Source organism: Podarcis filfolensis (assembly GCF_964270895.1).
Source record: "Podarcis filfolensis genome assembly, chromosome: 2".
Lineage (NCBI taxonomy): Eukaryota > Metazoa > Chordata > Lepidosauria > Squamata > Lacertidae > Podarcis > Podarcis filfolensis.
Window position 1 is genome coordinate 121516014 of NC_139605.1, and position 144179 is coordinate 121660192.

Consider the following 144179-nt stretch of genomic DNA (forward strand, 5'->3'; position numbering starts at 1 on the left):
GGAATGAATTAAGTACTTAACCTGAGGTACCACTGTACTTGTATAAAGAGCCCCACTTCCCAAAAGAGAAATCCATTTTAACTTTTGTATGTAGGGAAGGTACTTTAACCCTCTGATCATTTTTGGTCACCCCTTTCTCTTCCTCTGAAATGGCATTCTTGAGATGGAGCAGCTAGAACTGTAAGTAGTATTCCAACATTGCGGCAGCATAGATTTGTGCAAAGGTACAACGAAAATGACAGTTTTATTTTCAAACCGTAATAATAATTTCAAGCCTTAATAATCCCTAGCATGAAATATGCCTTTCTTTCTTTCTTTCTTTCTTTCTTTCTTTCTTTCTTTCTTTCTTTCTTTCTTTCTTCTAAGTTTTAACTGGGTTACTCCCACAACCCTAAGATCACTTCCTTTGTTAGTTGCTGCTAGGTCAGGCCCCATCTCTGTGTACATAGTACATGTACATAGTACATACACAGCTAGAATTGTGTCTCATTTCAACATGCAACACTTTCAGACACTGGAGCTCATTTACCATTTTGTTGTCCCTTCTCCAGCTACAAAAGCTGCTTTTGGGGCACTTCACAATCTGCATTGGCTTTTACTATCTTTCATAACTGAATAACCTCTGGCAAACACAGCCATCCTGCCGCTCACTTCAGATCATTTATGAACATGGGAAAGGGCACCACCAGTCCCAATATGAACCTTTATGATGAATCTCTTCCTCAACCCCAAAACATGAACTGGTCCCCTGACTGCTTCTTGTATTTTATACTTTCCCACTGATAACTACAATTTTAGGTCACTGGCTCAGCAATAGGTTAGACACTGACATAAATCTGGCAAAATTCACTTTTGCCAAAGCAGCCTACCAGTGCAATATTTCTGTAACATTCTAGGCTTCTCACTTCAAATCTCCCCTCCCCCCACAGCCTCCTCAGTGAAGTGTGCATGCTAGTTGCTGATCTAGCAGTTTGCACATCTTTCATTTTTAATTTTTTGCTCTGCTGATCCAAGCCTTCTTCAGCCCCAGCAGCAATGCTGGAAAGAAGTCAGTGGTGCCATCTCCCCCCCCCCCCACCTACAGGTTTTCTTTCTTTCTTATCTTGCAGTGATTTGTGATAGATGGAGCCAGTGCTGCTGCTGCTGCTTCTCGTGATCCTGTGAGCCATTGTGAATGGTTCCTTCCCCTATTAGGGGTGGACACGTTCAGCCAATAACAAAAAGTTTTCTTGCATTGTTTGGAGGTTTTTCGTACTGCAGGAAGGAGCAGGGCTCAATGTAAACTGTTCTGGTAGCTTGTTCCCTGCAAGTCTTTTGCTGTCAGGAGTACACGATTGATATATTGTTTGCCTGATTGACTCAGTGCTCTTGGTGGTGCCATCCGGGCAGGACTTTAGGCCAGAAGTCTAGGGCCCCCACTCAGCTCACCACATTTACAAGTAAGGGAAGTACAGCATACAGTACTACCATCATCAATTAAGCCCAGAGGCTAAAATTACCCAACCACACAAATTGTGTTCTGGGTCACCCTGGAGTGTTTGTGTTTGAATTTATTACCCTGCCCACCTGACTGGCTTGCCCCAGCCACTCTGGGCAGCTTCCAACAAAAATACAGGAAAGGTTATTGGGATTACTCAGTGAGAAAACCAGTAAAAGGCAAACACAGTTCCCTGAAATGAGAGATTTCCCCTACAAAACATTGGAATGTTGGAAGTCTTCTGAAGTGTACTTCTCACTTAACACAGCAAAGAGAGAGATTTGATTAACTGGGCCAGTTTCTCCCACAAACAGATGGTCTTTCTAGTGAATGGAGCAATGGATCCAAACTACAAGAAAGAAGATTCCACCTAAACATTAGGAAGAACTTCCTGACAGTAAGAGCTGTTCGACAGTGGAATTTGCTGCCAAGGAGTGTGGTGGAGTCTCCTTCTTTGGAGGTCTTTAAGCAGAGGCTTGACAACCATATGTCAGGAGTGCTCTGATGGTGTTTCCTGCTTGGCAGGGGGTTGGACTCGATGGCCCTTGTGGTCTCTTCCAACTCTATGATTCTATGATTCTATGATTCTATGAATGACCTGTTCCCAGGATCCTCAGTAGCCTGCAGGACTGGAGATCTGTGATAGACAGACAGGGTTCTTCAGTTGATGATAGCACAGTGTGGAAGGCGTTCTAGAGGTACTGGAAAAGTCTGGCAACCCCTCGATCTGGGATGGGGAGCCTGTGTGGCCCTCCTCAGTCCCTCCTGAGACTCTTTCGATTTTTGGTGGGGTGGGGGGAAATGCATTTCCAGTAAAAAGGATAAGGGGGCATTCCTCTGTCATGGACTGACTGAATCAGGATGATGAGGACCCAAGAGAGGTCTCTTGTCATCCCAGCTCAGCCAGTCCTTGACCTTGGGGAGTCATTGCAACTCAGAGTAGACAGTGCAGGGCTAGAAGAACAATTATCTGAGTATAAGGCCATTGGCTTGCAAAGAAACCTATTTGACTAGTTCAACAAAATCCTCTTGTCAGATTCTAATCTCCATGGGATACAGGACCCCAAGAATTGAAAGTGACTCAAGGCATCATCCAGATGGAATCCCCCTCCAAAAAAAACCCCTACAACAAAATGACTGCCAGGCAATCTTGAGCTTCCCACTTTTATTTTCTTTTTAGAAAATTCTTGGGGTGGGGAAGTGGGAAGCTGTCCCATTTTAAGTTCCTGTCCCCGCATTTGCTGCTGCATCTCAGTACAGAAGTACCATTAAAATGATGGATAGTGTAGACTTATCATTAGGCCTGCAAACATTCATTGAGCAAAGCACTGCTTGCAGATTAAAACTGACTGAATAAAGGAAATCTACCTGTCTGCAATGAAAATTATGAAAATTGTGTCATGTTGCGTTGAGGTTTTGCTGAGTTTTAGTACTTAATTGATTAATTGGTGGGCATGCTAAAGTCAGATGACTTTAATCAACCAAAACCATAGACTCAGTTAATACATTTATTTCTCCCCCTCTCATGACATACACCAAGTCATTATTCATGTGTGTGCTTCTGCAGGGCGAGGGCCAATAGATGAGCAGTGTACAGGAGCATGAGATTTCATGCTGTCTTGTAATAGGGCTGCATTATCTATTAATTATTGTTATTAGGCAATTACTGTGTGCTCAGGCCTGGTGCGGTAACACAACAGCCTCAACAGAGAGGCAATTAATGTCATATATGGCATTGCTTGCTATCAGTGATGCCCTATAGTGGCTCACTTACAAATCAGGCATTAAAAATGGGAACACACTGAAGTCCGAAGGGTTGCCAAATTTGCAAGCTGTCACTGTAGCTGTGCTTTTAAGAGCAACTCAGGGTTCGGGCATCATTTATTAGTTGATTCAAATGGTGTTACATATGTATCTGAGGTAATAAATAAATGAGATAATTTGATAAATGACAATGGCGACGGATCGTGTTTTATCTCCATGCTGTGAAAAGTTTCACCTGATGATATTTGGGGGGGGGGGGCAGATCAAACTGCACAGCAGCAGACTAGAATATTGTTTGGTGAGGGGTTGTGCTGGGCAGTTAGCAACCCTAGAAATATTTTACATCACTGAGGACGTGCTCTTTGCCCTTAGATTTGCAAACAAACAAAAACTAACCAAGCATAAAATCCCTCAAACATTGGAGTGAACTTGCACTCCATTCTCCCATTTTATTTATCTATTTGCTTACTGCAAGTTGATTTTTAAAAAATCAACGTGATTTATAACAATTACAATACAATTAAAAATTGCACAAAAATCAAAGCAGATCACCAGCTGACTATTACAGGAAAAGATTCCCACCCCCCTTGACTATGACAGCAAAGCACACCCATCCTTCCACATGTTTACTCTGAGTAGCAGCAGCCCATATTAGTTCACGTTCTAGTAGGCATGCTTAGTATTACAGCCTTAGGGTCTTTCCATATTACAGTGGTAGCTCAGGTTACAGCGGGAGGCCCCATTAGCTAAAGTGGTGCTTCAGGTTAAGAACACTTTCAGGTTAAGAACAGACCTCCAGAACAAATTAAGTACTTAACCCAAGGTACCACTGTATTAAGCCCACATTCCTCCTCCACCATCATTATAACACTGCATTATTATGAAAACAGGTCTGTTACAAGTCTATTTAACAATGGACAATGAACTGGCAGGTAAAAGAATGATAAAATGGAGCTCTAAAGAAATTGCAACAGAAAGGGGGAAATGGCTATCATAAAAAATGCAAGAGTCTTGCTGTGACTCGAAAATGTGAAGGCAGTTCCTTGTGCACCTCTGCTACAACAGCTGGTCATGCTCACACTTCGTTGGACTGGTCATGTGCGGATGCCAGATGATCGTCTTCCAAATCAACTCCTCTATTCCGAACTTGAAAATGGAAAGCGTAATGCTGGTGGTCAACAAAAGAGGTTTAAAGACTGTCTCGAGGCAAATCTTAAAAAATGTAGTATAAACACCGACAACTGGGAAACACTGGCCTGTGAGTGCTCCAGTCTTTACCAAAGGTGTCATGGGCTTTGAAGACACTCGAACTCAGAATGCAAGGGAGAAACGTGCTAAGAGGAAGGCACGCTTGGCAAATCCACACCGTGATCAACTCCCATCCGGGAACTAATGTCCCCACTGTGGAAGGACGTGTGGGGCCAGAATTGGCCTCCACAGTCACTTACGGACTCATTGTTAAAACCGTGTTTATGGAAGACAATCTTACTCAGCTATGAGTGATCACCAAAGAAGAAGAAAGAAGCAGGTAAGGACCCTGAAATAAGGAGTCAATGAGCAGCCACAAGTGCTGAATCAGAGAATCAGAGAACTGTAGAGCTGGAAGGAGGGGATCGCGAGGGTCATCTAGTCCAACACTCTGCAATGCAGGCATCTTTGCAGCTTCCAAAGGAGTCTTAGGTCACAACCACACCACATATTTAAAACACTCTTATATTTTAACAGTAATAGCTTACCCCAAAGAATCCAGGGAACTGGAGTTTGTTAAGAATGCTGGGAATTGTAGCTCTGCAAGGGGTAAGCTACAGTTCCAGGATTCTTTGGGAGAAGTGGCATAATTGTGCATTAAACGTATGATGTAGATTCCGCCATACTCTCACAGCAGGTGGCTATAGTGGCATTTAGCATGCTAGTTTCCCCAGTCCATAGATCAGGGTGGTGCCCTCTAGATGTTCCTGGACTCCAACTCTCATCAGCTTCAGTCAATACAGCCAGTGGTCAAGGAGGAGGTTCCCAATCCCTGCCATAGAAATTTGTGGGATGCAGTGGGATGCAGTTTTGCTTGCAAGCAATCTCCCCACACTCCCTTATCAAACAGGCAGCTATGGTAGGTTTTGTGTGTATGTGTTTCTAGGTGTATGCAGGGGCGAGAGACTTGGAAAGAAGTTTGGAGAAGGAAAAATTCAAGAAGTTTCTACTAGGTGCTATGATCTGCTTTCCCCCGGAACTGCTCAATGTGGGACAAAAAGTTGAAGTTTACAATGTAACTTCCAATGTGAAATTGTGACAACTGGGGGTGTAATTCAGGATTCCATCTTGCGTTGTTCATGAATTTCTGAGCCTATCCTGCTTTGCCGTTCTTTCTCATTTGTAATTGTGACGTTATTTCATCCCTGTGTGCTTCCACCTGTGTAAGATTTTATGGTTGTTTTTGAAAAAAATCTGATAGGAGTTTCAAAACATGAATCCTAGCCATTACCTCTGAGGAGTCCATCAGGAAAGCATGGTGGAGGCAACAAACCTTCCACATTGCTTGTCTCCATGGTTTGGGTTTCAAATGTCAACAGGAGGAGGAGGAATCTCATAGCAACTATCCACTGATGGTCTCTTCATGAATTGGCCTAATCCATTTTGAAGGCCACCTTGCTGGAGCTGCCTCCCCCACCTCACCCATGGTCCATTCGTAAGGAAGGTGAATCTGGTGGTGATGAGTTTTGTATTTGAGTAAAAAGCTCTCTCACTTTCCCATCAGAATTTTGAAAGAACCCTTTGTTTGACTGAGCTCTTTTGGCAGCTGCTAAAAGGTGGTCTTTATTTAACGTGAAGGAATAACATTAAGGTTTAAACAACAACAACAAGCATCTGATGATGCACTTTCCAAATATTAATCAAATGCCATTAGGTAAATGGTCAGACAAAACATCCATTGAGTCCCTGGCACAGATGGGACACATCCTGGTCTGGGTCAATCTGTTGCAAATGAAGCTCCTGGTGCACAGCACTGCTCTAGCTTTCAGGAAGTCCCCCACACTGGAGGGCATTTGAATAGTGAAGATCTTCCCATGTGCTTTTGTTACATTTTCAAGTTCATCTGGATACCAGGTATAAACCACAGTGGACAGACCACCTGTTGCATCTCAGACCTTTCCTCTCCAGCCTCCATTACCATTGGAGAAGCTGAATGCCAGGCTAGATGGATCATTGCCCTTATGCTGTCTGGCAGCTCTCATGTTCTTGCACTGCTTGATTCACACTAAGGTGCCCCAGGGGTCTCTTGTTCAGGATGAAAGGTGCTTTATGGTGTAGTTACTGCACAAACATATCCCAGCTACTAAAGATCATTCCTTGCAAGAGTTGTGGCTTTAATTCCAACACCCCCCTGGCTCCATCCCAACTTGGGTTATTGCTTTCTCCCTCTCCTTTCTGCTTTCCTCCCTCTCCTTTCTGCTTCCCATAGAGACACCCACACAAAGTGGATGTTGCTGAATCATTGGTTGTACTGACCTTATCCAGAACTGGCTGCATTTCAAGTGAGTGCCAACAGTGAGTCCAGCCCAACAGCAATTCAGGATGTTGAAATTAGGGAGGTGATCAGTAAGGTCTTCGGTTTTATCTCCTATAACCACTGGAGGCACATTTGCAGACTTCTCTGTGGGAGGAGGAGGAGGCTACAACTATAGGGATCAATACTGATACAGTGGTACCTCGGATTACAAATGCTTTGGGTTACAAACTCTGCTAACCTGGAAGTAGTACCTTGGGTTGAGAACTTTGCCCCAGGATGAGAACGGAAATTGTGCGCCAGCAGCGCGGCATCCGCGGGAGGCCCCATTAGCAAAAGCGCGCCTCAGGTTAAGAATGGTTTCGGGTTAAGAAAGGACCTCCGGAGTGAATTAAGTTCATAACCTGAGGCACCACTGTATACTGCTTTGACTTATGCTGTGGTTTTGTTTGTTACACAAACAAGAAAGAAGCTGGGGGTGGGAACCATCTCCAACACATATTTGTTTATGCGAGACTGTCAGATGTAAGAATGATTAATAGCACAATCCTAAACATTGCTACTCAGAAGTCCTATTGAATTCAGTGAGGCTTAATCCAAGTAAATGGGATTAGGATTGCAGCCTGAAATATTAGTCTATGTGAACAACCATTATTGAAAAAGAAATAGAATCTATCACTGCGTAAGATTGTAAAGTAAGATGTACCATGCCGATGACATCTGCAAAATTAAAAATTAAAAAATGGAATTACCTGTAGGAAAATTGCAAATATTGTTGTTTTCATTGCTCTTTATTGATTTTATTAAGTAAAATATTGTTTTAGATTGCTTTAAGTATATTTAATTTGCATTAAAACATAATGATAATTAATAATGAACTATAGGAATCCATGCCAGCTTGGGGGCTTATGCTTTGCATTTTCATTTGAACAGTGTGATCTAGCACTACAAGTCTTCACTTCTTCTTTGACGTTTTCTAAACCAGGATATGACTGGCAGTTTGCAAGCACAGCTCATACCCTTTGAAGGCTTTATTATATATTCCTGTTTCTAGATGTGAGTGATCTGGGTTCTCCTCTGCATCACTTATGTACATGGTTCTGTATATTAAGCGATGCATGTATGCTCCAGTGTGCACTCCAGTAGTACACATGCAGACCCAATATTGTTTTAGGAGCATTTAGGCTTTGCTGTTGCTGTTATTTAAAAATACACCTGAAGTTTTGCCTCTGAACTACTAATTCAAGGAGAACAAAATGAAACCAGAGAGGCAGGCAGAAGTGCAGAGATGAAGCTGCCTTAGGGCTCATCCACACACTGCTTGTCCCATGCCTAGAAAGTACGAGTCCAAGGCGTTTTTCATTTGCCCTGCCGCTCTCCCTGGGAAAACCTGCTCTTTACTGCTGAATCAGAGAAAATGCCAATCCACGGAAAACCCCGTAGACATTTGCTCTGATTCAGCAGTAAAGAGCAGGATTTCCTGGGAGAAAGTGGCAGGGCAAATGGAAGTGTGGACTAGATAGATAGATAGATAGATAGATAGATAGATAGATAGATAGATAAGATAAAACTTTATTCGCATTAGCCAATGGCCATGGGAACAGTAAAACCTTACAGTATACGCAGAAAAGGAAATTTGATATAAGAGCACAATTTAAAGTCCTGAATCAGCCATCAGTTAGTGGCCCTTATTCTGATTGCCCCTGCTATGAACCTAGCAACCTTTGCTGTTATCTCCTCATTTTGATCTGATAGAAGAAAGGCCATTGTGGCAGTGGTTGAGCGCCCTGGGATGGTTAGTACGAGTGGGGTGATGATCTCGTTCCTCAGGTCTTTGTAGAGAGTACAAGACAGGAGGACGTGTGCCACTGTTTTGGTGCTACCATCTCCACAGGGGCAAAGACGTTTCTCAGGTGGGATCTTTTGGAATTGACCCTCAAGTACTGCAGATGGCAAAACATCCAGTCTTGCAAGTGTAAAAGCACGTCTGTATTTTGGGATAATAAGTTTGTGCAGATATGGGGCCAGAGATTCAAAATGGAGAGGTGGGAACTGAACATACCAAGGGCAGAATTTCCTTATAGTGGCCAGGTTGTTCTGATGCTCAATATCTTTTAGACGTTGCCCAATTAGACTGTTTGCTTTAGTAGGGCCCATAGTGAGTAGGTGTTGTGGGGAGAGGCCACAAGAGGGAAGTTTTTAAGTGTGGACTAGCCCTTAGGCAGAAACAGACATCAGGACCATTCTGCTCAGTGTTAGAATCATAGAATCATAGACTCATAGAGTTGGAAGAGACCACAAGGGCCATCGAGTCCAACCCCCTGCCAAGCAGGAAACACCATCAGAGCACTCCTGACATGGTTGTCAAGCCTCTGCTTAAAGACCTCCAAAGAAGGAGACTCCACCACACTCCTTGGCAGCAAATCCCACTGTCAAACAGCTCGTACTGTCAGGAAGTTCTTCCTAATGTTTAGGTGGAATCTTCTTTCTTGTAGTTTGGATCCATTGCTCCGTGTCCGCTTCTCTGGAGCAGCAGAAAACAACCTTTCTCCCTCCTCTATGTGACATCCTTTTATATATTTGAACATGGCTATCATATCACCCCTTAACCTCCTCTTCTCCAGGCTAAACATGCCCAGCTCCCTTAGCTGTTCCTCATTGTGTTGTCTACAATGACAGGCAGTGACTCTACAGGGTTTCAGACAGGGTCTCTCCCAGCCTTACCTGAAGATGCCAGGATTAAATCTGGGTCCTTCTGCATGCAAAAAGCAGAAGCTCTGCTACTGAGCTATGGCCTTAAGATCCACAGGCTACCCTGCTCCTCCTCAAAGGTGCCACAACCCCTTTGCCATTGCTCATGCCACTGGCTGCACCTCTTCTGCAGATGGGTCACCTATGGCCCTCCTGATGTTCCTGGACTGCAACTCCCACCATCCAGGAAAACTGGCCATGCTGCCTGGGGCTGATGGGAGTTGGAGTCCGCCTACATCTGGGGAGCACTGCTGTGGTGTATATGCAGTTAACAGCACTATTAGAAGGCTACTGAGGGCTACTTCTGCTGCCAGCAAAAGGTCCTGGATGTGCGATCCATAACTCCTTCACCACCTTGAATGCTCTCTGCACTGAGACTGCTGTTTCCTCCCCCTTTCTAGCCTTTCCTCCTCCTTTCCCTACAACCCTCTTCCTTCCCTTCCTCTAATCCCCCCACCTCTTCTTTTTTTACTTGCTTGAGGCAATACTACTACTAACTGAACAGAATCTAATTAAAACAACAACAAAACCAAACATCTGGGCTCAGGAAATAAAGCTTTCGCGGTGGGAAGCAAGAAGATAAATTTCACGTGATGCGTCAGCTAGCAAGAAGCGCTGCGCAAGAGCTGATGATGAGAAGAGAGAGCAAGAGAGAGAGGCCATTTGGGGGAAGATCATCTCTATCTGTCACTGCTAGTGCGGCTTTGAACAGGGATACATTGTCCTAGTCTGATGGACATTCCAGTGGGAGATTCATAGCGACGTCCCTCAGTACCTTCCACATGTAGTTAATTTGTTGCACAGTTATGTTTCTCATCATTAATGGGCTTGGGAAACTAAGGTTTTGATTAATGCTGGCACATTGATTTGAAGGAAAAAGCAGGAGGAATAGGGGTGGTTTGGGGAAAGAAGAAAAAAGAGGATGTTGCCACCACCGCAACTCTGGAAAAGTGACCAAGGGAATCTAGAAAAGACAGAAGGGACTTGGCCACGGCGTGTCCTACAGTGGAGATCTGAGAAGGAACTTGAACACACTTTCACACAGCAATCGACAAACTCCCACCAAGTAAATTTGCAACTGGCTGAGGAATGACTCCACATACTCAGTAAGAGTTCTGAGAGTTCTCTCCCCCGGCTCAAGATGTTGTGGTGTGCTTGCAGGTCCAGGCGTTGTGCTCCTCAGTCCCCAACCCATATGAAGAAGATTGGTTTGGATCGAAACAGGCCACAGCTTTATTGAATACAGATGAAAGAGGTTTGGCTGGGGCATGGGACAATCAAAATACTTCAAGCTCGCACACCGGAAGTGATGTGTAGGTCACTCCAAGTGGGGGTTCCTAAGAGTTACATCAAATAGGGTGACCCCCTCAGGGACTGCCGTCTGTGGGAGTTCCTTCAGCCCTGGCCCCTCCCCCTGGATCCCTTTAAAGAGATACCCCAGCATTTGGAGGGGCAGGCACAGACTACAACTTCCCCTCCATCCAAGACAACGGATTGACCCGATGCCCAACCCAGTTCTGACGATTGCTATGAGGTAGGCAAAACCACCAGGTTGGAGACAATCTGCCCAGTGGACAAATTCCTACTTGGCCCCATTAAACGGTGACCACCGTAACCACAGCAAAGTCCTTGACTATCAGCTTAAACCGAGGGTGGGCAGGTGAGGAGCCCGATGAAGGAAAGGCAGGTATGCTTAAATGGCTAGGAAGCGGACCCAAAGGAAGTTTTCCCGCTCCACCCCCTGGCACAGCCCAAGTCCAAAGCCTGCATCCCCATTTTGCCAAAGCAGGATGCAGACCAGGATCCGGCTCCTGATAGGAAAGGGCACCGAGGCCATGCCTCCCTTGTCGGGGCCCCAGTGGAGCCTCTGCCGTCCTGCAACAACGCTGCACCAAAAGGCCTTATGTGTTGCAGACCATATTATGCCTTAAGGACTGTCATTCCCAGCACCAGCTGTGGCTTAGAGCCACTTGGAAACACAACTCACCCCTTCCCACAATACAAACACCCCTAGGAACAAGGGAGAGTTTTGGGGGTTGGAGCCAAATAAAGAAAATGCTAACCGAAAATGCTAACTGAAATGATGCTTTGTTGGACAAGGGGTTTGGTGGCATAGTTCACAGCAATCAATGAAAACTTCAGTTAGAATTAAAAGGGATTGACATAAAGTAGCTTTTGAACACGGAAAGCAACAGGCTTTTGGTACATCTGCTGAATTATAACAATGTGCAAAAAAATTCCAGTTTACATTCCAATTTGGAGAATAATTTTTTGGGACGGAAATGCCACTCATTTCATAATAGAGATGAGCATTATGAGTGGGACCAATGTTATGTTCTGATGTTTGGAGGTGTCACTACTTTTTGTGCATCCCACATTAACACTCATTCCACATTAACGCTCACCCTTCCTTTCTGCAAAGCTCTGGATAGATCAGTTGTGTGCTGTTTGCAGGTACAGCCTGCAGACTGAATATTGATTGGCATGTGTTACTTCTAAAATTGATGGTGTCTTGGTTAAAGGCTTGAACACGAGGTAGCAGAGGAGAACCAGGAGTTGTCCCAGGGAGTCAGAGTTGAAAAAGCAAGCCAGGGGTCTGAGCAGAGCCAGATGTCCATTATTGCACAGGTGGACTTTCCCCCCTGCTGCACCTGCCCTAGAAGATGAATGGAGGAGGAAGTGCTGACTGAGTCTTGGCATATGCCTACCCACAGTGTTATTGGACAGACACTGATATACCCGACATCAATGGGACTCAACATTTGTTTTCATCTGTTTTCAAATGGGCACATTGCAGGGCAATGCAGAATCAACCTGCAACAAGCTTTTCTTTCCAGAATGAAACCACTTTCAGGGCAAAAAATATGCAACAGATCTTGATTGTGTGTGGAGTACATGGAAACAAGCGAGGACTCAGTCTCCATTGTTTATAGAATAAAGTGTGGTGAGTACACAGCCAAAGATTAGCATGCGAAGAGGCACCTGCATACCTAGCCATGGACTCAAGTCCCACAAATTACTGCACACACCCCCTTCTCATCTCCTGGGTTGGTCTAGCCCAGCTAGGGACACATCAGTGACACAGAGCCAGAGGTTACACAAACTCTTTTCTGGTGATGGTTCCACTTGGTTTCATGGTGAAAAGAATCCACTGGAGCATAGAGAAAAGGAATCGGTAGCAACAACAGCCAGCTCCTTTTGATGAAATGCTGGAAGAGAGAAAAGAAGATTGGACCAGCAAGAATCTGTTTGGCGACAGAGAAGCTCATATGTACCACAGAGGATCTTGGAATTGACACAAGCATTATATTTAATATTTGACAACATCTTGCAAGCACAAAAGAATTGCACCACACTAAAATATGTCAGAGCAGCAATTGGGAAGCTTGCTTGTTGGCTTCTATATTCTCCCCTGAAGTTTATGCTGTGTTTTTACTTTAAAACAAGATGCAGATTTTTATGGCACAGCTGCGCTACAAAACTTAAAACTGTCTTTGCAGTCATTCCTGCTCCACAGGGAACCCCAGGAACTGTAGTTCTGTGAGATGGGCAAGGGATCTCTGAGACAGAATTCTCAGCTCCCCTCTTCTAATACCAAACCACATTTCCCACAAGTCTTTGGGGGAAACTGTGGCAGTTAAACTACTATAGAATAGAGCCAACATATCTGAAGGGTAGCTATAGTGACCACCTTCTTGTGCACAGGGCTTCCATTTCACAGATGATGGCGTCTTCCATCTGATTTGCTCTTGTCCTACCTCTGGTGCTTTCTGCTGAATGCTGACTGATCTGTCATCATAACAATAAAGATTGACTACTGTGGCTCGCTTAATAGTGCAATTAACACACAACTTGAGTATAGAACAGGGGTCAGCAAACTTTTTCAGCAGGGGGCTGGTCCACTGTCCCTCAGACCTTGTGGGGGGCCGGACTATATTTTTTGGGGGGGGTGGAATGAACGAATTCCTATGCCCCACAAATAACCCAGAGATGCATTCTAAATAAAAGCACACATTCTACTCATGTAAAAACACGCTGATTCCTGGACCGTCTGCGGGCTGGATTTAGAAGGCGATTGGGCTGGATCCGGCCCCCGGGCCTTAGTTTGCCTATCCATGCTCTAGAATCCATCTCAACATATTTAGTTAGAACTAAGACCCACTGATATAAGTGAAATATATTTCCAGCTAATTGGGTTTAGGGTTTCAACCAATATAACCAACTCTGAAAGGGCGTATGCCAATTACTTTGTAGCCAGACAAATCTGGGCCAGATTTAGAAGGCAACTGGGCTGGATCCGGCCCTCAGAGCTCTGGAAACAAAATGGCCTAGCAGCAGGACCAAAGGGGCATGGGTATCGGAGGAGTTTCTGCAAATACTTCTATTGCCATTCCCATTTTGTATCTGCTGCGAGGCTCCCCCCACCCCCAGAACTCTCAAAGCATTAGCTCTTGTAGCGAACCAGTGCAATGTGATGGTTGTGTGGAATAGGCAGTGCACCGGTTGGCTAGTTCCTGTGTTGCAACAAGTGACAAGCACAGACTACCCCAAATCCTTATCCACAATGCCTGCACAATGTAACACACACCTTTTTGCAGAGCCTTTGTGCTTCTCTGTGAACAAAGCTCCAGCATAATGTAGATCTAATGGCAGAGGCCTGTAAAAACACACACAACCACCCTCCTTACCTGTTCATGGATTTGGGAGCCATTTGCTTGTGTCTTGAAATGAGTGCCAGAGAGCTCTTTGCCTGTGCCTTGAAGTTGAGTGGCTGAATAAGACAGACCATCCCCCAAAAAGACAACCCTTGAGACCAAGTTGCTGCCGGTCCAATTAGATCCAGTTTTTGGAGAGATGGACAAATAGCTTGAGCTGATGATGTAACATAGCTCATTATGTTCCTAACACCACATCTAGATACGTTAACATTTAAAAAAATAAAAAGTATATTTGCATTGTGTGTTTTATGGATGCTTGTTTGCATGTTTTGTAATTGGTTTTATACTTGTGAACCTTGGCAATTAAGGAATATATAGGCTAAATAATAATAATGATGGTGATGATAATGATAATCACCATCATGTGTGATGTCACATTCAACACTCATAAGTCACCCCTTTCCAAAAAACGAATTCTCTCCAGTTTTTCATTTATTCATTTATTTAATTTAAATATATAAAAATATGAAGAAGTCTTCACCCTGGCCAAGGGTGCAGCCAAAGGTGGGCAGGGTGTGGGTTTGTACTACTGCAAAGGGAGCAACCCTGCCGCGGCGAAGTAGACTTAGCTGCTGCCCCCTTCTCAACCCGTCGTCCAGTGGCCTGTTGCTTCTTCACAGAATACAGACATTCTATAGATAATGACAACAATGAATGGCTGATAGTCCAGAGGGTGGCAGGGCAGGGGGTGATTCCCCAGGAGTGGTGACAGTTCCTTCTAGCTTCCTGTAATCTGACCTCATCTGCAGGCACAGCTCTCTAGTCCCTGGGCAGAAGAAGTTGTTGTCGCAATTCCCGTCTCTGATTTCCCAGACTGCACTCACAGGCAAGACCTCCTACCAGCTCATCGGCCTCTGCCAACTCCTGCAACCTCTGCCATGTAGGTAAAGGTAAAGGACCCCTGAACAGTTAATCCAGTCAAGGGCGACTAAGGGGTGTGGCACACATCTCCACTTTCTGGCCGAGGAAGCCAGCGTTTGTCCACAGACAGCTTTCCAGGTCATGTAGCCAGCATGACTAAAATGCTCCTGGCGCAACGGAACACCGTGACAGAAGCCAGAGCACACGAAAATGCCATTTACCTTCCCGCTGCAGCGGTACTTATTTATCTACTCACGCTGATATGCTTTCGAACTGCTAGGCTGGCAGGAGCTGGGACAGAGCAACGGGAGTTCACCACCACTGTCACACAGATTTGAACGGCTGACCTTCCGATCAGCAAACTCAAGAGGCTTGGAAGTTTAGACCACAGCGCCACCCGCGTCCCCTCTGCCATGTACTGTCTGAATTACACATACACACTGCACATACCCTTGCCACACCTAGCAACTACATGCATACGTACTCACACATACAAATAGATGTGCATGCACACCCTTGACATCTGCACACACACACACACACCCCTTTGTGTTTCTCACAACAGTAGATGCAGAAACAAGTAGCGTTCCAGCAACCGGTCAGGAATTGCCACTGACGTGGGGATTTATGCCATTCGATGCTATGTATGATCTGATGCCTGAAATGAATGGAGGCAGTGAAACAGGATCTTGACAGCAAAGAGTCACATAATGATGCTTCTCATGCCATCAGCTGCAATAGGGGGCTGAGTTCATGGAGAAAATCTGTTGATAATGGATTATACAAACTTTGGCTCCATGTTTGGAAAGAGGCATAGTTATGCATACCAATACACGACACGAGTACACGGCAGTACAAACTCCAAATGACACAACCACCTGTGGACTCCATGCCTCTCGCCTTCCACCTCCTGCCTCCCCCTCCCTGCCTGCCTCCTCCCTAAAGGCTGGATTAAAAAGTAATGAGGTATTTACAAACATATTTGGTTCCTTCACAGTTCAGAGATGTAAGAGTATATTAAGAGCTGCTGGCGTGTTTTCAAGCTTCACTACTTCACTGGCTAAAAACTGCCTGGCCTTTCCAAATGAAAACAGTTGTGATTCACGTTATTTCCTCATTAGGAGCCCTACTAGTGTCACAGCTCAGCAGGAGAGCACATGCTTTGCTGGGCAGAGTACATGGCACTGGGCTTGGTAACGTAACAATCTGAGTCCTTGTAAGGTGTTCTTTGCATCCTAATTTAAACAGAGCAACCATCTGAACTTGTATGGACAGAGAAAGGACGCACAAAACAAGACTGAGACGCAATGACCAAGAATTGCTTCCCAGGTTTTCCTTCGAATGTACAGATTGCATGCACCACCATGTATACATTATGATGTGTGAAGATTGTTCATGAATCTATTTGGCCATGTGCAATTGGGAAGCTGCAATTGGCAGTGGGTTCCAAACATGTATACATGCAGGAAGCTGGACTTGTGTGTGCTGTACGTCCACATGGAAGTGACTGGAGATTTCTTTCTGCACTAGCGTGAGACTGGAATGATGCTTACGGAAATGCACATAAAAACACAAAACAGGTATGACTGAAGATAACAATACACACATACACACTGGGGAGGATACACCACTGAATGCCAACTGTGTGCTAGGGCAAATTAGCCTGCCACAAGAGGAGCTGAACCAGGCCTTAAAGAATGAAGAAAGCATGTTGGATGCATCCAGTATTCCAATGGAACACCGTGATGGAAGCCAGAGCACATGGAAATGCCATTTACTTTCCTGCCACAGTGGAATCTATTTATCTACTTGCACTGGTGCACTTTCAAAATGCTAGGTTGGCAGGAGCTGGGACAGAGCAATGGGAGCTCACATCATCGCGCTGATTCGAACTGCCTATCTTTCGATCAGCAAGCCCAAGAGGCTCAGTGGTTTAGACCACAGTGTCACCCGTGTCCTGCAACAAGTAGGAGAGTAGCGAAGGTACAGCCTCTACCTCTAGAACTGGATGATTCACCATTTGGCCATGCAAATTCCAGGTGGGATCCCTTACAGCTGGGATGAGCCTTTAGATTCATGATCTACAACTCATGAATTCCAACATGAATCTTTTATTTCATTTGTAAACATCACCCACAGAGGTCCCCAAGACATCAGTCACTTGGTTATATGTGAATTGGCTGTGTTTCTGAATTCATCACCCGCTGTTAGTGTGAGTTCATAATTCACCATTTGTGTGAATGCATCACGATGCAGCTTGCCTAACATATTCCACAACTGGCTGGATGTGTGTCACATGTCCTTCACTCATGGAAACAAAGTTGTTTTTAGGTGAAGGCAGAGTGACTTATTCTCAGTCAAAGCTACCTTCACATAAAAAGGTGCAAGTTAAAATTCAGGCCACTCTCCAATGAGTCACATTTTGTCCTCAGATTTGATTTGCAATTTTGAAAAGCAATCTAAAGTTTCATCTCTGGTGTTTAAGCTCTTGCAGCTGAACTGCACATTTGGAAGCATCAGGTGATACTGCCTTCCTAGAACTGCACTACTTCAGAATGTAGGGGGAGGAATGAATGTCTGAATGCCCTTGTTAAAACCAAGCCAAACCATAACCCCAAACCAACATGTAGAAAGCTAGCATGACAGAGAGATAGGTAGGCTCCTTCCTCACATGCAAGCTGAATGTTTGTTTGCAGGAGGGAGCACTCAAACATTTTAACAAATGTCATAGTCCAGAAATGACTGAACCATATGGTATTGCCATACTTCTTTTACTAGTACTTGACTCACGTTGCTTTTAAAAATGAATAAATGACTGTCTTAATGACAATAAATGTTTTTGAAGTTGTACATCAGAAAATATTCCAACTGTCTGATTTTGTAATGGCAGCACACAATTAAATTGTTCCTTACTTTGTAGTTGCTTTTTACTGTATGCATTCAAACCTGAAGAGCCACACGTATATTACTGTTTTGCTGTTAACTAACCAACAAACTAACCAACCAACCAACAATACTGATTGTAAAAAAAAAAAAGCATATAATTTCCCCTCTTCATTTCTATACCTGGCATGTGGCAACCGCTAAAAACCAACTTGAAACCCTTTGTAATTCTTGCAAGGGCCATGGGTGGAAGGGAGAGGCTGAGGAAGAGGAAGGAATCAAGGGAATTCAGAGCATCACTGAGCCAGAATGTTAGAAGTAGTTGCAATATTACTAGAGTCTACCCACCCCTCTGAAGCCAGAACAGACAATAGACTAGCCTCTCATGGAACACCCAAAGTCCTCTAGACATACCATGTGCAAGAGGGAGCAGGGGAGCGCAGGAGCATTGCAGAAATTGCTTTCAAAGTAACTGCTCTAGAAGACTCATGTAAGCAAGCCCAGCCATACATTCTTACAAAAAATGAATCTGTTCTCTCCCTCCCATACAGCTTAGTAAGCCAATTTCTCTCTCACACCCCACCAGCACATGCAATCACATGCAGACTCCTGTTAACACCATCTCACCTACGCTGCCACTGATTTATACGGACACTCCTTACTCAAGCATTCAGATTCCTGATAGCACACACTCATACTTACATATGCAAACTCAAATGTCTCTTCATACCCTTTAACGAAATCTTTACACTGAAATATATGAATATATTGAAAGTAGGGTTGTCAATTGTCTTTAAATAAATCTGTACCTTACCTAAACCACAAAAATGCAGGTGCCTTTTTATGATACAGCAGGATAGGCATGGCCTCCTATTAAATGTGAGATAGCTTAAAATTTAATCAACAAAAGCTACCGCTCACCACTATTAAGAAGGATTGATCATCCTTTACATTTTTCTTTCTTGTGCAGAGCATTCACTGTTACAGTAAAGTCATCAGAACCAAAATGTCTTCAAAAAGGAACAACTTCAAAATCCTGTAAGTGCTGCGGAAGATCCAGAGTTAAAAGAGAAACTGATGTGATTTTCAAATGAGCACTGTCAGCCCTAGTTGCTTTGTGCTTCTTATAGCTGGCAGGAAAACCCCAGTGGGTTTTCACCCTGAAATGAAAAAAGATCTGCAAACTCTGGGTGTCAGCTGGAAAGCAAACCCATCCGCAGAAAGAGGAAACTGCTACACCTGCAAGGACTGAGCAGCCGTGTGCCACTCAGTCTTAGCCCTGCCACTCAATCAAAGGGGACAAATTTTAATCTGAGATTAAAGCTCTAGTTGATCAATCTGCAGAATAAATCAATGAATGCTTGCAGCCCTAATTAAAACACACACACTTCATTACTGTCATGGTGGCATATATGCATTCCTAGTTATACAGACTTAAATAAATGTATTTGCAAATACATATGCCATTAAGGCCAAAAGAGCACACCTAATGTAGCACACATCCTTACTCGCTGTCATGCTGTGTATACACACACACACACACACACACACACACTCACACACGCTTTCCTATGTTGTGCACACATACGTGTTTCGGTTGACTCTCACAGTCCTTAATAGAATTTCATTTGAATTTCTACTAACACTCAACTCAGGCTTCTGCTATGAACATAAAGTTCCACTTACACACACACACACACAGAGAGAGAGAGAGACGTGCACGTGCGCACACTGAAATGTTACAGTCCCGGTTGCATCAATGTGTTCTTATGCGCCTCCCAATCTTTCAGTTTCTCATGCAAACCCCGTGTTCTGACATGATCTCACCCACCGAACCCCAATCTCCCTGTTTACATTCAGCTTAACTCCAGCTGACACACATTCTCACTCTCCCTCCCAATTTAACATGATTGATCCATTGCACATTACATTCCTGTATTATATGAACAGAGAAGCTCCCGAGTTTGGCAATTTCTGCCCTCTGTTGGTCCTTTCCATTGTAGAGCATCTGGCAAGAGGTGAGTTGGCACTGTGGGTTAATATGCTTTTTCCACAATCCCAGGCAGGTCAATGAATAGCTTCAGTAGCAACTCAGCTGACAATTTGTGGCTCAGTCCAAGGAGAAGAGAAACAGAGAAATGCACAGAGGGACCTTTGGCTGCTACCAGAACCTTATATTCCAGATGGGAGGCATGATCCTGAAAGACATTCTCAGATAAGTCAGTGTTACAGCCCCACAGAAGCAGCAGGGTCCATTTATGCACAAAAGAGATGAAAGCCACAGCAAGCCATTTCTTCATATTGCTGGGAATTCCCTTGAGATGACCCAAACAGCATCGGAAAGGGGGTACAGTGGGGAGCAAAAGCAACAGTGTCCTTTGGGCCAGTTTCTATTTTCCTAAAGTCCTGGGAAGTTTAGTGGCCACTGGGAAGGGAATGCCTTATGAGATGGAGCAGAATCCAGTTCCTGTTCAGAACCGGCCATCCTTCTCTCACTAAGCATCGGGGGGGGGGGGCTCTCCTGTTTCTTTCACTGCCAGCCAAAGTTCTTCCAATTCCTGTCCTGATAAAAAGAGTGCAACTTACTTAACACCCCTCTGCACAGTCCCCCCTCCCAAAGTCTTCCCCCCTCATCAGCCAAAGTAGGGGTTCTCGTTCTGGAAGTTGTAATCTGGACAGACCTTCTGGACCAGCTTGTAGTCGATGCTGAAGAAGGAGATGAAGATGCAGATGACCTTGAAGGGCTTGGCACACAGCCAAGCGGCGTGGCTCTGCGTGTGCTCGGTGAAGCAGATCTTAGAAGGGTCATAGAGGCAAGGCTTGTTCTTGCGTGCCCGGTTGGTCTTCTCATATTCCACATGACAGTTGAAGGTCTTGGGTTCCTTGGGCTCAGCTAAAGTGGACTGCTGAGGGTGAAGGTGCTGGGCTTGGATAGGGGGAACCAGTACATCAAACTCAACTACCTTGGTGGGTGGCACAATGCTCACGGAGACATTGCCCAGGCTGGAGGAGTTGTGACGAAAGTAGACGCTGAAGGTGCCATTTATATGATCCACGATCTTGCCTGTCACCAGCAGGCTGAACTTCAGGGTCTTGATGTTGAAATAGAAGTCACCCCAGCCAAAGATCTTCTTGGTTCGGCCCGCCTTCATGGAGGGCTTCCTCTTAGCTCGCTGGTTGAAGTGCTCCATGGCCGTCTGGTTCTTGGTCCAGTCCCAGGGACTCAGGGCACCACTGTATGGGTCCAGCTTGGCTTTGGATGGCTCACTGGAAAATATTCGAGCAGGGTTGAGCGGGTGAGGTTTCAAAGCAGTGCCCTTCAAGACACTTGAGGGACTCATCTCCAGGTAGTTCAGGGTCTTGGTCACATGGCCTTTCACACACGCAACCTATCAAAGAGGTAGAGAAAATAGGGAATTTGGGTTAAAACAGGTGTGCTCTGAGATCCTTCATGTACTCATGGTGCATCTGCACCCTGCCCTGTGCACAGAGAAAGCATCTATAATAATAATAATAATAATAATAATAATAATAATAATAATAATAATAATTTATTATTTATACCCCGCCCATCTGGCTGGGCCTCCCCAGCCACTCTGGGCGGCTTCCATAAAAACCAAAAATACAGTAAAATATCACACGTTAAAAACTTCCCTGAACAGGGCTGCCTTAAGATGTCTTCTAAATGTCCGGTAGTTGTCTATTGCTTTGACATCTGGTGGGAGGGCGTTCCACAGGGCGGGCGCCACTACCGAGAAGGCCCTCTGCCTGGTTCCCTGTAGCTTTGCTTCTCGCAATGAGGGAACCGCCAGAAGGCCCTCGGCGCTGGACCTCAGCGTCCGGGCAGAATGATGGGGGTGGAGACGCTCCTTCAGGTATACTGGACCGAGGCCGTTTAGGGCTTTAAAGGTCAGCACCAACACTTTGAATTGTGCTCGGAAACGTACTGGGAGCCAATGTATCTTCAGGACACAAATAGGTTTAAAAAAGGACTTGTAAGAGTGCTTCATCTCTCTGTAATGTGTACACTGGACCACAGTGGGAAACTGTGGTGCCCTGCTTCATTCTAGTGTTACCCTTAAAATACAACAGCTCTGCACCCGAAATTCTACAACACAGAAAAATCCAGTTCCACGAACCATGCAACCCAGACAACAGGTGAGCACATTTGTTCATATCACACACTTCATTTGGCAGATGTGAAGTTCTGCCTTTATTACAAGTAACAATAGCTGTGACATGTGAGCTCCATAATATGCCAACACTGTCTGGCCTGAAAACATTTTCTGCTGTTGCCCCTGCCTAGTGGAAGGCCCTTTCCTTGAGCTTACATGAAGTGGCAACGATCCCTTGCTTCAGACTTCTTGTGAGGAGTTACCTTTTTGCCCATGCTTCCCTTGAACCACAAGATTGGGCCTTGTTCCATGTGACTGAATCCTCTGAATTTCTCTCTTATTTGCTTTGATATCTCTTATGTGTTCTATACTGCTACTTTATTGGTTTTAAGCTGTGTTTTTGTTTTAATGTTTTACTGATAAAACATTTGTCTTTTAGACCTCTGCTTAGAGGTTTCTGATATATTTAGCAGTTTATAAATGCTTTTAAATAAAGCAAATGAACAAACAGTTTGAACCTAAACCTGCCATGGGGGGGTGATTGGTAGGGTTCTGATTTTGATGAGAGCAGCAGAACTGGGGGAGTGTTTAATCCTTTCCCACCATGGTTTGGAAATAAACATAGCACTGGGCACACATGCAGGGAACAAGGACCACTTTCACAATGGAACTCCCCCTCTCCACTGCGCGCCCAAATAAACCTAATCTGGGTTCCCCCCAACCATCCGGAGCAAGTTTAGTGGGTATAGGAGGGAGTGCACACAAGAATAGGGGGAAGAGAAGTTTTGCTGCACAAAGCAGACCTCGTTCCATTCATACAACTTAGCTAAATCCCACCCATGCTCTTTTCCCCACTTCAAGCTGCTATTTCTCTACTTATTCATTTCTGATTTTTTTTCCTGGTGGTGTGTAAGCAATACAGAGCAAGAAAATGGCATAGGGGAAAATATCCCCTCCAGGAGTGCCACTGCTCTATTCAAAACTGAAGCACATTTAAAATGAAAACATTAGAAGTGCATTAATCTTTATTTTTACTTTACAGTTAGGGGACCCACGTGTGAATCTATTCTGTGAACCACCTTGAGACCTACGGGTATAGGGCGGAATATAAATAAAATAAATAGACTTCCGGAGGCGGTGCCAACGGCAATGGCGGTCTCCTTCTGAGTAGGAGGAGAAGCCCTGTAGAAAGTGGGTCTGTTCCGCTACGGCGAAGCGGGGACCCGATCTGAAATCGCAGGCAGAAAGAGCCTGCGAGCGTGGGACCCAGCAGGCACCTTTTGCGCCCCCCGTTTTTGCGAGGGAGCCCCGAAAGGGGTTCCGGTGTGCAGCGGGAGCGGCGCGGTGCTACGGGTCGATTGCTGCGTCTACAGAGCGAAGCCGCGTAGCTGTTGCCGGAGAGCGCTGACCTTTTTCCTGTGAAATTCGGCTCTAAAAGAGAACACCCGTGAGTAGGGGGACTTAAGAAATTTGGATTTGAGAACAAAAAGGAGTGAATTTGGGCTCCGAAGCGGAAAGGTGTAAACAGGAAGTCCGCCTTTCCGCTTTGTAAAAGATCAAAGCAAAGACCTTTTTGTGCTATTACTTTAATGTGGATCGTTCAACTTTAACTCTAAGCACCAAAAGAGAGAACTCCCCTGCAGGGGAAGTTAAGAAAGTGACTGTATTTCTTCTGGGGATCTTCTGGGAATTTAAAAAGACTTTTTATTTGAACTCTCATGGGAACGGACTGTCAGATTAACGAGGTTTGCTACATTTGAGCTCGCATTGATTGTGGATACAGTAAATATTTGATCTAACTCTGCAAGAAGATACATTCTGAGTTTTACTGATCTGAATACTTAGTTTCAATTAAAGAGGGGACACGGAAAGTTACAAAAAGACTTGCTTGTTTGGCTATTGAGAATTTAATGGTAGCTACTGTGTCCCCCTAGAGGACTATTGAAGTTAGTACTTGACTGGAGGAATTTTCCACTGCTAACTTTGGGGACTTTCCACTACAAGGCTTGCCTGTGGGAATTGACCTTGACTGAAGATAAAGGGGAATGACTGACCAAAGAACAACAAGATCCAAGGTCAAAGTCCAACAATCTACTTCAATCTCCCAGCAACGTAGGGCATCTGTGCCTGGCCTCCCTGTGACTCAGGAGGAAGACCCAGGGCAAATTGAGCCAAAAGGAATGGCCTCAGAAGGGGAATTTACATCTGTGTTGAATAAAATCTACGAAAAATTGGAAGGCCTAAGTAAACAGGTCTCAGATCAGTCAGCTGAAATTAAAGGGAACACAGCCAGTATTAACTCAAATACCAAAGCTATAGAAAAACTGTTGGAGGAATCTGCGACTACTAGGAAAATAGCTGAGGAGGCAAAAGAAAAAGCTGTGGCTGTGGAGGAAGAAATTAAACCAATACGTAAACAGATTGGGGACCATCAGGCCTTATTGTCTATGGTTGAATTGAGAGAGAGGCAGACAAACCTGAGGATCAGGGCGGTGCCAGAACTTGAGAGAGATAATTTGAATGACTATCTTTCACAGGAATTTCAGAAATTCTGGAACTTGGAGCTGGATAAAGATTTTAAGATAGTGAGCGCCTTCAGACTTGGAAGAGGAGGGAGGAAAAACAGGGTGAGAGACTGTTTGGTGACCCTCCGATCGAAAGAGGAACGAGACAAAATATTGAGTGCTCACTTCCAGAAGACCCTAGAGATTAATGAGACCAGAGCGGAGATTTTTAAAGATATTCCGAAACACCTTTTGGATTTGAGAACTAACTACGGAGACTTGGTGGCCTTGTTGAGAAAGAATACTATTGTTTTCAGATGGGAGTTCCCCCAGGGACTGTCCTTTACATTTAAGGGGGAAAAGTTCAGAATCAGATCAGTGGAAGATAAGGAAAAATTTCTGAGAGACTTTGAAGAAGATCTACAAAAGGAAGCGACAGATCTGCCAAAAGCCTTGAGACCAGGAGTTGACACAGCACCACCACCTTTGGAATTTGACAAATCAAAAAAGAAGATACCACCGCAAGAACTTGACGAGCTCTTGGGAGCGGCTGGAGGAAACTAAAATAATCACACCATGTCTCTGCAATTACTAAGTTGGAACATTCACGGTTTTAACTCGCCGGAGAAGAGGAGGAAAGTATTTCATATATTGAAAAAGGACCAATTGGATCTAATTTGCTTGCAGGAAACTCATGTGGTAAGGCTCCATAGGAAAGTTCTTATTAATAAAAGATTGGGTCAAGAATTTATTTCATCGGACAAAGTTAAAAAGAGAGGAGTTGTTATATACGCTAAAGAGAGCCTATCACCGAAATTTGTTTTTAAAGATGAACAAGGAAGGTTTATTGCAATTGAGATTCAACTACAAGGTGAAAAATATTTGATTTTAGGAGTATATGCACCAAATGAGGGGAAATCTGAATTTTTTAAGAAATTGCACGAGACATTGTTGGACTATATGGACTATAACATCATTTTGATGGGAGATATGAATGGAGTGGTATCTACTAACATGGATAAGTCGCAAAGACAGGTGGTAACTAAAGATGGAAGACTACCCAAAACTTTCTTTGAATTGACTGACAATATGGATTTGATTGACACTTGGAGAACTAAGAACCCCCTTGGAAGAGAGGGAACATTCTTCTCTGAAGCCAATATGACATGGACAAGAATTGATCAAATATGGATAACTAGAGGACTGGCACCTAAGATTCGAAAAGTGGAAATCTGCCCCAAAACTTGCTCCGACCACAATGCAATAAAGATGGAGATGAAACTAATGCCAATCGGCTCCTTCAGATGGAGGATGAATGACGCCCTGTTTAGAAATCAGGAGGTGATTAAGAAGGCCCAAAAAACATTGAGAGACTATTTTGAGATAAATTTAAACACTACGGTGGAAAAAAGAACAATCTGGGACGCAGGCAAAGCGGTCATGAGAGGGTTTTTGATTCAACAGAATGCAATAAAGAAGAGAACTCAAAATGAGAAAAAAGATAAAATTTTGGAAAAAATAAAAGAAGGAGAGAAGAGATTAAGAGCGAAACCAAAATCCCAAGAGATTCTGAGAGAAATTAAGTTATATCAAGTACAATATATGAGAATGATAAATCAGGAAGTGGAATGGAAAATTAAACAGATGAGACAAAAGTCTTTTGAATCGGCTAACAAATGTGGGAAACTGCTTGCATGGCAGATGAAGAAAAGACAGAAACTAAATACCATAACAAATTTGGAAGTAAATGGAAAGATTATACAGAACCCATTGGAAATTAGAAACTGCTTCCAGAGATTTTTCAAACAACTTTATACACAAGGGCCACAGAAAGAGGTCGAATTAGACCAATTTCTGAGGAAAAACGGATTACAAAAAATCTCTCAAGAAAAGAGGATAATGTTGAGTGACAAAATTACAGAACAGGAAGTGGAGGGTGCCATTCAGAACATGCAGTTGGGCAAATCTCCAGGACCAGACGGCTTAACCTCCAAATACTATAGAGTTTTGAAAGATTGGTTAATTCGACCACTAATGGAGGTATGCAATGAGATACTAGAGGGGAAAAAGGCGCCGGAGTCGTGGCAGGAAGCTTATATTACACTTATACCAAAAACTGAGTCTGAAAAGACGCAACTTAAGAACTACCGCCCCATATCCCTTCTTAATGTGGATTACAAAATATTTGCGGACATTTTGGCAAATAGATTAAAGAAAGTATTATTGGAAGAGATTCATAAGGACCAAGCCGGCTTTCTCCCGGGTAGACACTTGTCGGACAATACGAGGAACATAATTAACATTTTGGAGAAGTTGCAAGTGAATATAAACACCAAAGCAGTCTTAATCTTTATAGATGCGGAGAAAGCCTTTGACAACATTTCTTGGAGTTTTATGAAGAAAAATCTTCAGGGGATGGGGGTGGGTCAAGGGTTTGAAAATGGTATAAGTGCAATTTACTCAGAACAAAAGGCTAAATTAATTGTGAATAATATGGTGACAGAGGGATTTAAGATAGAGAAAGGCACACGACAAGGCTGCCCAATTTCCCCATTGTTATTTATCACAGTCCTGGAGGTATTATTGAATATGATTAGAAGGGACCGTCTGATAAAAGGCATTCAGGTCGGAGCTAAGCAATACAAATTGAAAGCTTTTGCAGATGACTTAGTTTTAACATTACAGGAGCCAGAATCTAGTTCGAAAAGAGTTTTGGAAGTGATTCAAGAATTTGGGCAGATGGCTGGTTTTAAGCTGAATAAATCTAAAACTAAAGTTCTTGAGAAAAATTTAACACCGATTGAGAAAGACAGGTTTCAGAAGGAGACAGGCCTAACAATAGTAAAGAAGGTTAAATATTTGGGGGTTAATATGACTGCCAAGAACCTAAACTTGTTTAAAGATAACTATGAGAAATGTTGGCTAGAAGTGAAGAAAGACCTAGAGATATGGTCAAACCTGAAGCTTTCCTTGTTGGGAAGAATTGCGGCTATAAAGATGAATGTATTGCCAAGGATGTTATTTTTGTTTCAATCTTTGCAAATTGTGGACAAGATGGACTGTTTCAAGAAGTGGCAGAAGGATATTTCTAGATTTGTCTGGCAGGGCAAGAAGCCTAGAATAAAATTTAAAATACTAACCGATGTAAGAGAAAGAGGTGGTTTCGCCCTGCCAGACCTGAAACTCTATTATGAATCGGCCGCATTTTGCTGGCTGAAAGAATGGCTGCTTCTTGAAAACACAGACATTTTGGATTTAGAAGGTTTTAATAACGTTTTTGAGTGGCATGCATATTTGTGGTACGACAAGGTCAAAGCTCATAAAGCATTTAAAAACCATATTGTCAGGAAAGCATTGTTTAACGTCTGGTTAAGATATAAAGACTTATTGGAGAACAAAACCCCAAGGTGGTTGTCACCAATGGAGGCAAAGGCACTTAAAAAGTCCAATATGGAGGCCAAATGGCCGAAATATTGGGAAATATTGGAACAAGAAGGAGATAAATTGAAATTGCAGAGTTTTGAGAAATTAAAAGATAAGGTGCGAGATTGGCTGCACTATTTTCAAATAAGAGAAGCCTATAACATGGATAAAAAAATAGGTTTCCAGGTGGAAAAATCAAAATTGGAAACTGAGTTGTTAGAACCCAAAACTAAAATACTTTCAAGAATGTATAACTTGCTGCTAAAATGGAATACGCAGGATGAAACAGTTAAATCTGCTATGATTAAATGGGCACAAGATGTTGGTCATAACATCATGTTTGCTGACTGGGAACGGTTGTGGACCACAGGTATGAAATTTACGGCATGTAATGCCCTAAGAGAGAATATTATGAAAATGATATACAGGTGGTACATGACACCAGTCAAGCTTGCAAAAATCTACCATTTGCCTGACAATAAATGTTGGAAGTGTAAAGAAAGTGAAGGAACATTCTTTCACCTTTGGTGGACATGCCCAAAGATTAAGGCTTTCTGGGAGATGATATATAACGAAATGAAAAAAATTTTTAGATATACATTCCTTAAGAAGCCAGAGGCCTTTCTCTTGGGCATGGTGGGCCAATTGGTGCCAAAGAAAGATAGAAATTTCTTTATGTACGCAACAACAGCAGCAAGAATTCTCATCGCAAAGTATTGGAAGACACAAGAGCTACCCACCCTGGAAGAGTGGCAGATGAAGCTGATAGACTATATGGAATTGGCGGAAATGACTGACAGAATCCGAGACCTGGGAGAAGAGTTGGTGGAAGAAGACTGGAAGAAATTCAAAGACTATCTTCAGAAATACTATAAAATTAATGAGTGTTAAAATTGTGCTTGGATGGGTAATAAGTGGTAATTAGTGATAAAAGTTATTAAGATTATGCAAAAAAGGTATTGATAATTGGTTGAAAAATATGGATATAGTATATGTTATGGTACAAAATTTAAACATTTGATAAAGGGTAAGAATTTGCTGAATTAAATATTTGAATGGGAATACAAAAAGGGGAAGGTGCGAGGAGGTCAAGAACATAAGCATATGAAATTGAGGTTATTGGAAAAATGGAATGGTTTTATTTTTTCTTTGTTTAAATTTAATTTTTCTTAATTAGTTGTGTTTTTCTTTCTGTATTTTTTTCTTTTGTGTGTTCCTTTTTTCTGTAATTTATGGTTTTTTATTCTGTGAATCTCTACTTTTCTTTTTTGTAAAACTTTAATAAAAATCTTATAAAAAATATATATATATATAAATAAAATAAATAAATAAATAGAGTTATCCAACCTCTGAGCCGTTTGAAGGCAATCCTGTTTAGGGAAGTTTTTCTTAATGTTTAATGTTTTATTATTATTTTTGTATGTTGGAAGCTGCCCAGAGTGGCTGGGGCAACTTAGCTAGATTTTCATTATGGAATGGGATGTCCCAGTTTCCTTCGGAGAAATGTTAGACTGTATGGAGCAGTTAGGAAAAGGTCCATTCCAATGTCGGTAGCAGAGGCTGAAGAAAGGAGGGGTTGGACTATTCATGCAGTGCTAAGATACAATTATCATAATCCGAGACTGAGCTACAGCATGTGCCCTCGTAGCCTCCTGATTTCAGTGGACTTAGGCAGACCCATCTCTGCACTGAACTGTGGCGAACAGACGTGGAGAGGAATCAGAGGGAAAGACTCTGAGGGAAGTGGGAAAAATGAGTTTTTTGGAAGTATACTTGTACTTGCTTATTTGTGCTGAAGGGGTGAAAATACAAGCAAAACTGGAAGGTTTAGTATGCAGCCAAACAGTTTGGCAAGGGCACAAAGTGACCGCAGGGTTGGGGGGAAGGACCAGAATTCATGGGTTTCTGTTTCCAGTGCCAGAGACTAGAGTGGGCAGGTGCTACGGCCTTGATTTTGCATGGTGCTGTCAGTGCGGCCTCCTCTTTGCCTCTCCCTCTTCTGGGAGGCCAGGTATGCACCTCCACAACACAACACCCTGCTGCTGAAAGCCACTGGCCAAGGTGGTCACTGAAGGCTAGTACCAGATATTAGGAACAAATAATAAGGTGTGGGTCCCTTCTGTTTCTCAGCAACATTTGGTGCAGCTGAAAGCAAGGAGTCTGGGCTAAATGAACCACTAGACTGACCCAACCTGGCAGCTTTGATAGGAGCAATCAGTCCCTCTAACCAAGTTTAAACCTTCTGTGCTTCCCTGATCTTCTCTATTCTTCTTCTAAACCTTTCCACTTTATTGGAAGCTTTCCTCTCATATTCCAGTTTAGCTTTATTCACAAATTCTCGTCATCTGCTCTCCCCCACTCAAGCCCAGGAAAGTTTTTGTGCCAACGCAGCAGCTGGATGACAGGTCGTGATGGATTGCTGGTGTTCTTTTGCCATCACTAGAGCTGCTTGTATCACAGGCATATGGGCTACTTGTTGACAACGTTGGGCAAACAAGGAGGATGAATCCTTCCAAAGAGGAGACGATGGGGAGCCCAGTTTAAGCCCCCCATTATTCCATGGCTTTCTGTTCCTCACCTGATGTCATATATGATGTCAGGTGTGGGGCAGGTGGGCGTGGCTTCCAAAGAACAGCCTTGAGGGCCAAATTAGGACTTCAGATGGGTCAAATATGGCCCATTGGCCAAAGATTCCCCACCCCTGAACTAGTCCACACAGAAATTTAATGTGGATTTGAAGCTGCTTGTGTCTCCATTCTTTTTGGTGCTGTTCACATTATGTCCTCTTCATCCAACTAGCAGTCCACACTTTCCCCCATTACATTTGGATTTACCCAATCCAGGGATAATCCAATAAAGGAAATAAATTCAGTATAAATGTGTGTGCTACTCAACTGTGAATGCAGTGAAGTACATTGTGTGGGTTTTGCTTTGGGGTTTTTTGTGTGGGTTTTTTTATGAGTGAGGGGATATTCTTTGGGTGCTGTCAATCTCCACAGCTGTCTCTCTCACAGCACACTGTCCCAATGGCTAATTATTTGTGGGTTGGCCCCGGGGCACCAAAAGCTGCCTTGATTAAGATTTGTCTTTGCCTTCCTACCGCTCGTCCCAGCACTGGTCCCTTCTCCGGGATTAAACAGCCCATTAGAGCCTGATGCTTCATCCCAGGGAAGGGACTTGTGTGCTGTCATCAGACTTTACTCAGAGAAAGCTGATGACAGCAGCAGCAAGCCGCACACGAGTGAGCGACAGGCCCCTAGCAGAGCTCTGTGAAGCCTTGATGATGCCACATGAATGGCCCTTCCCATCTCCCTCACCCACTTTGCCTTGATTGACCAGAAATACTCCACTTCTGCAGCTATTTGCCTGAGGACATGGAGCGGCCCTTGGGGACTGAATCCTGTGGCTCACAGATCTCAGACCCACTTCGCCTAGCAGCACAGAGAGCCATATGCAGCCATCCCAAATAAAAGGAAAAATGTGGAGAGTGAGAAAGAAAAGAGAGGAAATAAAAGCCCCTCCAGCTGCACGCACCTTGAATGTAAGCCACCACCAACTCTTACCCCCAATGCTTCTTGACTGATTGGTTCCAGCCCAAATCCCCCAAGGCAGCAAGGCATAAGCGCAGCAGGTGGAGAGGAGCTACAGAGACAGAGCTGTTCACAGGTACAGGGAGCACGCAGGGATGCTCATTAAAAGGGAGACAGGAGCTGCAAAAGGTGATGACTGAAACCGCTGGGAGAGTTGGCAGCTTAAGATCCAGGGAGGCTGGAGAAGCAAGGGCCAAGGCCAGCCCTGGTGTAAACCTGGTCAAGTCAGCCTATTAGCAAATCCCGGTTCCTCCCCTCCTTAATGACAATTCTGTTCTCTTCTGAGCTGGTAGATACTAAGAGAGAGGTCATCTAGTTCTCTCCTCCACCCTTCTGCTTGCTACAGAGAGGCTGGCTTATTAAAATGGCCACAGCACAGGGCAGGGAAAGATCAGAGGGCCAAAGGGCAGGGCCATATATGTGCCCACACAGACCCACACCTCTAGATCAACCCATGTTGGTCACAAACTCCAGAGCAGATGCGCCATGAAAAAGCCACGGAAGAGCAAACTCCTCTGCCACTTTGCGTAGGTGGGCATCCAAATTACTTCGATTGACTTGCTACTTCTGGAAGCTGGTGAAGTTTCACACAGGCCGCTTTGTTAAGGCTCTTAACTCTTGCCTCTTCCATTTCCCTTCCCCTGCTCTTTAACACGCTACACATCTTTGAATTTTTCTCCTTCCACTAAATCTATTCCAGAACTGAAATCTCTTTGGAAGGATTCCAATCCATGCATTTGCTAGTTATGACCTATGGTGAAGCAACAAATTACTTTGATGAATGTATGCACTTGCGTTACAATCTCTCTTAAAATTTGTTGCTGATGCACTGTCTAACAAGGAAGACACATAATATGAGGCTGCTTTGTAATTTCTTTAAAAGCCTTCCATTCCATCCATGTTCTTAAGCCCTACTACCTTATTCCGTTTTGAGGAACCACCAGACTGCAGTTGCTCAGTAGGCATCGTGGCACCACATCCATGAATTCAAAGGTCCTTCGAACTCATCTGCAATGGCTCCTAGAATCAATGGTTTGCTATCAAGCCCAGCCACAACTTCTGGATCCCCATGTTTTTCTCACCTCTCCTGCTTCAGCTTCTATCACCTCAGTACCTCACAGAAACCTTATACAGAGGTTCGTCTATCTAGCTCAGTTTTGTCTACACCAACTCGGCAGGCAGCTCCCCAGTTCCAGACTAGGGTTTCTCCCAGCCCTACCTGGAGATGCCAGGGTATGAATCTAGGATCTGGCCACTGCGGCGACGCGGGGACCCTCAGAAATCACAGGCGCTGAAGCCTGTGAACCTGGTGACTCGGCGGGCACCATTTGCGCCCCCCGACCTGCGAAGGAGCCTTTTTAAAGGCTTCGGAACGGGGGACGGGGTGAGCGGCGCGGTGCTGAGAGTCGACTGCTCCTCCTGCGGAGTGAAGCCGCATGCCATGGTCGGAGAGCACTGACTTCTTCTTGTGAACAATTGGACTTTAAAAGTAACAACCCGTGAGTAGTACGGAAATTGGACTTGAAAAGGAAATTTTTCTGTTGAATTTGGCACGATCAGGGAAGGTGCAAACAGGAAGTCCGCCTCCCCGCCTTGTAAATAATTTAAAGCAAGGACTAGTTAACTAAGGTCAAGAGAATTTCTTTTTCTTCATTGGGTAAAAGATATTAATTTCACGATTTGGCAGTATAAGCATAAATAACCTTATCGGAGGATAAGAGCTAATTTTGAGAGCTGAAGTGCCACCCCCCCCCGGACCCGGGAGTGATCCGTGAGAGAGCCTGTTGAGGAGATATAGAAGAGTTTGACAGCTGTCAAAATTAGCTATCAAGAAGGAAAAAGAGAACTTTGTTTCTGCTGTCTCTGCTGGAAATATTTGTTGCAATTTGGTTATATTTTGTTGAAAACAAGGAAGAACTGATACAAACTAACTTGACTTTTGGATTTGAACTGGAAAAAATACTAAGTTACCAAAATCCCTCTAGAGGGGGATTTGGGACATTACAAGAATGGCTGGAGGAGGGAAAATTCAAGCTGGATTGGACAAAGCTTTTGTTCTCTTGGGAAAGTTACAAGGCCAAATGGATGTTTTGGCTACAAATGTTGCAACTCTGAACTTAACAGTAAATAATATCATTGAATTTGATAAGGATTTGACTCAGGAAGCCCATGCAGCTGGACAAAAAGAGAAACTTGAGAGTTTTGAGAGTGTGGAGAAGGAGACATATGTTGTTTCTGAAGAAAAGGAAGGAGGAGCTGAAATTTTGCAGATGACAAAGGAGAGCCAGAGGCCTGACATGATGGTTACAAAGGAAAATAAGAAATCGAGCCAGAGGCCTGACATGATGGTTACAAAGGAAAATAAATACTGGATGATGAAAATCTGGTTTGAATTGGAGATTGAAGAATGGAGAGATCTGCTTATGTGGAGATCTGAAGACCTATGGATTACAAATTTGATCAAGGTGGAAGTTGGAGCTTTCGGGACAATTGGACTTAAAAGGAGTAAGAAACAAGATTCGGGCTCCACTTTTAAGTATGGAGGCCTGGCTGGAAGAAACATGGACCTTATGGGGACAGAGCTTCTCCGAGATTTGGTGTTTAATACTAAAGACTATCAAAAAAACTGGCAGAGAGGAATTGAGAGAGAATTAAGAGCCTCGGATGTGAGGTCTCCAGGCTGATAGTAGATTAAGACTGATGGACATTTGTTGGGGATCGAAACCGGGAAAGGGGGTGGTGGGGTTTGGGAATCCAAAGGGTGTATAACTATAACCTGCTTTTTTATTTTGTTTTGTTATTAGTAAGAAAATTTGGGAATTTGTGGAAGGGAATTTGGGTCGACCTTAGAAAAAGGTCTTAAGAATGAGTACTGATGTATAAATATGGATGTTTATAAGTTAAAATTGGTTTTTTCTTTAAAATGAACTAAATATAAAAAGGTTAAAAATTGGGGATAAGAACTTGTTGAACTAACAATTTGAATTGGAATATAAGAAGGGGAGGTGTGGGGAAGTCAGGGAAATATGTCATTGAAAATGCGGATTGTAAACTTTATGTGTTCTTTAATTTTTTTAAATTTTTTTAATTTTTTTTACTAAGATGGAAAATTTTAATAAACATTTATTTAAAAGAAAAAGATATGGGGGCTCTTACGCACTCCTCAAGCAGCCTGTTCACCACCACCTTCTCCTGCTTGCTGTAAGATGAATATTGCTGCACCAGGCAGGAGAGACAGGAGAGATAGATAGGCGAATTAACCACCCACACACCAGGAAGGCAAGCACAACTATTCCATAAAGACTTGCTGCCCTGGAGCTCTTCAAATTAGGCAGTCTCCTGGACTGAAGATGACAACTCTGAGGGCTTGTCCACACTTTCTCTTGTCCTGAAACCACTCTTTAGCACTCAATCAGAGTAAAAGCCAATTCTGATCTTCTCCAGATTAACATTTGCTCTGAGCACTAAGGAGCTGGTTTTCCCTGGGAAAGGAGCAGGGCAAGGAGAAAACTGCTCAGACTCATACAAAAGTGGAGGAGGCCCAAGTGAGGGAGAAGGGCAGGCATTGGAGGGGGATGCAGCTGCTACTCCAAAGCAATACTATGTGCACATCAGAGACATGATGTTTCCCCTGCTGTGTTTCAAGTCACATTCTTATACTGTTGTTCAGTCCAGAGATGATGCCCATTGCCTGTTTCCCTGTGCTGAACTCCAATTCAACTCCAGTTCACTGAAGTTGCCGTCTGCGCATATGCAGGCATCTGTGGATGAGCAATGGCTTCCTGAACTCTATGCACCGCAGCTTAACTGTAGCTTCTGGTTTGCAATCAGATGGAGGCTGGTATAAGGGAAAGCAAATTGAGCAGTATTTCTCAAGAAGCTGTAGGATACTTATGGATTGTGGCTAGTGTCATGTGTACTCAGCTTCAAACACCAGCAGTGGAGCCATAGCAAGAGGTAATGGGTACACTGCCCTACTTGAGGTTCTGGAGCTCTTAAAAAAAAACAAGGAACACATCCTCCGAATCCAAGGGCAGCAACTGGGGCATGATACCTATCCCACCATTTTTCGCAAGGGAAAATGTTGGAGGCTACACCAGTCTTTTGCATTTCCTCAAAAAGGAGTCAGGGACTTTGTCATTTCAAATGTTACTTTCTGAGCATGCATTGGAACAGCATTTCATCCTCCATCCTTGCTTTCATCCTTTTGCTGAGAGCCAGAAATCATATGTTGTAGATTTTAAGATCAAAGGTTTAATAATAATATAAAAAACCCACGCCTCTTCTCTCTCCTTGTTTGGTTCTTGGGGTGTGTTCACACTGTGCTTTTAGTCTGCATTAGTCCTAAGGAGTTTGTGCAGATCAAATTTTAAATGAAAGTTGAAAGCACTCTAAGCAGTCTTAGAAGATGCAGTCCGAGTCAAGAGAGTGTTCTGTCCTCCCCACTCAGTTCTTCAGCACATGGAATCAAAGTGCAGAGAACTCTGCAATCACTGACTGTAATTAGTTCAGGCAGCCAGGGCAGAAAATCATGGCTGCAGCATCTCTTTTGTCTCAGCGTGATGAGAGAGAAGGCAGGCTTTAAGACTCATCTGTTCTGAAGTAACCCATCTGTGAACAGAAGTCTATCTTCATAGTGCAGACACAAGATGAACAGTTCATGTTCCCCACGCTTGCTCTAAGCTCAATGAAACTTACTCCCATGTAACTGTGTTTAGGATGGCAGCCTTTACAATAAACACTCATGTGGGAGTAGGGCCCACTGACTACAGGAGGACATCCTTCCAAGTGAATCCACATAGGATTGTGTCATAGTTCACACATGCATGTATGGGATTCCACTATACGTGGTTACTGTGTAGTTTGGAACTGGCAGATGAAGGTGTGACCATGTTACTCCACTGAAAGGTCTTGGGTGTGAGGTCCTTGATGGTGTCTGACTGGTTGTGATGGTGCATTTAGGCATACAAATCACCATTTGATGCTGCATGTTTGAACTGGCCCAGAGGGAAGCTTCCTTGCGGTGGGCTTGGGCTGGGTGGCAGAAGGAGGTATGAAAATTGTGCAACACTTCATCTGTGATGACTCATTCACGCATGCTGAGTCATCATTGGTTGCTACAGACTTCAAGTGGTGAGCCTAAATGTGTGAACTAGCCATAAGTGGTGCTGGATTCATTCAGAAGCACTAGGTCTAATATTAGAGGTCCATGGCATGCAAACATACATCCTATCTGGTGACTCTTGAATGGGATTGATCTAATGAGCACCATAAGTGGAAGTCCTGTGCAAGGACTGTCCCTTGTGCAACAGGGCTTCGTCCTCCTCTCCTTTCGTACACACCGCAATTGACTCGAGGTTTGGGGGCGGGGAGAACGCCAAACTGTTTGCCCAGATGGAGCAAACAAAGAGTGTGATGTTGAATTCCATCCCATTATCTTTAAATATTTCAAAGGCCTTGAATATGGTGCACAACAGAAGATACAGCTCCTCCTGAAACTCTTCCTTCTTGAAATTGGTAGTGGCTACAATGTGTTTCTCTCACTCTCTCTAAAAAAAGAATGTTCCTAATGGTATCTCCAAGCGAAGGTGGACAATTGGCCAAGTATGTGTAGCCACCTCTATATGAGCCAACAGCAAGTGCCTCAGTGCATATCAGCTCAGCGTTCATGTTTGGCTGGAACCTTGATCTGCACCAAACCACCACCTAGCTATCTCAATGTTAGCTTGGTTGCACTGGCTAGATTAAGCTGGGAAGATGTTTGTTGGTGATTGTCCACCCTGAAAATTGATTACTGTATGTGGGGCTACCCTCGAGGTCGGTCCAGAAGCCGCGGCTAATGCAGAGATGCAAAGGCCAAGCTCCAGACTGGAGGATCCCATGGTCAGCATTTAACATAATGCCTGGAAGGAGGAAGATGCAGGAAGTGACCAGGGGCATGGTTTGTGTTCAAGGGGGATTGCACAGAAGCAAGCACAAGAGGCATATATACAGGAGTGAAGGTGAAAAAGGGGTGAAAAGTAGGACTGCAAAACAGAAGAGCCTTCAGAAATGGGATGGTGAAGATCAAAAGTGAGCTTAGTAGTTTGCATGCGGCAGGAAGCAGAAGCTCAGAAGGGCTAATGAGGGGTTGGAGACCAGAGTGAGCAGGGGCACAGCTCACAGAGTGAGCATAGGGAGCAGCTCATCAATAGACTGCGGGGGCAGGCAGCCCCATCCACATACAGTGGACTAGGCACAGGAAATCCTGTTGGCATTTCTGGCCCAATGATTCCAGGCAAGAAGTAAAACTATTCATAGTTCAGTGACATAATTCCACTGCTCTGCATTCTTTTGAAGACACTTCATGACTGGAGTGGAATGCTTTGGTTCCTTGTAGCACTCCCTCACAGGCAGGGCGTGGGAGTCTGCGGTCAGGCTGTTGACTCAAGATTTTTGGGGTTAATTACTTTCTCACCCACTGCCAAACAATCTGTCTGGATACTTGCCTTTGCCTGCCTAGTGGTGAACAGGTTCTGCATTTAGAGAGTATGGAATATAGATATGCTCATTGGCAGAAGGTACTGGGTGCTAAAACCTTTTTGATTGGGTTACATTTTAATCTGATCCATTAATCTGAAATCCATTAATCTGATAGCCAGTACAGGATTTTTCAGGATAGGATTTTCATCTTATGTTCATGCTGGGAGGAAATAAAGCTCTCAATGTGATGAGACAGCATATCATGGATGTGGATTTTCATGAGCTGTTGGCAGAGATTATTACCCAAATAACATCTCCCTTCTACCCAAGATTGGATAACATGAGTTCCCTTCCCCCATACTCAACAAAACATAGGTACCAAAGTGCCAAAGACTAATCAGCTTGGCAACACTAAACAATTTCCTTTCTGCAGTCACTTTAGGATGGCTCAGAGGGATTTCTGTGGAGCAGCCATGGAAGAAGTGTGGACAACCAACAGTGGAAACTCTGGAACATAATTGTGTTGCAGTACAGTCTTTGTAATTGCCCTAGGCAGAAATTTATAGCAAAATGGCTGGGGGACATAAAGGATTGGGTAGGTGGTGACATATTGGTCATTTTGCTGACAAACCAGACCCACAGGATCATATTTGACTTAGCTAGCTTTCTGTGGTTTTGTCTATTAAAAAAGAATGGGCCAAATCCCATAAGATTGATTGCCAGCACGATTTGGAGCGAGGCTGAGGACTGTCAGCTCTGTTGCTGGAAGCGCTGGGCTAAAGTGTAAATGAGCAGGACCCTTTTTCTGTAGTGAATGTTACACTTTCGCACTGTTGTAGATTTAATGATGTTGGGGGGAAATACTGAATGCTGCAATGGATTAGATACTACAATGGATTATGCTACTAGTTTGTTTTAATTATATTCTCAGTGATGCACTATGTTTTAAATTGCGCTATCGTATGATTTGCTGGTGGCCTTTGGCTAAGAAATAAAGAGCTGAATTTGTATAACATAACATGACTGCAAAAGCCAGGGCGGGCCCAGCCATGAGGCAGAGTGAGGTGCCAAAAGGTCTTGAACTGACTCTGGCAAATGCACTTTTCAGATGTGCACTATTGCGCATACAGTAAATATATGTTATGGGAAGTGGGATCATGGCAGCAAGCCCACCTGTCTGACTGGCATGTAGGAACAGGACATACATACGCCCATAGTTTATTTATTTCACAACTTTTACCTACTGCTTAATAGCAATAAAATCCCTAAGCGGTTATGTATTCAGCCACACATAGCATGGCCAGGGTCAGTGGGGTGCAGTGGTTAGAGCACTGGATTAGGGCAACCCAGGTTCAATTCCTTACTCAGCCCTGAAGCGCACCAGGTGTCTGGTAGGCATCATCTTCCAGGCTAACTTACTTCACAGGTTGTTGTGAGGTCTTTTGGATGTGATGGGCATACTGGAAAAACATCAGTTATGTAATGGGCCAAGCGGTTTTCCACTGCAACATTTTTAAAGGGGCCAATCGCTATTTCATTGCACCCAAACCGTCAGGGAAATAGCAAGTTGTCTAAGTGGATTTGTCAGAATGCATCTGCTGTTTGTCTTTGGGGTGGGGGAAAGGCAAAAGTGAAATACTTTGGGAGGAAACATCCGCAACAACCCATGAGGCTCTCAGAGAGTTTTTGTAATGGAGCACACTCTCCTCCATCATGTACAGCAGGAGTGGAGAACCTCAAGACCCAGAGCTGATGCGAACCTCCAGGCCTCTCCACCTGGCCCACCATCTTGGGTCTGGGCCATGCACCTCCCTCAAGCCACACAGCCCAGAGTGGCCCTAGTGCATACCCTCTCAAGGGCTTTTGCCTGGCTAGAACATATTCTTGTTGTAATCATACTTTTTCTTTCCTGGATGGAGGGGTGTGTGTGTGTGTGTACACAAATTCTGATTTTTGAATGGTTGGAATGTAACAATAGGTGCACAACTCTATTGCTCTAACATGCTGTTCTTGATACCCAGAATTTTGATTTGATAGCTAGCATGATTCTAATGTAGAGAGCAATCGGACTGGCAATATAGGGAGGCCCGGTTCAACTGCCCACTTGGCTAGTATGCCCAGCTTGTCCGTCTGGCGGGGCGAGGAGGAGGTTTGGATAAATCCTTGTCTCTGAGCCTAACCTGGGGGGCGGTAGAGTTGTGAGGATAAAATAGGACAGCCCCCATGTAAGCAACGGCAGCCACCTCCATACTGTCACTATTTTGCAGAAGGGATTCAAATGTGTCCTGGAAATTTAGGTTTGCACAATTAAAGTGGATTAAAGTGTTCACTCACCCAAGCATAACAAATCTAGTTCAAAAAAGAGAAGCAGACTTTTTGCTGTTAGGATGAATGACAGGGAAATGAATTGAAACATGTGGGATAAGTGAATGACTACTAACAGGAAAATGTATAAAGACCCTGCAAGCAAATAAGGACAAATGCAGAGTGAATAATTATTCTTGCATAACCACTCCACACATAAATGAGAACAAATGCTCAATAAAGACCAATATAATTCAACCTCTTCGTAAACTAAATCAGGATGAACGTTCAGTAAGTAGGTCGGCTCAAGGTGCCCACGGAGTTTGTTGGAGGAACAGCAAGATACAAATGTGATGGGTGGATTGACTTGTTTTGATGTGCTGATGACTATATGTTGATAATTCCGCTTCAGAAGGCAGGACATCACAGCTCTGGAGAAAGAAGAATTTTTGCAGGAGCTTGGGGTTGGCAGGTGTGATTCCATGACCACTGTTTATCTGTTAATATCCATGCATAAGTTGAGGGAATAGATCATGGGCATAGCCAGGGGGGCAGGGAGGGGCAGCTGGTCCCCATCAATAAAAATACATAGCAAACTGAGGTTCTGCCCCCCCCCAACAAAAATCTTGGCTATGCCAATTGAACAGAGCTCCAGCCTACTGGCAGTTTAGTTCTTAAAATGAAAAGCGACCACTGTACACAGCCTCAGTGAGGAAACAGGGGCACTCCAGACATGCTCAAGTGTCTAGGACACTGAAAATAGGTCCAAGGGTACAGCCTGACAAAATTTAAGCCTGCCACAAACCCAAAAGAGACTTAGGGCTCATCCACACTTCCGCTGTTTACTGAATGAGAGCAAACTTCAATCAGGTTTTCTCTGGATTGATGTTTGCTCTGATTTAGCCTTAAAGAGTGGGTTTTCCAGGGGAAAGCAGCAGTGCAAAGACAGAAGCCCTTGGACCCGTGCCTGGAAAGTACAGGACAAGCAGAAACAGCCCAGGCCTATGCTTTCTAGGCATGGGACAAGCAGAAGTGTGGGTGAGTCCTTGCTCTTCCATGCCTGAAAGAAAGGTGCTGTTTGCTAAGCAGTCTCCCCCCCCCCCAGTTGCTTCTCAGTATTCAGTGTGGAAAATACGCCCAGCAGTTTGTTAACACCTGCTCAGGGAAGTGCTGAGGGTCATTAAAAGGCGGGTAGGAGGGCAGCCAGCACACCATGCAGCTGGGAAGTGCAGAAGGCCCCTAATTGTATTGTTATAAAAAAGCTCTGACAAGCTGCTTGACTCATAGAGCCCCTGCCCTCACCCCAGGGTAGTGTGCAGTGCCTGGGCAAAATGGAGCCTCCCTGGGCAATAACTGCATGCAGGGGGGAGCTGACTCATGAGTGTGAAGATGCAATGCCATGCATTGTTAGGGGGCTCTAGTCTCCAGCATAAGCAAGCAGGAATGGGAGAAGCCTTGCCCTGGAACAGGTCTCAGCTTTTACTTGAGCAGAGTTGTGAATCCTCCAGGGTGGGCAAAGGGTTGTGGTCCTGCTGCCTGCCTCTCTTCTGGGAAAGGAGGGAATAGGAATCGAAGCAGAAGTCCCCCTGGGAAAGAAGCAAGCAGCCACTGGCAGCTGCACGTGGGTTAACCTCGTGTTGCATCCTTCGTCACAGGCGTTTGGAGAGCACTAATTAAACCTCGTGTGCTCTTGAGAGGGCAGCTGGTGTGAACTTCATGCTGCGGAGGGGAGAAAAACAAGGCATGGAGCTGGGGGAAGTTGCCTTTTGTTAGAAGCAAGAGCAGGGCCCGAGAGGCCTCTTATCCACCTCTAAGGCTGCTATCCTAACCCTACTTACCTGGGGGTAAGCCCCACTGAATTCAGTAGGACTTACTTCTGAGGCAACATGCTTAGGATTACGTTGTAAGCCGGAATTGGGGAACCTGTGCCCTCCAGATATTGGCCTCCAACTCTTGTCAGCACCAGCCAGTATGGCCCAGGAGTCAGGGATGGTGGGATCTGGAGTTCAGCAACATCTGGCAGGCCACAAGTTCCCCACATCTGCTCTACAAATTCTCCACAGCTGCAGACACAACCTACCCAACTAACCAGCAATATTAATGAAATGAGGGAGTTGGGAATGTTTAGCCTGAAAAAGAGGAGGCTAAGAGGAGATAGGATAGCCATTTTCAAATATCTCAAGGGCTGTCACATGGAAAAGGGAGCAAGTTTGTTTTCTCTTTCTCAGAGGGTAGGGCCCGAACCAATGGATTCAAGTTACAAGAAAGGAGATTCCAGCTAAACTTGTGGTACCTTCCAACTCTACAATTCTATGATCAGGAAGAACTTTCTGACATTAAGAGCTGTTCTAGGGACTCCCTCCAAAGGTGGTGAGGTTTTTAAGCAGAGCCTGGATGGCCATCTGCCATGGATGCTTTAGTTGAGATTCCTGGGGGTTGGACTAGGTGACCCTTGGGGTCCCTTCCATCTCTACAATTCTATGATTCCATGCCACTATCTTCTCTCCTCTGCCTCACTAGAGCTAATTCTCATAACCAGTTGGTTCAGCGGATGGCAAGTCCATGTTGACGAAGCAATTTTTTGAGCATGCCACCACAGACTGAAATTGGCTTTTGCTATGTTGTCACAGATCACCTCTAATGCAGGATCACCCACAGCAAAACCAGAATCCAAACCTGGGCTGCATTCAGCCTGCAGTTCTTAGGGATGTGTGAATCTGTAAATATTTGGTTTTTCTCTGTTTCTGTTTTTTTTTTTAACTCTTCAGATCAGTTCTCCACATTTGCACATCAGTCTGTGATTTCTTAAAATGTCCTCATGAAAATTCAACAGCATTTTTGTGTAAATTTATCCTGATACACACAATTTTGTATGCATTTTTGCTTAATATACACATTTTTGCAAAGCAATTTTTCCTAATGTAATACATTTTATGCACACTTTACCCTAGCATGTGTTCGGTGTTTTGTTTTGTTTTGCTTTGCTTTGCTTTGTTTTGCTTTGCTTTGTACACACCACTTGGCTAGAGAATTGCATTGAAAAAATTGAAGAAGTGTGGATTTTGAAGGGTGGCTGTTTCTGTTTGCATATCGTTTCAGAAAGTGTGAGGTAGATTTGCCGTTAGAGAACTGAATCCCTAGCAGCTCTACAATTGTATAATGAACCAAAATTAAAAACTACAGCTGTTGTGAGCTGCAAATGGGCATATGAACTGGCACAAAAATGCAGCTTTAAATAATAACAATGCTGTTTCCCTATCCTGCTAATTTCACTTAGGAAATATACAGAAATGTGCAATCTCATGAAGTTCTGAGCATTGTAACTGCTAAGGGAGGTCTACAACCCATATAAAGCAAATTGGCAAGAACACAAGGAGCTTCCAGACCTTTACTATTTGGGGGGTGGGATTCAATTGCATACCAGCAAACACAGGCTGCAAAATTAAAGTTGATTTGTATCCCAAAACACCTGGAGGGCGCTAGGCTGGGGAATGGAACCCTTGGGTTCTGCTTCTGCATGAGAGGTGATAGCACAGAGATTATAATGCAATTGTTTGACAAAAATGTTTTTTCTATCCCTAGTTTATTCACATGTGAGTAGCATCATTGGGGGGGGGAGAGTGGGGGGAGCACACTAAGCTCCTCCCTGTTGCCCTCCACGAGAGCAGGAAGTCTCCTGTGCTTACTGAAGACTGGGCTCTAAACCACATGGTGAGTTTCCATGAGTACAGGAGGCACCTTGCTTTGGAGATGCCCCCTTCAACTTGCAGAGGGTGACAGGGACGAAAGCAGAGCTTAGCATGCATATCCCTGCTCTGCCACACACCACACTGCTTCCATGGGGACAGATCATGCTGCCTGAAGAGGGCTCCTGAGAGGGTTAATTCTTGGCACCTGCAGTTAAAGGACCTCGGGTACCAGTACTTAAAAAGACCTCCAGATCAGACTCTGAAAGCCACTGTCAGCACTGTGCTTGAGGAAGCATGGGCCTGTGACAATATCAAGCAGCTCATTATATCCGTGCTCTGCAGGTTGCTAAGTATTTAAGTCCTTCTACAGAATGGGTTGTGGCCACCTCATCCGTTGAGAGCACTGTCTCATATTCAGAGGTGGCAGGAGCTGTTCTAAAGGACCTTGAGGAGGAAGACAGACCTACTTTCCACTCAGAGGTATTCTGAGAGTCAAACTACAAATCCACTAATGTCATATGGTATAGCCTCCAGGCAGTACTGCTTCAGGTGTGGGAATTGTGTCTGAATGTTTCTCCAAGTTACAAACAACAGGTTTGTTCACCCAGAAGGTGAAGGTATCAGAGAAAAGGGGTTTTAGTCTACCCTGAGGGAGAGCCTGTCTGAATTGTCGCACTGCTCACCACTGTGCTTCAGTGCCACCACTACTGATGGCCAGAGAGTGGTGCTGCAACCACAAACTTGGCAGGGACCAGACAATCCAAAAGGGCTAATAACAGGCCACCTGGTCACATAAAGCTATTGACCCTGGTCTGACTCCTCTGTCTCTTGGGGAGTTTTCAGGCTTGGTGACCAGTACCTGTTTGCCAGCCCTAACAAAAAGCCCTAACCTTTCAAAAGCTGCAAGTACAGTCTAGCAGCCCTTGCTTCTGGTTCTCACTTTTTATCACACTTACACACATGCCAGCAAAGCTTCCACATCACACACACATCATTCCAACTTGCCAGTCCTAACTCCAGAACCCTGAATAGAAACCTAACCTCCTGACTACATTTGAAAGCATACCCATAAGTCCTATATATAAAAGAAAAAAACCAGTCTAGCACCCAAGGCCCCAAATTAGGCTGGTATCTTCACGTACATGTTGAAATAAAGGACAGTTGTTTTCACGTGTGATGTTTCATCTTTGCAACACCTCCTTTGTCAGGACGAATTTATTTCCTACACTTCAAAAACAAAGACAAGGGGGAGGAAAATAACACTGTGGATAGGAGGATCAGAGTCTAGTTTGACCCATAAGGCCTGTGAGTTTCATAAAAGGCAAATGAGGACAAATACTCAGCCTAATCTGGGTAGCAAAATATCAAAATGTATGTAAATTAGGCAAAGAACAACAACAAGCAAACTATAGGCACCCCCAGAGTGCCACTAGTTTGCAGGAGGGATTAAAGACATCAAGAGACGTCTAGTGTCCAGATCAGGGGAAGGCACTCTATTGTGCCTTGGCCAGACCACACCTGGAATACTGTGTCCAGTTCTGGGCACCACAATTTAAGAAGGATGTTGACAAGCTGGAACGTGTGCAGAGGAGAGCAACCAATATGATCAAGGGTCTGGAAACCAGGCCTTATGAGGGAGCTGGGTATGTTTAGCCTGGAGAAGAGGAGACTGAGAGGAGATAGTATAGCCATCTTCAAATATCTAAAGGACTATCATATGGAAGATGGAACAAGCATGTTTTCTCCTCTGGAGCATAGGACTCATACAAATGGATTCAAGTTACAAGAAAGGAGATGCCAATGAAACATTTGGAAGAACTCTTTTACAGGAAGAACTGTTTGACAGTGGAACAGACTCCATTGGGAGGTGTTGGACTCCTTCCTTGGAGGTTTTAAGCAGAGGTTGGATGGATGCTTTAGCTGAGATTCCTGCATTGCAGAGGGTTGAACTAGATGGTCCTCATGGTCCACTCTAACTCTCCAATTCTATGATTCTATTATAGGTGCATATCAGGAGGTATGTGCAATTACAATGGATTAAAGGGCTCTTGTCACCCTAGCATAACAGGACTGCTTTAAAAAAGAAACGGACTGTTTGCAGTTAGGAAAGTGATGTAGAAAGGAGTTGAAAAGTGTGGGATGAACCAATTATTAACAGGAAAACATATAGACACCCCACAAGCAAATCAGGACAATTGCAGGAGGAACGTTCACTGTCATATAACTCTCCCACAAACAAAGCAGGGTGAATGCTCAATAAATATATAATCTAACCTCTGTGTAAGTTTTGGCAAGTAAATCAGGATGAATGATGATTAAGGGTCTGGAGCAGGGCCAGTGAGGGCTGTTGCTTGGAGAGATTCCCAAAGGCCAGAGAGGGCCTGAGCTTCCCCCACCCCTAACCTAGAAGGTAAGAGGGAAGCCACTCGTTCCACAGCACTCTGGTGCACATATGCAATTCCTGCTGCCCTATGCTCACCAGAGGCAGGCCACTATGTTCTACACAACTAAAGCTTCCTCACATTTTCTCTAGGATACTGCAACAGCAAGACAATGATGAGTTGTGCAGGTTAGTAACTAATTCTGCACGTGGGCCTCTGTGAGGATGATGGGTCATGAGCTCAACATTTAGCCACCCAAAAGGACCAGCCAGCAGGTCCCACAATGCTACACCCACCACTTCCTCCACCCTTCTCCCTTGCCACTAGGGAGCAGGTGACACCCTTCCAAGGGTGAGTTTGGACTTGGGTAGCCAGCTGAAAGTACCCAAGTACATGCATAACACAGATTAATGAATAGTATATGCTGATTTGTGTAATTAGCAATCAATCTGCTTGTTGGTTTTGATTTCACCAAACATGAATATCTAACTTAGATTGCCAAAGGGACCACAACAAAGGTCTCCACATCTTCTACTCTGTCTTCCCATAGAAATCTGCACCTCCCTGCTGTGAGCCACATCTGCTCATTTGTGTGTGTGTTTTAATGATTGCTTTTTACATATGCTGAGGGGCTTTTGCTCGAAAAACTAATTCAGTACTGTGGATTTCTGGTTATGTTCCATCCTAAACTGGCCACCCTTTGGACCACATGGTCAACAGAGAGCAAGTATGAAGACAAAATGGAGCACTTTTTTCCAAATTTCCTTTCTTGCAGCAATTCTCTAGCAGCACATCATTGTTATTATTATTCCATGTATATCCCAGCTTTCCTCCAAGGATGGTGTACATTTATTTAGTTCGTTTATGCCTAGGACAGTAAACACACCCACAAATTTTCTTTTTTAAAAAATCAATGAATTCTAAAACAGTTAAAACATTCTAAAAACAGTTATAGTTAAAAGCATATAAAAACAGATTCAGTTAAAAACATATCATCCAGTAATCTCAGGGCTGGCTATCTATGCTTAGCGACCTTCCAGCTAAGCAGTTCTCAATCTTAATTCATTCCATTCTTTCAATTCTTTGACAAACAAACCTTTGGCTTTGCCAACATCTTCCTTGCCAAATTCTCCAACGAACTGTTGCTATTTTAGGTGGGATTCAAACACATGGATTTGGCACACATGCACAACAAACCCACTTCTAAAAAACCCCCACCTGACTTTTTGTGGTAATAGAAGTGATGGGGTGGGGGGAGCACAGAAAAATAAGGAATAACCATTGCTTGAAGAAACAATGTATAAATTCCCTGCAAACAGATCAGGGTGAATGCCCAATAAACAGCTGGAGTTGTATGACCTCCATGAGAACTTTGTGCAAACAAACCAGATGAATGCTCAATAAACAGGTTGTCTGAAAATGCACTGTGAACTGAAACTAAAATAATTCACTTTGTTTCCAAAGATGAAATACTTCTTCTAAGCTGGTGCCTGCTGCAACATGACCAGGCATCATCTAATAAAAACAGTAATATGACTTAGAATCATAGAATTGTAGATTTGGAAGGGATCCTAAGGGTCTTCTAGTCCAACCCTCTGCAATGCAGGAATCTCATTGTTATTACTGTTATAATTAGCCGTTTCTACTTCAAAATTTATTTTATTCATAATCAACTTGCTTGATTAATTTATATGATTCATTGACTAAAATTTATTTAGTCTGGTAGCAGCCCACTGCAGAATATAACAAGATCTGCCAGCATGAGTGGGGTTAGGATCCAGCAAATCTCTGGCTGAGCTGGGAGGTTCCAAGCATAGCTGGGATACACCAGTATAACACCCCTTCCTTGGCTCAGCTGGAGATACGCTGGTGTATTTTCCCCAGTTCAGCTCAGCTGGGTCCCACCAGCTGAGCCAAATCCAGTGGATATCAAGGCAGCCTAAGTCCTGATAATGGGGCGCTCCAGAGGAGTGGCAGAGGCAGGACCAGAGAGTGGGGACTTGGGCTAGACCCATTCAGCTTGGACATGTGACCAGGCCACCCAGGGTAAATTAAGCTGGCAAAAAGGGTGGTGTAACTCAAACACTATGGTAAAAGCTTGATTTCTCTCTGCCAGGCTTAGGCCAGCTGGCCAGCTCCTGGTTTGTCTGGTTTGTCTTACACCAGCTAGCTTTGTGCCATTAAGGGATTTCTCCCTTAATATAAGACGCTGCTTACTGAGGTTGTGGAATTTCCTCCAGTGGGTGCAGATTCAAGAGAAGGGCTTGACAAACATTGGGAAAGGCTGTGTTGCATGTTTTGACCTTTCTATGTGCTGCTGGTTTATCCATGCATCCCGGCATGACCACAACAGGTGAATGACCTGTATGTGTGAAAGGGTTATCACAGAGCAAATACTGTATGGCGAAGAGTGTTTACCTACCACCTCTGGAGTGAAAAGATAAAAACAAACAGCCACCCAACATAGAACCATCAAGCATGGAAAACCCTAGTGTTGGACCTGAGAAGTCCCAAAGGCAGGTGGGTGGTGCCTTCTGGCAACTCCTGCTGCCAAGCAGCTGTGAAACGTATTGCTCTGCTTTCCTTTGGATCACATCGGTGAGGCCAAGTGGCGGGGGGTCTTATCATCTGGGTAGCCCAGAACCTCCATGCACACTGCTCAGCCTAACACAGCTTGGAGACGCACTCCATTGTCTCTCGAGACAGACAGATGCCAACAAACTGAGAATCACTGTCGTCTTTTCTTACTTACTGGGTTGAAGGTAAGGTTACTCCATCACCCAAAATGATGAATCCACATAACCACCTTTATGGAAAGAGACAGAGCTCAAATTACAACTGGGGCAGTGGGGGTCTTATTTCTGCAACAGCTCCCTTGGTTACTCTTTTTAGAAGGCTATTGGCGGCATGATTTGGCTACAATCAGGGGAGTCAGAGAGTGGGACTTGTAGATTTTAATAACCCCCTACCACTTCATAATTCAAGACGCAGATGAACCAGTCAAAATTTCCAGCCCCACTGTACCACAGTGTTATAAAACATACATAACCTACTTAGATAAGTCTAGGGTTAAGCAGTATCGAGCTTATTCATCACCTTCTGACCACATGGACCATTTATCAATCTCAATTTATATTGCTCACTTCTCTGTCTTGCTACTGCCTCACCCCCCCCCCTCCACTGCCAAGTCTGCCACAGGCAACACAGCTCCCATTCTCTACCTTGGCCTCTTCCATCTATCAACAGAAGATAGCCGGCTACAGTAGCTCTCCATTCTCCCTATCCATCATGTGGGCGTCCGCTCTGATGCGATGCCTCCCTCACCCCTCAAACAGCTTCCTCCTCCCTTCCAGCTGCTTTTCGCTGCTTGTTCCTCAGCTGCGCTCTGATGGCTTTTGATCATCATGTGCGCCCATGTCAGGCTCGTCAATCATTGTCACCTACTGTCGCATCTGACTTGGCGGACTTAAAAAAAAAATCTCTTGGCTTGGCCACGGACAACCCGTCATTTTAGAAACTGATGTGTCTGAGCTTTTTGGAAGCAAAAAGGGGGCAAGAGGGCTGGATCACCAGTGGAGCAAAACTGCAAGGCTGTGTGGCTCAGTACCTATATCCATTCTAATTTGTTCTGTGACTGGAAGCCCCTTTCTCCCGCTGATGTAGCAAGCCTCTTGTGTCTCTCAGCCTAACTCCTTGTCAACATGAAGTCTTGTTAGGCTTGTGGCCTAGCTGGTTTTAAAGGAGCCATTCCTTTCCTACTGTGAACTCCCCCGCTAGCCTGCCCCCCCAAAAACTTTCAGGATTTATATTATTACTGTAAGGATTGTGATTTTCTTTTCCAATATACAGAGTTCTGGCTACCTCTCATTCCTTCATATGTTTGCAAAACCCAGCTGGGTTTGAGACTGAGCCCCTAAGCAGGGGGCAATTTTTAATCTAGGGCACCCTGAAATGAATGAACACATGAAACTACTGAGCAGCAGCCCAGTGTGCTCCAAAGGGTGTGAGATGACAAGAGTGGTTTTTGTTTCCCACTCTGTGGTGGTTCAGGAAGGAATTTGGCAGGAAAGTGGGAGAAACTACCTGATGGCATCTTGTGAACCTCCAGGGTTCTGGAAGATTCTGCAAATTTGGGCCTGCTCAGGAACAAGTTGTCTAAGTGGGACTGTACAGAGGCCACAAAGAAGAAGCCACATTTAAACAGATGTGTGTGTGAAAACAGGGCACTGGCTGAAACGTCATTTGAGATGAAACCATGAAGCCCAGTTCCCAACTCAAAAACAGTGGATCAAACCACCCCACTCCATGAGCTTGGAAGGGAATTTCTCCCTAGGTGTAATTTATGGGTAATGTTTCTCTCACTCGCTACTTGCATCAATCACTTCATGCTATCTGTGAGCAAGTATTTTTTTTGTCAGAATGTGTACTTGTGGTCTACACTGAGCAGTGATCTATGGATGGTGGATAGTCTTATTTTGTGTAGGGCTTGGTCTAAATGACATTTTCCTCTCTTCCAACTCACACGATTAAATATTTCAGGCAGGACCACCAGATAAGGCGCAAGCCTGGGCAGTGTGTATGGAGGTGGTGGGCTGCCCTCTTGGCCTCGCTGATGTAGTCCAAAGGAAAGCAGCTAGGCTGCAGGAGTTGTCAGAAGGAGGCGCACAAAGTGCTATTCAACTGTCCTAGGGACTCCACTCCGGACTTGGGTATGGCTTACTTCTTAGCCTTTTCTTCTCTCAAAAGCAGTATAGGATCAGAGGTTTCCTTCTCCTAGATAGGCTGCCTTCTCAGGTTGACAAGCTATAAACGTACTGCAAATCTGGAAACCAAAATTGTGTAATCCAGGAAAACATAAAATACACAGGTTTACCAAGGCAAATGTATTTTTATGTAAATTTTATGCAGATTTTTTATTTATTTTAAAAAATGATATCTTGTCGAATGCAGGAATGTAGAATCTGTGACCTCCCAGGTACTGTTGAACTCCAACTCCAGTCAGCCCCAGTCAACAGTCCAATGGTCAAGAATTATGGGAATTGTAGTCTGGCAACATCTGGACTACAATTCCCATAATTCCCACCCCTGGTTTGCATCAGTTAAATTTGATGTAATAGGTGCTCTATTCAGCACTAGCAGAGGTGGAAAGAACTCACTTTGAGTTATGCTAGATTAAGCTCTTCTTAATTTGCATAAAAGCAAAGAGAAATGAACATTCAAATCTGACAAGTAGTAGGTAAAGGCAGAATACCTGAGACCAGGAGCCGTAGCCTAGGGACAGAGGAGTGTGAAGGATAACAGATCTTCCACCCTAGCCACCGGAAGCCCTTGCCAGACATTATTTAATCCTACAGCTCTTGAAGAGCAGTGTCATCACTTTAAAATGAAAAGCAAATATGCAAGAGGTAAAAACTTCCACGTATAACAGAATGCCAGGATTCTCAAGAAGATGCTCTTGCGTGGAAATCAAACTCAGCTATATATAACACTGATCACAGCCACACAGTAAACAAATGAATCCAACCCTCTGTTCCGCCTCAGGCAATCTGGGTGGCCTTAGGCAAGTGATCCGATTATCATTCTGGCCTCAGTTTCGCCTCTCTATAAGAAAGGCGTGAAAGACCTGCTGCAAAGCTAACTATGGAATTGTTGGGAAAGTAACTCAAGATTCTGGCTTTTGTTTCCAGCCAGGTGGCGAGTTCAAGCAATTGCTTGCTTTTCAATCCTAGTCCCCAGCTGTTCTGTTAACCAGCTGTAAGGCTTCTTGCTCCCAGCTCAATTGCTTTATTCCCCACTAATGCCCTAGCCGCTACTGAGTGAGTGCATCTTGTCTGACACGATGATCTGTACAGTGGGAGGTTTGTGTGCGCGTGTGCATGTGAGCACATGTTTTCTGGTGGTGAGAGAGCTTCTGCAGCTAAGAGGAACATGTCAGTGGCTGCCACTGGGGAGACAGCTGGTTTATACTCTAGCAGAGGAAGCCAATGGAGTGCCCTCCAGATGTTACTGGATTCCCCTTGGCCAGTGCTTAAGGATTATATATTTGCAAAATAAATAAATACAACAATTCTATACCACCAATGTTACAGGAAAATTTCATGGTGGAGAGTAGCATAAGATCAACAATCAAATTACACCCACAAAACAATTACAAAATACATAAAAAATCAGTAGCTCAAATTAATACCCTAACCTCTGAGAATGTGGACAGGCTGCTTGGACGAGTGAAACCAATCACCTGTCTCCTTGATCCTTTCCCATCCTGGCTGATAAAAGCGAACGGGGCAGGGCTGGACAATGGGCTCTGTGGGATGGTGAATGCTTCCCTCTGTGAGGGAGTCTTCCCAGACCTGCTTAAAGAGGCGGTTATTAAATCGCTTCTTAAAAAACCATCTTTGGACTCAGCCAATATGGCCAACTATCACCCAGTCTCAAATCTTCCATTCTTGGGCAAGGTGATTGAGCGGGTGGTTGCTGAACAATTCCAGGCACTCCTGGAGGATGCGGACCATTTGGATCCCTTCCAATTCAGGCCTCATCATATGACTGAAACTGCCTTGGTCGTGCTGATTGATGATCTCCAGTGGGCTAAGGACAAAGGTGAAAGCTGTTCCCTAGTTCTGCTGGATGTCTCAGCGGCTTTTGACACCATTGACCATGGTATCCTTCTGGACCATCTAGAGGAGTTGGGAGCTGGGGGCACTGTTATGCTGTGGTTCCGCTCCTTCCTCCTGGGCTGTATCCAGAAAGTGGTGTTGGGGGATGAGTGTTCAGGCCCCCGGGCTCTCACTTGTGGGGTGCCTCAGGGCTCTGTCCCTCATGCTTTTCAACATCTATATGAAGCTGCTGGGAAAGATCATCAGGGAGGTGGGGCTGGGTGTTTATCAGTATGTGGAAGTTTTAAATGTTTGATATATTTATCTTGTTCTTAATATTCTATTGGGAACCACCCAGTGACTGGGGAAACCCAGCCGGATAGGTGGGGTATAAATAATAAATTATTGCTATTGTTACCCAACTCTACCTCTCTTTTAAATCAGAACAGTGAAGGCAGTGAATGTCCGGTGTGAGTGTCTGGAGGTGGCTGGAGGATGGATAGCGGCTAACAGATTGAGGTTGAATCTTGACAAGACAGAAGTACTGTTTTTGGGGGACAGGAGGCGGGCAGGTGTGGGGGACTCCCTGGTCTTGAACTGGGTAACTCTGCCCCTGAAGGACCAGGTGTTCGGCCTGGGAGTCATTTTGGACTCACAGCTGTCCATGGAGGTGCAGGTCATTTCTGTGCCCAGGTTAGCCATCTACCAGTTTTATCTGGTACGCTGGCTGAGACCCTACCTTCCCACAGAAGTGGTGCATGCTCTGATTATCTCCCGCTTGGACAACTGCAATGTGCTCTACGTGGGGCTACTCTTGAAGGTGACTCGGAAACTACAAGTAAGCCAGAACACGGCAGCTATACTGGTGACTGGGAGTGGCTACCAGGACCATATAACACCGGTCTTAAAGGATCTTTACTGGCTCCCAGTACATTTCTGAGAAAAATTCAAAGTGTTGGTGCTGACCTTTAAAGCCCCAAACAGCCTCGGCCCTGAATACCTGAAGGAGCATCTCCACTCCCATTGTTCAGGCCGGACACTGAGATCCTCCTCCAAAGGTCTTCTGCTGGTTCCCTCACTGCGAGAAGCAAAGTTACAGGGAACCAGGCAGAGGGCCTTCTCAGTAATGGTGCCCTCCCTGTGGAACACCCTCCTTTCATATGTCACGGAGATAAAGAACTACACAACTTTTAGAAGACATCTGAAGGCAGCCCTGAATTGGGAAGTTCTTAATGTTTCGCTATGTTTTTATATGCTGTAAGCCACCCAGAGTGGCTGGGGAAACCCAGCCAGATGGGTAGGTATAAATTATAAAATTATTATTATTATTATTATTATTGTTGTTGTTGTTGTTGTTGTTGTTGTTGTTGTTGTTATTGTTATTATAATAGCTGGACCACCCTGCAGAGGAAAGCCCAGCTGAACAGGCTGAGCTTTAAGCAGGGGTTTAAATGCCAATACTGTAGGTGCCTGTCTGATGTTCAGTGAAAGCACAGGCTGACATTTTATGGATTTCAGCATGCTATGAATACATTTCAGCAAGCATTTCCTGATCTATGAACAGCTGTAGCTGTTGCACCAACCAAAGCTGGTAGAAGCCACTCTCAGGGCTTGTGCAGACTTCTGCTTGTCCTGTGCCCTGCTCCTTTCCAGGGAAAACCTGCTCTTAAGCTCTAACTCAGAACAAATGGCAATCTATGGAAAACCTGATTGTTGTTTGCTCTGATTGCGCACTAAAGAGCAGTTTCCCCGGGGGAAAGCAGTGGGACAAGAGGAAGTATGAATAAGCCGCTAGCCACTGAAGCTACTTGAGCCTCCAGAGACAAAGATGGATGTAGGAGGAGCCCCCAGCTTTAGAGGGAGTGCTACCCTATGCAGAACAGGCATATGAACTGTTTTCTGGACCTCAGAACAGCTCACCCACAGAACCTCCTTCTTACCAAGATTCAAGTTCAGGTTATTCATGGTCACACATCCCACCACTGTGCCCAGGCACACCTGATTCAGGTGCGATGGAGAAAAGAGTTGTTCATCATCAGCATACTAATCACACCACACTCCAAACCCACTAAGGATCACTCCCAATGGCTTCATATTTTTAAAGAGCATTGGGGATAAAAAGCGTTGTGGAACCCCATAACTGCTAAGGGGACAAAGAGCAGTCTCCCCATACTACTGTCTACAGCAGATCCTCAAGACAGTAGTAGAACCATTGTAGAACCATCCCGCAGAGCTAGTCTGGAAGGATACAATGGTAGATGGTACAAAAAGCTATAGAGAAACTGAAAATACCCTGCCCCCCCCAAGTCATACATTATCGCAAAGGTCAACTAAGTCCCAGATGTAGTACAACATCTGGAGAGCACCATGTTAACTGCTTCTATACCATAGGCAAAGAGAGCAATAACTAAGACTTTGGAATTTTGTATCTACCTGGAAGAGTGGAGCCAACTGATTATGATTGCTGCTGCAGCAGCCGCCAGATTTAAAGCACACTTTTTTGAGAGCTCAAATGTCTCCAGGTCATTTCTGTGCCAGGACCTTTTAGCATTGTGGAGGCATTGGCCTCCCGCATTCAACTGGAAACAGAATTAAAACTCTGATTCCACATAGCACTATAGATTTAGTCCAGTAACAGTCCTGTAATGTATGCCCCTGTGGGTATGTTCTTATGCCTGTTCACTCATAAGCCAGGCCCATTTAGTGACAGGGAATAAGGCTGTGTCAAAAACTTGATGGTTCAGATTTTAAACTCAAAATGCTTCTTTTACCCCACTGTTGAAACGGACACCTAAAATGGGAATGATTTTAAACTATTTGGGGAGGGGAGGTTTACAGTTGGCAGCTCGGTGATTTCTTCTTTCTGTAGCCTCACCCATTTTCTTTCTTTTTTCTACCAGTCATGGCAATGGAGTTCCTTGTGATGGCAAGTAGCTGCCATTTTTCTCACTCAGAATGTCTTCACAGCATCATTTCCAGGGGCATCTGAAGGAGAACCATGGCAGCCAGCATAGCTGGCTTGATGTGTTTCACCACTAATACTTATAAAAGTGTTGTTGTTATTGTTTAAAGCTACCTGCCAACAGTAAGTGTGCCCTCATCCCCAAATAGTTTGAAATAACTCTTCCTGAAATTGACAATCCCTCTGCCTCCATTTTCATCACCCATGAATGGGGCAGCAGATTTGGGGACCATTTTCATTAAAAACCTGAAGGATGCTTAGGATTGCAGCCTTTAATCAGCAAAGATCTCCTGGTTTGCTATGGCCTTCAGTAATGCCAGCATTACTGAAATCTGTTCAAGGGGAAAAAATAGGTATAAAATGAGAATTCCTGGATGCCAAGATCCAAGTTTGGGGCAAGTGAGAGAACTCCTGCAGAGATCTGAAATCACAAATTATGCAGCAAAGTAAAGCATGGAAATATAGGTTGTTAGACATTTAAAATATGCTATTGTGAATTCCAAAATTTCCCTTTTCCCCCAACATAGAAAAAGATGAGACAGTTGGTAAGTTAACCATGGTTTACTTACAAACTCTCATGTGCTTTTCCATACAGCATTCAGAAAAAGTTGCACAGGCAGTAAAACTTGGCTTAGTTACAGTGGTGAACTAAGTGGTGAAGTTGATCAACTCCAGAGAGGCTTGTTAAGAGACTTGGAGCAACCAGCTCACCAGCTCAGACCTAGCCACATACTGAATTTCTCAGGTAGACTGGAAGAAAACAAAAGCTGGATTACCTAGTCCTTCCCAAGGGAGCTAAGCCTGGCAGGGAAGCTTACTCTGTGGTCTTAACCCCTTCATGCATATTAACTTAAGCATGCATAGACTTAAGCATCTTGGTTATATGAGGCTGGTTATCCCACAAAATCAGCCCTTTATAGCCAGCCATTTCCTGCTGCCTTCCATCCTGTCATCCGTGTGTCCCCCCCCCCCCCCCAGCATAACTGAAACAAGCCCTTTAACTCAAGTCACTGGCCCTCTTGACATTAGCTGTTTAATGACTCGTTTCCTATTTGCAGCCAGTACAATTCTACTATTTGCTTGCTCATTTTAATTTCATTTTACTTTCATTTAATTGTGCTTTAGCAGGAAAAAAAATATTAAAAAGACAAAACTCTGGCTTTGGAAGGGACCATATAGTGTGACATGATGGCAGCTCTGCCAGGAGATGCAGGGCAAGCACTTCAGAAAAGTGGGCCATCACCAGCCCCATGCCAACTGTTTCATGGACCTCTCCTCCCCGCAGGCACGTCAACAGCACTTTGCCAGTCAACACGGAAAAGGATGGAATTAATATTGTGTTTATAGTTTTGTTTTTAAAAAACATTTTTCACCTGCAAGATGCTTCGGGAGGGCTTGATTTCAGGACTGGATTACATGCTCAGAAAACTTGCAACAAACTCAGTAAACAAAATGCTCAGAAAACTTGCAACATAGCAGTTCTTTAAAAAGATGGGGAGGCAAATTTGAAATAGAAATGTTTGGTGGTGTTATCGTTTGGAGGCATCACAACAACTGGATAAACAACTGTGTCAATTCCAGAGAAATATGTTTATTAATCCTCTAGACAATACTGAAAGTTAAATCAGCAATATCCCCAGATTGAGAGGTCAGCTGAGCAACACTGAGGGTCTCAGAGCTATAGAACTATTCCAGCTAGGGATTTCTTAGTAAAAGTTTGCACTCTTCACAAGGGCTTTTTTTCCAGCCAGATCTCACTGGAGCTCAGTTCTGGCCCCTCTCCGGTGCCATTTCTTTCTCTCTCAGAACGCTCCCCTAAACCCACTGTATTCTCAGGGGAGTTGTATTACATCACAAAGCAACTTTCCTGTGCTTTGTGGATGAAGTTAAACTGGTAATAGAGACAGCCTGGGGCCTTTTTTCCATTTCTTTTAACTAGGGCTGCCACACGCCTGGATTTTCCTAGACATTACCGAGATTTCAAAGGCAGAATTGACGTGGGGGGGGGCGGGTTTTCCAGAAGCTGGTGCTTTGTCCTGGATCTTAGGCAAGTCAGGGTGACGGCTGAATCATAGTTTTATGTGAAGCAAAATACATGGGAATGGTCAGGATTTTTGTGGGATGGGCAGGCTTTTGTTGGGGGGGGGAGAACCTAAGTGTAGCCTCCCCTTGGCTACGCTCATGGGCAGAAAGTATTTCTGACCCTATTTCCTTTTTGGAAACATCAGCTGGGGAAAGGAGGAGCCTAAGCCACTTACTGTGATTTGCTCTACATTAAGATAGTGGTGCCTAATGCAGCAGACAAGGTTTTAATGGGCTTTTCAGCACAGAATCATGTAGCACCAGCCCTGGAATATATGAACCAATTCACTTCAAAGTTATAAAGTCCACACAACTTGGGGCCTCTTCCCAGACCATCCCACTTTGTGATCAGCTGCGAGGCAGTTCTGGATTAATATCAGTATGTAAGGTCAGAGGATCTATTACTCGCCAGAGCGTCTTCTCAGTAATGGCAACCCAGTTGTGCATCACCCATGAGGTTTGGCTGCTGCCAGCAGAAGACCTTTCTCTTCTGCCCGGCCCTCTGAATATGTATGTATAGGGCCTGCACAGTGAGATACTGATCAATTTTTTTTCTATTATACTTACTTGTTTAGACTGTTTTAATGGTATCTTATATCTTACTATATTGTTGCTTCTGGCCCTGGAATTATCTATGATGATGAGGTTAAAGATATAAATTTTGGGGGGGGGGGGAATTATATAGATGTCTCTCTGTATATATGTGCACACACAGCTTTTCATTGAGAAGCCAGAAAAAACTAGGTGATTATTTCTGCCTGGTCTTTGAAACTAGCAAAATTGCAGGCCATCCACCACAATGCTTCTTGGACACAATCCCCACTTTTCCCCAATAGCTCTCTTTCCCACTCAATATTTTATTCCCTGTTCCTTTTCTTCCTCCTTCCCCAAGTGCCTTTTGGGTCTCTGTCACACTTTTCTCTTTACACTCACTCCTTTCCCTCCAGTTGCCTTCTCTGGAAGCAGGGCTTCATTTGACTTAGAACTTATTAGCACACTGATTCTGCATTCATTCAGTGTTGAAGGTCAGCTCTATGAAGTACCAATGCACAGTGATAAGAAGAGGACCCTTCCCTCACCACTGAGTTATTAAAACAAGCCCCCATGCTCCTGGTCTATCTTAGCTCTCAGCTAAACACTTAAACACTTCCGGAAGAGAAAGTGAAGGAGGCGGGAGGTCAGAATGCACTAGGGAGCTCAGAGTCTTTCAGTATGTTTCTATTAGACTTCAACTCCCATCAGCCCCAGAAAGCATGGCCAATGGTCAAGGATGATGGAAGCTGTAGTCCAGAGGGCCAAAGGTTCCCCATCCCTGCACAAGTGCGATCAGAATATAATTCCTTCTCCCATTAGCAGTCTCAAGCTTATGTTCTTTCAAGCAGATTCCTACACGTCACAAAACAAATAATATTATAAAGAAGTGTCTGTTTGGTTTGGTTTTGCTGGGGAACTTGGCCCCCATTACCAGCACTTTTCTGCTGCTTGAATTGGTTGCAGATGTTTGTTCAGTGAATTAGTTTGATTGCTGTTTTGATATTGATTTTAAATGTGTTTTATGTGACTACTGTCATATATGCCACCTTAGGAGCATAAGGAGAAAAGTGGTAGAAAATCTCCTATATAAATACATTTTTAAAAGCAAGGACATAACTGTGTGGCCCCTCCCTCTACTTGACAGTGGGGGCTGTGTGCATGTGCCTGTGGCTGCCAATTCATAAAGAACACACATGCAAGGTTTGCTATCAGGCCTAGAATTTGGTCTCTTGGGAATCTCAGATTTCGTTTTTAGTTGCAAAGCCCCAATGAAAAGGTCATCAGACTTTCCCATTCCTGCCGTTACCCTTTCCCTTTCTCGCTAATACCATAAAATAACATTGTGGATTTGAAAACCTGAATGGTGAAAGCAGAATGAATCATTCAAAGCCAGGCAAATGACTGCATATATATATTTAAATTTCATGATTCATTCTGAACACAGAACTTTGACTTCTTGCAGCAATCCATCTCTCTCTCTCTCTCTCTCTCTTTCTCCTTCTTTGGTAGTGAGTGGGGTTCAAGTATAATCCTTGATGTGTAAGAACAAACTGTTGATACCCCGTATCAATAAACTTTGCATGTGGTCAAACATACTGTTTTCTTTAGTATTACTTCCCACTTGCATAAATGGCCTTTATTATGATGAGTCAAGATGGGGATATGGCTGGTATAGTGCAGAGATTTATTATGACATTCATATCACTCCCACCTTTCCTGCGCGGAGCTCAAGCAGGCACACTTGATTCTCCCCTCCTCATTTCATCCTCACAACACCCTGATGGGGTAGGTCAGGCTGAGAGACTGCAACTGTCCCAATGTGAACTTCTTGACTGAATGAGGATTTGAAGTCTGATCTCCCAAGTCCTAGTCCAACATGCATTCAGGATTGGATCTACTCTGACCCATAGTTTAGGGCTGAGCCATTAAATGGAACCAGGGTGTGTGGTAATAAGTGGCCAAGCCAAGTACAAGACAATCTCAGCTAGGCTGCCATGCCGCCCCCCTCTACTTTCCTCCCTCCCTCTCTCCCTCTCTCTCTCTCTCTCTCTCTCTCTCTCTCTCTCTCTCTGCTGCATTGGGCCTTATCTATTTTTCAATGCATCTTCAAAGGCAGAGATTCTCTCTAAAGAGAGAGACAGTGTGGGAGATGGGGAGATAAAGGAAGGGGGGAGGCAGGCAAGGTTAATAGCTAATTGAAGAGCAGGGAGGAGTACCTTAACTATGCTGAAAGGAGGTGGAGGATGGAAATGTAGCACTGGGAGCCAAATCTGTAACGGGGAGAATGGCCAAGTCCAGAGAAGGGGAAAGAGGCAGATGTGGAAATAAGAGAAATGGCTGCAGTGGGTTGAAGAGCGTGAGCTGCCCTCCTGGGGAGAAGGGTCAGAATTCACAGGTCCTGCTCTCAGTTGTGGAAAGTGCAGCAGGCAGTCAAGGTGAGGCATCTGATCATAGCCTGCATTTTTAATCAAGGCTTATATTTTGATCAGATTCCTGTATTCTAAAAATGACCTTAAAGAAATATATATTTGTAAATGTTTGTATCTCTCATGCCAGGCAGAAACCATACTCTGGCAGCTGTTTATCTTCTTGATCAAGGGCCCCCCTGATCTATAGCAGTGTCTCAGGGTTGTAAAAGGAAATTAAAGCCTGGGAACAAAAGGTCACACTGACCATACAAATGATAGAATACAATCAATCAAGGTTGCAAAAACACTGTGCCTCCCATTAAACTTGAGCCACATCTTCCTAAGGTTAAAAAAGCAAGAGCTAATACAAACAGAGCTGGCTAGGGAAGAGGTCTCTCTCTCTCTTTGGAACTGCTTTGAAGCTTCAGGGAATTTAGAAAACTTAGAGAACCTAGCTTTTATAAAGTTCCTTTTTACTTAAGAAAAGGTCTTTGCTTCTAAAAATCTATATATGTTATGTATGAAATATATTGGCTTAAATGTAATTATGCAAAGGATTTAGAAAGTAAGAAATTATAGAATCATAGAAGAGTTGGAATAGACCACGAGGGCCATTGGGTCCGGACCCCTGCCAGACAGAGAGACGCCATCGGAGCACTCCTGACATATGGTTGTCAGGCCTCTGCTTAATGACCTCCAAAGAAGGAGATCTTTCATTGATAATGTGTGGGAAGATGAACAAAAGATCTGTTTTGGAGTGAATAGGGCAATAGGGCAAAAGATGAAATGTTAGTTAAGGCGCCTAGTCTAGGGCAAAAGGTTATCTGGTAATTAAGGTGCCTTGTAGAGGTTAATGGCTGTTTGCCAATTATAAATAGAAGGAAATATAGCTCTTTGTCTCCCATAAAAGGTAATAGGAAATGGGTGTATCTTTTATGATTGGTTCTAGCGAACAGCCAATAGGAATTTTAACCAGGCTGATTGGACAGAGACAGCCAAAGGAGGAGCAAGGGGGCTGAGCTGAGGGAATATAAGTGCTGGCCATAATGACAGGAGGGCAGGCCAGAGCTTGGTAACTATATACCACTGTGCCTCACATTTATTTGTCTGACAAATAAATTATTATTTTAATTTCTCTATTGCTGCGTTGAATATTTCATTCCAGCTAAGCGTTAACCACAAGCAGGGCGCTACAAAGGAGCCCAGGCTTTCTATCTTGATTCTCCATGGGAGAGATCCAAGGACTTGGTGCTGAGCCTAGGCTGGGGACGACGACGACGACGACCTATGGCCCTCCAGGTCCTATTGGACTCCAACTCCCATCAGCACCCATCCAGCATGTCTAATGGTCAGGGAGGACATAAGTTTGTGTCCAGAAAGATTTGGAGTGCCTCAGTGTTCCCCAATAAAACTTGAGTGTGGGTAATGTATAGGGAAATATCTGGCTCAGCAGAATGTTTCCAGGGATCAAGAGTCAAAGTCTCAGTGCCCCCTATATCTCCCTGCCCTTCTAAACTAGGAAAAGGTATATGTTTGATTTGTGTAATTTAAACAGGTCATGGGGAATTTAAATTTCCTGCCACAGAGTTTGTTTTATGTTGGCAAAGAATTTTGATTTTATTTGGATTCTTTTTAGCAACCATACAAAGAAAACAGGTGTCTTCTTTGTTAGGAAAGATTGTGCTGTTTAATGGCTGAGAGACCAGGGCTAAAATCCCACACACACTTACCTGGGAGTACCATTGAATTCAACAGTGCTTACTTCTGCATAGACATGAATAGGATTACACCAAGAGCAGCAAATCTGGTTTGCATTTACCTCTGCCAAGAACTTACTAGGTTGGGAGTAGCCAAAATGGTTCCCACCAGATGTTTTGCAGCACAGCTCCCATTGGCTTCACTGAGCGTGGCCAGTGATCAGGAACGGACAGAGCTGAGAAGGCGGTGGTGATAAATGGGGAGCTGAGTTTGGTAGCATTATGAGGGTGTGGGTCCCAAACCCCTCTAATCCCTGGATCCAGCAAGTATTAGAATTTAATCAAGTCTTGGGGTGTTAATAGGGGTGCTACACGTCTCTAATCCCTGGATCCAGCAAGTATTAAAAGCTAATCAAGCCTTCAGATTCTGGGAAAGGGACAGACTAGCTTCCTGGTGAGGTGTAAAGAGAGCCAAGGAAGGGGCTCTGTGGGAGATGGCAAATGGGTGAACCCCCTACCTCAACTTGCAGATAGTGAGGAGGAGTAAAGCCAGAGTTTAGTGTTAGTTGTTAGGTGAGCTAGAAGCTGGAAAGCTAGAGAGGCAGAGCACAATGTTTGATTTCTGAATCCAAGGCTGTGGCTATGGGAGAAACAAGACCCTTTTGGGGTATTCATGCTGTGAACCCCTCTATCTAGGCTCAGGGTGCAAATAAACCATCTATCCTAAAGAGACCACAGTCTCTGTTGTGCCTCATTTCCAAAAGGAAACACAAATCTTGGGTAAGCATCTGAAACCCCTGGAATCTCGCACCACTTGGAGATTGGAGTGGCATGCAATGGTATATTTTAGCCTTGGAGAAGAAAGATTAGCCCAGGCCAAACCAACAGAATTTATAACTTGTTTGGTAGCCTGCTGATGACCCAAAAAATCTTCTGACTGGGACTGGGAAAACAGGACTGGTATGCATCTGGCAGGCCTCGCTACAGTGCCAGTGGGGCCATGCTCAGCTCACTGGATCATGGGCGCTGGACCTCAGTGTCCGGGCTGAACGATGGGGGTGGAGACGCTCCTTCAGGTATACTGGGCTGAGGCCGTTTAGGGCTTTAAAGGTCAACACCAACACTTTGAATTGTAGCCGTTGATAGCCCTCTCCTCCCCCTTGAATATGTCTAATCCTCTTTTAAAGCCAACCAAGTTGGTGGGTATCATTGCCTCTACTGACTCAGGGGAGAAACAGGGGTGCATTGCAGATGGATGGTTGAGAAAGAGCACAGCTGCCACATAAACAAATAATGAAAGTACAAGAGTTGGGGATGGAGAGATAATCTGCCACCATCTCTTTTTGCAGTTATTAAAGCCTCGTCTTATGCATATTTATGGGGCCCTCCCGATACCTGGTGCAGGGGACCCCGCCGGCAGCACAGGAAATTACCAGGAAATTAGTGTTGCGGCTGATATGCCATCAGGGTTGAGGCTACCAAACAGCATTCTCTCAGCCACCACCACTGAAAATGCATCACAATTGTGCAAGGAAAACTGTGCGTTTTTCCTTTACTGAGATGCCTCAGCTAAGAAAATCTAGGGAATACAATACACAAACTGCTATACAGGGCTTCCCATTAATGCTACTGCAGTTTTTCCCTGGCAGACCTATCTGCCACATGTCTACCATGTGCGCTCCTTGGAGCAGACCCAATAAGGATGGTGCAATTCTGCTGCATGGTTAGAGATGTGCGCCTCCCTTTCCAAGCTCGCTGCTTTACATTTGGCAGATATGCCACAAACATATTTGCCACATAGCATAAAATGGTTCTTCATAAGCTTCACTGAGTTTATGGAAGCCCAAATATGGAGGACAGATCTGGGCCATCGCCACTCACTGGAGTAACCAGATTTTTCAAAGATGGAGAACACACACTTTGAATCTCCTAGTGGAGCGGGACCTGTAGCTTCTTCAGCCAGTTTTCTCCCTAGCCCTGCAGACACAGACAGACAGACACACACACACACAGACACAGCTGGCTACTTATTGTGTGGCATAGAAACAAAATAAGAGCCCTGCTGGATCAGGCCAAAGGCCCATCTAATCCTCTTCCCACAGGGGAGACCACAAGCAGAACCTGGGCCCAAGAGTCTTCTCCCCACTTGCAATTCCCAGCAGCTGGATGGCAGCAGGTTTTTAGATTCCTTGGCAAGAAAACAGGACACAGGGAGGCTCAGTTGTGCATGGCTTCAAGATAACGCTAGTGATTTTGTGTTCTAGGGTGCACTGCAGACCCCAGCTCTGCCTGGCACTCACAAGTTACTGGTACTTGTCCCTTGTTGACTATGTCAGACTCTCATGGCAGCCATTCTGTGGTGGTGCACGCAGTGGATTTTCACATTTCCAAATGTGTCCGGCAAGCCCTAAACAGCTGGTGCCCCCTGCACCTGCTTAATGGCCTCGGACGCCTGGTGGCCACTAGCTAACTCCTCCCATTCAATACAGAGATGAAAGAAAAAATCTGACCATTTGGAATAAAGCCACCACAAGCGAAAAAGAATGTCTGGGTTTTGTAGCTGGCCAATAAGCAGCAGCCTCTGGGCCAGCTACAAAGACTTGATATTGTTGCTTTTGTAGGGAGAGGAAACTGGTGTTGTTTAAAATACCAGCAGTGTATGTCCATGTGTCTGTCTGTTCCCTGTCGGAGCCCCAAATGAAGAGATCTTACCAAAACACCTGAAATTTCCATTATCCTCTCCTCCTTATAAAGCAAGGATGGGGAAACTGTGGCCCTCTAAATGCAGCTGGACTACATCTCCCATGGTCCAAGACTGTTGGTCATGCTGGCTGGGACTCATGGGAGATGGAGTCCAACCACAGTGCTCCGAGTGTTAGACGAGGCCCTGAGGCACCAGGGTTCCATCCCTGTATGCACACGAGAAGAGTCTTGCGCAATAATATTGGACCTGGACCACAGGGTGAGTTACATTTGTGCATTTTGTAATTTTATAAGCTATGCAACTTTGTTGCTCAGTTTGATCCTTTTACATGGTCTTTTATGTATTAAAGTATTTTATTGTAACTTTGCTGTTATTTTTATTATAGTCTAGCAATGATTTATTGTAATTGCTGAGAGTGATTTTCTGTTTAATTATTATTTGCTGATATTCTGAGTCAATTTAATGTGTCATATTATATTCTAATTGGATTATGCTTGATATAAGTTGTTTATTTTAAAGTCTTACTTTTTATTATGACTTATTTGCATTGGATTGGATTGTTATAGAATGTGTGATCGTTGTATATTTTGTTGTTTCTACTGCCTTGTAAACTGCCTTGTGAGTAGCAAAATAGAATTGCTATTTGCAGTATGCAAATTGAAAGTGGAAGCAAATGAAAAATCCCCCCTCAGCCATGAAGCTCACTGGGTAACCATGGCCCAGCCACTGTCTCTCAGCCTAATCTAACTCACAGGGTTGTTGTGAAGGTAAATGGCAAATCAGAGAAGAATGTAGGCCACCTTGGGGCAGTGGCGAAGCTGCATGCTCCGGCACAGGGGGCGGAGAGCAGGCAGGGGCATGGCTGGTGCACGTCCCGGGGGTGTGGCACGTGTCCCGGGGGCATGGCGTGCGTCCCAGGAGCGTGGCACCTGGGGCAGGGGGCGTGCGGCATGTGTCTGGGGGGGGTGGCTGCGATGGTACCCCCCTCCCCGATGGTGCCCATTCCTCCTCCGGTGCCTTGGGGTCCTTGGAGGAAAGCTGGGATAAAGACCAAACAAACCAACAAACCCTCCGGAGGGCCTCAGGTGAACCCCGTGTGCCTCTAAAAAGTGGCTTGCTTGGGAAAGTGCCATGGGGGAAACAACTGAAGCACCCTTGGCTCCTCTACAGAAGCCTTTGTCGGCTACCTGCCTGACACTGCCTGTTGAATCTGAGTGAGGAAAGCAGTGAAGCAAAGGCTTCTTCTGTCCTAAACTTTCAGCCGTCAACAGAATGACAGCTCTCCCCTCTCCCCACCTGCAGAAAGGGGAACACAGAGGAACAACCAGAGACAGCGTCAGCATTAAACCTTCTTGGCTGCTGCACCCAAACTTTGGAACTGCTTCCACAGAGAGCTGCTACTTGTTCTCTCCTTCCAGTGCAGCTTTAAAACCTCCCAATTTAGACTGCCCTTGAGAAGCTTTGTGGGTGTGTATCTGTGTATCCCTGTTTTTGATGCATGGTGTGTGTGTATATATTAAACTGGCTTTTACTACATTTTATCATGCTGTTGATTGCAGTTCCTCTTAAACTCCTTCATTGTTGGCTTTCATTGTTTGTTTTCTTTTTTGTACTGCTGTCTTCACTGTGTTGCATCTTTGGCTGCTATTTTTTGAGACGCATCTTCAACTGGATGAGGAAAGGGAGGGTATATATTTTCTTTAAAACTGAATTAAATAACAAATGAAGGAAGGGCAGCTTTTCAAAATCAGGTGCTTGAGCTCAAGACTGGCAAATCTCGGGACAATCCTGAAGGACCTGCTGTGGCAACAGGCATTAGAAGGGCATGCAACCCACTTTGCAGAGGACAGTCCTCAATTTCAGGTGTGTGGGAACCTCAGGCCCAAGGATCAAATGTGGCCCTCTGAGCCTCTCAGTCTGGACTTCAGAACTCTATCCATACCAGACCCCTGGCTCCCTACGACATGGCCATCGCCAGCCTTGCTTCTTGGTCTCCTTGAGTGTTTTTGCCTGGCTGGCATGCGTCCTTGAGCTCTGGCAATGCCTCTTGCTTGCCTCAGGTGTGAGTAGGAACTGGCCTACTGTGCAAAGACAAACTTTGCACTGGTTGCTCTGCCCACCTTTGCTCTGGCCCCTGTTGGGTGGCTCATGGAAAGTGATCCAGAAGGGAATGTAGCCCTTGGGGTGGCAGTTTCCCCATCCCATATTTGAAGAGCTATTAGATAAATAAACATAGGAAGGGAGAGGAAGGGGCTTTAAATTTGCCCATCAGGATCGGGTAGCACTGAGCCAGCAATCTGAGCAGCCATAGAGGTCAACCAGCCATAGTCTTTCCTGCAGTGAGATGTATTTCTATTTAAATTTCAGATATTTCTAAATTTGCCATGATATGTACAAATTAACACATGCAAGTGTCATGCAAATTGGTGCCTCTTTGCCCCTTTTGCTGGTGATGTGGAAGTGGGCAGCCTAGGGGAGCATCCATCAATCCCCTTCTCCTCTAAAGGCCGCTTGCATCAGCCCCAGCCCAGGCACAGAGGGAACTGCAGCTCCGCATGTTCCCACTTTCTCTCTCTCCTTTTCCAAACTCCCTTTCACAGCAAGAGTTTGCAATGGGCATGATGAAAGGGAATTGCAAAACACTTGGCAGCCCAGGCAGTGTGGTCGATGGCACGTGGGGCAGAGGAGGTCATTGGACATGCATGTACTTGAGGAAGAGAGCCAGGAGCACCCAGCAATTACCTGGTGCTGATGACACCCGGTTCCAATTCACAGGTCATTTGCCCCTTACTCACAGTGACAGTCTCCCTAGAGCAGGCTCCTTCGAGAAGTGTGTGCCAAAGGCAACAGCAATTATTTCCCTAGATAGTGTTTTGAGTTTAGGTTCTTTAAAATATCTCTCTCTCTCTCTCTCTCACACACACACACACACACACAAACAAACACAAAAACAAACACACAAGGAATGCAACTCAAGGCCCAGGGACCCACATCATGTGGATAGCCAGCTTCAATATTTAATCCAGTGCTGCTTCTTCTACATACAACCTTCTGTGGGTTTCTCAGCCGTTATGGTGTGTACGTTAATAAACTACACCTGTGACATTCTTGGTGGGATGAGCACATATTTTTTGTTATGTGGAGTGTGCAGTGAAGTGTACTGAACCAGTGCAAATGTGTCAGCCCAGTGAACTTAATTGGAATCAGGCAGGGCAGGAGAAAATCCTAGATGCCTGGTCAGTAGAGCTCCGAAAATATGATACGTATTTTAAATACCACCCCCTTTTTTTGTACTGAGCTGGTACTTAAATATATGACAGCTTTGGTCTTGATTAGGCTTGTATTGCTGCTAGAGTTTATGGTGCAATGGTTAGAGCATTGGTCTTTGACCAGGAAGACTAGAGTTTAAATCCCTCAGACACAAAGCTGACTTGGGTCTAAGCACTGCCTCTCAGCCTAACCTTCCACTAGGGATGGGGAAGAAATTCAGTTTTGTTTGCAGTTTTATGAGAAACGCCTAATTCACACTCTTCACAAACCAATACGTGAAGTGAAAAACAATTATCCTTCAAAACTCGCACATCTCCGAATTTTGAAAATAGCCTTTATACAGTGTTTCACATACATGGTCTCCTTGAATCTTAAAGCAGCCCTGTGAGATAGGTCAGTATTATTATCTGTGCATTATAAATTAAGGGGCTGAAGCTTTGCGAACAGCAGCATCCTGCCTAATGCCATGGGCATAGGAGCCAATTCCTAGGGGTCCCTTCAGTCCCCCCAATAAAATATTTGAGGGGGTCGGGGCCTCAAACCTCATGGGGAATGGCCATTCAAGTGGGGTATGTGCATTGATTACCTGCCCCCGCCCACAATATAGTATTTTATTCAAGTTGGCACCCTGGGCCATGGGCATGGGTTTGTGGCTGAGGTAAGATCTGAACTGGGGCTTTTCAGTTCACAACCTTGAGAAGTACAGTGGTACCACTGGTTACGAACTTAATTCATACCGGAAGTCCGTTCTTAAGCTGAAACCGTTCTTAACCTGAGGTACCACTTAGGTAATGGGGCCTCCCGCTGCTGCTGCATTGCCAGCACATGATTTCTGTTCTCATCCTGAGGTAAAGTTCTTAACCCGAGGTACTACTTCCATGTTAGCGGAGTCTGTAACCCAAGGTGTTTGTAACCCAAGGTACCACAGTACACTGCACTGCCTCTCATGAAGCAAAGACGTGGAAGGGAACAACCCAGAGGAGCCCCTTGCTTAGGAGCCCAGGAAGCTGCCTTATATTGAGTCAGGACATGAAGCTGTGCTGATATAAACAGCTAGTGGGGGGAAGAGGTGTGAAATTACAGGGGGGAGGACTTCACTGCACCCTAAGGAGGCAACGTGAACACACCCTACTTTGACTTCAGCTCTAAAGCAGGGCCTGACTTGGATCACCATGCTTGAGAAGACAGACAGGGGCGCAGGCTGGAATATGCCAGGCCCAGTCCATTTCGGGCAGGGATGGGGAACCTGTGACCTCCAGGTGCTGTTGGAATACAAATTTCATCATCCCTGGTCATTGGCCATGCTGATTGGAAGGTGTCAAGAGCTGGAGTCCAGAAACTTCTGGAGGGTGACAGGTTCCTTAGTCCAAACAAATCCTTGCAAACACTCGTTTGTGTGCTGCCCCCTGCACCAGCTTTTTGTTTAAAAGAGAACTTTGGGGGAAAAGATAAATGTGACTGGGCAGCTTCAGCCTCCAAGACTGTCCTCCAAGACAAGTCCCTAGTTCGAATTCCGCCTCTTCCATAGACTTCCTAGATGGTCTTAGACGAATGATTCTTTCTCAGCCTTGGTCTCCCTCCTGCCCACCAGTGACCTACAATAATAACACTGACCAATACAGATACAATGAGATAATGGATGTGAACTCTTCAAAGCGAGATATAAACGCTCAGGACTCCTATTATTAGCCTCTCTACTTCACCATGACCCAGCAGAGCCCTAATACCTTCACCTACGTGGGTGTAATGAGATTAACTGGCGCTTGCAAGCGACATCCCTCCCTGGCCCTTCCAGCCCCCCTCCCGCCTGCCTCCCCTCCCCCTGCTCCATCCTGCAGTTCAGAGCCAGGCAGCCTGGCATTTCCAAAGGGTTAGGAGTGAACACACAGCTGGTGACAGATCCCATTTATCTTGGCTAGGGGAAGGACACCAGAGAGGGTTTTAATGCGATTGCCTCAATGAGGCCAGAAGAAATGGCACAGCAAGCTGCATCTGTCAGGGCCTGACAAGAGCAGCCCAAGAACAAACCGCTGCTGGGACACGGGGGGGGGGGGGCAGACGGGAGGGAGGGAGGGACAAGGCAGCCACAGGGGAGTCCTGTTGCGAATGCACGTGGGAGGCAAGAGAAGACGCGCCAGCAATTTGCTCCCATGCTCTGCGCCGAAATGTGTCCTCCAGTTTCCCAGAAGTTTTAGTTCACCTGTGAAAGTGCCCTCTGTTCCTCTGACTCTTTCACTGGACACTTCTCTCTACTTTTGTTGGGTGTGTGAGAGAGAGGGGTGCTGGTGTGTTTTATTTTTCCAGTTAACCTTCCCCCAGAAATCTTGATCTGAGGAAGCCCCATGTGAGAAGTTACCTCATGGCGCCTTCCCCTGGTGCCCATTGGAAGTGGCAGCACAGAGCGCAGGAAGACCAGCAGCAGGGGGAGCAAGAGTCTGGGACAGCAGAGCCAGAGGCAAGGCCAGCCAGCAGCTCATTCTAGTTTGGTCCCTTTTGTCCTCCATGCAGACTTCTGCAAGGGAAACACTGAGGCTAAGGATGAGGAAGATGCCAAAGGAAGTGCCACCCTCAGTTGGTCATAAATAAGAAGCAAACACTGGCTGAAGGCAAACTTAAGTTGCCAGAGCAGGGCTCAGTCTGCCCTTATGAACCAGCCTTCACTGGTTTTTATTGAAATATTGGGGGGGGGGGTCGGGCTGGAGAGGTTGACCACTGAGCGTCTGAGATCAGTGAGCTCACTGGTTTTCTTTTTAAAAATATTTTTTCTGCACCAATGTCTTTAAAAGTAAGAAGATTTCACCTTAAAGCAGGGGTTGTCAACCTGGTCCCTCCCGCCCACCAGTGGGCGTTTCAGGATTCTGGGTGGGTGGGAGGGGGTTCTATGGCACAAGCTGAATCCTCCTTCCATCGAGCACCGGCGGGCAGTAAGGAAATTTTACCATCAAGAAAGATGCATTAGTGGGCGGTAGGTATAAAAAGGTTGACTGTCGCTGCCTTAAAGCAACAATAGCAGCCGTCAGGTGCACTCCTGCATTCTGTGTGTACAGAAAAGCCCAGCTGAGGACATCACTGGGTTTCCAGGAAGCACAGGCACTCAGGAAAGCTTCAGAGTGCAGACCACCAGAGAGATTTGAAATGCAGAATGAAAGAAAGGAGACCCACAAACATCCCTCAACTCCCTTGAAAGCAAGCTAAATGCAACCAAAAACCTGCACCTCATCCATGAGAATTTCACCAACATTTTCTCCCCCTCCCCACTTTTGATAATTTTCAAATGGCATTTCTTTTCTCATTAACTGATGGAGAAAGGTCCTCCCCCCCCCCAAAAAAAATGAAGTAGAAAATTTACACACAGCACTAGTTTGTTCACTCAAACATGCAAATCAAGTGTACACAAATCAAATATATGCACATCAAGTGCCTAACAATGCAATCCTATCCATTTCTACTCAGAAGTAAGTCCAACTGAATTCTGTGGGGCTTACTCTCAGGTAAGTAGGCATATGACTGCATATGGAGAGGCTCCTGAGAGGCCAGAGCTGCAAGTAGTTGGGGCAAGTCCTTCAAGGTGGAGGTGGGTGACCAAAGCGCGGAATGAGTGGCACAAGGGTTGGGTGCCAGTTTGAGAGCTGAAAGGAGCTGCCCAGAGCCTGGAGAAGGAAGATCAAAAGGCAAGTGAGACAGTCCTCTGGTGCCTGCACCACTTTGGGATGCAGACAGAGGAACTGGGCGACTTTGGCAGGGAGTCAAAAGGGATGGAATTTATGGTTGAAGATGGCGCCCCGGTGTTGAATTCCCCACCTTCTGCAACATATTTCCTCCCTGTCCTCATGGACATGGTGCTGAGCATTTTCCCAACACCACCAGCCAATGATGAGGAGTTGAGGCAGGAAGCACCCAACATTTTGGCACAACAGCATAAGGCAAGGTTAGTCAATGTGGCGCCCTCCAAATGTTCTTGGACTACAACTCCCATCAGTTCCAGCCTGCATCACCAACCATCAGGAATGCTGGGGGCTGTAGTCCTGAAATCTGGCAACTAGTAACTGCATATGACAATGGAAGAGAGGGAGAACACAATACAGGGATGTTCTTTCCTGTGCTATTTTCTTTTCAACACAAAAAATCCCTCTTGCAGCTTTTCCCCATCTGCTACCCTCACTCAAGAGGTTGTTGGCCAGGGATGATGGGGAGTAGTATTTCAAATTATCTGCCAGGCATCAGATTGAGGAAAACCAGCCTATGGAATGCCAGCATGCTAAGGAGAAGGGGCCAAGCCTCATTATCTCAGTGATGTGCTGGTTTTCCATGAGCAGGGAGGTTTGGTTTTGATTTACGTGGGGGAGCATTTGATCACACAGAGTCACATACTGTACTTTATTTGGAGGTATACATCAAGTTGATCAAGAGAGCTAGGATAACAGGCTGAGTGCACATGTTATGATAAGTTCCTCGTGACCCATTTCAGTTTGCAGCCTCCATAACAAGTTTGCCTGCAATTTCAAGGCTTGGTGATCAACTAATGCATAGTTTGTACATCAGTAGTTTGTAGCTAATGGTCACACAAATGCTCATACACATGAACAAAGGTCAGAAAACACAAAGGCAAGAAAATATTTCATTAGCTTTTGTTCTATGATCCAGGAAGATTGGATGCATCATGCAAGCATCCCGTTCTTTGTGAAATTCAGGGAGGGTTAGTTAGAGCTTATCCACACTTACCTTTTGCTCCACTCTTTTCAGGCAGAGGTGTTTGAGCATTTATATGTTTGTTTTTGCCCTGAGTTTTTTCCATGAAAACCTGCTCTTTAAAGCTGAATCGGAGCAAACGTCAATTCGGGTTTTCATGGACTGACGTTTGCCCCGATTGAGCCTTAAAGAGCGGGTTTTCGCGAAGAAAGCACCAGAGGAAAAAAAAAAGGGTGCTTGGAGATGGAACTTTCAATTGCAGACCATGCCTGGAAAGTGTGGATGAGCCCCTAATCAGAAACCTGTTGAAAGGAAGTCTAAACCACTACGTATAAATTGCATATACACACAGAGCCCTATTTTAAGTTGCTAGGAGCTCCCTAAAACATGACAAACTACCCAACTAAGAGGCGGTGACTAGTCTAATCGCCCAGCGAGCTTCATGGCTGAGTGGGGATTTGAACCCTGATCTCTCAGGATCTAGTCCGGCCCTCTAACTACTACACCACACTGGCTTTTTTCACAGCTCTCTATGAGCAGTGCTTTGTCTCCATAACTAGGAGGGAAAATAGTGGAACCACGTTGATTTTTGCATAATTTGCATACTCATTCTATGGAAAAATCCTTCTCTGATTAATATGCAAATGTTGACACTAAACAATTTGGACCTTTTAAAAAGTGTGGAGTTGAGGGCTGCGTCTGGAGCTCTCCTCCTCTTGATCCGCTCCAAACAACCCCCACTGATATCCCCCCCATCTTTCCTCCTGCCTTTGCACTCCGAAGGAACTGCGCTCCTAACCCCCCCCCCCTTCTCTCACATGGGCTGCACTCTAGTGAAGACACGGCCAACCTTCTGCAAAGTAAATCCGGAATCAAAGGCATTTGAAAGAGATTCGGTCTCTGGCCGTCTGTTTGGGGAACCAGCCAGCTACAGACTCATTTCATTTACATCCCGACTGCTCCTTCCTAAACGCTGGTTAACCAGCTCCTGGCTGGACTCCCTGCGCTTGGCATTTGGTGCCTATCCGCTTATTCCCGACCCCGACTTCAAAGGCTTTGATCTTAATTTCAAAACCACCCTGACAATTAGTCGTGGGCGCTAATGGAGCTGCCGTCGCCAGGGGGGCTTCTCTGCTTTCTTCTTTCCCACCCTGCCCTTCCCCAACGCAGAAAGGAAATCGGATTCACTACAGCAAGATCGAAAGTGCCGGGTGGAAATGTAGAAGGGACCCTGACAGAGCCCTGGTCCTCTCCGGGGGGGGTCCTGGGTGCAACTCAGGAGCGTCTGCTCATGAGTGGCATGCCAACCACCGTGTTCAGAGCAAAAGAGGGGGACTGAGCAGTTTCTGGGGAAAGCACGTAGAGGGGGGAGAGAGGGAATAACAGCAAAGATAGATGCAGGGAGGGGAAGACTGGAAGGAAGGGAACAGCACAGGCTGAAAAAGAAGAGAGAGAGAATGCAAACAAGGGAAAGAGGATTGTTGCAGGCATTCTCTTTTAGACGCACAAAATGACCTTTCCTTCACGTTTCTGTATTACTTGGAGCTGAATGTGCTTGCCAGATGGCCTTTGATGGCTGGTGACACCAAGCTACTGAGCACACATCTTTCCTGCTTGAAGTGCAGGCTGAAGGCAACAGTTTGACAGTTTGGAATAGAACCAACAACTTTTGCAGCTGGCTGATAAGGAGACCTGGAGGGCTACAAGACTATGCTGATGCTTGAGGGGTGGAAATCTACACTGTTTTGGAGATTAGCACCATCTGCCTAGATGCTTGCATGCTTCCCACTTTTCAGCTTGCATTTGCAGGGAGGGGAGACAACAATACAAAAACACTCCATGTCTCCAGTTCTCATTCCTCACAAGGAAACAGCCAACTTTTTAAAAGGTTTACTCCTGAAAACTTCCTACTCATCAGGGAAGTACCAAGATTCCAACATACAACACGACCAACCCCTACTTCACCTTTTCTGTCCTTCACACTGAGTTTAGCCTTTTCCCAAACTACATCACACTCAGAACTTCAACAGCTGATTCTTCCCACAACCTTAAACCCACATGCCATGAAAAGAATTGGTGGCTGAAATTCTGCATGGTAAACACCTGCGGAAGGCGCATGAGTTCTGGAGAAAAAAAAGTTAGGAACCTTTGTGCATCAAGCAAAAGGAAGTACTTCTCCAGAAAGCGAAACTAAACCTAGGGAATTAAATGACTAAAAGGTGTTACATGAGCAGTTGTTGTTTTAAGGTTTAAACATTCAATTCATGAAGATTAGGTAGCCCCAAGGGGGTCATATCAGTGCCTGTTGACCATGATGCTAAGAACTGAATGTATGTATTCAACGGCAGCATACCTCAAGCGTTGCCAACTATTTTACCAGTGTTGCTTTTGTGACTCTAATGGCAGCCACACATGCAAAAAACCAGCAGGTGATGCTTTTCCTAGAATGCAGGCCACAGAAACTCCTGCTGCTTGACACTCAAGAGGCCCTTGCAGAAACCACTCAGCTTTCATTTGACCCTTTGCATGCAGATGTTCCCAAGTTCAGTCCCAGGGGCTGGGGCTGGGAGAGACTCTGGCCTGAAATCTTGGAGAGCAGCTTCCAGTCATTGTAGACAATACTGAGCTAGATGGAACAATAAGGCAGCTTCCTATGTTCCATCAAAACCAAAGAGGAATGTGGGAAGAGCCCTGCTTATATTCTGGACCAGCACTGCCTCTTACAGTGCCCCTGGGTAGGGGCAAACTAGGCTTTATTTCACTCAGGTCAAAGACCCCGTATGGCACCCCACCATGCGCATTTCTGTACACACACACACACACACACACACACACACACACACAAATATGCTGGAAGCCTCAAGGGCACCCCTCTGGAGACTTCACCTGGGGCAAAAAACCTGGCTAGCCTCTCCCCCACCCCCCGCGGGAGGTACAGCTCTGCCCTGGGAAGCCAGAAACATGGCAGGCTTGGAGGCAAGAGCCCTTTCCAGCTGTTGACCCCGGCATCTAGCATTCAAATGCATATTGTCCTTGAAACCGGAGGCTCCACGTAGCCACTATGACTAATAGCCACTGATTGAACCATCCAGCATGCATTTTGCACATAGTGTCCAGGTCCTAAATCTCTCTCTTGTAAGGACGTCACATTCTTCTCTTTCTCCCACACCCACTCCTCTGCCACAACCCAGTGTATTTCTTTCCTTTTCCCCACCCTCAAATAAGACACCTCACCACCACCCCTGACAGGAGCACCATGCAAATGTGGTTGCTTTATTAATGCGCCCGGAACGCATGCCAGCTAATAAATATTTCATCACTGCTCTCCCCCCACCCTCTTCTACTGTGCTTTATCCCTGTCACTTGTTTCCTGCCTTTTCCCTTTCTTTCTTTTCTCTCTCTCTCTCTGTGTTTGAACATCTTTGGCCTGGAGGAAATCAGGAATGGAGGGGAGAGGAATGAGAGAGGGAGAGAAAGAGAGAGGAGGTACCACTCAATTCCACACACACCCCTCCCCACATTATTAACCACCAAACTCTGCAAAATGGAAAAGCAGTGAGGGGAAGCAGCCGCCAAGAGGACAATGAATCTGAGCTGGGTGACTCATCGGGTGGTTTAAAAAAAAAGAGGGAGAGAAAGGAATAAATGAACAGTGAACCCAGTAAATGGAGAGAGAAAGGAAAGCTATGGATGTGATACATAAAAAGCTGGCAACAGCTACCAGCCAATTGGTCAAAGGAAATGGGAGGTTGCTGCTGTTGGCATATCAGTGGTTTAAAACCTTCTGCCGCAGAAGTAGCAAAACTGGAAGCCCAAACTGCTCCCAGATATGAAAATATCATTATTTAATTTCTCTGCCGGAGGCGGGGAGGACAAAACGCTGATGGTGCATCCAGCCTCCTCAGTGAGTGACAGAAGCCCTCTCATGCATTAAAAGCATATGTGAGGGGCGATGTGGGGGTTAGTCCCATTCCTGCCCTCAGCGTTCGAAATTTGCCAGGCACATTTTGCACCTGGCTATCAGCCACTTGCAACCAAGTGAAGACGTCTGCCTCCACCATCTGGAGGTGTGCCCCTGGAGATCCTTGGATCTTGACTGTTTTCACACACACCAACAACACATCCTGTAGAATTCTATCCATTATATTTTATCTGCACAATCTGAAGGAATTCAGGAACCAAAAAGTCATCTGGCTCAAAAATGGCAACTAGGCATTCCATTTGGGCACCTGTAACCCTGGTTTAAGGAGCCATTTGGTGCCAAGCTTATATATTTGAGTTTCTAATACTGCCTGGTATGCCCAGTGCTCATCTTCTGTGTGTTGGGTTTCTGTGAGAAGAGTCCTTACATACCTACCTATTACACGAGGGAGTCATGAGTCATTTGACGTCCTCCCTTTCATGGAGGCCCCTACATGTGTCTGTTGGTATGATTGTAGGCCCCTGCTCACAGTTGCTCACAGCATGACCAGAAGATGTGTCAGTGGTGGAAGAGAAGAAGCGCTATGCATGCGATGCCTTCACACATGCTTTCAACACATGAAGTGAATCCCCACAGTGTACCCACATGTGAGACTGCATGTTGACTGCAGGACAGGTGAATAGTGGGTTGGGATCAGGCTGGAAAATGTATTTCAAATTTCTAGGAGCTAGTTTTGTAGACAGCTGAAAAAAATTATTTTAGGCCACAATCCCAGACAGTCATTTGTACAGATATGGGTAAAAGTGTTTGTACAGCTAGAGGCGTTTTCTGAGTTTTTACTGCAACTGATTACCCGGATGAAAAGGCAAGCCAATTTTAAATATAGTCAGCTCATCCAACCTTCCAGGTGATGAGTTGCAGTAAAAGAAATACAGAAACACCTCCAGCAGAAGACTCTTCTCTTCTAGGACTATGTTTGAGGCCTATACAGATTAAATCTCTGCTGTGTTGCACTTGCTGCAAGGCATCTGATTGGTTAAACTGGTGTGGTGTCACAGAACGTGCTTAAACATTCCAACTGTTCAGGGCACAAAGTGGTCAGAAACAGGCCAGCTCCTGTGATAACGGATAGCTGAGAGTGTAATCTACCATTAAAACCTCACACATGTCCTGTGGAAGAAGGAACAGACTAAAAAATTATAAAGCTGGCTGGCAAATTCTAGATTATAGGGAACCTAAGAGTAAGGAGGGTCAAGAACAGTAACTGAAAGATTGAAGGGGAGGAACAGGCAGCAGAATGAGATAGAGGAACCTGTGAAGAAGAGTCAGAGAAAGGCAGAGGCATGGAAAAAAGGCTTAGGGACAATAAGCCAAACAACAACATGGCTTAAGGTCTATTGGGTCTATTGAGAGGGCTCTTGTGTGCCTTAACCACCTTGCAGCATATAAGGGCTTCTACCATCATTTCAAATTGTGACCTGGCAAAGAAAAGACAGTAATGAAATCCAAGAGAACCTGCATGCAATTCTAAGACAAACTATAGCTTAATTAGCAAATGTACAGCTGCACAAAGCAGAAATTGTAACCTCCTCCCACCTCTCCTCATTGTGCTGCTGCCATGCTATCCAGACCTGAACCATGGTTTGGCTTAGCACTGCGAGCCAATCTGGGCTTGTGGTCTGTTTTGTTCCAAACAGACAAAAAGTTATAGCCGAGGTTTGTTGTTGGCAAACTGCTCATGGGTTGGGAGAGACAAACCATGAACCCAGATTCAGACATAACACCAAGCCAAACCATGGCTTGGCTTCATGTACTAGGACTGGAGGAAGAGTGAAGCGGTTGCCATTTTCTTTCTGTGCATCCACCTGCTTGCTTGTTCAGGCTGTCCAGGATTTCTTAGACGTATAATGCTTCCCTAGGGAATGCCTACCTCATGCTTCAAGAACTGCTGGGATGGGAGAATGTCCACATGAGATCTACCCACCCTGCTGATTCAAGAGCTTTGTTGTTAAACTGGGGACACCACACACAAAAAATGAGGTACCATGCTGCTGTATGGTGTTGTGCATGTTATTATGTTACTGAATTTAACTGGGGGCCAATGAGACTGCAATCTTTGGTGCTCCCATATATTAAAAACTTGGGATGACCAAAGCCTATGAACTCTGACCCGTGTCACTTCCCCCTATGAACATTTATAAATGGGCACGATAAATACCCCACATGACCCATGGTGCCATACATATTCTGCTTTTTTGCATTTCCTCATTCAAGCATCTGGTATGGGCATCTGATTAAGTTATTTATATAGGCACACTGAGATGTGTCTGGAGAGAGGGAGGTGGCTTTCTGATTGATATGAAGGCCAGCCAATCAGAGCTGATCACAGCCTTGCTCTAAGAGAGGGGAAAGCTGCTTCATGGTTGATTGATACAGAACTGGCCTATTAGTCCTGTGCAAACCCAGCTTCTCCTGGCTTATTTATTTATTGTTATTCAATTCAGTTGTATCTACTGTGCCACATGGATTGCATTTACCAGGGGAGGCAGCTGTCCTTGCCTCTAATTACCTTTGGGGGAGACTTCAGGATGCTGTTTTTTTAAATTAAAAAAAACCTATTTGTGTCAATTGCTAGAGTTACCACCTAGAGTTTCTAGAAGTCAAAAGCTCAATCCTATGTATGTCTACTCAGAAGTAAGTCCCACTGAATTCAACAGGGCTTATTCCCAGGCAAAGTGGAATAGGATTGCAGCAATCCAATCTACATTTGTATGGGAGTAAGTCCCACTCAATAAGTCATACTTCTCAGTAGGCATGCATAGGATTTCCACCTCACTCCAACCAGGTCACCTCCACATGATGTTGAACCTCATCTTCCACCATCCCTAGTCTGCATGGCCCCTAGTCAGGGATGATGGGAGATGTAGTCCAAAACATCTGAAAAACACCAGTTTGTTCAAGTTTGTCTTAAGCTGTACACCTCTGAAGGGGCTGGGGGGCTGGGCAATGCCTATTTCAAGCAAGAAAAATGCATGCATATGTAGACCCCAAATACCAGTGTGCTCCTTCCCTTCCTTCCATTTCTCTTGCTTATCGAGAAATTAAAGGTTACTAAAAGTGTTCGAGAAAATTGCAAAGATCAAACTGGTATGGTCTATTCACACTCCTTCAGAAGTGAATGCAGGAGAATCTGGCAGAATGAATGGGCAGCAGAAAGAGCAACTGTATGTATAATGACAAGTAGCTAACTAGGAGATAAGTCAGTGTTTGGGGATGTGTGAACAGAACTGTTACAAGTAGACAAGAATAACCCCATTTTAAACTATGAAATGTTGAAAGGCCACCCACATATTCCTTTGGTCTGCCAAGTGGGCTAGCAGTGACTAGTAGGGCATAATCAATGCATCAAATTTCCAGTGGAATCCCAGGGTGTTCCTAGAAAGACACAGCACAGATATGGAACGGCAGAGTAACTTGCAAGTGGAGCCTTCAGCATCAGATCAGGAGAAAGGAGGATGAGTCCACGACGAGGACAGCAAATAGCTGTAGGTGGTTGGGATCGAGGCACACGAACACAGAATCCCCTAAAGCCAAGGCAGAAGGCAGAAGGCAGCTTCTGGGAAAGCAGACCTTATCCATCGCTTTATCCCCGGCAGCAGCGAGATCGATAGAGGCTCATCACTTCGAAATCTCCACACCGCTCTCTCCTTTGAGCGCACGCCTTGGCAGGTTATTAAGACTTCTTATTATTCCCTTGTAAGAACACAACCAGGCTGCGGCCCGGCTCATCCTCGCCTGTGAGGCTGGGGGGTTAATCCCCCCTGGGCTAGATTCCCTACCCTGAGAGCCAAGCAGCCTAGACTTGGCTGATTAGCAGGAGCAAAAAAATGTGAGCTTGCTACTTTCCAACAATCTCTCTCCTCCAAGGAATGGCCGCAGCTGTAGGATGGAACTATTACAGCTCTAACACAGTGGGGAAGGAATATGGAAAAGCAGCCATAGTGGGGCAGAATACTTTCCTGTGCACACTTACTTGGGGTTAAGTCCCACTGAACTCAGTGGGAGGCAGTTCTGAGCAGGGATTTATGAGAGAATGAGTGGTAAACTATCTGGGCTCTGGCCTGAACTGAGCAAGTAGCCTTGGGCAAACCTCAGCACACATACCCTGTCTGAAACCGGATCCTGCAAGTGGGAACATAAGAAGCTGCCTTGTACCAATTAAGGCCATTGGTTCATCTAGGTCAGTTTTTGTCTGCATTGACAAGCAGCTTTCACACAGGGGATATTCCTAGCCCCACCTGGAGATGCCAGGAAATGAACCGGGACCCTTTTGCTTGCAATGTGCGCTTTAGCATGGAGCCATAGGCTTCCCAAGAGGCATCCAGGTGGCCACTGCAGGAACCCAGAGGCTGGCCTTGGTAGGTCTTTGGTCTGGTCCAGAAGCGCTCTTCTTAAATACCGCCAGTGGGAGAGGGAGGCCGACACTGATCTGCTTTAAAGGTAAAGGTACCCCTGATCGTTAGGTCCAGTTGTGGACGACTCTGGGGTTGCGCGCTCATCTCGTTCTATGGGCCAAGGGAGCCGGCGTTTGTCCACAGACAGCTTCTGGGTCATGTGGCCAGCATGACTAAGCCACTTCTGGTGAACCAGAGCAGCACACGGAAACACCAGAGCGGTACCTATTTATCTACTTACATTTGACGTGCTTTTGAACTGCTAGGTGGGCAGGAGCTGAGACCGAACAATGGGAGCTCACCCCATCGCAGACCTTCCGATCGACAAGTCCTAGGCTCTGTGGTTTAGACCACAGCGCCACCCGTCTGCTTTACAGGGTATTATAAGGAACACTAAGACTCTAAACTTCTGAAAGCCTATGTACGGTAAATGCTGTACTTAAACAGCACACACCATCCCCTAGCAGAAATAACAAGGTAGTGTCAAATTTCCACCTTAGTCTTAGAAACAGCCTTCCATGATGATGCTCACAGCCCCTTTCCTGCAGCAGCTTCTTATAGACTTCCAAAAGCAGAAGGTGAGGTAGCAAAACCCTTGAGAGCTACTGCCAGTCAATGTAGACAATGCTGACCTAGATAAACCACTAGCCTGGCTATGATTTTATGTTTCTCATAGCCAGCTGGCCACCCAGCTCCAACAATGACCCTGTTAACCCAAGGACCGTTGGGGGAAGAGTTCCATACACAAGTTCCAATTCTGGGGAATGCAATGGGAAAGCTCTCCATTGACTTGCCATGGGAGAGCCATAGATCCATGTGAAAAACAGACACTACTTTGAATCACTTTGATTGGAGTGCACTGGGAAAATAGCTAGCTGTGATTTAAAGCTAGACTTGCACACCCTACCAGTGGTCCTATTTTCCAGGGACCTCCCTGATTTAGAGAAGCAGTCCCAGTTTCTGATTTGATCCCGGAATGTCCCGCTTTTCCTTAGGACATCCCTATTTTCATTTGAGAAATGTTGGAGGGTATGGAATTACCCAATCCCCGAGCCATCTGAAGGCAATCCTGTATAGGGAAGGTTTTTTAAAAAAATGTTTAATGCTTTATTGTGTGTGTGTGTGTGTGTGTGTGTGTGTGTGTGTGTGTGTATACAGTGTGTGTGTGTGTGTGTGTGTGTGTGTGTGTGTGTGTGTATATATATATATATATATATATATATATATATATATATATATATATTGGAAGCTGCCCAGAGTGGCTAGGGCAACCCAGAAAGATGTGTGGGGTATAAACAGTAAAATTATCATTATGGAATGGGACGTCCCTATTTTCATCAGAGAAATGTTGGACGGGACGGATCTGCCTATTAAAGCAAAAGATTCCCCCTCCCACCCAGGTCAGCTTGGTTCTATTTCTCAGGGGAGAAAAATAACCAACAATCACAGAGCCACTCAGAAGTTTGGGGGTCCAGATCAGCCTCGTTAATGGCACCATCTGACTTGGAAACATGCACTGCAGAGGGTTGTACTAGATGACCTTCGAGGTCCCTTCCTACTCTACAATTCTATGGTTCTATGAGACCCTTCTCTGAATATTGAGCCACCTTGTAATTTGGGGTACACATAGAGCTGATACAGAACCCAACTAAATGCCTCAGGCAGACCCTGGTAGGGCAATGCTACTTGCCTGGCAAGGGTTTGTTCTGCTTTGGCACAGAACCTGAATGTGGAGCTGCAGAAACACCAAGAAGAAGAAGAAGAACTAGAAAACAGAATGCCTTAGGAAGATGCCTGACACCAACCCTTTCTCACAGTACTGCTGGCACTGAATGGTCCTGTGTCTCCAGGGTCTCAGACAGGGGAGATTCAAAATCCTGCCTGATGGTGCCAGAGGTTGAACCAGGAATCTTCTGCATGCACAGCAAATACTCTGCCACCAAGCAGCGGGCCTTCCCTTCGCTCCTTCTCTTTCTTCACTCCTCTACTCCATGCACCACACATAAAGCAGGGAAAGGAAAGTGGTTTGGGATGCACCATGGCTCACCCCCAGCTCAGGGCACCAAACAGAGGCCTGACTCCCAGGCGGGTGTTTCCTTTCGGAAAGCAAAAGTTTTGTCTGCTGCCATGGGGGAAATGAAATGTCTCGACGCTCCCCGTTTCTCCATCGCTGCCACCACCGGCCTCACCATTTCGCTTTATTATTGCAATAAATGTAGCCATAAAAGTGGCAAGTATCATATACTCAAGGAGATCAGTGCGACGGAGCTATGGAAATGTAATTTCGAGTGTGCCCAGGAAATTTTATAAGATCTTATCGGGAAGGGTCATAAATTGCATTTCCAAGTTCCCTTTCCCCCCGCCATGCTGCACGCCCCTTGATTTGTATGAGAGCCGATTGCTGGTGGCACATAAGGTCAGACGTCGGAATGAGAAAGTGGGGCATCAGAGGGTGGCGATGGGAGCAAAGGCCTCCCCAGGCTCCCCAAGTAATTCCAAGAAGGGAAAAGCTTGAAATAACAAGGACCTTCCCTGCTCCCAGAACACACAAACAATATTGGTGAACGTACAGAAAACAGCCACAGGCCATCCCACCTCGGTTGCTCGCCCTTCCCTCCGGCCTCCGTTGCCCTACCCCAACACACACACCCAAACAGCAGGAGACTGTCTTTGTGGAATCTCAGGCCCACCTCTGGCCCTCAATTCCTCTTGCCATCTTCAGTCCCAGGACTGCTATTCCCCTCCCCCATACCATGTTTGCCTACCCAATTGATTTCGTTCAGCAACATCCGCTTTAAAGAGTTAAACAAAACAAACAGCAGCCCCACTGCATCTTAAAGGCCCTCTGGGGAGAGAGTTGATTCGCTTGGCTCAGGTGGGACAATATATTATTTGCACACCCTCTCTATCTACATAACCCTGCTCTCTCCTGGGGCCACGGGAGGGAGAGCAGGAACACAGATGAAAATCACCATGTGAGAAATATTGCTAAAAAAGAAATCAAAGCGGAGGCACCAGGAGGGATGATTTGTTTTGTGGACAAGTACAGTCAGACGAGGATGACTGAGCTGGAAGAAAAGGGAGAGCAAGACTTTTGGGAAAGCAAGGCAGGGCAACAGTGATGATGTCCTGTTCTTCTCTCTGTTCAGTTCCCGGAATGAACAGGGCGAGGACAGAGGGGCTGCCAATGGTAGCTGGAAGCAAACCTCCCCCCCCCCCCCCGGATGTTCCAAAGATTAAACTGGAAGAGACCTGCAGTGATGAGAGTTGGAAGAAAAGATGCTCTTCTTCATTTTTATTTCTGCTTTAGATTTCCATACAGCCTTTATCTCAGTGACTCAGAAAAAAGTTGTGGTAATAAACTACCCAAAATGTCCTTTGAAGCATTAGAAGGCTGAAAGTCCAACCTCTCTCAGAAAGCTGGGGGGGGGGGGCAAATCCAAAGCATCCATCACTTGCCCAGATCCACTCATTCCCATTCATCTCGACCAGAGAAGTCAACTCCCACCAAACAAATGCACCAAGTCACATCTCACTCCCAACATTAAGGTAAAGGTAAAGGGACCCCTAACCATTAGGTCCAGTCGTGGCCAACTCTGGGGTTACGGCGCTCATCTCGCTTTACTGGCCGAGGGAGCCTGCGTACAGCTTCCAGGTCATGTGGCCAGCATGAGTAAGCCGCTTATGGCGAACCAGAGCAGCACACGGAAACACCGTTTACCTTCCCGCCGGAGCGGTACCTATTTATCTACTTGCACTTTTGACATGCTTTCGAACTGCTAGGTCAGCAGGAGCAGGGACTGAGCAACGGCAGCTCACCCCATCGTGGGGATTCGAACCACTGACCTTCTGTTCAGCAAGTCCTAGGCTCTGTGGTTTAACCCACAGCGCCACCCACGTCCCACATGCCCTTCCTGCCTTCATGCTGCCTAGCCTAAGGTCCTTCCTGAGTGCCAGGGTAGTAGAGCAGGTATAGAGAACCTGCAGCATGCCAGACATTGTTGGACTCTTAACTTCCACCAGCCCCAGCCAGCATGGCTAGTGGTCAGGGATGACAGCAGTAGGGAGTCCAGCAACATCTGGAGAGCTACAGTGTCCTCCGTAGTGGATGAATTACAAGTAGAGAGTCCACTGTCCAAACCTTGGCTCACCCCAGGAACCGAACTGGTGGTCTTAGGCAAGCTGCTGTCCCTCAGCAGGTGCCCCTAGGCATTCTATAATACAGAAGGAATTGTATTGGGCTACCTTATGGGATTCCTGTTAAGATAACTGAAATCATGCACACTTTGGAATAGTGATCCATAAAATTTAAGCACTATTACCAGTTTGTTTTTCAATTCCTTTCCCCTCTCTAGCCTTTAATATAGGAATCAGCAGATACTGAAACGGAACATGTGATACTGAGGCATCAATTTCTCTGCGAATCCGTTCTCCAATCTGTAGACTGGGGATACAGGAAGTCTTCTGATACCTGCTCAGTAGAAGGCAATATAGTCCCTGAAAATGCATCACAATGGAAAAAGTCTCCAATCAAAGCAACAGAAGGTGAAGGGGTACCATGCACCTTTCAGAACCTTGTTCATTCGAGCACCGTTTTTGGGGTGCCAAGGCAGCTTCTACTTTTGCTTCAGAGATGGAACCATTTATATCTAGTGCCTTCCGACCATTAGCTGGGACCCTAATGGGGCCATTAAACTGTTTAACATGTTCAGACATGACATTAATGGAGGTCACAGAGTTACCTTTAGATATTCTGCTCTTCTGTTTATTACCCATTAAAAACCACGCAGTGCTCCAGTACTCCAGTTTAAAAAAAGAGAAAGGAGCAACATTTGCAGCAGACAGATGCTTGAGGAAAGGAAGGAGCGCTGTTCACATTAAATATGGTGTGTCACTGGTGTAACGTGGCTTATTTGGGCAGCTGGGTGGTATTGGCATTAAACATACAAGGCTCCATCCACTAGAAACGTCTCTCGCCCCAGTGAAATGGATGAGAGTTGTTAGTACGCAGTCATACTTGTGCAAAATCTCTCATTTTAGTAGGGCTTGGAGGCAAGAGTCATGAATTACTGGATGTGAGAAATTTGAGTGCGCTTGCATGCATATAACTATGCATTTTGTAAGATGCTACAGGGATGGTTCCACTGTTGGGCTGCTGTTTCCCTATGGCTCCATCCCGTGAGACTCCAATAACATTAATGGGTGGGAACAGTCAATTGGGAAGATCTGGCATAATTAGTTCCCTTGCTAGCCAGCAGCATATCCCACGCCACTCCTGTAATTTAGGAACCACCCTTTGACTCTTGACCCTGGAAGTATCATGTTCAAACCTCAGCTTAGCTGTGGACTCTTCAACCTCCCTTTTGCCCTCTGAAAAATGAAAACTTCACTGAATCCACTCTGGGCTACTGAACAAGTATTTAATGAGCATTGGGTAACCCCTGCTTAAGTTTGTGGCAACCCAATTATTGCAAAAAGAAAGAAGTTGTAAGTGGAGGGTGTTCAGATTATATTTTGGTCTCTCTGTGCTTGTTCAGCCTCACTGCTGATAGTGCCATAAAGACCTTTCTCAGGGTCCAGAGAATAGTCTGAAGACACACAATGCAACTGTACGGTGGTACCTCAGGATGCGAAGGGGATCCGTTCCGGAGCCCCGTTCACATCCCAAATGGAACGCAAGATGTGACGGCGTGTCTGCGCGTACCGTGAGCAGCACAGAGCCTGCAGGGCACCTGCCCGCTGCTCCCCTCAGCTGCCCTCCAGTGTGTGGTAGCTGCATCCTTCTTGGCCGCCCTCTGGCAGCTGGGGGGGACGCAGCAGCTCAGCGTGCTAAGAGCCCAGTCCTGAGTGGCGCTGCTTTTGGGAGTGGCACACTGGGCTCTGGGACTTGTGCTTCACCTTGGGCGCACCCCCCCCCCAGCGCATAGGGTTATCAAAAAAATCAAAAGTAGGGGGTCCATGGCTTGGCTTTTGAAAAATAGGGGGTCCTCAGTAATTAGCTAATTGGGAACCACTGTCCTAGAGTACTTCTGCTATGGGGCAGCTACATAAATTTAGTAGGCAAATAAATAAGGGGAAAGCAAAATGTCACTTAGATCTGAAATATTTCCTTTGAAGCTTTAATTAATTTATTCTGGATTGATTTGATGTTTCAATGTGTTGTATACTGCTTTGAGATCTTTTTAACCCTAACCCTAACCCTAAGACTCTGGGGTTGCAGCGCTCATCTCGCTTTACTGGCCGAGGGAGCTGGCATTTGTCCGCAGACAGCTTCCGGGTCATGTGGCCAGCATGACTAAGCCGCTTCTGGCGAACCAGAGCAGCGCACAGAAACGCCGTTTACCTTCCTGCTGGAGCGGTACCTATTTATCTACTTGAACTTGACATGCTTTCGAACTGCTAGGTTGGCAGGAGCTGGGACCGAACAACAGGAGCTCACCCCGTCGCGGGGATTCGAACCACCGACCTTCTGATCGGCAAGCCCTAGGCTCTGTGGTTTAACCCACAGTGCCACCCGCATCCCTTATAAAGTGGTATAGTAAATAATAATAATAATAATAATAATAATAATAATAATAATAATACAGTTGTCAGGGCTACCCTAGGTCCCAGCTCACAAAGGACCAACGCTGCTTCGTTGTTAATTATAAAAGCCTTTATTGAAGTTCAGTTTCACTTCCAGAGCCGCAGCGCGCAGCCCCACGTCTAAAGTGTCAGACCACTGATGCTCCGTCTGAGTCTCCTCCCCCTTGACACCAATTTAAGAGTCTAGCCTTGCTCCACCTTCTCCGCTGCTCCTTCCTCCTCTGGGTCCGCCTGCCCGCCGGGGTTCCGCCCTTTCTAGCCTCTTCTCCCGCTGATTCCCCTGAGCCTTCTCCCTCCCTCCGGCGGGCTTTAGGAGCTGGTTCCCCATCCGGGTCTCCTGCTGTTCCGCGCGCCTGCACATTTGAACTTGGCGCGCGCGCCCAGCCAGCAACTCTCCTCCTGACCGTTCCACTGCTGCTGTCACTGCTTCCCCCATCGGGGGGGCTAGCTGCAACTGACCTCCCCTCCGTTGGAGGCGTGGTCAGCCCTGACTCCCTCTCTGGAGGAGACACTGCTCCTGACACATGTGACTCCTCCCCCCCACTACGCTCTGGTGGGGAAACTGGTCCTGATCCTCCACTGCTGCTTTGGGGTTCCCCTCTGGCTCCTTGTTTCTGGTGCGTCCCCCCTGGGACCCCCCTTGCCCTGACCATCGGCGCCCCCTTCTGGGAATCTTCTGATTCGCTGGAGAAGCTCATGGAATCTCTCGGGCCACTGTCATACTCCCCTACGCTGCCCTCGGATTCTTCCCCTTCGCTCTCCCAATCCTCTCTCCCCAGTGCTCCTGCTCCTGATTCCCTGACAACAGTGTACAGTGGTACCTCGGGTTAAGTACTTAATTCGTTCCAGAGGTCCGTTCTTAACCTGAAACTGTTCTTAACCTGAGACACCACTTTAGCTAATGGGGCTTCCCGCTGCTGCCATTGCACCACTGCACGATTTCTGTTCTTATCCTGAAGCAAAGATCTTAACCCGAGGTACTATTTCTGGGTTAGCGGAGTCTGTAACCTGAAGCGTATGTAACCTGAAGTGTATGTAACCCGAGGTACCACTGTAATAATAATAATATCCATTGCAAATAAAATGGTGCCTAGATATTCCATTGTGATGACTACAACCTCTGTTTAAGGTGCCCTTTGGTGATTAGCTTATATATCTGAGTTTCTAACACTGTATGTGGGTCCCTGGAGTGGAAGGGGTTGGTTCCTGGGGGTGGGGTGGTCAGGCTTCACGGTTAAAAACTCCAGGGGTCTCTTTGGGCCCTGGGTGAGTTTCTGCCATCTTTGTTTCTGGTTATGCTGGCCTGATGGATCTGGTCACCCACTTCTGTTCCAAGTCTGAACCCAGGCTGCTGCTCGGGGTAACAAATTAAATCTCCCCTTACAGATTTTCCTCAGAGCTGCTGCTCTTGGGATTTGGATTTGATCTCTGTGAATCATACCTTATTCAGAGAGCTAAATCATCTGTATTTTAAGAATCTCGTGGTTGAGACAGATGTTTTCCCTCTTTTTTCTCAAAGTCTTTTCCAAACTTAATTTGTCACTCTTATTTATTAGACTTCTTGCCCACCCTTCACTGTAAGTTCCCAGGGAGTGCAGCAACAACTTTAAAATGCAGTATTAAAACAGCTTTAAAAAAAAAATACAGTCAAGGTAATAGGGTGGGCCCTACATATGTACATATAAAGCTGCGGTAAAGATGTGCATCTTCAGCATAGAACAAAAACTACATAAGGAAGACACATTCCCACCCTCACAAGATTCAAAAGAGCTTTATTAAAACGGACATGCACAATGACCTAGTGGAGCATAGACTTTCTGTGACTGTGATATAGATGTAGATACGTGTGTGTGTGTGTGTGTGTGTGTGTGTGAGAGAGAGAGAGAGAGAGTATATATATATATATATATATATATATATATATATATATATGGCAGATGTTCTTCTGCCCTTCAGGGGAGCGAAAGAAATTAAAAAGTATTTGTCCACTGTGAGTGCTAACTGTGTGAGTTCAGCTGCCTGCGACCAGCACTGAAGGAGGGATTAGAGATAAAGAGACAGCCGGTCCACCATGGGACAGTTCCCCCCTCCCCCAAAACCCCTCAAGAGCTGAAGCAGCAGCTTTTATAGCATCCCCACAACAGGCCCTGGGAGGAAGAAGGGGGAAATTAATTCCAATCCTAGAGTGAGCCTTGGCGGCTCTTAATAGCCGAGATTGCAGTCCCGGTGCTCATTTGCCGAATGGCTTTTCGCCCGGCGATCCGGGGGTTGATTATTTCTTTAGCATCAATCCAGTCGGGCGCGGAGAAAAGTTTTCATCTTCTCGGGGCCATTTAGCCTTGGCAGCAGAGGAGGAATGCTGAACAGGGGAAGCGATTCGGCTGGGGTGGGGAGAGGAAAGGGCTTTTCGATCACCTACAAAGAAAAGAGACACGAACCATTTGTTCCCGGGGTCTCGCGCCAACGCTGGCGACCTTTAAAAACCTGTGTCGCCGACACATGAGGATTTGCTAAGGAGGGATAATATTTTGCCTTGAATGCTCATTTGTAGCAGATTATGGTGACGGGAGCGATAGGCGCATGGCAACGCAATCGTTGCAGGAGTTGGAAGGACTTCAGAGGCCATCCATCTCAGCCCTTTGCTGCAAAGCTGGATAGGCTAACGCAGATATCATTCTCTGCAATCCACACCAGCAGCACACACTCAGGAACTAGGTACCAATGTCCTTAGAGAGGAAACAGCCTAGGATGGCTCATGTAAGTAAGCCAAGCTGTGTGTTAACAGGGGAAGGCAAATGCACATCTTGCTTCACCACAGAGCAGCCAGCGTCCTTTCATTCTTTAGTCCCACAGCTCTAGTAAGCTGACATATACACCATAATTCAAAGCACATTTTTCACCCAAGGAATCCCAGGAGCTATAGTTTTTAATGGTGCTGGGAACTGTAGTTCTGTGAGGGGTAAACTACAGTTCCCAGGATTCTTTTTGACAGGGAATATGCTTTAAATGTATGGTGGATACACAGCCCAGGTTTCTGCTTATGAGCATTTTGCTTTCAGCTTAAGTAAAATCAGTTGACTGTGCTTCACCTTTTTGAGGTGGGTTCCTGTCATCCTGAACACTGGACACTCCCTCACCAACAAACACTGCAGCAATAGTCTTCCGTCCAAGGGATCCAGTATAGAAAGCCTTACAAGTGAGAGCCAGTATTGTGTGATGGCTAGCATTAGACTTAAGAGAGGAAAAACTGGGTTTAAATACATGCCACAAAAGTTTCTAAATGATTTGGGGTCAGTCACCATCTTCCAGTTTAACCTACTTCACAGGGTTGTTGTGTGAATATAATAGGGGAATCGTGTACAGTACTTCACCCTGAGTTCCCTAAAGCAAGGGTGGGCTAAGAATGTAAAATAAATAAATAACTGGGTTCAAAAGTAGAATTCAGGGACACTTTGGAGAGGAGCGTTCAATATGATACTGTTGACTCTTCCTAGTTTAGTCCTCCAGTTAAACGCAGACATATATTAGGACATGGGTGTGATAGCCAGCCTGCAGCTTGAGTGTCACCACTCTCACCCATAGAGGGGTCCCATAGGCCTGGCACACTTGGGGGGCCCACAGAGCTACAGTCCCGCTTGTCTCTCCTGTTCTGCATTACAGCCTTCTTTCTGGCTCAGCAGACTAACACGAATGGCTCAGAGGAGAGGGGTTTGCATGTCTACTTTCATAATCAGTTAGCTTGCATGCCATTCTTCCACCAGAAACCACGTGCAACATCTTACGATGTCAGAAACATTTATATAATATAGCACTGTTTCCAAATAATTCACAAACGACATTTAAATACTTATGCAAACATTAACCAGAGCAACACTTTGAGCCTGTTGCACACTTGCAAAAAATATTGGCCATTGTTAGCTTGGGGGATATCTTCCTCAACTGTGGGGGGTTTGCGGGGAAGAGGTAAAGCACAGTCTTGCCCCTAACCAACACTCCACTTCTGAATTTCTTGGCATTAAAGTTAGCATTTCACGAAAGAGGCACCAACCTTCCCACAATCTTTAAATCCAGCTGACTCTGACTACACAAACATCCCAATTCTCTCCTGCATTAACCAGTGTCCATGTGCAATACGGAAGGCTCAAATAGTTTTTAGCACTGTTTTTGGGAAACCCTCAGAAATACTAGCCTGGCTGATATTATGAATCCATGGCAGAGGTAGGACTTGAACTCTGCTCTCTTGGAAACAAGTCTAAGGCCCACTTTATAGAGGCTCCTGGGGCAGCATGGAATATTCCTGCTTCCGCAGTTACTCCCTCTACAAGTTTTGGACATCTTTGACCATGAAGTTTTGCTTTATGGTGTTTGTGTAACAGAGAAGAAATACACTTCCCAAGGGAGTGTGGGCATCGTCTCTCTGTTACAAAGCAAAAGCAAAAACAAAACAACCATGTGGACAGACATTTATTAATGTTCCTGGAATGATGTGGGAGAAACCACAGAAGCATCAGCAACCATCACGCTCCAGGTACAGACAAAGGAGCTCTAAACCCTCATCTGCACAGCCGCACTTCTGAATAAGACAAGCTCACACATGAACTTCCAGTGAATGCAAACGCAAAGAGCCCCCCGCCCTCCATGGACACTCTGCTTACTGGCCATAACATCCTCTGTGTCTGTCAATCTCCTCCCACACCTCCTGATAACCTAGCTCTGACGGTGCCCCTCAGTTCTGACCTCCAGCCTCCCTGTTTATACTGATTCTTGCAATGCTCTCAAATATAATCAACCGCAAAGGGGGGGGGGGATGGCAAAGGAAGAATATTTCATTCTTATTAAAAAGCAAGTGGCATTTGTCAGGAGAAGTCGGATTTTGCCCCAGTCTAGCCCCAGCTTCCCAGCCGCTGGTTCGTTTCTATTCCAGATGGATGTGCTGCGTCCTGCGATATGCGCAGCGCTTGTCTCGGGGTGGCAGACGGGGTCGTGTGCCTCCTTATTGAATTGCTCACAGCCAAGGGTTTAAAGGCCGCAGCAGGGGGAGTGTTATTAAAAGGGAGGGAAATGAGTCATATTGGAAAGCTTCAATCTGAATTACAGTGTGTTTGTTCGGCAATATATTAGCTCTGGAGATGGCTGGAAAGAGACCAGCCAGCACTCCGGTCTCTTGGAGACAGCTTTTCAATCATGCATAGTTCCTAACATTAGCACCTCGGCTACTGCTGTAAGATGCAGGAATCCAGGCAGTATGCAACACTCAGAAAATAAATTTAATATCGATTAAAAGCACTTCAGATATAATTATTAGTTAGAGTTAGAGTTCCTCCTGTACCCAGGACTGCTGCACACTCTGCCCACAAGCACACTTGGTCCAAATTTAGCACCAAGGAAACAGATTCTGCAAATGGAATAAATTATGCAAATTAGAGCATTTTTGCTCTCATTTGAATAATACATTCCATTTCTCTTTTCCATGAGAGGGGGCAATGAGCTCTGCAGCACTCACCACCTCTATTCTGCGGGAAGTCTCTTTAAACCCCTAACTCAATGTGTGAGATTTCCCCCGGTGGCACAATGGGTTAGTGCTTCTGTTAACCACAAAGCTGGGGGTTCAAGCCCACCTAGGGATGGCTGTGGGGCTGGACTAGATGAGTCTTGGAGACCTTCCCAACTCTACAATTCTATGATTTTACCTTATATGAGAAATGTTTGGCTCTGAATGCTAGAAACTTGCTTTACTTTTTAAAGAGATTTCGCACAATGCTGAATTCTGCAAGAGATACCAAATTTGCTGCTTGTCGACTGCATTCAGAGTTTCATGGAGCGCGCCCAGCCTTCCTCCACCTGCGGTTCATTCTCCATATTCAGGCTCACAATAAGCTTGTTAAGCCATGATGATTCCAGTGTAGTAAGTTGGGGGGCAGTAAATGAGGCATTTTCAGACAGCACTTCCTGAGACTGTAACACTTACCATTGGCTAGAATGCACATGAGACTTAACAATGGCTCCCTTAGGGGACTTCCAGATGGGGGCTTAACGTCTCGATTTGATTGTTCTGATCTGCTTTTTCATGTGGGCAATTGGTATGCAAGTGTCCACACATTTTTCATAACCATTCTGCTGTATCCCATCTGTACCAGTGAGCAGTGCTTGGTGGAATGTTCTTAGGATGTATTTTCTGGTCCTGCACCCCCGTCTCCCTCTACCTTTTCCCATTCTAGGCATGCAAGCAGGTATTTTCGTACCTGTACACATTTAAATGATAACAACCCCCCCCCCCGAATCTGATGGCATTTTTAAAAAATCAAAAAATGGTGCTGAGGCCTTGCACAGTTTTTAACACAGAGGTCTTCCATGTTATTAGTTTTTTAAAAAACAAAAAGAGCTCCACTGTATGTACAGTATTGGCATTACATTAGCTGAAGTGATTCCCCACATGTACTGTGTGGAGATCTTGTAGTAGTAATAATAGTAATAATAATAATTTCTCAAATTCAGATGTGCCTTTGGCATGCAGGAGTTGGTGGAAACAGGCATTGTTTGGGTGCACCAGAAGCAAAATGGCTTTGGTTGTGCTCAATTGAGCAGCAAACTGAAATAAGGGTGTTGCAGTACAGATCACTAAGCACTTATCTTTAGGGCATGTTAGGAAGTAGGTTAAATCTACTCAGACACTCCCCACCCCACCCCTGAATTACTTTCCCCCCTCTCCCAGTTAAGGAGATGCAATTTCTGAGAGAGGGGCAATGGTTTGTGGGGACCTGTACCAGGCAGGAGGCAAAAATCAGAGACATGGGGAAGCTTCGGAGCTGGAAAGTGGAGCACAGAATGGGTCAGAAGAAGAGGAGAAAAAGGCAGGTCAGGCAAGGGAAGGTGCTTCTCCACCCTTTCCTGCACCCTCCCAGAACGAGGAGGGAATTGAAACGGGATGCACAGAGAAAGTTTCCATACAGGCACAGTCTCCAGCTGCATGCACACAGCCCCTCAGAGGAAGGTGCATAAGCTGGTGGAGAGAGAATGGTCCCCTGTTGCTGCAACTACTCCATAGAATGCGGACCTGAGAATAGCTGCCTAGCCTTTAGATTGGGGTGTGTAGATATCCAGAGATGTAGAAGTGACTGTGCTATCTTTGACAAGAAATACTTAACTATCTGCCATATGTATTCCTTGTCTGAGAAGTGCCCTTAACAGTTGTGTATGGCAATAGCAACAATAGCTAGAATTCAGGGAAGCGGGTGGTGCTGTGGTCTAAATGACTGAGCATCTTGAGTTTGCTGATCAGAAGGTTGATGGTTCAAATCCACGCAAAGAGGTGAGCTCCCGTTGCTCTGCCCTAGCTTCTGCCAACCTAGCACTTTGAAAGCATACCAGTGCAAGTAGATAGATAGGCACCGCTGGGGCGGGAAGGTAAACAGTGTTTCCGTGCGCTCTGTCTTCCGCCACGGTGTCCTGTTGCGCCAGAAGCGGTTCAGTCCTGCTGGCCACAGAAAGCTGTCTGTGGACAAATGCTGGCTCCCTTGGTTTGAAAGCGAGATGAGTGTCATAACCACATAGCTGCCTTTCACTGGACTTAACCATCCAGAGGTCCTTTACCTTACCTTTTACTTTTAGACAGAATTCAAATAAGAGTGACATTTATATACTCAAACCTTACCCAGACAGAACAGATGTAGTCCCAAATTGGGGGAGCCTAAGCCAGACAACTTGGTTCTCTGGCCTCTTGACAAACCCAGTCTTATAAAAATCCCTTGCTGTGATTTTGCCCCAGGGTTGTTGTCGTTTTGCACCCTGCAGGGGGAGTCAGAAGGTTGATCATGGTCTACTGGTGGTCTACAGGTCAGTTTCTAGAGGACCACCTTGCAATGAGTCCTAGATTAGCTGGACCTTGATCCAATCCAGCTATCTCTCTCTCTCTCTCTCTCTCTACCTACGCACACATTAGAATGGGGGGGGGGGAGGAGATCATGCAAGGCAACATCTGGTTTCACAGGGGTTGCTCCTGTGCATCGTCTTGGTGCTCATGCCAATGCGATTTCTTCTGGCAGCCTTTCAACACCAACACCAACACTCCAGTTATGCAGAACTGGTGGAGGAATTTTGTTGTTGTTGGCACTGATTTGTCCTGAGAGACAAAACTGTTGGAGTTACAGCTCCTGCTGTGGGTGTAGAGAACAATATGGGAGAAACATATTTTATTGTAGGTGAGACAGCTGAAGGTGTCAAGTTTCACTCTTACAGATGCACCATGGTGTTTCTTCTCTCTGCGCTTCTCCCAGTGGTCATTTCTCCTCTGGTCACTGCTGGGGATACATGACCTGAATGTCTGTCTCCAGGCACTGCGGTCATCTGCAAGGGATTGCCACATGGCGGCATTGATGTCGCCAGCCTTCATCACATTTGCAAACGTCTTTGTAACACAGAGTTGGTCTGCCAACAGTCCTGGTACCTGAAGTCAGCTCCCTGTAGAGCATATCCTTTTGGATCCTGCCATTTTCCATTCTGTGTACATGACCAGGCCATCACTGAGACAGAAATGTGCGAACATGCTGGCAAAGTGGGCTTGGAAGAGCACATCTTTGTTTGAGACTCTGTCCTGCCGTGTGATGCCCAAAATCTTCCTGAGGCATTGAAGTGTCACTCCTGGTTGGTGTAAGCTGCCCATGTCTCACTTCCATAAAGCAGCATGCTCAACACGCAAGCTTGGTAGACCTTCATCTTGGTATTTGGTTGTTGGCATCACATTTTCCCCACCACCACCCCTTTCAATTCCTTGAATTGCCCAGGCAAGGATATGGGACAAAGGGAATGGATGACAGTCTGGGAGGGAGTAGAGCAGGGGTAGGCAACCTAAGACCCGTGGGCTGGATGCGACCCAATCACCTTCTCAATCTGGCCTGCAGACAGTCCAGGAATCAGCGTGTTTTTACATAAGTAGAATGTGTGCTTTTATTTAAAATGCATCTCTGGGTTATTTGTGGGTCCTGCCTGGTGCTTTTACATGAGTAGAATGTGTGCTTTTATTTAAAATGCATCTCTGGGTTATTTGTGGGGCATAGGAATTTGTTCATTTCCCCCCAAAAATATAGTCTGGCTCGCCACATGGTCTGAAGGACGGTGGACCGGCCCACAGCTGAAAAAGGTTGCTGACCCCTGGAGTAGAGCAATGCCAAGGAAAATCATATGGGTGTGCCGTGAGAGCTGAGAGGCTTGCTCCACTGAGGATATTGGGCGAACGCCAGCTGTGCCAGGATGTGCTGTATTAAATGCTGGGAGCTGATGGAATATACCTGTTCTATGGAAGTAATATGAGGTAGGAACATAAAACAGTGGGAGGCCTTCTTTATATAGCTTTAAGGTGGGGTGGGTCCCCACCCCCCAGGAACACAGTCTCTTGGGCAGGGGTGACATATGGGTGGAGAATGGAGCCAAACTACAAAGTGAAAGATTACTGCTCAGCAGTAGTGAAACCTGCAATCAGCTGAGCAGAATCTGGAGGGTGGGGAGAGATCACATGGCAGGAAGTGCTGCACAACTGAACAGGGATTGCAGATCAATAGGAAGGAAAGAGCAGTCTAGGGAGAACAGGCTGGACCTGATGGGAGGAGGTGGGTATGGATCTAGAGGTTTGGCAGGCCAGATTAGGCCTGATGACTCTCCCTGCTCTACGAGAACAGAAGGCATCTCTTAAGTAATAAGGCATGAGGAAGTCTTATTTTAACATTTAATCAATACAGGGCAGAGAAGGGAATTCCCTAGATTTCCAAATTGTCCCCAGGATTTTTTCCTGGTATTGCTGGGGGCCAGGCCTTTTTCTCCAAATCCTGCAAAATGAAAACTCAAGATTTTTAACTCAGAATCAATTACAATATGGATTATCATTCAAACATTTTCAAATTAGTTTGTTTTGCATGTCTTATTCTGAATCAGCTATCCTTGGAGAAAGGGCAAAATAAAATGTGACCAATTAAAATAGTTTGGGGGGGGAATCACATACACACACTCCATACACTCTCCCAGGTGTTGCCAAATGACGTACTGTTTGGGTTTGGTATATGCAGAGAGCAGTATCACTGGAAGCCATGAAGGAACTACACATAAACAGAAGGAGCGAGTTTTTAGAAAGGCACTGTACATCTGAAACACATCTCTCCACAGTCATAAGGGCTAGAAACTTATGCTTAAATATAAAAGAAAATACCAGTAACAAAATTGTAAAACGAAGTAAAAACAGCTGGGATTCTGAGGTGCCCACATTCTGGCTGAAAACTGGCTATGCCAACTACAGCTTGTCCCAATTCTCAACAATCTTCTTTGAGTTAAAGCTAAAAGGGGGCTAGAATGGAAACTGAGAGGAATAGAAATCAAGAGCTCCCCTTACTGGATGGACACGGAGCATGCAGGTGAAAGCAGAAGAGAGGGAAGAAAAGGAAATCCACAGCAGGTTCTCTTCAGCCAGGGACAGCAGCTTCTGTCCACTCGCCCCTTGATAGTCAGACAAAAGGGTGTGCGAGGCTTGCTTAGATCAGTGACCCCTGGATCTCCAATATGGCCTTCTAGGCTTGCACAATGCACTGTTGTTTTCCCCCGCCCAGTTCCTGGATGCACATACTTGCCTTTCACATTTTTGCATGTGTAATGAGTGAGGGTCTAATGAGACAAAGGGCTTATCCGCACTTACCTCTCCTCCGCTCTTTCCAGGCACAGTCCACAATTTAAAGCTCTCTATCCAAACACCCCCCAGGTTTTTTACCTTCATTTTTTTTGCTCCTGAGCTTTCCCTGCAAAATCCCACTCTTTAAAGCTCAATTGGAGCAAAGTCAACATGTGGAAAACCAGAATTGGCAGTTGCTCCGATTGAGCTTTAAAGAGCAGGATTTTGCGGGGGAAACTTGGGGCAAAAAAAACAACCACAACACTCAGACACAGACCACTAAAGTGCAGACCTCTGTGTGGAAAGAGCAGGGCAAAAAGTAAGAGCGCATAAGCCTAAACTGAGGTGGAAAATACAGAAGAATATAGGAGCCAGAACTCCAGGGTTCAATTTGGAACTATGAGAGTAAATAGGACTGACTAAATAAGGCTAAAAGTGTTAATGCCTCCTGAGACATGCACATACTCATACAGATGCATTTATTAATGGTTTACATCAGGCTTCCTCAACCTCGGCCCTCCAGATGTTTTTGGCCTACAACTCCCATGATCCCTAACTAGCAGGACCAGTAGTCAGGGATGCTGGGAATTGTAGTCTCAAAACATCTGGAGGGCTGAGGTTGAGGAAGCCTGGTTACATACTGCTTGTTCATAATATAAAATGCTTTTGTGGCTTTATCTTCAGCTTCTCAACAACTATGTGGGAGGTAAGGCATTTCCATTTCTATTTTATATACTGAGGCCAACAAAGAGCAACTTGGCCAAAGCCAAGTCAGCCACATCCCCTGGGCAGGAGGTCCGTGACCAAGCAAGCTTCTTAAATTCACCCTCCCAGCTCCAGGCCCACCTCTGTGGCCCAGCCAAACAGCGGTTTGGATGAAACTAGTTCTATGTGAGCCTGGGCCTTTCATAAGGAAAAGGCAAAACAAATAGTTAGAGCAGGAATCCCATCACACTTTAAAGGATAGAACATGAAGGCTGCCTAGAACTCCATCTGTATGGAAGGTGAGCCAGCACTGATTATGGCATCGCACAGCTTGCTCCACTGGGAGCCTGTCACACACGTGCCATTTTATGTAGCAGCCATGCAGCGGCCATTTTGTTTCCAGAGGGCCCGAGTCAGCCACATCCCTCAGGCATCTTGGCTCTCAGCCTGCTCCCCACTCTTTGAGTCCACAAGCGCACACTTTTAAATTTTGCTTCTCATTTTCTCAGGTGTTCAAGGGCCCTTCTGAACCTAGCTGCTGCATCCATTAGAAAAAGCTGTTTCCCATGTTACATGATTGCTTCTCTCCCAAAATAACAACTGTGTTTTGTCTGTTTACCTACCAGTCCCAATTACAATACGGGGGAGCCAGTCAGACAATGAGCTCTTAACAAGGCTGTGGCTAATGAAGAAGTGTGTCCTTGCTAATTAACAGTGCTGAGATGGGGAATATTTCTTAGATTTGCTCAGTTCAGAATTGGGCAGGATAACTCCTTCAGTGCCCACCACCACTCTTATAGGCAGGAGCACCAGTTACTACTCCAGCCAGGGTTGCAAGATTCAAAGAAAAGCCGGGTTCCGGTGCACTGAATCAGTTTTACTGGAGGCGGAATTTCAGTGTTCCCTTTTTCCCCATAATATTGCTGTAACAGCGGGAGAAGCAGCCCTTTTCAAAATTATCCCTTCTATACATCTGCTAACAGCTTCAAGGCCTCAATAAATTCCCCCTCCAGTTACAATCCAGGCCCATTTCTCTACTGGTTAAAAAATTCCCTGCCCCTCATATCATTATGTCAATCCAGTGTGAACGTGAATAGCTCGAAGTTGCCATGTAGCGTTGGCTGTGAGTGGTATGAGCCAGAAAGGGGTTAAAGCCAAAGAGGAGGGATTTATTATTTTATCAAAATGAGGCTACGGCAGCTGTTTAAATGCAGGAACATCTGGCACCGCATGACCCTGTGAAACAGCAGGGCCAGACGGGGCTCCAGGCACCCATCAGCTACTTTAAGTGGCTATTGAGCGTAATAAATGGAAAAGAAAACGAAGCCAGCCCTTTCCCCAGGACAGGGCAATGCCGAACGCAGCAAGATAGCAAGCCCAGCAAAAGGACAGGCATTATTATCTGAGGATGAGGACACATGCCTTTGTCCTTGGGTCAGAAAAATAATAGGATGTTCATTTTGTGGAACTCCTTTAGAGACAGACATGTGTTAAACGTGTTGCATTTTGCAAGGGTGCCTCTACATCATGGGCAGGCAAACTAAGGCCCGGGGGGCCAGATCCAGCCCAATTGCCTTCTAAATCCGGCCCACAGACGGTCCGGGAATCAGCGTGTTTTTACATGAGTAGAATGTGTCCTTTTATTTAAAATCTCTGGGTTATTTGTGGGGCAAAGGAATTTGTTCATTCCCCCCCAAAAAAAATATAGTCCGCCCCCCCCCAAGGTCTGAGGGACAGTGGACTGGCCCCCTGCTGAAAAAGTCTGCTGACCCCTGCGCTACGTTATTAGAACCATTTTCATATGGGGAAAAGTGATGCACTAAATGCACCCTACTGAAGCAAACTGAGTGGAAAACCAAAGTAGAGGTTTGTCCTGCACCCCATCTCTGATCTCTTGGCTCTGAACTAAGTCCCATTTCCTCTGTAGGAATCATTTTTTCTAAAAGTCCTGAGGTCGTCTGCCTCCTGCTGTGACCATCAGCCCCTCCCCACCCCCAGCCTCCAAAGAACTGAGGCAGTATATGAGCGGAACATAGGGAGGAACTCAGTGCTTTTTTCCTTAAAAAGTTTTGACTCACCATTTTATAGTTCAAATCAGGGAAAAGAAATACAGTAAATGGACAAAGATTCACAAAATGTTTAGGGGTATGCATACCCCTGCGTCCCCCCAGAAAAAAGCACTGGAGGAACTACAGGAAACAAAGATGGAATCAGGAAAGGGGAAGGGCGGGGATTCTGCTGTAGCAATTTTCAAATCTCTCCTTTTCAATGTTTTTCCACTGTACATTTTTAAACACCACTGTTAGGTTGATATTTGAGGCTGGATTTCAGAAATCTGCATTGCTATAATAGATGAATATGGCTTTGTGGAATCTGAACCCTTGCTTTTAGTTCAGTACAGCCTTCATTCTTCAAAAGCAGCAGAATTGCGGTCCTCATAACAAAGAGACACCTCTCACCACAAAATATACAAAATTGAGTAGCAATTTCTAAACACTCCAAAATGAGATTCTTGGGATGTCGGTGGCTGAGTGAGAGACACAGGGGCTCTCCAGATTTTGCTGGACTCCAAATTCTATGAGCCTCAGCTACCATAGGCAGTGGTTAGGAATGATGGGAAGCAGAATCCAGTCACAGCTGGAAGGCCACACCTTTGCTTTACATCCCCCAACCCTACCTCCTTGCTACATTTTTGGTCTTCTTCATTCATACACTTCTGGATCATGTTATTTCTAATGTTTTATCCACCCAGTTCCTCTTTTCCTCCAACATACTAGTCCTTGGTAAAGTAAATTCAAAACTCTACTGTCTCTTTTGCAACCACAATGCAAGCACACCAAACAGTTTAGCACTATTCTATTCCATCCTGCAATGTTTGGGGGTTTCTTACTTTTTTTTAGCTCAGAGCTGTAGATCCCACTCCTCATAATCTCCCAGCATCTGCTGACAGAAATGTACACAAGCACAAAACAAGTTAATGGACAGGGTCCTGTTGACCCGGATGGTGCTGAACCACAGGGGGCTGCCATTAATAAGCTTTATTCAATTTGCAAAAGCAAAGTTATAAATTTCTCTAAATACTGTGTGCTGGTTAAACACCATAAACAACATTTGGGTAAGAAGGTCAACATCAACTGAACTGTTTTCAAAAAGCAGTATCAACTATCAAAATCAGTAGATTTCCCCACCACCACTTTGTTAAAATAACTTCAGGTTGGTTTGTGGATAATCAGAGTTCCCCCCTCAACTTGACAAAATACTCTAGTTGAAGGTTGATCAGCATGGAAAGGGAACTCTGGGCTGAGAGTCAACAAGATTTTCAGCTGAACCCCCTTGCAGAGCTTGCCATGTGCCAAAATGCTAGCATCTTCAGAGACAATGTACATCGGCTTGTTAGCAATTGCCTTGTGGGGCACTCGTGCCCTTTCTGCAAAGGACATCTGTAGGTGGTCAACAGAGAGCCTTTCAGCACTAAGCTCTGGTACTGGGCAAAGCCTGGTAATGGATAGGGTACTCATGCCAAGTCGTTCTTTCTCACACCAGGCTTGCTCTCAGGTAGAAGAATACTGGGCTAGATGGATTCACACCATACATTTAAAGCGCACAATTAGCCTCAAAGAATCCTGGGAAGTGTAGTTTGTTAAGGGTGCTGGGAACTGTAGCTCTGTGAAGGGAAAATTACAGTTCCCTGGATCCTTCGGGGATGAATTAGGTGCTTTACATGTGGGTTGAATGTGCTTTAACTGTATAATGTCCACAGTCTGTCCGTAGCTGACCTGGTATTAAGCAACATCCTGGGTTCCTTATGGCCAAAGGTTGCATAAAGTTGAATCTGATTATCTCAGTGATAGAAATAGGTGAGTAAAATTTCACTTAGCTATGCTTTTCAGTCAAAGTCTACTCTGAGGTGGCAGCATCACATTCAACATCCTCAGAGCCACAGATAGGATACTTATATATGTGTTTGGCAATTCTGCATTTAAAAGAAACAAATAAATCCGAAACCCTAAATCTACATTCCAAGCCCACTGAGCAGTCTTGAGTTAGTTATCATCTTGTGAAGATAAAAGGGGACACAATCCCCATGAACACGATCACAGACTTCTTGGAAGATACAAAGGAAGATGAGAAGCACCCCTGACTTTAGGGAAGTCAATTCCCTGTTAGTAGATCAATATTACCAGATAGCACTCAGACATTATTTTAAGTTAGAGTCCACATCTTGAGGGCTAGCAAACTGCTCCTTTTCTTTTGTTTATTTGAGGGAAACTCCAAAAATGCTACCATGGCAGCTACAACATTCAGCACTATTATTTTTTGGATTTCACATCATGATCTTAGACTTCCTTGCCTGCTGCTGGGTAGACTGGAAACCAGGAAGCACAGATGGGGCAAGTAAAAACTTCCAATGGTCTTCAGCATCAACCAAATTCTCAGGTGAAAGAATGGCATATTGCTGTGCTCTGCTCTAAATATTCATTCACAACAAGGTTTTGGTTCTATAGGCAACTGCAAAATCTCATTTGTCTAAATGGTACGGACAACACGGAAAATGTTGGGATAAATTAGAAATGTAGTTGAAGAGGGATGCTGTCTGCCTAAGATGCACTATAACAGGGCCACAAAGGAACTGAATAAAAAATTGAAGTCCACAAAAGCAGCCCCACATTTTAATGGGGCACCTCCACAGTAATAGTGGCGGCTTGCAGCCTGAGAAGTTAATATAGACCAGGCACTGGTGTCTGAATTGTTTCTCATTCCTTAACTTTGCTTGTAATATTTATTTGAAACAACTGATGATCCAGTGAGGTGTAGTTGGGGGGCTGCGGATTTCCCACCCAGATGTTGGGCTTTTTTTGAGCTCACAGTAGTGTATCTTCTCTCTCTCTCTCTCTCTCTCTCTCTCTCTCTCTCACACACACACACACACACACATCGCACAAGACCTAGTTTGAGAATCAGGAGAGCATCTCATTTGTACCTTCACTGAATGTTTTTTTCTCTAATGCAGGGCTCAAAAAAAAACCCCAGTAGCTAAACCTTCTTTCCAAACCCAAAGCACACCTCATTCCTTTGATCTCCCTGCCTTTCACGCCAGCAACAAAAATCACTGTTATCTGATTAAAACAAAGGTCCCCCCACAGCCTCTTAAAAGCAGTGCTCTCAGGCTGATGGAAAGCTGAGGTAGCCCCCAAATAGTGTTTTCCTCCCCATCTTGCTACATAGAATAAGATAAGCCCAAGAAAGACAAACTAGTTAGATCTAACCTTGCAAAAGTCTGTATGTAGCTCCTTGAGAAAGAAAAGAGGGTGGGGGAGGGGTTTGCATTCATGAAACTGTTGAAAAGTAAAAATTGATTGTCATGAAATCCGATTCTCGCTGGCCTGGTGCTTAATGAGCCCGTTCCTTATTTCTCCCTGCAACATTACAATGCCATAAAAAGAAAAATAAGACACAGGCAGAGAAAAAAATTAAAAATGAAACCAAAGCTCTTAACTCCTCATTTGCAAGCACTAAAAACTGCAATGCCTGTTACCTGTGAAAGAATTATTTCACACACACACTGCACACCAGCAGATGTGTATGAAGCAGACGGAAGAGAATCAAAATTTTATGATTCTTTTTGAAAGCTATTGTTTGACTGGTCTAAAGAGAAATTGGGAAGTTCTAAAGTTCCAAATCACGAGGGCCAGGTCATTTCTGCTCCCAAAAGTCACTTTAAAAAAATATGGTAGCATGTTTGGTAGAAGAAAAGAAGCCCCGAAGCCCAGGGGAATGGAAGTAAGAGGGGGGGGGAGTCTAAGTTGGAAGGCCTCTGCAATTATTTAATAACACTTTGCTTTAAGTGCTTCTCCACTCAGTTTAAACTGGGCAAATTAGAGGAGCAAGCCTCCAAGTGGAACAGCTAATGGGCCCTGGTTTAACCAATAAGGGGTATACTATATATACTAGGCACAAAGAAACACTTAATGCCACAATCTGTAAGCATGTTGGAGAAACAGAACCAACAGCAACACACTGGCTGTTACATCCCCTTTCATACATATGTGCAACAGAGAGAATGATGCATTTTATGGACGACATCTCTTCGGACTGGATTGTAATTCAGAAGATGGGCGTCAAGGTCAGAAGGGCAGGGGGGACAGGGTTTGTGCCTGAACTGGGTTCCAGTTTGATTTTTTCTGAGGGCTTGCACCAAGCAAACAACCATCCTGTCCTCAAGAGGAGCAAATTGGAACTAGTGCATCGGATCCTCTGGGGGAAGCGACAGTAGCTCCCAGGGTTCTGCAGTGCTTGTGGCATTTGAGACAAGCTAAATTCGCAACAGGAACACCCAGTGCAAAAGGTCAAAGCTCTGTCTAAAATTACTCAGTTTAGAACCAGAAGAAGCACCTCAAAAGAGGGGAGCAGGGGAGTTGCCATGTCATGAGGAATAAAATGTACCTCTTTTCCTAGCCAGTGGAAGTGGGTTCTGAAAAAGTGGTGGAAACCAGTTTTTGTAGATAATGAAATGGAAATAAAACTCTGAATGCTGGGATTGTGGTGGAAGGTCTGGATGGGCTGATCTGCCCTGAGAGCCCCAGATCTTAGCAAATGCTAGGTACGTTTATTCAGCTGTCTAACACTTTGCACAACTCGCAGAACACACTATTTCCCACCACCTTGCACGAAATCGCTATTGTACGGTGTGACCCGGACGTGTAGGTGCAGTCTATTCACACTTGCATGGTGTTCCCACGTGCAAACCTTGCACACCAACTCCGTACTGATCCACCTGCCTCCGGGAGCCAAGTGGCACTGCACGACCACGTGCGCGCGTTTGTACACACAAGGGGTACGTGAGGGCGGGCGCCGGAGCCTCGCTTGTGCCGCGCCTGCGAGCGCCTTCCGTGCGCATTTCAGCCCTATGGGAGTTGAAAGAATATGCAATATCGTACTGGAATATGACACGAGCGTCCGATGCATGAACGTCTGAGTTCGGGAAGAAAGATCGGCGCTGCCCTCGGCTGGACCGACCACTCGACCTCGGGGTGCCCGCGCGTCACCAAGCCGCCGCTCTTCGGCTTTTTACGATGCCATTGCGAAGCGCCGCGGCGCGAGCCTTGCGAGCGCGCCTTGACCCGGAGTTACACCTAACCGCCCCCATCGCTGTCTGCGGGCTAAGCGGGAAGAGGATCCGAATTGGCAGCCAGGCTATATTTACACGACTCACGTCTCGCGAGCCGCCTTCCGCGGAGCCGCCAGACGGGCCGTCGCCCCAGAGGAGAGCGGAGGAGGTGTTTTTACAGCTTGGCAATCTCTTCTCTTCCTCGCCCCACTCCGCCAAAAAAACCAAACCAAACCCCCACACAAGCGCTCCGTGCTGGTTTCCTTTTTGTGGGCGGGGGGAGACGAACTTGCTACATAATCTGATTGTGTCCCACGCTAAGAAAACAGGACACACACGCAACCCAGCCGCCCGCCCAGCTCGCCAATGAATGCATACAGACGACTCCCCGCTCCCCAGAAATCAGCGTCTCCCTTAACTTTCGAGACACGCGTCAAGTCTCTGCTGCTTACATTCCAACGAATTGTAACCCGGAGTCGAGTCAAAGTTGGGGAAACGATGCGGGCGGCGGCCAGAATTAAAGCAATCCCTCCTCGCCATATACACAGTACTAGCCGTTTTTTGGACCGGGCAGAAATCTCTCCTGGTTCCTTTGGTGCCCACTTTCCCTTCCCTCGTGCCAAGGGGCAAGTTTGCTTCGGGCACCAGGCTGCCTTCTTGGGCGACGGCAACTTCCCCCGCCCGCGACCCCCTCGCCCGCCCGCCCGCCAGCCAGCCAAGCCGCCCGCGCCTGCTCCCTTCCCCGCTCGCCCCTTACCTTTTGCAAGAGCCACTGGCTAAGGAGCAGATGCACCCAGCTGAGGACCTTCATGTTTCAAGGCAAAAATCTTCCGCCAGCATTGAGAGCGCGGCGGGGAAGGGGGGTGGGTGGGAGAAAGAAAGAGAGAGAGAGAGAGGTGGGTCTGGAGGAGGTGTGGGGAGCTCGAAGAAAGGAAGACCACCAGCAGCAGCAGGCACTCCCCAAAAAAGGGGAAAACAACAAAATCCTTGCGGTGGGAAGGAGACCGCGAAAGAGCTGTGCGGGAAGGAGGAGCAGCAGGTATCCGGAGCAGCAATCCAAGATGCACTGAGAATTGAGGCGGGGGGGGGGGAGAAAGTTGACTCTGCACTTGATCGGAAGGAGGGGAGCGCGTGGAGAAGAGACGGGCGTGAGTTGCATGCGCCCTGCCCAAGATGCTGGCAGGGAAGGGGGCGCTGGCGGCGGCGGCGGGGGGGGGGTATGTTCCTTAATTCCCTAGTTCACCAATCCCAGTCCGCCCGCCGCTGAAGGGAGAGGGTGTTGCGATTTTTCTTCCTACACCTCTTCCTGGGAGGGAAAGAGTCTGGGGGCAAAAAAAAATGTGAGCGGGGGGAGGCGGAGAACATGCTGAAGAAGTTAAAATTGTACTTTTCACAGAAGAGAGTAGGGTGGGTTGGTTGGTTTGAACTTGTGATCTCAAGGGGAAGGAAGACATCAAAGGTTGCCCCCGCCACCCCCGCCCCACACTCGGCAGCATACGCGTAAATCCGTTTACTTCAGTGGGTTCAGATCCATGCGCAAAATCGCAGGGTGCAGTGTGTTAAATCTTCCAGTTTGAACAAGAGATGTTGGGGGGGGGGGCTAAACAGGGGACAGTATACAATAAGGTTTAATCTGAGCTCTCGGATCTGTTTTCAGCCATAGTGATCAGTCTAACTGGGGTTGTATGCAACTATAGGCTAATCTTGCTATTTTACTTTCTATATAGGTAATATTTCAAAAATGTCAGAAGGCTGTCTATCTTTTGGCAGGGGTGCTTTTAGCGCCTAGTACATGTTAAGTTTTTGAGGATTATTTTTATGAATTTCTCTGAAACGTGATAATAAAGAAAATAATTTCCAGAGGGGTGGGTGTGCCCTAACAAATGTTTTAAGGTGCCTCAAGACCTCTCTGACAAAGAAAATAGTGCCCTCAAGCATGCGCAGAGTTTGTGCCAGGTTATTTTCACTTACCACTAAGAAAGCTTACGCATCTTGGATTTTGGGAAGGGTCTTTCATAGCAGTAGACACTTAGTTCCAGGTGGGCTTGAATCCCATCACCAAGCATTTAATGGTTTCATAGAGAACTGGAGACCCATCCACTTCAAAATCAAAATCCCCTTTATATTCCACAGCCACCCGCACCTACCTAAAGACAGATGCTGCCCCATCAAGGACATGATTCCTCCCAGAGGCCCCTCTGCCCTCCAGTTCCTGCCCCCGAAGCAAGCTGACTTGAAGAACCTGCCTCTTGTGTATGCAGAGGATGCCCTTATATATTCTAAGGTGTCTGCCGCCTCATATGCGGGCAGTAATTCTTTCATTTCAGCAGAAATACATATTCAAGTGTTATTTTTCTTCTCCCTCTTTCCCCTTGAAGGCTGACAGGGCTCTGCCTGGTGTGTGAGCAGCAGGGGAGCGGGGATGCGGGGAGGGAGCCACCAAGGGAGGGGGGAGTAAAGACAGGATCCTACGCAACCCAAACAAGGAAGCAATAAAGCTGCCCTTTTAATGCTGGCACCAGCAGGTGCTTGCCCTTTCACTGGCCACCTGGCTCTTTTGCAGCTGGCACACAGGACCCTCCTCCTGTCCCAGCACCTGCTGGCCGACCTGCCTGGCTTTCTGAAGAGGGTGCTGGGAGAGCTCTTGCCAAATGTGCCCTCTCTCGGAGTGAGGGGTGGCATATCTCCCACCCCACATAGAAGTATCTCAGAACAACTGGGCCTTCCAGGAAGGGTGGCCATGCCAAGGGGCTGGTGGCCAGGGAGGGGAAATGCCCAAGAGGTGGGAGACAGCTTTCACAATGCCGTGTGTTTCTTTTCCTAAAACACCAGCTTCTGAAATCATGGGATTCTGGGGCCAGTCTCTGTTCTGCCCTCCTCAGAGCACAAGATGAAAGGATGCTCTACAGATGTTGGAGTATGATACCCACAGGGCATCAACTGAATGCTTGCTGGGCTGGATCTAGACACGTCAAAAAAACTTTCAGCAAAACGCGTTGTAAACCTCATAGTGGGAAATCGCGTTGCCGAAAGACAGAACTCCACAGCGCCATCTGGTGTCACAGTGTTATAATGCATTTAAAATGCTTTTCCTTTACTGATGTAGCTGAGTCCCTGGCTTAGTCCACAATAAAATATCTAATCATTGATTTAACTGTGGGTGCCGGGGCAAATCTGGTTGGTGTCATTGAGACCCGGATGGAGGGAGTGGGAGGAGTTTGCCAGCAGTGTCCTCCTGGGTACTTGGTACATTGCTAGCACTGATTCAAGAGTCAGGAAGGGGGGGAGGTGCCATGGTCTATAGCAGGGGTAGCCCAATATGGTGCCTTCTAGATGTTGTTGGCCTCCAGTTCCCATCAGCCCTAACCTGCATGGTCAGTGGGCAGGAATGATGCAAGATTTAATCCAACAATATCTGGAGTGCAACACATTTGCTGCCCTCGTAGGGGTTGCCAATCCTTTTGGGCAAGTGGGCATATCTGAAATTTTGGGAAAGTGCCCAATGATGTTGTAGGTGGGTATATGCCAAGACTGGGGGATGTGTAGGGCAGAAATCCTTGCACTGACCAGATAACAGCAGTTTGCTGTGAGCCACAGGCTTTTTGATGGTGCCACCCTGGCTGGTATTCTTTTGCCACCTGGTATGTACTCTGTGTTGGTGCCAGGTGAAGATCTTTTTATTTTCCCAGGCCTTTAAAATTATTTAAAAATCTCTTCGCATTTTTAGTGCTGACTGAGAGTCTTGTCTTATTGATTTTATTATAGGCTGCTTGAGGTTTGTTTGTTTAAATGCTGCATTATATATTTTTTCTTTTCATGGTTACTGTACAGTATATTAAATATACATTATAAGCCACCCAGATAATCTTTGTATGGGTAGCATACAAATATTCTAAGTATTTTTAAAATGGTATTCATCTCATCACGGGGCATCACCCTACAGCTTTTGGCCCTGCCCATGGAGGCCGTGTGTACCATTGGTGCAATTTGTTCAAATCAAAATCACTCCCAAAGTACTTTAAATATGGTGCATTACCTTCCCATACTATGTTCCCTGTCACCACGTGTTTAAGAAAGTTATTCAAATGTCACGGGGTGACATTTAAGTAGTGGGAGGGGGTAGACACCCCTGAATACTTGGGATAACATGTTGTTATTCTTCAGCAGCATCGGCAACTGTAGTTCAGCTTTCTGGTTCTTTACCCTGAGTGACGATGGTTATATAAACACTCCAGCAGGCTGACGTATGAATTAGGTATGCATGCCAAAGGCTCAAATCCCTTTTGCTTACTAAAAGGGAGTGGGCTTGGAAGGATCTGTTTGCTGTTGATAACATTGCTTTTGTTTTATTGAGGTACTTAAAGAAACTCATCACAACAGTTGTTCTTAAAATCCACCTTTTTCGCCATTTTATCGTCAAATGTTTACCAGGAGTGGATCTTTGCATCTTTCTGGTGGGGGGCACAAGCGTGAGGGAGAAAGGTACAATTTACCGGGGCTTCTTTGATCCGGGGCAGGGGCCAGACCAGCCTCCAACCCTTTATCACGAGGGCAGAACATGAAGCTGAACTTCAGATCTTGAGAGAGTTGCTAGGGCCAATCGGAACAGAAGCCGTGTTGCAACAGTCTGAAGTGAAAAATGCTGCCCCAGGCTTTTTTCCTAGGACAAGGAGTATATACTTTGTGCAGTTAAGCCAGGACTTGTAGTTAGAGAGACAGAGAAATCATTTGTGTTTTCCTACGTCAAATGCTCTCTCAAAAAACACATTGATAATCAGGGACATTGATCCCAAGAACAGTGGGAACAAGTGCTGATTTACAGGCTGAAAATATATGTCAACAAATGTCCAGTACATGCACACACCTTACTGCCATGTCTGGCTATAAATATAAATCATGAGACTGAATGTATGCAATGGAATCATGATCTATGTGTGGGAAGGAGCCTGCCTGGCAAGTTTGTCATGCCCCCTCCCCAGTGAAGCTGGGCCCGGCTGCAGAATCTTGATCACAGCCAGTATATCTTAAGTCATAGGAGCCAACTCCTAGGGGCCAAGAGGTATTTGACCCCCCAATAAAATATTCGCCCCCCCAAATGTGATTGATTATGCCGGGCAGGGCTTCCCTCCCCCCCTCAATATTTTTTCTAGTTGGCACTCCTGTCTGAAGTGGCACCTGAGTTCAGATTAAGGGCACCAGTCACATGATGCAAAAAGAAAGAGGACACGTTTCACCATAAAAAAGGACACAGATTTTTATAAAATGTTCACATGCTAATTAATAAATAATTACTATGTAGAAAGAGATACAATGCAAAGGATAACTAGGGAGTAATTAATAATTGGAGTACTGAAGGAGATGCAGTGTTACAAATTTAAAAAATAAAAAAACCACAAAAGGAATGGGGGGAAGTCAAAATATACGTATTTGTTAGAAAATGTTGGATTGTATGTTGATTTGTCAAAATATTTCTGAAAGACTGAAAAACAACATTTATTTTAAAAGCGAGAAAGAGATACAATGCAATTCACCCTCGTGGGGAAGATTGTGCCCAGGTGATCTGTGGGCCTGCTCTCTCTGCTGCTCAGGTGCTCCCTTTTGATGGCCACCTCCAAGGCCCCCTCTTTGCTCTCACTCTTCAGGGTTCTTCTTTCTATAAACTAAACTTGAACCTTCAAATAGAAAACTGTCCCCTGTTAATGTAGGACACATGGTGGTGGTCCTAATTCAAACTGTGCTCACTCTACAAAGTCCTTTCAAAGCAGTCCCTATGTCCCACTGTTCAATGCATTTTTAAATGCTGTGGTTCATTATGTCCCACCATGCAGTTTTGAATTGCATTCCAGGATACCATCCAGAAATGTGACTTTGGAAGCAGACAGAAGTGTAGATGGTGCCTATGGGGTTTGTTTGGGGTGAGGTGGAAAAACATGTTCAGCATTTGCCAGGGGTGTGCTTATATTCTGACATGTGCAAAATGTAGCATTTAATTTAGTCACTTGAGCCTTGGCTTTCCTGTCTGCGCAGATCACCTAACTATTTTGCCTCAGTCTCAAAAACATAAGAATATGTATATGGCTTCTGCTTCAAAGGTGAATTTGTCTGAAGAGTAAAGTATGAAACACTGAGCTAAGGAAGGGCCATAGCTCAATGAAGGATCTACATGTTTTGGATTCAGAAGGTCCCAGATTCTCCAGCATCTCCAGTTAAGCATAATATAAGAAAAGCCCTGCTGGATCAGCCAAAGGCCCACCCGATCCTGGATCATGTTCTCACAGGTGGTCAACTAGATGCCGATGGGAAGCCAGCAAGCAAAACCCTGTGATTCCCAGCAACCGGTATACACAGGCTTATGCCTCTGACAGTGGAGGCAGAACATAAGCCAGTGTTGCTAGTAGTCACTGATAGCTTTATCTCCCATGGATTTGTCTAATTCTCTTTATATACAGTCACTGGCTCACACTTTCATGGATGAAAGGGTTAACCTGAGCCCTGAGCTCAAGTTACCAGAGTGTGGCTTGGCAGGCACACAGCAGCCTTTGCTCCCCACTTTCAGTCTTTTTTTCTTTGTGCTTCCTCAAACAAGCAAGGAGCCATACAGTCAATGGCTCCCAGATGCAAGAAAAACGAAGGAACCTTACTCTGTCCAAAAGGGAGATTTTACAGCCTGCTTCTTTGCTAACCTGAAGATTGCATTATTATTTTGTAAGGAAACCAATTCCTTTTCTTTATGAAGTTATTTGGAACCTTTTTACACCTTTATTTTACTGCCAGCCGATGGAGACTGTGAATAAAACATTCACTTATAGACTGCAACCATTTTAGGTATGTCTAGCTGATGCATGGTCCTTTTGGACCCAGAAGAAGGCAGAACAGGGCAGCACATGTTTATACATGCTCCACTGATGCATGTGGGGGTCAGGAAGGGACCCCCCAGGCGAAATGGTTGCTGCCTGTACTTGTAAAGCTAAGTGTCTACAATTTATTCTAGCCTAAATATTTTGTGGGGAACACTTGTTTAAAGGCGGATGAGGCCGGATGTAAATCTAACCAAGTTTTAACGTGCTTGGAATAATTGCCATTGTGCTGAACTCCATTCCAACCCTTTCTCTCCAACACCAAGTTGGTGGCCATCACTACATCTTATGGGAACAAATGCCATAGATTATGCTCTGTGTGAAGAAGTACCGGTACTTTATTTTGTCTGCCCTAAATCTTCCAACATTCAACTTCTTCAATGTCCCAAAATCATAGTTTTTTGAGAACACTTTCTCCATGCCATGAATAATCTTATGCACCTCTCATGTCCTCCCAATCCAGTTTTTCTAAACTAATAATCTCTAAATGTTAAAAGTTTAAAAGCAGTGCTGGAAGAGACTTCTGCCTGGGGCCCTGGAAGAACAGCCATTATAAGTACAGACCTAGATGGCCTAATTAGTAGGACACCTTAATAGATGTTTCTTCTGACATTAATATTTATTTATTTATTCAACTAAGTTCTCAAAGCACTTTGCACACAGCACTGCAGCAATCCTTACACTTGTCCTGAGTCAGTATTACTACTCCCTCTAATTTTGAACATAGCTGATTAGCCACAGACAAGACTATAGCCAAGTAAGGGAACCAAGAAACCAGAGGATGGTATGAGCATGCTCAGGTGAATCCTAAGATGTGCATATGTACTCCTTCCTGTCCCCTAAGGGGACAGAAAACAGCTCAATGAGGACTGAGCACGCAGAGTGGACTTGGCTACAGAATACTGAGTGTGTGTGTGTGTGTGTGTGTGTGATGAAAACAGGGTGGGAGGTGATTTATCCTGAAATAAGGCATGGCTGGTTGACCAGAACAGACCACAAAATTCTCCCCACTGTAAGTAACCTTTTGCTGAAGGTCCCGTTTGTTCTCCCTGTATCACAGATGGGTCAGGAGCTGATCTGGGGGGTAGTTTGCTTCAGATTGACTGGTGAGTTCACAGCTGAGTTAAATTTTGAGCCAGACACTTGTTACCTCATAGCTCATTCACTTAATCACTAATATTATTATATTTATTTGTTGCTCTTTACATGGAAAAGTCTCAAAGTGACTCACAAAGTAAGAATGGAAATAACAAGAAACATTTAAAACTAAGTATAAAAATAGCAATAAACAATGACTTGATATATAACAGAAATCCAACCAACCCCAGTAAAAGGCTGAGGTGCAAAAAAAAGAGGCCACAGGCAGAACTAATTACCCTCTTCAAATTAAAGAATGAAGGCCTGGGTAAATAAAAAGGGTATTTGCCTGATGCTTAAAAACAGACATGATAGTGCCAGGGGTGTCTTCCTGTGGAGAGCATTCTGTAAATGGGGGGCCAGTACGGAAAAAGTCTTTCCTCTTGTTGCTGCCCCCCGAACCTTCCTCAGAGTGGGCACATGAAGAAGGCCCTCAAATGATGGGCGTTGGGTCCCGGCTGGTTCATCTGGGGAGAGACAGCCCTTGAGATATTGCAGTCCTAAACCACAGAGGGCTTTGTAGTTCAAAATCAGCACTTTTAATTGTGCCTGAAAACTAATTGGCAGTCAGTGGAGTCGTGCCAGAATTGGTGTTATATGCACAGACTGCCTTAACCTGGCTGCTGAATTCTACATCAGCTGCACTTCTTGAACTGTTTCCAAAAGCAGCCCCACATTTAAGGGATCGCAGTAATCTAATCAGAGACAACAGACGTTACGTTATTCTACTATTATGTTATTAGTCTTTTTGAAGTGATCCCAGAGAACTAAATGAGGCAGCGTATACTACCTCAGACCCTTGGGTGTCTCAAAGGCAGCCTACCCCACACCCCACACCCCAAATACTGAACCATTTTCAAGGCTAGGACGTGATATTCTTAATCAGGCAAAGGGGTGAACTGTGGCTGCTGCCGGGAAACAAAGATATATAAAGTATTTGTTCTGGAGGGCATTCGGCTGTTGAGATCTGCCTAGTAAGTATTATTCTGGTTTCAGCTTATTCGGGTTTTTTGTTTGTGCTCGGTGTTTCTGTTTAGATACAATTATGGGAAGTTATTGTTCTCGCCACCTTCCAATTTGTGTGAACCACTTTGATTGTGTAAAGGTGGCATAAAAATGTTTTGTTTTAAGTACCGTATTTTTTGCTCTATAGGACTCACTTTTTCCCTCCTAAAGAGTAAGGGGAAATGTGTGTGTGTCTTATGGAGTGAATGCAGGCTGCGCAGCTATCCCAGAAGCCAGAACAGCAAGAGGGATTGCTGCTTTCACTGCGCAGCGATCCCTCTTGCTGTTCTGGCTTCTGAGATTCAGAATATTTTTTTTCTTGTTTTCCTCCTCCAAAAACTAGGTGTGTCTTGTGGTCTGGTGCGTCTTATAGAGCGAAAAATACGGGACTTCTTCCCTTAAATATCAGTGTTACCCACCACACTCAGTCAGATTAGCAGATCAGCTGTGCCCTGCCTGGGCAGCAGTGACCTTTGGTCACTTTGGAACAGAGATTTGGATAACGAGGGTGTTTAGGAAGCGGGGGCAGCTATTTTCATGTAGGAAAGGATTTGGGAGAGGAAAGCATCAACATATTAGGAAAGGGCCTTCAAGGCTGTGTGCTGCTTGGCGTCAGCAGTGGTGCTAGGGAAATAATTTGGCGGGCAACATGTATAAGGGCAGGCTGAGACATTTTGCTGCTTGAGGCAGAGCGGGAAATGGCACCCCCCCCCTCATCCAGGGGCCAATCAATAGATTTTAGCACCTGAGGCAGAAACTCCAGTGGGGAGGTTGGGGGGGATGATGTGGCCCCCCCGGACACCTGCAGGGTGGGGAGCTTGCTTCTCCAGCTCAGTTAAATGTGGCATCCTTGCGACACAGAGCTCTCCCGCAGTAGAATTTGACACATGACTGCAGGTAAAAGCAAGGATTGATGCTATATTTGTTTGCAATGCTGCACAGGTAGGCTGAAAATCCAGAGTAAAGCTGAAGTACACCTTCAAACGGTGCATAGCTGAATGTATGGAATTTGCTGCCACAAGGTGTGGTGTTGGTCGCCAATTTGAGATGAGTTTAAAAGTGGATTAGACAAAGCTCTCAATGGCTACTTGTCATGATAGCTGTGTACGACTTGTGGTATTAGAGGGAGCATGACTGAAATACCAGTTCCGGAGAACCAGGGGAGAGGATGAACTTGCTGCCTTCATGCCTGTTTAATAGGCTTCCTATGGGCGTCTGGTCGGTTGCTGTGAGAACAGGATTCTGGACTCGATGACTTTTAGCATGATCCAGCGGAGCTCTTCTTATGTTCTTGTGAGTCAGCAGAAATAGTGGAATTCATTACCTGAGGCCCTGTTTGCATCTTACACTTTCCTAAATGATGTCTGAATGAACAAGAATGTCACATAATCAGACACGTGTCAAGACAATTCAAATGCTTACAAAGTGTTCGCTTAATAGATACACTACTGGGTTATTTGCCCAATACTCTGTGCTTTCTATATAGTGGAATGTGTTTACGATACCTGAAGGTGAGCACAGAAGTCCAGGCAAATCACTCAGGCTTGCTTTGCGATTGTTGGCTTGTCTCAGTTTTTAGGGGGATATGCCTTTCCCTCTACCCTTATTGTCAGTTTCCCTATGTCATATTGACAAAATTCAGATGTAATTCTAAACAATGTTTTAGCATTATGGGATTAGTAACCTCAGCAAGTTTGAGTTCTTGTGCTTCCCTCCATCTTTATGCACAAGGGGAGGAAATGTAAAGCAGTGGTGAACAGTTGTGGAAACTGTGGGTTGCATAAACCATACTTAGTTCAGAAACTAGGATGTGTACCAACTGCAGTTTCTCAGATTCAGATGAAAGGAATGTACTTCTGAACCATTTACCTATAGTATAGGGACGCATGGATGGACTACAAAAGTGGATTTTGTAAACACTTCTGGTAGCTAAGAGACTTCAACTCTGGAAGGATAAAAACCCACCATCTATTACACAGTGGCCTAAGGACCTTATTACCTTGGCTGCATTCAGAAATATTTCATATAGGAATTTTCTGTGGATACCTATTTGGACATCTGGAGGGCTTAAATTAATTTATATGTTTGGTTTAAGATTCATGTACTAATGGTGGTCTATTGTTCTTAATATTATTTGTATATTATTGTTTATCAATATCATTTATCTCTTCTCTTTTTAAAATGTTATTTTATCTTTTTCTCTCATCTTTCCTCTTGTTAAATTCACAAATAAAAAATTAATAATAAGATTCAGATGAACCGGGAAAGTGTGGCTTGTTACAAACCATGCCCAGAAGCTTTAAATTTCTGCCCCTTGCACATGAATAAGGGAGGTGAACGGAAGCCCAGTGCTCATCACGTCACACTCTCAGATTGCTAAGTCATGGTTTAATGACATGCTCTGATTTAGCCAGTGGCTATATGTGTGTATTGATTTTATACTATATTAACAGCCATGGCTTCTCCCAAAGAATCTTGGAAGCCATGTTTTGGTGAGAGTGCAGTGAATTTTTCTGTTAAATGTGATGTGTCTTAATAAATCTATGTTCCCAGGGTTTCTTGAGGATGGGAAATGATTGTTAAATCAGTCTGAAATGTAGAAGTGCATGATGTACACCAGTAGTTCTCAAACTTTTTTCTCTGGGCCACACACACTTTCAGAATAAAAATTTGTGTTTTTTTTAAAGTAATATTTATTAAAGTTTTAAAGGTTACAAAAAGAAAAAAGAGAAAACACCAAATTAAGCAAAAACAAGACAACACATCACAATAAGGAAAAAGAAAAAAAAGAAAAAGAAAGAAAAAATAGAAAAATAGAAACAATTAAAAAACACAACGAACCTTCCCATAACTTATCTTTCATTTGCTTGTTTCCTTGACCTCCTCACACCTCCCTTTTTTGTATTCTAGTTCGGTTAGCTATTTCAGCAAATCCTTTCCATCTTTCCCAGTTTTTGTCCTATAAGTTATCTTAATATAATGTAACTTTACTTTCCCTCCTTTCACCAATTAACAGTCTATTTTTACTTAATCCTTTATAACATTTCTGCTAAAACCACATAACTTCATTCCAACATCCTTCTAACATTCCTTAATTTTACAATGTTTCTGTAAATAAACTTTAAATTTCTTCCAATCTTCTTCCACCAACTCTTCTCCCTGGTCTCGGATTCTGCCAGTCATTTCCGCCAGTTCCATGTAGTCCATCACCTTCATCTGTCATTCTTCCCGGGTGGGTAGATCTTGTGTCTTCCAGTACTTTGCAATAAGTATTCTTGCTGCTGTTGTGGCATACATAAAGAAAGTTCTGTCCTTCTTTGGCACCAATTGGCCAACCATGCCCAGGAGAAAGGCCTCTGGTTTCTTCAGAAAGGTATATTTAAATACCTTTTTCATTTCATTATAGATCATCTCCCAGAAAGTCTTAATCCTTGGGCATGTCCACCAAAGGTGAAAGAATGTACCTTCAGTCTCTTTACATTTCCAACATTTATTATCGGGCAAATGATAAATTTTTGCAAGCTTGACTGGTGTCATGTACCACCTGTAGATCATTTTCATTATATTCTCTCTTAAGGCATTACATACCATAAACTTCATACCTGTGGTCCATAACTGTTCCCAGTCAGCCATCATAATAATATGTCCAACATCTTGTGCCCATTTAATCATAGCTGATTTCACCGTTTCATCCTGAGTGTTCCATTTCAACAGCAAGTTATACATTCTTGACAAGTTCTTAATTTTGGGATCTAACAGTTCTGTTTCCAATTTTGATTTTTCCACCTGGAAGCCAATTTTTTTATCCACATTATATGTCTCCATTATTTGGTAATAATGGAGCCAGTCTCGCACTTTATTTTTTAGTTTTTCAAAACTCTGTAGTTTTAATCTATCTCCCTCTTGTTCCAAAATTTCCCAATATTTCGGCCATTTGACCTCCATATTGAGCTTTTTCTGAGCCTTCGCTTCCATTGGTGACAACCACCTTGGGGTTTTATTTTCAAGCAAGTCCTTATATCTTATCCAGACATTAAACAGTGCTTTTCTGACAATATGGTTTTTAAACGCTTTATGTGCTTTGACCTTATCATACCACAAATATGCATGCCACCCAAATACATTGTTAAAACCTTCTAGGTCCAGCACGTCAGTGTTTTCAAGAAGCAGCCATTCTCTCAGCCAGCAAAAAGCGGCTGATTCATAATAAAGTTTAAAGTCTGCCAGGGCAAATCCACCTCTTTCTTTAGCATCAGTTAATATCTTAAATTTTATTCGAGGCTTCTTGTCCTGCCAGACAAATCTAGAAATATCTCTCTGCCACTTCTTGAAACAATCCATTTTATCCAAAATTTGCAATAAAAATTTGATTGTGCCACACCAAATGTTTTATTGACAAGAAATAAATTGGAAAACAAAGAGAAACAACAACTAGCAGTACTCAGTTGATAACCCAGAACACAACTACTTGAGGATACGATCACGGAGCATCCAGAAAGTATAAAACAGTGCAGCTACATAAGAACATGAATCCTTCCCAAAATATAATTACAAACAAGCCTCTTATATATGTACCTTGTAAAGTACCTTGTAACAATTTAATTTACTGAAATTAGGAATGTTTAACTGTACACATTACTGTGTGTTTAATTCTGGAATGTTCCTCAGTAACTCTTGTGTGATCGGTTAACTCTGGTCACATGGAAGGTGTCCTTATTCCGTTCTCCATTTTGTTTTGAGTATGAGTGACTTGATTATAATAGCTGCATGTCCATAAACTCTGAAGAGGAGACACAGTAGAGGAGAGGAGGCCCATGTTTCTGTGTGAATGTTTGTGGCAGAAAGAAATGCAGACGTTGGTGTTTTCCCAGTCAGGAGAAGTCTGCTGGAAGGATAAGGGGGAAACCTCTCAGAAGCAGCTCCCTGGCCCAGCTGGTCATGTGCAGAAGGCTGAGGGCAAGGACTGGAAAGAGGAAAAAACACAGAAGCTGTGATCTTCAGCTAAGGAAAACTAAGTCCATGCTTGGATAAGCATGTGAATGTAAATACTTTGCATATATTCTTCTTTAACCATATGGTCTGCAAGTAAAAGCTTTTGAATATTTTAACAAGTGTTTGGACATTTGTAGTGGAAATGCGGAAGACAATTGTATTTCGAGGAGTTAGATGGCATGTCCCTTTCCCTTTAACATCCCCAGTTTGAGGTCTGCTGGATTCTTGTGTTTCTCACACCTGTCGGGAGTTTCTTGGGTTCTTCTGTGTTGCAAGTGCTGGCTGGATGCCCGGCTGCAGGTAGTGGGAGACTCTCAGCCATTCCATCTCAGGGTCCTAGGCTAATCCTGAGTAACGCCAGGTGCACTGGATTACATCAAGGCAGGCTGTAGAAGCCATAGGTTGGAGGGGCCCGGGGAGCTTCTACCCAGATCAAAGGACCTGACGGTCGGGGTCTTTCGCCTGTGCTCTACCTGGGGCTCTGGGCAGCTGAAGGGGAGATTGGGTAGCCCCTATCGGGTATGTTTTATTTTATGCTTTGCGTGCCTGCTGTTTATTTATTAATAAAATTGCTTTGGTTCCCCTTCCACCTCCTCATTCCTTTTGTCCTGATATCCTTGGAAAGAACTGCTTTATTTGGCAGAACAACATTGTGTTAATTTCAAGAAAAGAGTCAGAATTGCACATGATTTGGCTTCCAAGCTGCAATTTAGCTGCTCTGCACCAGAACCAGAGCCACCCGTACACACACACACCCCTGCAAATCCTGGACATTTGCTTTAAAATGTAAATTTCCCCCCAGATGGGTATGTAGGACCCCCAAAAGATGACATGTCTGGAATTCCCAGATGTATGGCAACCCTAGGCATACTTATGTATGCAAACTCAATGAGAGGTGTGAGCTTGCAGTATCACTGCTCTTGCTCCCAATTTGAAAATATATCTATCCATATTCTGCAAATAGAAAAACATTTTTTGGTACCATGCTATACAGCACAGCAATGCTTATATGTTTCTTTGTCCTTGAATCTTCCCTCCCACTTGCCTTGTGGTGCACCACGCCCTTTGAGAACCACTCAGTAGAGGTTGGGAGGGACTTGAATCCCGCAAATGCAGCCCAATAATGTTTGTGTTAAGCTGCTGTAGACGAATGTCAATGCTCTTTTGGAAATATTGCCTCAAATATTTACTGCGTCAGGTGAAAGTTTACTGCAGTGGTGGCTGCCCTGTGATTCTCCGAATGCTTTTGGACTCTCAGCCCCAGCCAGCACGATCCGTGGTCAGGGATGAAAGGAGCTGCAGTCCAGCAATATCGAAGCCATCAGGTTCCTCCTCCCTGTCTTGCTGTAACAGACTTCCTGTCCTTCACAAATGGGAAGAGAACCATAATCAGTGAGTGGTTTTGTTTTTCAGTCTTAGCCCCTCCAGGGGCTGTTTTAGCTACAGGGTGAAACTTAACAGATGTACATAAGATTATTTGACCCCAGTGGCTGATGAAGAAAGTGATGGGATGTAAGGGTTCCATATGGTCTTAACCAGAGCAAAACAATATCCAGAGAAGTGCATTGTGGGAACGTGCGCTTTCTGCATCGTGTGGAGGAGGGCGAGGGCCAAGTTCACACCTGCCAAGCTCCCTTCCGAATCGACTTCCTGGCCAGAGTGGGCAGTGGAATTCAGTGTGACAGCTGCAGCTTCTGTAGGTGGATGACAACAAATCTCAGCTTGGGGGACAAGCCGCTGATGGCGCTTCAGACAAAAATAATAACGGACATCTCTCCCCTCGAAGCAGCAATGCCAAATTGGGTGTGACAGATAGGAAAGGAGCTAGCAGCATGAAATTGTCACATAGAATGGAATGTGTGGGTGGGGGAAGAGAAGGAAGAGGGAAAATTCACCATTGTCCCAATGAGAGGCAAGTACCAGATTTCTCAGGAACAGTTATGAAAATAATAATTTGGCCTAGACAACCCCATTCAGGATGGTGAACATTACAGAAAGCAAGCAGTGTTTCCCAACCATGTTGAAAAAACCTGGGACTTCAAAACTTATATGGAATCTCAGGATAATTTCAGGAAAAATAAGGTCCAGTAGCGGGTGGCGCTGTGGTCTAAACCACAGAGCCTAGGGCTTGCCAATCAGAAGGTCGGTGGTTTGAATCCCCACGATGGGGTGAGCTCCCGTTGCTCGGTCCCTGCTCCTGCCAACCTAGCAGTTTGAAAGCACATCAAAGTGCAAGTAGATAAATAGGTACTGCTCCAGTGGGAAGGTAAATGGTGTTTCCGTGTGCTGCTCTGGTTCGCCAGAAGCGGCTTAGTCATGCTGGCCACATGACCCGGAAGCTGTACGCCAGGTCCCTCAGCCTATAGAGCGAGATGAGCGCTGCAACCCCAGAGTCATCCACAACTGGACCTAACGGTCAGGGGTACCTTTTTAGTACAGTAGGGTGATTCTGCATTCAGCACAGTCCCTGGGAGCAAGCCAAGTGCCAGAGTTTGGCCAAGTTGGGCACTGGCTGGGGGTTTGGGGGTACTCACAAGGGCCCCACACTGTCTTGGCCTGACTTTGCTGCCACTGTCTGTCATTCCCACCAGACCCTCGGGGTAGCCATGTTATCAGTGGGGCACTTGAAGCATTTCAAAAAAGTAAAATGTGTAGGGTCTCTCAGGTGTTAGGATGTGGGCAACCAACCCGCAGCACAGGTGCCACAGCCAGGGCAGGTGGGGGCTTGTGACGTGCCCAGACAGATGGAGGGGGCTGGCTGACCTATCCTGTGTTCCTGCCTGCCTCTCCAGCAGCGTCACAAACCAGCAAACTAAGAGGAAACCAGTCGCACAGCACTGGGGTCAGCATAAGTGCCGTAGTGTGCATTGCAATGACACTTTTCCTTGTTAGGTTTTCCCCAATTCAAGAATTATATGTGCACCTTGGCCCTTGGGCAGCCTATTTGCTTCCACCCCTTGGTACCTGTTTAGTTTTCAGTTCCCCTCACCTTAGCCTCCCAGGTTGACTGGGTCCCCACATTAATACCTTGCTGGAGCCTTCCCGGTTGTCTTTGAAAAGTAACAAACACCTATATTAAACGGATCTATAGCAGCTCCGAGTCTCAGATCTATTTTCATCTTAGCTCTTTGTTCACTTATCGGCACTGTAAATCTTTTCTAAAGGGTTTATTAAAAAGGGGGAAAGAGGCTGCTCTCCTTTCCTCACCTCATTCTCCCCCCCCCCCCCCCCATTTTAAATCTTCAGGCATTTCTCAAAATCCTTTTCATTTGACAATGTTTTCAGCTGCTTTGGAACATTAATAACATAGGATATTTAAGCCTTGTTGCATATTTCTAAGATTTTAGGTAACAAGGAAGAACAATGCCAAAGAGGATAATTTAATTCCCACCCTGAAGTTGGGAGGCAGAGTTGGAAATAAGGTGTTAGAATGGAGTTAGGGCTGCATTTTATCTCATTTCATTCTTGTGTAGTTCTGGGTCTCTTTTAGGGCTTCTCCAGACTGGTGCTTTATTGTGGGTGTATTCTGCAACATGTTCTTGACACAATAATAGTGCAATAGTGGTGGATTTATTCTGTGATGGGTCTCCAATGCTACCACATTATTGCTGTTTGGAGGAGCTATAGTGCAACAGAAGCAGGACAAAAATAAACCAGGACATTTGTGGCATAAAAAGCTATGGGACTTCAGGAGGATGTTATGGGATCTGTGCTGAGTGAACATGAAGCAATGTGACTGTCTCAAAACTTTTGCAGGCACAAGCAGCATGGAAAGCAGGATCCTGTGTGGCCACAATGTGCAATGAAGTGTGTAATGGAATGGAAGTTTGGTGGGGCCCCTGAGCAACTAACGTGGCTAATGGCAAAACTGCTTGCTTTGCACTCCCAGGAATGTAAGTTTGGAGCTCCCTTGGGAACTCTGAAGGCACTTCCAGACATGGGTGTAGCTGGGAAGGGGGAGGGAGGGGCAGCTGCCTCCCATCAAGTAAAACAACAGAAATACTTCACTAACTAACTAATCACATCGCAACTGCCCCTCCTAACAAAAATCCTGGCTATGCCCATGTTCCAGATGACCTAGTTATTGAGCATTCATGCTGATTTGTTTGTGGGTATTGTCCCACACTTTCCAGTGCATTTTCTTGTCATTTTCCTTATCACAAAAAACTGATTTTTTATTTTTTTTTGAGAAGCCAGTTTGTTATACAAGACCTCCCACTCGGCTGTAATTGTGCAACTTGAACTTGCTATCTGAAGAAGTGTGCATGCACACGAAAGCTTATACCAAGAACAAACTTAGTTGGTCTCTAAGGTGCTACTGGGCAATTTTTATTTTCTATATATATATTTTGACTGTGTCAGACCAACATGGCTACCTACCTGAATCTGAACTTGCAAGTATGTGATGGAATCTCACCTGAAAATAGCACCTGAGATTTATTTCAGATAGAGATTGTACCTCAGGGCTGGACAAGGGGTCCATCCACCCTTCCATTGGCCCTGTGATGTCTAGTCACAGGTCAGACACTGCTGTTTACTGCTGAATTGGAACAAATCTGCAGAAAACCCCACATCCATTTAAAAGTGTCTTGGAAAGTAGCATCAGATTTGGGGGAAACTGCCGTCTGATGGTATTAAACTAAATGGACCAGCTCATGCGAAAAGAATTCCTTATTGCTCAGAGGGATGTTCTAATCTATGCCCTCCCCCTGGGAAATATTAGCAGTATAAAATTCCCTCAAATTCCTCAGAAGTGTCTCCTGGGCAGGAACTTTCTCCAAATTCACCTCAGATTCTCCATAATAGGTGATACTGAAGGACAACTGAAGACCTTCCTGACAGTAAGAGCTGTTCGACAGTGGAATTTGCTGCCAAGTAGTGTGGTGGAGTCTCCTTCTTTGGAGGTCTTTAAGCAGAGGCTTGACAACCATATGTCAGGAGTGCTCTGATGGTGTTTCCTGCTTGGCAGGGGGTTGGACTCGATGGCCCTTGTGGTCTCTTCCAACTCTATGATTCTATGATTCTATGACCTACCGTGGAAAATTTTGCTATTCTTATCAAAACTTGTTTTGCTTTCTTTGGAGGATCCAACTCAGGGGAATTCACCTCAAAAACATTTCTTCTCTTTTTCCAGGGCCATCAGAATTATGGCAGTGCAAGCTCCTATATTGTATTAGAGACTCGCCCCCTCCCCCCCAAAGCTAAGCAGTGTATAAATTATCTAAACAATAAAATAAATGAAATGAAATCTTCTACACTAAAAAGGCAGAGTAAGGCCACCGGAAGTTTTCTTACACCAAGGCATCTTGATTTAAAAGTGAACCTCCCTAATTTGTACTTTCCAAAACAATACATTAACTGAAACACAACCATCATTCAAAATTCATATTTCTCAGAATTTTGCAATGCAGTTCTCTAGCTAAGTAATATGTCCAAAGATGTATATACTGGGTATTAACAAAAAGAACATAGCATTATAAGTTGGTGGGGGCACGATAGGCTATATGCTGAGACCCTGCTAATTCCTGGATCCAGCAAATGTTCAAGTCTGAGCAAGAACTCAAGTTATTGGGATATCCAGGCAAGCTTCTTGACAATGGGCCACTAAATATGGGTTGTTAACAAAGGAGGTGACACAGTGCAATACAGCAAATGGGTGGGCAAACCCTCCCTCAGCTTGCTGGTACTTAGTTAGAAAAGGCCAAGGCTAGAGTTGGGTATGTGTATGTGAGCTGTGAGCTAGATGCTGGAAGCAAGACAGCAGTCTGTGAAGGCAGAAGGTCAGAGCCATGCCTGATTTCTGCTGGAATCCAAGGCCGGGCTATGGAAGAAGCAGGACCCTCTTGGGGTTTTAATGCTGTGAACCCCTCCATCATAGGCTCAGGTTGTGTATATATATATGTGCAGATAAACCATATATCATAAAGACACCACCACCTTCTCTATACCTCATTCCGAAGGACACATGAACCTTGGGCAAGTGCCTGGAACCCCTGGAATCTCGCACCACTTGGAGATTGGGATGGCATGCAACAACGCAAAATGTGTTATATTAGGGAAACTGCCTTGCAAAAATGTGCATATTAGGCAGAATTGCATACAAACAAATGATGTAGAAAAAACCTGCTCCTTTTCCCTTATGGGGTATCCAAGAGCCCGTATAGAGTCCTTAAGTGGGTTCCCTATTGGTAGGAGAAAATATCAGAGGCCAACCAGAGAATATTGAGAAGCAAAGCAGCCAGTAAGCCTGATCTTTATTAAAACTGTTGCAACAGGGTCCTCATTTACCACATGCCAGAGGGAGGAGGAACCCAGAGCAATGATGTGCAAGCCCTTATATAGACTTTTTGAAATTGTCTACCCTGTAGCTCAAGACCACCCCCAAAACATCATACATACATCGCAGGAGGAGGCGGGCTACAGCAGAAATACATCACAGGGGGTGGTGTACAACAGAAATCCTGTCTGGCAGGATACTGATAGTGGTCACTTGATTGCTTTACCTGGGCAGCCATTCCTTTTGAGATGCTAAATGCTTAGTTCCTGAATCCAGGTCACAGGCTCACCCTATCCATACACAAAGATGCCCTAAAGACAGGTAAGCACAAGACAATGGAGAGGCTTTCCCATTTCCTTCCTCCTTGCAGAGAAACATTTGAGGTCAATTTGGGAGAGTCAAAATGGTTTCAGGATTGCTCTCATGTACTATTTCAGACACGTGGTTTATATACTTATGTATGTGTTTGCCTTGTAAATTTATTACAAGGCAAACACATACATTATGAGGCCATAAATTCTATAACACATATTTACATTTATTATGAGAAATCTGTGCTAAAATGTTGGTGAATTTTTGTGAAGCGTTTGTTTTTAAATAATCACAAACTGATGTGATATGGAAATGTGAAAACATTTTTTTAAAAACAACTATTGAGGGGGAACAAACACTAACAAATCTGCCCATCCCTAGTTGGAACATAGGAAGCTGCCTTGTTGTTGTTGTTTAGTCATTCAGTCATGTCCGACTCTTCGTGACCCCCTGGACCAGAGCACGCCAGGCACTCCTGTCTTCCACTGCCTCCCGCAGTTTGGTCAAACTCATGCTGGTAGCTTCAAGAACACTGTCCAACCATCTCGTCCTCTGTCGTCCCCTTCTCCCTGTGCCCTCCATCTTTCCCAACATCAGGGTCTTTTCCAGGGAGTCTTCTCTTCTCACGAGGTGGCCAAAGTATTGGAGCCTCGGCTTCACGATCTGTCCTTCCAGTGAGCACTCAGGGCTGATTTCCTTCAGAAGGGATAGGTTTGATCTTCTTGCAGTCCATGGGACTCTCAAGAGTCTCCTCCAGCACCATAATTCAAAAGCATCCATTCTTTGGCGATCAGCCTTCTTTATGGTCCAGCTCTCACTTCCATACATCACTACTGGGAAAACCATAGCTTTTACTATACGGACCTTTGGTGGCAAGGTGATGTCTCTACTTTTTAAGATAGACCAAGTCAAATGCTTTCTCAACCTGCCTCAGGCTCCGTGTCAGCACCTAGCATGATGGGCCAGTGCCAGGACCCACTGTGGCTGATGCAAACATCTTGTTTTGTTTTTTGAAAACAAGTTTTAGAGTCCAGTGATGTAAAAGAGAAGTGGTGGAGCAGGTGGCTGCCACCACCACCTGATTTACTTCTAGAGCAGCGGTTCTCAACCTGTGGGTCGCGACCCCTTTGGGGGTTGAATGACCCTTTCACAGGGGTCGCCTAAGACCAGGGGTCGGCAAGCTTTGGGGGGGGGGCCTCCTCCACCAATGACAGCCTCTGCCGCTCGCAAGGGCAGGCACAGGAGCCATGGTTAGCAGAGCGGCGGCAGCACAAGCAGTGGCAAACAGCTTGCTCCGATGAGGGGCTGCTGGAAATGCACTCAATCCAGCTCAGCCCAGCCCCCTTCCTCCTCTCAGCCACGCGCAGCCGTCACTCAGCCATTGGCCAGGGCCTCAAACCTTAGCAGGCGATTGGCTGGCGATTTACTACACTGAGAGGAGGGGGACGTTCCGCCGCGGTGAGGGATAGGGGGAAATGTCAGCGGGGGGAAACGGCGCCCGCGCCGCAAAAAAGACCCCACGGATTCCCCTTTCCAATCCACAGAACCAGCCATATTGTTTTTGTAATTAATCACTATGCTTTAATTATGTTCAATTTGTAACAATGAAAATACATCCTGCATATCAGATATTTACATTACAATTCATAACAGACTGTTTGGTTACCCTCCGGATGAAAGAAGAGAGACAAAATACTGAGTGCGCACTTCCAGAAGACTTTGGAAATAAACGATTCAAGAGTGGAGATTTTTAAGGACATTCCGAAACATCTATTGGATCTTAGAACCAACTACGGAGATCTGGTGGCCCTATTGAGAAGAAATAGAATTGTTTTTAGGTGGGAATTCCCCCAGGGACTATCTTTTACCTTTAAAGGGGAAAAGTTCAAAATAAGATCAGTGGAAGACAAGGGAAATTTTTTGAAAGACCACGAAGAAGACCTGCAAAAAGAAGTTCTAGAAGAGCTGAGAGTTTTAAAATCAGGAGTACTAGACATAGTACCACCACCCTCGGGATTGGACAAACTAGAAAAAGTGATACCACCGCCAGAAAAAGAAGAACTTTTGGGAGCAGTTGGAGGAAAGTAGAATAACTACACCATGTCTCTGCAATTATTAAGTTGGAACATTCATGGATTTAATTCCCCGGAGAAGAGGAAGAAAGTCTTTCATTTATTGAAAAAGGAACAATTGGACTTAATTTGCTTACAGGAAACACATGTGATAAGGCTACACAGGAAAGTACTGATTAATAAAATATTGGGCCAAGAGTTTATTTCATCGGATAAGGTTAAAAAGAGAGGAGTTGTTATCTACGCCAAAGAGAGCCTATCACCGAAATTTGTTTTTAAAGATGAACAAGGAAGATTTGTGGCAATTGAAATTCAAGCACAAGGAGAAAAATTTTTGATAGTAGGAGTTTATGCACCAAATGAGGGGAAATCTGAATTTTTTAAGAAATTGCATGAGACATTGTTAGACTACATGGATTACAACATTATCATTATGGGAGATATGAATGGAGTGGTATCTACAATTATGGACAAGTCGCAGAGACAGGTTGTAACTAAAGATGGCAGACTACCAAAAACTTTTTTTAACTTGACTGACAATATGGACTTGATTGACATTTGGAGAACTAAGAACCCCTTAGGAAGAGAGGGAACATTCTTCTCTGAAGCCAAAATGACATGGACAAGAATTGACCAAATATGGATAACTAGAGGACTGGCACCTAAGATTCGAAAAGTGGAAATTTGCCCAAAAACTTGCTCCGACCATAATGCTGTGAAGATGGAGATGAAACTAACACCAATCGGTTCCTTCAGATGGAGGATGAATGACACCTTGTTTAGAGATCAAAAGGTTACCATGAAGGCCCAAAAAATCTTGAGAGACTATTTTGAGATAAATTTGAATACCACGGTTGAAAAAAGAGTAATCTGGGATGCAAGTAAAGCGGTCATGAGAAGGTTTCTGATCCAACAGAATGCAATAAAGAAGAGAATCCTAAACGAGAAAAAAGATAAAATCTTGGAAAAAATAAAAGAAGGAGAGAAGAAATTAAGAGCGAAACCAAAGTCGCAAGAGATTCTGAGAGAAATAAAGTTACATCAAGTACAATATATGAAAATGATAAACCAGGAAGTAGAATGGAAAATTAAACAGATGAGACAAAAGACATTTGAATCGGCTAACAAATGCGGGAAATTGTTAGCCTGGCAGATGAAAAAAAGACAAAAATTAAACACTATCACAAATTTGGATGTGGAAGGAAAGAACATACAGAATCCATTGGAGATTAGAAAGTGCTTCCAGAGATATTTTAAACAACTATATACACAAGGGCCACAGAAAGAGACTGACATAGACCAGTTTTTAAAAACAAACGGATTACAAAAAATCTCTCAAGAAAACAAGATAATGCTGAACCACAAAATTACAGAACAGGAGGTAGAAGGTGCCATTCAGAATATGCAGTTGGGTAAATCTCCAGGGCCGGATGGCTTAACCTCAAAATACTATAGATCTTTGAAAGATTGGTTAATTCAGCCACTAAAGGAGGTTTGTAATGAAATTTTGGAGGGGAAACAGGCGCCAGAGTCATGGAAGGAAGCTTACATTACACTTATACCGAAAACTGAGTCTGAAAAGACACTAGGAACTACTGCCCCATATCCCTGCTCAATGTGGATTACAAAATTTTTGCTGATATTTTGGCTAATAGATTAAAAAAGGTACTAGTTGAAGAGATACATAAGGACCAAGCTGGCTTTGTCTGACAATACGAGGAATATAATTAACATTTTGGAGAAGTTGCAAGTGAACATTAATACCAAAGCAGTTTTAATTTTTATAGATGCGGAAAAAGCCTTTGACAATATTTCTTGGAATTTTATGAAGAAAAATCTTCAGGGAATGGGGGTGCGTCAAGGGTTTGAAAATGGTATAAGTGCAATTTACTCAGAACAAAAGGCTAAGTTAATAGTCAATAATGTGATGACACAGGAATTTAAGATAGAGAAAGGGACACGACAAGGCTGCCCAATTTCCCCATTGCTTTTTATTTCGGTCCTGGAGGTTCTCCTAAATATGATTAGAAGGGACCGTCTGATTAAAGGTATTCAGGTCGGAGCCAAACAATATAAATTGAAAGCTTTTGCAGATGACCTAGTTTTGATGTTACAGGAGCCAGAATCTAGTACGAAAAGAGTATTAGAATTGATTCAAGAATTTGGTCATGTGGCAGGATTTAAGTTGAATAAGCTAAAAACCAAAGTTTTAGAGAAAAATTTTACACCGATTGAGAAAGAGAGGTTTCAGAAGGAGACAGGTTTAACATTAGTTAAGAAAGTAAAATACTTGGGGGTTAATATGACTGCTAAGAATTTAAATTTATTTAAAGATAATTATGAGAAATGTTGGACAGAAGTGAAAAAAGATTTGGAAATATGGTCAAATTTGAAGCTTTCCTTGTTGGGTCGAATTGCAGCTATAAAGATGAATGTATTGCCAAAAATGTTATTTCTGTTTCAATCATTGCAAATTTTGGACAAGATGGACTGTTTCAAGAAGTGGCAGAGAGACATTTCTAGATTTGTCTGGCAGGGCAAGAAGCCCAGAATAAAATTTAAAATATTAACTGATGCAAAGGAAAGAGGCGGATTTGCCCTGCCAGACCTTAAACTTTACTATGAATCAGCAGCATTCTGCTGGTTGAAAGACTGGCTGCTTCTTGAGAACACAGACATTTTGGATTTGGAAGGTTTTAATAATGTTTTTGGGTGGCATGCATATTTGTGGTACGACAAGGTTAAAGCACATAAAGCATTTAAAAACCATATTGTCAGGAAAGCATTGTTCAATGTCTGGATAAGATACAAAGACTTATTGGAAAATAAAAGCCCAAGGTGGTTGTCACCAATGGAAGCGAAGGCTCAGAAAAAGCTCAATATGGAGGCCAAATGGCCGAAATATTGGGAAATATTGGAACAAGAAGGAGAGAAATTGAAATGGCAGAGTTTTGAGAAATTAAAAGATAAAGTGCGAGACTGGCTTCATTATTATCAAATAAGAGAGGCCTATAACTTGGACAAAAAAATTGGCTTCCAGGTGGAAAAATCAAAATTGGAAACAGAACTGTTAGATCCCAAAACTAAGATACTTTCAAGAATGTATAACTTGCTGTTAAAATGGAACACGCAGGATGAAATGGTTAAATCTGCAATGATTAAATGGGCACAAGATATTCATCATAACATTATGTTTGCTGACTGGGAACAGTTGTGGACCACCGGTATGAAATTTACGACATGTAATGCCTTAAGAGAGAATATTATGAAAATGATATATAGGTGGTACATGACACCAGTCAAGCTTGCAAAAATATATCATTTGCCTGATAATAAGTGTTGGAAATGTAAAGAAAATGAACCCTTCTGGGCATGGTCGGCCAATTGGTGCCAAAGAAGGACAGAACTTTCTATATGTACGCAACAACAGCAGCAAGAATACTTATTGCAAAGTATTGGAAGACACAAGATCTACCCACCCTGGAAGAGTGGCAGATGAAAGTGATGGACTTTATGGAATTGGCGGAAATGACTGGCAGAATCCGAGACCTGGGAGAAGAGTTGGTGGAAGAAGATTGGAAGAAATTTAAAGATTATCTGCAGAAACATTGTAAAATTAGTGAATGTTAAAATGATGTTGGATTGGAAATAAGTGGTACTAGCAACAAAGTTAATAAGAATATGCAAAAATGAATTGATAAATGGATGAAAATATAGAGTTATAATATGTTAAGATATAGAGTTAAGATAAACGAAAGAGGGTAAGGATTTGCTGATTTGATTATTTAAATGGGAATACAAAAAGGGGAGGTGTGAGGAGGCCAAGGAAACAAGCAAATGAGTTTTAAGTTATAAAAAATGGAATTGTTTTTAATTTTTCTTATTTTTTCTTTGCTTTTGTATGTTGTATCTCTATTTTTCTTTTTTCTTTTATTATGTGTTCTTGTATTTATGTTTTTGTAAAACTTCAATAAATATTTCCTAACAGTAGCAAAATTACAGTTATGAAGTAGCGAAAATAATTTTATGGTTGTGGGTCGACACAACATGAGGAACTGTATTAAAGGGTCGCGGCATTAGGAAGGTTGAGAGCCACTGTTCTAGAGCCTCTGGTGGCTCCTGCCCTCTGGCAAGCTTACTTTGGGTGTGAGGAGAGGGGAACAGGGTGGTGGTGTGAGGCCCAGACAGCACCTTGCTCAAGACACGCTGAAACCTGCTGCCAGCCCTGATCTAGCTCAGTATTGTCTGCACACAGAGTGACATCCATTTTGCAGAGTTTCCGACAAAAGTCTTTCCCAGCCCTACCTGGAGATGCCAGGGTTGGAACCATGGGACCTTCTGCATGCGAAGCAGGTGCCTACCAATGAGTGATTGCCCGTTGTCTGAGAGCAGCGTTCTCAGTCTGGTTCTAGCCAGCACTAGTCCACAAGGAAATTAGTTGGTCTTATGAGTAGATCACTGGATCCTATTACCCAGTTTTTGGATAGGACAGTTGCAGGTTGGGAGAGGGATAATAATAATTGGTTTGGTCCATCCATCCCTGGCTCTCAAGGAGGTACTGGGGTCACAGTCTTCACTACACAACTGGATGAACAGCTGAGAGTCTAGGGCATGGTTACCACACCCATAGGAAGGGTTATCAGAAGCCCCTAAGAATGTAAAATAAGCATTCCTCCCCTCCTATTGTCATTCTTTGTAGCATTAATCAGATCATAAAAACCCATCCCTGTTATATAATCTAGAGCAGACGTTGTTCCACAGGGCTTTGTACGTATCCATTTCCTCAATGGTCACCTTATTTGGCATTTGCTAGAAAGGGGCTCCTTCCCTGGTGAAATATGCCTGCTTTCATCTGAAATAATTTTTTAAAATGCCCACTTTCAAATTTCTTCAACATGCCAGGCATTGTTGACCCTTCCCTTTCTCTTTTCCTTTAATCTACCTTCACTGTGAAAGAGAGTGAACACTGTGTACTTGATCCTTCTGGGTTCACCTGACATTGGCAGAAGCTTGACAGCACTTTCATTAAAAAGATGGAGAAGTGTGACTGACTGACATCATCACATATCTATAGAACAGTTTTAATTGGGAGAGAGATTTACAATCTTAATTGGAAGTCCCTTCCACAGGTAGGCAGTTGTGTCTTGCCAAAGACTGCATAATGAAGCCATGCCAAAAGGTGGACTTTGAGGTCCAGTCTCTCTGTGGGGTGGCCATGTGTCCTCCTGTACAGTCCTCTATTTGAAGCTGCCCTGTCCAAGTCTGGTTTAAATGTAAGATGAACCATAAAAAGGGCCAGCATTGAAGTTGCACATCAAAAGTTGAAATCAAGTTTGCTTATTTCAAAGGCATACTGGAAACTCAGTTATGGCAATAAGACCAAGAAGGAACAGCAACTACTAGAATTGTTAACAAGCCCCACTCAGCTCCAGCCTCTTATTGTGCCTTTGAAGAAGGGTTTAATGTTGAAGGAATCAATAAGTGAGGTTTTATATGGCATGGATGGAACTAAAGGTTATCACTTCCTAATTGCTGCAGATCAAATTGCAATTAAAGGATCAGGCACAGAGACTGATTCCAAAGCTGGCCATTCTAGCAGGCATCACAGGCCTTGCTTAGGGCTGCCAGCATTTCCTAAGGCTGCTGTGGCTCCACCTGATATCCGAGGCGTAGCAGGGGACCGGGGGAGGCAATTGTTCTAGGTACAGTTTTTTTGGAGGGGGCATTACTCACGACACCCTGCCCTATTGCGTCCTTCTCACCATCCTCCAGCTGGAAGACACCAGGAGAAGGTCACAACATCTCACAGCGCCCTGAGAGCCCAGCACCATTTTGTGCCCTGCCCTGTTGTGTCCTTTTCACCTGACCTCCAGCTGGAGGGGGGCTTGAGAAGGACGCAACAGGCCTGCACCCTGCCAGCCCCACACCTCGCAAAGCGGCGCTGGGCTCACAGGGCGCTGTGAGTGCGCCCCTCAAAGCAGGGCGACGTCAGCTGGCTGGGCTCCCCACTGTGTGGCTGGGCAGGTGGCGCAGCATGGCCCCCCTAAGGGAATGCTCCACCACTTCCTGATATGCTGGCATAAGATGGTGTTAATTCTTGCTTTCCTGACAAATTCCTGCCTGTCAAGCCAGTGTTTGAGGCACAGAGAGACCAATAAAAACTGGCAACCCTGAGCAGAGCAAAAAAAAGGACGGGAGCCTGGCATGCCTTTAACAGTGATATAAAGAAGTAATTCCTTCCAGCAAGTTCACCACAAGCTGTACCCAGTCAGTTTCCTGGGAGGAGGAACTGGCTCTTCAACCACTCTGTAGCTCCCTGAGGGGAAGAGGAGTCTCCCAACAGCTCTCAACACCCTTAACAAACTACGGTTCTCAGGATTCTTTGGGGTAGTCATGACTGCTTAATGTGGCAATATAATGCTTTAAATTGGGGTAGGCAACCTAAGGCCCAGGGGGGCCTTCTCAATCCAGCCCGCGGACAGTCCAGGAATCAGTATGTTTTTACATGAGTAGAATGTGTCCTTTTATTTAAAATGCATCTCTGGGTTATTTATGGGGCATAGGAATTTGTTCATCCCCCCCAAAAAAAAATAGTCCGGCCCCCCACATGGTCTGAGGGACAGTGGACCAGCCCATGGCTGAAAAAGGTTGCTGACCCCTGCTTTAAATGTAAAGTGTGGCAGGGCCTGAGTCACATCTACACTACAATACAAATGGCTTTTGACCTGGAATAGTTTTCCCAAAGTGGGTCCAGGAAATACGTAGAGTGCTGTAAGGTTTAGACTGCTCTGTTAGCGATAGGCACACAGAGGTGGAAAGCCCTGAAGTCCAGTTCTTGTGTCCAGCAGGATCCTTCCACCTGTCCACCGGTTAGTCTATATATAATGCAGACAGCAGTATATCACAGACTCATTGGAGAACTGAAGAGGCAAATTTCATTGTGGTTCTGGTGGTGCAAATAGCTCCAATCTCTTTCTCTACTAGTAACTCCCCTAGCTTGTTTATCATCTAGAGTTAAAATTCCTGAGGTAAATTACTCTCCCCTTAAAAGAAGGGCACAACAACTCCACAACAGAGAGAAATTTGGGTGTAGTGTTCCTCATCCCTACAACTCCATGCTAGGAAAGGCTGCACCTGTTGAATTCTGCATGTCTCCCAGCTTCTGAATGGAAGGGAGAACATTTCCCAGGCTTCCTTGCAGAAATTTAAACCATTTTAAAGTTTTAAATATGGCCATACCAACTGGGGCTGATGGAAACTGTAGCCCAAAACTTCTGGAGGGTACCAGGTTGGGGAAAGCAAATAGGCAATGACCAACTCAGCTGCTGGATTTTGCAAGAGGCACACTTGTGGGGGCAGAATGGGGCCATGTTAAAGAAATGTGGCTGGAAGCATGGAGAGGAAGAAATGCTCTCCAGAAATGCTTCTTCTCAAAGCATGCTCAAGAAGGAAGTTGAAGGTAGCTTAAAGATTCTGTGTGGCAAAAGCTTTCATTTAGAGGCAGATTTCGGGCATGCACAGAACAGAAGGCGAGAGGAAGCTCCCTGCTGCGATTCTGGCCTCTCACAGAAAGACCAAAGCTCACCCTTGCTTTTATTCTACTGAATCGTTTAGTAGATGATAGTATCACAGAGATAGCCATCGTGGTGCCCTCTAGATGTTGCTGAACTACAACTCCCATCAGCCTCAGACAGCATAGCCAATGGTCTGAACCTTCAAACAATAACAAAGCCAAAGGAAGTTTGGACTATGCTGCAGGGTCTGCCTAGCGATAAACCGACCCAACAGCAAGTGAAGCAGAGACCCTGGCTCTCCCTGACAACTAGACGTCTTGCAGATCTGTCCATCTCCTCTTTCTTCAGCATTTGCAAATTTTACATAGAGCAATTCCTAATCTCTGCAGGTTGTTTCTCGTGTGGACTGCCCACTCCTGCTAACATGGGACGCCTCTCTCCCTTCCAGGCATCCCAATCAGACCACTAATGTCAGGGCTATTTTTGACCTTCCTGTTTGTGGTGCTGTGCAGGTCCCATGTCAGGGGTCACCTTTAAGAGAGTGACAGGGCACCGTTCCATATTAATACCTGGCACTGCCTGATCCATCACGTATCGATTTTTAATGTACACCGAGAAACAATTTGTTCTTAGGAGTGGCAGAGGAATGTGAGAGCGAGATGCATATTGGGCCTAGTGGAGGCGAGACAAATGACCTGTGAGTTGATGACGCCCCTCTGCGCCTTTGGGAGCCATCCATCCACCCTCGTGACAGAACCCAGCTCCCCTTGGCTTTGTCCTTGATGACTTCATGCCAGGAAGTTGCAAAACAGAAGCAAGGAAGAGCTTTTTTTCATTTGCTTGTTGGTTTTATCCCATGCCACACCCCTCACTAGCTCAGTCCTGCAACTCAGACTGGGCTGACTTGTCTTGCTTCCTTGGATGGGGGATGGAGAGATGTGTATGCAGAGGCCTGGAGCATAATCTACCCTGGAAAAGTTAAGTATTACATCAGTTGCTGCATGCCTCAGGCACCAATGACATGTGGCCCCCGAAAAGTTCCTTGTGGGGATATGTAGCCTTTGGGCCCTTGCAGTGAGCCATAAGAGCAGACCCTCCAAGAGTCACTGTTTTCCAGGGTCATTCCTGATTTAGAGAAGCCGTCCTGGTTTCTGATTTGATCCCCGAATGTCCCACTTTTCCTTAGGATGTCCCTATTTTCATTGGAGAAGTGTTGGAGGGTATAGAATTACCCAATCCCTGAGCCATCTGAAGGCAATCCTGTATAGGGAAGTTTTAAAAATGTTTAATGTTTTATTGTGTTTTTATATATGTTGGAAGCAGTCCAGAGTGGCTGGGACAACCCAGTAAGATGTGTGGGGTATAAATAGTAGAATTATCATTATGGAATTGGATGTCCCTATCTTAATCGGAGAAATGTTGGAAGGTATGCAAGAGGTTGTGCCAGGTCATGAAGGTGTTTGGGGGCATGGTCGTGGGGTGGGGAGACACAGCACATCTTCCTGCCTCCAGTCTCCCGCTCTGTGTGCACATTTAAACAATAAATGTGGGAGAAGTGTGATAATTTTAGTAGACTTTTAATTTATTTAATTCTTAAAGAAATGGGAGTGCCTGATCACCTCATCTGTCTCCTGAGAAATCTCTATGTGGGACAAGAAGCTACAGTTAGAACTGGATATGGAACAACTGATTGGTTCAAAATTGGGAAAGGAGTACGACAAGGCTGTATATTGTCTCCCTGGTTATTTAACTTATATGCAGAATTCATCATGCGAAAGGCTGGGCTGGATGAATCCCTAGCCGGAATTAAGATTGCTGGAAGAAATATCAACAACCTCAGATATGCAGATGACACAACCTTGATGGCAGAAAGTGAGGAGGAATTAAAGAACCTTTTATTGAGGGTGAAAGAGGAGAGCGCAAAATATGGTCTGAAGCTCAACATCAAAAAAACGAAGATCATGGCCACTGGTCCCATCACCTCCTGGCAAATAGAAGGGGAAGAAATGGAGGCAGTGAGAGATTTTACTTTCTTGGGCTCCATGATCACTGCAGATGGTGACAGCAGCCACAAAATTAAGAGACGCCTGCTTCTTGGGAGGAAAGCAATGACCAACCTAGACAGCATCTTAAAAAGTAGAGACATCACCTTGCCAACAAAGGTCCGTATAGTTAAAGCTGTGGTTTTCCCAGTAGTGATTTATGGAAGTGAGAGTTGGACCATAAAGAAGGCTGATCGCCGAAGAATTGATGCTTTTGAATTATGGTGCTGGAGGAGACTCTTGAGAGTCCCATGGACTGCAAGAAGATCAAACCTCTCCATTCTGAAGGAAATCAGCCCTGAGTGCTCACTGGAAGGACAGATCGTGAAGCTGAGGCTCCAATACTTTGGCCACCTCATGAGAAGAGAAGACTCCCTGGAAAAGACCCTGATGTTGGGAAAGATGGAGGGCACAAGGAGAAGGGGACGACAGAGGACGAGATGGTTGGATAGTGTCTTCGAAGCTACAAACATGAGTCTGAACAAACTGCGGGAGGCAGTGGAAGACAGAAGTGCCTGGCGTGCTCTGGTCCATGGGGTCACGAAGAGTCGGACACGACTAAACGACTAAACAACAACAACAGAGGCCACCATTGCTTGATTCCTCTTGGGAGTTATCAGTGAGGATTCCTCCCACACCCATGTCAGTCAATAACTATTGATTGCTCTCTGTTGCCATTGTTGTTTGCAATGGTCATGGAGCTACTAGCCATCCAGCTACACAAAGACACTTCTATAGAGGGGGTTGCCATGCGGGATGAGATACATAAAGCGAATATGTTTGCAGATGACATGCTCTTATTTTTGCAAAACCCCATAACAGCCCTCAAGCCACTTAAGCAACAGTTAGAAATGTATCACAGGGTAGCAGGATTGCAAATCAACTATTCTAAATCCATGCTCCTTCCTATCAGTTTAGACAACACTACAAGAGACTGGCTACTAGTTCACTCTCTATTTGCCACAGCACATGGAGGATTTATCTACTAGGTATTAATCCCCTGCAGACACACAACATCTGGGACGCAGAAACCATAGAGGGCTGTATAAAGGCCTTCAACAAGAACTTAGGAAATGGAGACATCTCAGACTTAGCCGGCTTGGGCAAATAGCTGTGATCAAAATGTCAGTGTTACCTAAGTTTTTAAAGTTTTTTCAAGTTTTGCCTATTCCCATCCTTTCGCCTCAGCTAAAGAGATGGCAAATCAAACTCAATACATTTGTGTCATGATGCAAAAAAATCTACAATAAGCAACAAAACTCTTTATAGACATAGAACAAAAGGAGGGATGGGAATGCTCAACTTAATGTTATACTATGCTGCTTTTCAAATCAAATCCTAGTTCCCATTGCTCAGGGGAAGAGAAGAGGACCCTCGGGTCCAACTTGAGATGGTTATTTGTTTAAAAACCAATAAAAATGTTTCTTTAAAAAAAATTCTTAATTTACATTACACATTGTGCAAAAGCTGCAGTCTAATAACATGTACTTACCTCAGATTAGGGATGCGGGTGGCACTGTGGTCTAAATCACAGAGCCTAGGACTTGCTGATCAGAAGGTTGGCGGTTCGAATCCCCGCAACGGGGTGAGCTCCCGTTGCTCGGTCCTTGCTCCTGCCAGCCTAGCAGTTTGAAAGCACAAAAGTGCAAGTAAATAAATACCTCCAGCGGGAAGGTAAACGGCGTTTCCGTGCGCTGCTCTGGTTCGCCAGAAGCAGCTTGGTCATGCTGGCCACATGACCTGGAAGCTGTCTGCGGACAAACGCCGGCTCCCTTGGCCTATAGAGCGAGATGAGCGCGCAACCCCAGAGTCGTCTGCGACTGGACCTAACTGTCAGGGGTACCTTTATCTTTACCTCAGATTAAGATCCACCAGGGACTTGCTTCCGAGCAGATATGCACAGAATTGTGATGCTGGCAGACCTTTGGTTCCTGTTCCTACCTTATTCAAGACAGCTCAGCTACTACTAGGTCCCTGCTGTTCCTTCCACTCAGGTCTGACCCATCAGGGTTGCTCCCTCGGTCCCTTCTTGCTCTGGCCTCAAACCCAATGTCCGCAGGTTTTTGGGCAATGAACTAAAAGCAAGCAAGCAAACAAAACTCCTATATTGGGAGGGAATTAGAAAAAAGGAGGAGCCTACTTGGTTAACAGGTAGTGAATTCACACATCCATGTTTATCTCTTGGTGACTGCAGCATCAAGCAATGACTTGCATGAGTGAAACATCCATTATAGATCAAACACCACAGAAGGAGCTTTTGTGTAGTCATATACTACGGCAAACACAATGCTTTTCTGTGGAGACGCTTCACACATTTGGCTCAGAGTTCTTGAATGATTATTTTTTCCTTTTGGCTGATAGCTGTATGATTCAGACCTGACACCTATTCCAAGTAATAATTTTTGACATGCAAAGGTCTCCACGTTGGACATTTCCCCTTCAGTTTTGTTTAATGATCCTATTACATATTGGGAAAGAATACATAAAGCCACCACTGTTAACACATTCATTTGCAAATCTTTTCTATAGACCTGCCACCTGGCTGGTCTTCAGTGGCTCTGATTGACTACTTACTTACCTTTAATGCCATATTTCCTAGAGCTGTTTAAAAAGAAAAACTGCCAGAGGAAAACCTAGTTTCAGGACACAGTAGGAGGTGAGATGACTGTGTGGGTTCAAGGCATTCTCTAGGCCCAAACTGAAAGGAAGATGTCTCCTGAAATCTGCCCTGGGTGCTTAAAGACGAAGAATAAGGAGTATTCTATTTGTTGGGAGGTGGTGTTGTTTTTTAAGCCCAGAAAATATGCAGCAAAGCATTAAACATATGTGCTAAGCCTTGGAGCACCATGGCTTGGAGTGCATGATGAATGTACAAAAATTGTGCGTCTGTAGATGTGTACAACACGCTGGGTACATGATGGCGATTATGAGAAGATGGAAGAAAACAATGGGGACAGATTTGTGTACCATGTGACTGTGATGCAGAATATTGGTTCCTAAAAAGGGAGATTGGACTCTAATTGAAAGCACCTCTGGTAGGCCCACTTAGGCTGGAAAAAACAGGGTGTGAAAGCAGACCTGGGGCACTCAGAGCAGACCCTTGGAAATGGATGGGCCAATATATTTCAGCAGGTCCCCTCTGAGTAAAACTTAGCTGAATACCACTCTATGTCTACATTGTGGAATATTGAGATGGCAGTGAGCTGCACCACTGGCAGCTACAGGTGGGAGATGCCTGGGGGGAATGTAACTACCTGCCAGGCTGGTAGTGGGGAGTTACATTCCCCCCAGGCATCTCCCACCTGTAGCTGCCAGTGGTGCAGCTCACCACTAAATTAGCCCAGGAGAAAGATTATTTCCCTGTCCTTTCTCCTATCATACCAGATTTCCACAAGCAGGGAGATTTATTCTCCTGCATATATAAATCAGGCTTCAGAATTCTGACCCTACCTGTGAACCCCTTTCCATGCAAAGAATGGGCAGTGGGCCAGGCCAGACTAGGGACCCTTGCAAATGACCCACCTCACTCGGTTCCAGAGCTGGTCCTGCTTGCTGGGGCTTAAGCTTCTGGCCTGGAAGCCATATTTTCTAACTGGAATGTACTGTCAGTGCCACATGACTGGAAGCAGGCTGTGGTTATTTAGTGGTTAAATAAGAGTCTTTTATTGTAAAGGGTAGCCATCATTCAGAAGGCCCTTTCATTATCTGAGTGCCTTTGAACACCCTTTATCTTAGACACCACAACTTCAAAATGGGAAACTGGAGTGATGTAAATCCAGTTTAAATGGGTTTGTTCTAAGCTGTTTTGTGTATCAGATGTGCATGTGTTATAGTGTTTGGAAGGTTTTGTGATGCAGTGTGAGAAAATTGCATCATACTGAAGGATGTGTGCATGCAGTGCAGCACAGGACTGTGTGCAAGCCCGTTTTCTCAATACGATGGCTATTGAGCCACTGGCGATGGCTTTCTCCAGCTTTGGCATCAGCAGGACCTCATATCTGAAGCTGTTGCTGCCACCTTGTGGCCAATATGGAAATTTCAAACCTTTGCTGCTGCCTTCCAAAGCTCAGACAAATATGAAAAAAGGGAAACTCTCTTGGACTGGAGTAATCTAATACCTGGGAACATCTAAGCATAATCATGCTAGGTTTCAGCCTTGGGAATGTTATGGTGTCCAGAACATTGTTTATAGTATCAAAACCGTTTTGGTCAGGTTCAATAGGACTTAGTGCTAACAGGGATCAGAAGGGTGGAGGTCCAAATCCTCCCAATGTTTTTTTTTTAAAAAAAAGCATCTGGAGAATGCAGCATATGAAAAGTATTAATTTAGGTACCCAGCTGTATAAATGGAAAGTGCTCGAGCAACCTGAAGCCCCAATTGTCATGGCAAAATCCATCACAAGAAACACACGCACACTACAAAAGCAGGAGCTTAGAAGGGAACCATCCCCACCTCCATAGTATGGTCCAGACTAGCTGCAGTTGGCAAGCTAACAATCCTTTTCCCTACATCATTCTCCCACAAGTCCCCTTTTCTTCTCTATCAGCTGCTGCAAAACTGATTTCATCTTACAGCAGGTGAAGGTAGGTTGCATACAGAACTGAGGGAAGAGTGGTTAGAATGCTGGACTAAGACCTGGGAGTCTGGAGCTCTAGCCCCACTCAGCCATGAAGTCCACTGGGTGACCTAGAGCCAGTGACTGTGTCTCAGTCTAACCTACATCACAGGGTTGCTGTGGGGATAAAATGAGGAGAACCACGTACTCCACCTTGAGCTCCTTGGATGAAAAGTGGGATGTAAATGTACCAAACAAATAATAAAGAAAAGCTCGCGTGGCTGCTTATTTTCTTGCCATTTCCAGAGTGTTGGAAATGGGCAGACACAATGTTTGGATTAGGAAGCCATCTGGAGTAGCAGGAAGAGGCACCCAAATACATCCATGAAATCTGCCTCCTTCTGGCATTTGATGCTAAAATGGAGACAGTTGCCCTTACAAGAGCTGCTGTTGAAGTTTGAAGCTTTGTGGAAGTTCCTAAGGTTGACTGATCAAGGATCCCGATGTTTGTGGAATGCTTGTGTCAATCTTCATTTTGACATGCCTAGGCAATGCATGTTCCATCCAGGTTCTTGTAACACTGCTTCACTACAAATGGAGCTATTAAATAGGTCACCCCATATTATA

The 144179-nt window shown here is 45.0% G+C and overlaps 1 protein-coding gene and 1 long non-coding RNA gene across 8 annotated transcripts; both read right to left on the bottom strand.

The window, feature by feature from the left end:
• Window positions 1-16891: 16891 nt before the first annotated feature.
• On the bottom strand, window positions 16892-107661 carry NXPH4 (neurexophilin 4). 6 transcript variants are annotated; one of them, XM_083599814.1, is made up of 2 exons: window positions 49749-50508; window positions 16892-21345 (listed from the first exon to the last, which is right to left on the bottom strand). In XM_083599814.1, exon 2 carries the CDS (start codon window positions 21295-21297, stop codon window positions 20590-20592), a length of 708 nt encoding a protein of 235 aa, XP_083455940.1. In that variant the 5' UTR covers window positions 21298-21345; window positions 49749-50508; the 3' UTR covers window positions 16892-20589. The 6 variants fall into 6 exon arrangements, 4 of the variants coding, with proteins under 4 accessions (XP_083455940.1, XP_083455939.1, XP_083455937.1 ...); XM_083599813.1 differs by lacking the exon at window positions 49749-50508 and adding an exon at window positions 49646-49739; XM_083599811.1 differs by lacking the exon at window positions 49749-50508 and adding an exon at window positions 31562-31663.
• Window positions 101996-106582, bottom strand: LOC310756168. 2 transcript variants are annotated; one of them, XR_014544743.1, is made up of 3 exons: window positions 106343-106582; window positions 104948-105097; window positions 101996-102620 (listed from the first exon to the last, which is right to left on the bottom strand). It is a non-coding gene; the product is annotated as an uncharacterized lncRNA (long non-coding RNA). The 2 variants fall into 2 exon arrangements; XR_014544744.1 differs by having other exon boundaries at window positions 104948-105086; window positions 106326-106582.
• Window positions 107662-144179: the final 36518 nt, after the last annotated feature.

Bases quoted from the DNA above. Each gene is read 5' to 3' on its own strand.
- NXPH4 (XM_083599811.1), bottom strand. From the start codon at position 31,618: ATGCCTTGCTGCCTTGGGGGATTTGGGCTGGAACCAATCAGTCAAGAA. The intron at 21,346-31,561 runs GTAAGAGTTGGT...CCTCTTTGATAG, and splicing joins TCAGTCAAGAAGCATTGGGG to GTTGCGTGTGTGAAAGGCCA.